At 41.6% G+C, this 140,624-nt stretch overlaps 8 protein-coding genes across 26 annotated transcripts in view; 5 read left to right on the top strand and 3 right to left on the bottom strand.

Moving 5' to 3' along the window:
* Positions 1-2,807: 2,807 nt before the first annotated feature.
* prdm13 (PR domain containing 13) lies at positions 2,808-10,180 on the bottom strand. The gene is made up of 4 exons (XM_055041801.1): positions 9,718-10,180; positions 8,156-8,287; positions 7,891-8,011; positions 2,808-5,319 (listed from the first exon to the last, which is right to left on the bottom strand). The coding sequence occupies exons 1-4, from the start codon at positions 9,883-9,885 to the stop codon at positions 3,827-3,829; spliced, it is 1,914 nt and encodes a 637-aa protein (XP_054897776.1). The 5' UTR covers positions 9,886-10,180; the 3' UTR covers positions 2,808-3,826.
* Positions 10,181-18,577: 8,397 nt separating this feature from the next.
* zgc:172323 (uncharacterized protein LOC564165 homolog) lies at positions 18,578-24,529 on the bottom strand. The gene is made up of 11 exons (XM_055042408.1): positions 24,241-24,529; positions 23,683-23,842; positions 22,433-22,582; positions 21,413-21,532; positions 21,227-21,322; positions 21,022-21,156; positions 20,825-20,935; positions 20,626-20,736; positions 20,414-20,538; positions 19,107-20,324; positions 18,578-18,922 (listed from the first exon to the last, which is right to left on the bottom strand). The coding sequence occupies exons 1-11, from the start codon at positions 24,468-24,470 to the stop codon at positions 18,829-18,831; spliced, it is 2,550 nt and encodes an 849-aa protein (XP_054898383.1). The 5' UTR covers positions 24,471-24,529; the 3' UTR covers positions 18,578-18,828.
* Positions 24,530-27,961: 3,432 nt separating this feature from the next.
* On the bottom strand, positions 27,962-31,052 carry tstd3 (thiosulfate sulfurtransferase like domain containing 3). The gene is made up of 4 exons (XM_055042087.1): positions 30,894-31,052; positions 30,632-30,799; positions 30,317-30,476; positions 27,962-29,374 (listed from the first exon to the last, which is right to left on the bottom strand). The coding sequence occupies exons 1-4, from the start codon at positions 31,018-31,020 to the stop codon at positions 29,317-29,319; spliced, it is 513 nt and encodes a 170-aa protein (XP_054898062.1). The 5' UTR covers positions 31,021-31,052; the 3' UTR covers positions 27,962-29,316.
* A 262-nt stretch (positions 31,053-31,314) lies between these two features.
* usp45 (ubiquitin specific peptidase 45) lies at positions 31,315-68,187 on the top strand. 7 transcript variants are annotated; one of them, XM_055042144.1, is made up of 18 exons: positions 31,315-31,593; positions 32,826-32,936; positions 33,932-34,101; positions 35,239-35,339; positions 35,627-35,727; positions 44,615-44,763; positions 47,353-47,448; positions 47,745-47,875; positions 56,107-56,194; positions 59,073-59,154; positions 59,468-59,559; positions 61,161-61,217; positions 61,362-61,493; positions 62,092-62,761; positions 63,706-63,803; positions 64,033-64,064; positions 64,551-64,695; positions 65,982-68,187. In XM_055042144.1, exons 2-18 carry the CDS (start codon positions 32,834-32,836, stop codon positions 66,405-66,407), a joined length of 2,673 nt encoding a protein of 890 aa, XP_054898119.1. In that variant the 5' UTR covers positions 31,315-31,593; positions 32,826-32,833; the 3' UTR covers positions 66,408-68,187. The 7 variants fall into 7 exon arrangements, 6 of the variants coding, with proteins under 6 accessions (XP_054898119.1, XP_054898118.1, XP_054898121.1 ...); XM_055042143.1 differs by having other exon boundaries at positions 44,612-44,763; XM_055042146.1 differs by having other exon boundaries at positions 63,978-64,064; positions 65,982-66,215.
* Positions 68,188-70,068: 1,881 nt separating this feature from the next.
* pnisr (PNN-interacting serine/arginine-rich protein) lies at positions 70,069-78,558 on the top strand. Of its 4 annotated transcripts, none has more exons than XM_055041927.1 (12): positions 70,069-70,154; positions 70,598-70,709; positions 70,836-71,021; positions 72,123-72,367; positions 73,599-73,782; positions 74,259-74,449; positions 74,552-74,692; positions 74,784-74,883; positions 75,420-75,473; positions 75,826-76,011; positions 76,761-77,838; positions 78,225-78,558. In XM_055041927.1, exons 2-12 carry the CDS (start codon positions 70,619-70,621, stop codon positions 78,256-78,258), a joined length of 2,490 nt encoding a protein of 829 aa, XP_054897902.1. In that variant the 5' UTR covers positions 70,069-70,154; positions 70,598-70,618; the 3' UTR covers positions 78,259-78,558. The 4 variants fall into 4 exon arrangements, with proteins under 4 accessions (XP_054897902.1, XP_054897900.1, XP_054897903.1 ...); XM_055041925.1 differs by having other exon boundaries at positions 76,758-77,838; XM_055041926.1 differs by lacking the exon at positions 70,069-70,154 and adding an exon at positions 70,175-70,534 and having other exon boundaries at positions 76,758-77,838.
* An 860-nt stretch (positions 78,559-79,418) lies between these two features.
* coq3 (coenzyme Q3 methyltransferase) lies at positions 79,419-84,497 on the top strand. The gene is made up of 7 exons (XM_055041924.1): positions 79,419-79,504; positions 79,598-79,818; positions 80,705-80,842; positions 81,660-81,759; positions 82,727-82,975; positions 83,675-83,834; positions 83,988-84,497. The coding sequence occupies exons 2-7, from the start codon at positions 79,655-79,657 to the stop codon at positions 84,158-84,160; spliced, it is 984 nt and encodes a 327-aa protein (XP_054897899.1). The 5' UTR covers positions 79,419-79,504; positions 79,598-79,654; the 3' UTR covers positions 84,161-84,497.
* Positions 84,498-84,862: 365 nt separating this feature from the next.
* faxcb (failed axon connections homolog, metaxin like GST domain containing b) lies at positions 84,863-101,255 on the top strand. 6 transcript variants are annotated; one of them, XM_055042111.1, is made up of 7 exons: positions 84,863-85,152; positions 86,363-86,484; positions 90,299-90,434; positions 90,540-90,736; positions 92,683-92,900; positions 93,091-93,207; positions 94,422-98,551. In XM_055042111.1, the coding sequence occupies exons 1-7, from the start codon at positions 85,117-85,119 to the stop codon at positions 94,739-94,741; spliced, it is 1,146 nt and encodes a 381-aa protein (XP_054898086.1). In that variant the 5' UTR covers positions 84,863-85,116; the 3' UTR covers positions 94,742-98,551. The 6 variants fall into 6 exon arrangements, 2 of the variants coding, with proteins under 2 accessions (XP_054898086.1, XP_054898084.1); XR_008606715.1 differs by lacking the exon at positions 84,863-85,152 and adding an exon at positions 101,021-101,255 and having other exon boundaries at positions 86,021-86,484; positions 94,422-95,279; XR_008606717.1 differs by lacking the exon at positions 84,863-85,152 and adding an exon at positions 99,218-99,287 and having other exon boundaries at positions 86,021-86,484; positions 94,422-95,279.
* A 21,985-nt stretch (positions 101,256-123,240) lies between these two features.
* fbxl4 (F-box and leucine-rich repeat protein 4) overlaps positions 123,241-140,624 on the top strand; it is a 17,805-nt gene continuing 421 nt past the window's right edge. Inside the window, exons 1-11 of one of the 5 annotated variants that reach the window (XM_055042369.1) lie at positions 123,241-123,298; positions 123,799-123,849; positions 127,587-128,213; positions 129,539-129,875; positions 131,321-131,565; positions 131,706-131,919; positions 134,561-134,632; positions 135,167-135,291; positions 135,387-135,574; positions 136,495-137,035; positions 138,141-140,624. The exon at positions 138,141-140,624 is cut by the window's right edge and continues 421 nt beyond it. In XM_055042369.1, the coding sequence (XP_054898344.1) occupies positions 127,717-128,213; positions 129,539-129,875; positions 131,321-131,565; positions 131,706-131,919; positions 134,561-134,632; positions 135,167-135,291; positions 135,387-135,574; positions 136,495-136,658 (1,842 nt within the window). In that variant the 5' untranslated portion in view covers positions 123,241-123,298; positions 123,799-123,849; positions 127,587-127,716 and the 3' untranslated portion in view covers positions 136,659-137,035; positions 138,141-140,624. Of the gene's footprint in view, positions 123,299-123,766; positions 123,850-125,702; positions 125,805-127,586; positions 128,214-129,538; positions 129,876-131,320; positions 131,566-131,705; positions 131,920-134,560; positions 134,633-135,166; positions 135,292-135,386; positions 135,575-136,494; positions 137,036-138,140 lie in introns of those variants that run through there. The other 4 variants (XM_055042368.1, XM_055042367.1, XM_055042371.1 and 1 more) reach the window with 4 other exon arrangements.

The following is a 140,624-nucleotide window of genomic DNA, read 5'->3' as shown; positions in this document are numbered from 1 at the left end:
ACGCTTAAAGCTTTGATCATCCTCCAAAGCAATCTTTAATTCATGATTTGAAGACATAAAGAGAGACAAGACAAGACATTGCCATGTTCTTCACCTGACAGGCCAGCAGGGGACAGAAGGCTATCAATCAGATAAGAAATCAAAAGACTGACGGTAGTTCTTGGAGAACTGCAGAGATTCACACCTCAGGTGGGAGGATCAGTCAACAGGTGAACTATTAGTCAAGCACTCCGCAAACCGGGTCTTCGTGGAACCTTTGCAAGAAGAAAACCACTGCTGGTAAAAAGCAATCAAGTTATCAAGGGCAATGGTTCCCCAAACCAGAGAATCTCAGCCCTCCGTTTTTATGTGTTAGACGTTTCTCTGCTCCAGCATATCCAGTTCAAACCCTGCACCCATTCATTCGGAAGCAGGGAAACACCTAAATCACAATATTGAGTCCTGAAGGCTACAGACACAGGAAACGTGGGAAAAACGATGTTCTTCTCAGTTTGGTCTACCTGTAAAAGGCTTTGTTTGGTGGAAAACCAACAGTGCACAACGTCATGATGCAAATGTCCCTAGAGCAAAGCATGGTGAAGGCAGCATCTCCATGGTTAGACACTACGGCTGATGTGTCTTGCTCAGGTTTGGTTTTAGCCATCCTGACTTCGGTCATGTCTCTGAGCTCCACCAGTGACGGACTATTATAGAACTGGAAGATAATGGCTTAGTCCTTCACATATCCACAACAGATATGTCTACTTTGTTCTGTCCTCTGCAGTTCATTTGCACCTTGTTTTCTCAACTTCTTGTGACTGTTGATTATCAAAAAAAAAATAAAATGTTTTGTGATCGCACCCCAACATTTTAACAAGAGTACAGCATCCCTTTGAGAGACTTTTGAGTATTCTTGACTTTTCATAGTCAGTTGAATCTCTTTTTGGACCGTTATTCCAAAAGAAACAAGACTGCCACATATGCCCACCTTGACAAAGGGACAAAGGGTGCCCACCTTGTCATGGTCCCGGTCCTCGAGGGCCGGCATCCTGCATCCAACCTGGATCCAACAATGGCTCATCAGAAGCCCTAAGAAGAACGTTGACATGCTGAAAAAGCTGTTCCTACCACCAGGGAGAGAACTGAAACGTGGAGGATGCCGGCCCTCAAGGACCGACTTGACATAGGGTGTCGACGTCCCAAGGTCATTCCACAGATATGCATCACCTGCCATTAAAACCGTATAGAATTTGAGTTTAACTAGGTTGGAGTTATAAAATATGCCTAAAAATAACGGCACGGTCAAAACACTCACTTGCCTAATAATTTTGCCCACAATGATATGAATGTTTCTTACCTACTCAAAAGTAAGCAAAGCAAGCAGTATTTTAATTCAACATATGGAGATTTTTTTTCTAAAGGGATGTGTGAGAAATTGCTGATCCAAAGCTCAAATTTGTTTTGAGCTTTGGATAAGTGTCTTTCATTATTTTTTCAATTTGTTTATTTTGGTTGTTTTATATTTGAATATTTGGAGGACCATCTTGGACATCGGCTCTTGGCTTTCTCATGTTATCCTTGACGATGATGCCTAACTGTGGTCTTAAAGTATAAATGCTTCATTCTGTTGTACTATAAGAAGAAAAAAAAAACATAAATTCAGTTCAAATATATTTTTTGTATAAGCCTTAATACAGCAGAAATGTATACATTTCTGCTTTATTTATAAAAAAATAAATAAATAAAAAAACGAAAACATCTGTTGCTGATTGCTCTTTGTGTATACATTTCTGCTTTATTAAGGTTTTCAAATAATCTTGAGCTTGATTTTTTTTTTTTTTTTTGTTAAATCTTTTTTTAGCAGTAAGAATAAAATGTGTTGTTATCATTGTTCCTTTGGAAAATCTTGCTGTATTTATCCGAGTTCAATACTTTACTTAAAAGCAGACTCAGGTGCACCAAAGTCTGCTTTTTTGAATAGAACTGGTCTCGCATACTATGAAAATAAACAATGTAAAAAGCCGGTTTACAAAACGCACATACTTTGTGTTGTACATAATATTTTCCATTCCAAGAATTGTGAAGGATTAATTCTTGCCCTAACTAAAAATAAAAGCATTCTCCATCTGCACTGTTGAACTGCGACACTTTTTTCTATTTTACAATTCTTTGCCGTGTTTTATTTTAATAATGTAATCCTATGGTTCCGGTAACAGTGTCATAAATATAGCAAACTAACAGTTTGTATTTTTTATTTATTTATTTATTTATTTATTTATTTTTATCTTGCACAGTTTTCAATAATTTCATCTTAAGTTTAAAAAAAAAATTATAAAGCAGTAGCCAAAATGTCTGCTTAACATTATTGCACATGTGGTTATCCAAAAGCACTAAATATGTCTTATTAATGATCATCCATTTTATTAATGACATGCCTAAGAAAATACTTTTCAAAGTTCCCTCTGAGCTAATTTATCTTGTAAAATATTATCTGAGCACTTATTTTGATCTCAGACAGCAGATTTTTTTTTGTAGATTATTGTATAATTATTCAATAAATCCTATTATTTCAAAGGATTATAAAAAACATATGAATATTAAAAGTGGGTAAATTTTGTATCTTTTGTAAGTAGGGTGAGCAACAATTTTCAAACTGAAGCCAAAGCTCAGAGTGACTGAGGAGGATTTATGACTGTGTCAAGATTCATTAAAAATTGGAGAAAGAAAAAAATGTGGCAAACTAAGCTAAAAAAAAATTTTTAAAAATAAAATGAAAAAAATAAATAAAACGCATTTCTTCAAAAATTCGTCTCATTTGACATAAAAGGAACACTTCATACACATTTTTTTAATTCTTCAAGTTTAATTTATTCCAACAGGAGAGGAGGGGAAGGACATCAATTTAATAATTAGGAGTATATTACTGTCCTCTCAGACAAACAGCACGTATAAACACACATACACAACTTCTGCAGTGGAATGCGAAATATCATCTTCTTCTTCATTTACAGTTTCTTTATATTTTTGCATGGCTGCAAACAATAGCTCGTTTCTTTTCTCTTTCTCTGGCAATAAATCCTTAAGTAAACCGGAAGCTGCACTTTGCTTCCGTCAGAAGGAACGGGTCGAAAACGAAACGGGTAAAAAAAAAAAAAAAAAAAAAAAAAAAACATAAAGAAAAAGTGCAAATTGATGTTCGGAAAAAGATGGGGTTGGGAAATTTATTTTTTATTTTTTTATGCAGCTTAGCAGTGGAGATGGTTTGTTTTTAAAGTGCAAAATGGAAAAAAAAATTCGAATAAGATTCACGATAGAACAGATTTTTAAAAAGTCGATTTTATGAACACGTCACTGTGGGCTTTATCCAGATGACTTTTTCCTCAGCAAGAAAAAAAAAGAGCAAATTTTTCAAATATGTCTTAGTCAACCTTGGCAGGTTTTTTTCCCTGTTTTGTTTTTGTGGCTTGAAATAAAATTAAAATAAATAAATAAAAAAAACGAAACATCTGTTGCTGATTGCCGTTTGTTTTTGCGCGCAGGTGGATTCAGCGTCTGTCTGCACGAAAACAATGTTTGTGTTTCGATTTTTATTTTTAAGAGATTAAGCAGCTGCTTTTTTATTATTATAATTTGATACCTTTTTTTGCTGTGAGAAGCCTGGATGGATTTCAGAAACAACCGAGAGTGATAAATGCATTTTTTTTAATTAAGAAAAAAAAAACTTGGATCTTTTATTCGAATATATTTTTTCCCCACACGTAACGGAAAATAACGATCAATAAGTGACATTTCTTTTGCAGATATTACTTCATGCAACACCAAAGGGTGGAGGGGGGGGAGGGTCCCCTTAAATCGTCTCTGACAAAACCAAGTCATTGTTTTTGCTGGATTCCTGGTCGCTCTGGTCGTCGGTGAAGCACACGTCCACGTCGCTGTCGTTGTCGCTTTTGCGGTCGGCGTCGTCGAACGGGCCGCCCGGTTTGTCGTCCAGCTTCTTCAGAGTCTGTCCCGGGTGCCTGGACTTCACGTGCCGCTCCAGGTCCCGCCTCCGCACGAGCACCTTCCCGCAAAAGTCGCACCTGTAGGGCGTGTTGCCCTCCGCGTGCAGCCGGATGTGCTTGTTCAGGTTGCTCGGGTCTCCAAAGGGCCTGAAGCACACCTTGCATTTGAGAGGCTTGTAGCCCGTGTGAGTCCTCATGTGGATCTTCAGGCCGTACTTCCGGGAGTACAGCTTCCCGCAGTAGAGACACAGGTGGCCCTTCTTGGGTTTGCCGGAGCCGGTGGAGCCGGTGCTCCCGGCGGGCACCGAGTCCAGCCGAGCCCGACTCTTATCCGAGCCGATCTCCGACAGCTGCTGCGTGTGCATGGCGATCTCCCGGTCAATGTTCGTGATGGAGCCCAGGTCCTGGCTCAGCGGGGGGCCGCCAAAGTAGGGCACAGAGTCCGGGTACTTGAGGAGGTTGCTGAAGTGGAATTTGAGCGGGTAATAGGGGGAGCTGTACAGGAGCTCCCCGTTGTAGACGGTGAAGGGCATCAGCGGGATGTTACAGTCTCCGCCGTACGTCTTCACGCCGTCGAAGTGAGGAAGTGAGAACCTTTCAAAGTGCAGGCCGGGGGGAATCTGGGGGTACCGGGACGGGGACAACCCGGTGTGTATGCGACTCTCGACGTGCTTGAAAGCCGACGTTTCCTCCACGTGCTGCAGCAGTGGGAACCCCCGGATGGGATTCCCGCACGGGACCATCGGAGACGTGGAGTCCACGATGGCGGGCGCGCACTTTGGAGGGTGGTTCCCGGCCCCGTTAAGGGCCTCGCCCAGGTTACGGATTGGCTTCATGTTCCCGACGAGCTTACTGAATCCGAGGCCGCTCAGTTTGCCGCCGGCCTCTTCTCTGGACGCCTCCCCGCCCGGGACTTTAGAGACGCCCGTAGGCTTGAAAGCGGAGCGCACGCCCGGATGGAAACCCATGCTGCCCAGCACTGAAGACGCTGCTCCCAGTCCGAGGAGGTGTCCCTGGTTCCTGGCTGACGCAACGCTCATGTCGAGGGCCCGGTCCTGCCCCTCGGCGCTGCTTTTCTTCGACAGTCCGCTTTTGTTGTTCGGGAAGGGCGAGGAGGACACCGCCCGCCGGTTCGAGTCAGAGGAGTTGCCGTGGCCGGAGGTGTTGGGAATGTCTCCGGACTTGGGCGACCTGCTGAAGGACTCGGTACCTCTGGCCTGCTCGCCGCTCACGAAGCCCCGCCCGTTGCTCAGAGCGCAGTGGAAGTGGACGTGGGCCTTGAGGGTGTTGGGATATTTGAATATTCTCCAGCAGTACCAGCAGATGTAACGCTCCTCACCTGCGGAGGGAAAACAACCACATTGACAACAAGGTCACCGCAGATCCAACGAGACAAAGTGGAGACCCTGAAATATGTTTGCAGCACATCCGGACATGAGCGACCAAAGATGCCCGACAGAGGCCCGTGTGAAGGGCGCATAACTTCACACAGAGAATCTGAAGACATGACATTCATCCACATATTATTCAGCATGAATTTTACATGTTTTTCCACTTTAAAATGCAATTTTTTATGAAAATGCTCCTAAGAAACTGACAAATGTTCTTCAGGGAGAACTCTTGTTATGTCAACCACTGGCAATTTTGTACGTGGAACCTATGGCTCTCTGCCTTGGGAGGAACGTTAAAAGGGGGGCGACAGAACAATTGTTGGACCCTTTCTTCCATTGTCTCACTGCTTTTCCAGTCAAAGAAAGGAAGTGTCCCAGTGTGCGCTGTACAGTGGTGATAAAATGTGACTTACGGCGCTGACACTGAAACAATTTGAAAAACCTCATGCTGTCAAATTAAGGGGAACGTTTTATTGTTTTAGAGTTTCCAGAGTCAATTTGTTCAAAATCTAAAAACTCCCCAGACTTGGACTGGGTCATTTCACGCTGACAGGAGATTTCTTAGAACGACAACAGAAACTGATTTCATTCCATGCACACTGTGACTGCAAAGACATTAAAATGACTGAACAAATGATACACCTATTTAATTCGTGAGCACAGCTCAGAAAACTCTTCACCTCATCTATTGAGTTGGCATTGACTCAGACATGGCAGTCGGATCAAAAGGGTGAATGAGAAAAACCTGAAAATTTTTCATTTAACAAAACACGTAAAGTCAATAATATGAAGAAATGATGTGAATTTATTTACTTTTTTGTCTTTTAGTTTAGGTTTGTATTGTTTTAAATGACATGAGCATCAGGGTGGGTGGGTGGCTTCTGCTTTGGGCCCCCACATTTTTTGGACTGGCTTTGCTGTTTAATTCAACTTTCAGAAAATATAAATAAAAATAATCCGAGGGTAAAATTCCTCGCTGTTTTGTTCATCAATGAAACATTACAGCTCGTCATTATCAATAAATCACTACATTATCAGAGTGACTAAAAAAAAAAAAACGATAGATAAACAAATAAATAAAGATCTCCACCCCCGCGCTGCGCACCATGGGCAACGAAATCCGCTCCTAAGATCTGGTGCCAAATGGTAATAGACTCCGGGAGCCATTCTAATGGCCCCCAGTCGGGCACTCAAAAGATAATATAGATGTAATGATTTTGTAATCCTCATACGGGCCATTGTTTATGATCACCATCAAAAGGGCAAACGCCCTGCCCAATCTGGCGCTCCGGAGCCGGGACCCATTGAACGCGAGCCCTCTCCCTCTCTGCGCGCTTTCCCGTGGAAGTGACAGCAGCTGTTGCTTGAAATCGCAAGTCTCCAGAAACAATGGCGCGGGCCCATCTGTTGACGCCTCAATAATGGAGAGGGGGGGGGGCGTATTGCGTGAGGGGGGAAGGAGAGGGGAGTGAGCGCGTATGTCCAGGAGCGCACACACGGTGCGCGCTGCGCCGGAGAATCCGGGCAATATACACTCGACATAAAAGTTCGCATTCATGAGGCCACAATACCTTAACGCAGCCACCTAATTCAGCGTGAAGCGCCTGTTTTTGAATTATTTGCTTTTGAATACATGAATATTAACGTCGGTGTGACATTCGTTAACCTCCAACGAGCGAATGAATCGCTTCTTCTTCCCTCGACGCTCACCGAGGCGCGTCGGTTTCTGCGTTTAATTGCTTTTTATTATTACTATTTAAGCACCGTAATTACATCGCCACAATTTTTGCCTTTTTTTAAAAAAATACTGACTCTGAAACCATATCAGGGTTTTGTTCTTGTTTTTTTCGGATTGTTTTGAACAAAGACGACTTAACAGCTCGAAACAATTCGTGTCATTGTCTGATGAAGGAATTTCACTGGAAGTATCTGTTGATAATCTGCTCTGTAATGGGATTATAGGCTCTGATGAGGCGCTAATCCCCCAAGCGCAAACATTAGATTATTAATACTAATAGCCGAACAAGAGGATTAACCACATTTGCTGATTCTCGAATCCCCGTTTATTATTATTATTATTATTATTTAATTTGTCGTTGTTTCGAGCATATGGAACACAGGTGGATCGTATCACGGTGCATCAAAAATATCCCCTCTGTTTGGACGAGGTTTTTCTTTTTTTTTCATTCTCTACGCGCAATTTATTTTCTCACTTTTTCCCATTTGAAGCAGTTTTTTTCCCCTTCTTTTCTTTAATCAAAACTAAACTGCTGCGGATGTCGGTCATTTATGCTCTCGTTAAAAACAATTAAATGAATGGGAAATAAAAAAACAAAAAAGACCCGACGGGACGCGGTTCATGACCTCCTCTTGGCAATAAAACGACGACGTTCGATCGCTGACAAATTGCGCAATGACGCGCAATGATAAAAGCTGTACGGTTGTTTCTTGTTGTTGCGTGAAATATATATGCGTGTGATATTAGCATAAATCCATTGCGCATTGTCGGTGTCGCTCACCTTTTTCGTCGTGCGTGGGAGTGGCCGTGGTGGGGATGTCGTACCACTGGGCGAGAGGGTTGGAGTACCACACACTCAGCTCCTCTCCCGCTGGGATTTCTCTCAGGACTCGGTAGAAAATCTAAATAATAATAATAATTTTAAAAAATAGATTATTTTTCTCTCTCACTCTCTTTTTTAATGTGACTTTATTCCCACTTAAAATCCACAGAGTAAAGTGGGACGTCGTGGCATTAAAAAACACAAACAAACAAAAACAATTCACCTGTCCGCCAGGTAAGTCCGACACTGCCTCCAGGTTTTGCTCTTGGCTGTTCCTGGCGGCGCGGATGAATCCGATCCAATCGGGCACAGGACAGCCCGACTCGTCCACGAACTCTCCGCGCAGCAAACGGATCTGAGACAGGAGAGGGAGAGAAACAGGTTGAGCAAATCCGAAAAAACGAAATAAATAAATAAATAAATAAATAATAATAATAATAATAATAATAATAATAATAATAATAATAATAATAATAATAATAATAAAAGAAACAAGATCGCACCGGAATGGACCTAAACGAAAACTTGATTTGTTTCTTTTTTTTTTCTTTTTTTTTTTTTTGCGTCTTTCCCCTTCAAGATCACATAAGCCACCTTTTTATTTCGGATGTTTGTACTAGAATTTTATCAAGCACGTCTTTTTTGGGGGGGGGGGATATCGCGACTTTCTGTGTGCAGTCGGGTGTAGAGGTGGAGGTGGAGGTGGAGGTGCTGCGGCCGCTGTTGGGAGCACAGCGCACTCAGCGCGTCTTTTATCCGCTCTGCTGATAATTTCCTAAAGAGAGCGGCGGACGGGCCTAATTGACTTGATATGGGAAACGAATTTGAAGAGTGTCAGAGCGTTTCTGAACTGTTCCAGGAGATCAGGGATCGAGGCGTGACATTTGACACAGACATTTATTTGCACCTGATGATCCCCCCCCCCCTCATCGTCGCAGCCCCTGGATGGGGGGCCGCATTTAGACGCATCAATCACAGCCGCTGACAGCTTTCTGCAATTAATAAACAACAACAACAACAACAAACACTCGTTTTAAATCGCAAAATAAAGGCGATATTTTTTTTAATTAAAAAAAAATCTTTATTTTTATTTTATTTTATTTTTTGCAGAAAATAGTTTCTTATATTTTTTTCAACTATCAAATATTTTTGTCAACATTTCAATTTAAAAAATTGTCAATATTTCTAACGCAGTACATTGGGTCGCGGCTGAATGACCCCGGAGCGGTTTGTTGTTTCTTTTTGGTGTTTTTTGGAGCATTTTTCCGCTTGACAATTTCTCGCCGCCTGCAGGCGAAGGGAGGCCCAACACCCCAACACCCCGACACCCTGACAACCCGACGTCTTTCTGTGGCCGGATCCCATTGACAGTAAGCGGCTCATCGGAATAACGGGCCCGGCAGGCCGGGAAGCGGCGAGGGCGCACACCCGGGTCCACCCATTAGGCCGGTTAGGCTGACAAGTCAGCCACTAATGGAGCTCAATTATTTCTAACCTGACAGGCCAAAGCAATTAATAAATCGCGTCTCAATGAAATTTGACAAGTCAGTAAAAAAAAAAAAAAAAAAAAAAAGGATACATTTTTTTTCATCTGCTATTTTGAACAGATGAAAATATAAACCGAAACGTGTAATATTTAATTTTTTTTAAATGGCAGCTATATAAATAGAAATAATTAATACTGTATAATATCTTTAAAAAAACAAATATAAGAAATATATATAAAATAATGACATTTTGAAACCTTAACTGTACAGATATGCACGTTGAGAGTTTCCGGCTCACTTTTTTTTTCGCTCCGACGTCCCTGCGGTCCGACAGGTACTTCCCCAGCTTGAAGACGCCCGGTACCGGTCCCATCCGGAGCCCGGCCGGGACGCCGCAGTCCGCAAACACACTGACGGTGGTGGACGCCCGGGTGGCTTGCATGGCGCGGGGTGAGATCAGAACCATGAAGACTGATGGAGACCGGAATGCGACAGAGCGCGCGCATGCAAGGGACGGGAGGAAGAGGAGGAGGAGGAGGAAGAAGAAGAAGAAGTCGAAGAGGAGGAGGAAGATGATGAGGACAGGCCGATGTCCGCCCTCAAAGTGACGCGGTGGCGTTATGCTCTCCGGCTTTTCTAGTTATGGAGCACACCCCGGACACCCCTCTCTGCACGCACGCACACACACACACACACACACACACACACACACACACACACACACACACACACACACACACACACACACACACACACACACACACACAAGATTATCTGAGGATGCAATGGGAAGAAGAACAAAGTGGGTGCTGCAGAGAGGTGATGCTGGTTTGCGTGGGGGATTGGGGAAGCGGGGGGGGAGCGCGTCCTGAGTTTGTAGCAGCGGTGAGAAGGTGTGTGTGTGTGTGTGTGTGTGTGTGTGTGTGTGGTGTGTGTGTGTGTGTGTGTGGTGTGTGTGTGTGTGTGTGTGTGTGTGTGTGTGTGTGCGTGCGTGCGTGCGTGTGTGTGTGTGTGTGTGTGTGTGGGTGAGTGTGAGAGAGTTGGGCTCTCCCAGCAGCTGTGTGCAGAGGGGAAAACGGGCCGGGCCTGCGCTCACATGGAGACTTTCCCTCACTCCGCCTCATAATGAATTGCTCCCAAAACGGTCAAGAGACACAAAGGAGCCCGGCGACCCTTCCCATCCCCGAAATCCAATTTGTCAAGGCCAGAGAAAGGAGAGCGCGGAATCAAAGGTCCGGAGCGGCCATTAATCCTCTCCACGCAGCTTTGTCCTCCGGACAGTTCCGATATTTTCACTGACAAATCCACTGTATAATTCCTCCATAAATCCTCACCCTTCTCCATTCAGGGAGTTTTTTTTTCTTCTTCTCCTTTGGCCATACTTTAAATCTACTTGGCTGCCATTCTTACGGCTTCTACTTACTTCAAAGGGCTCCTCTCCCCTCCTCTTCCTCCTCCTCCTATTTTTTTGTCCTTAGTGTGAACAAAAGGAGCAGGAAAGTTTAGAGGACTTGTTAACTTCTATTGACTCTCGGCGTGTGCCGGGTTGAGATCGGGCAGGTACCGAAAGGGGAGGACCAGCAGCAGCAGGAGAGAGAGAGAGACAGAGAGAGAGAGAGAGAGAGAGAGAGAGAGAGAGAGAGAGAGAGAGAGAGAGAGAGAGAGAGAGAGAGAGAGAAACACATCATCTTCCTAGCGCGCGCATATTGGTGTTTTCCTGTCTCCTCGTGCAATGCGTTCAGCTGTTTTATTCTGCACGTTGACAAAGACAAGGAGGGAACAATCATCGCATAATTTTAATAGCACCCATCGGAGAACCCGAGTTGCGATTTAGTTCGACTTCAGGATCGATCGTCGGCTGGTTTCCGAAATTTGAATGACTGTGGCAGAGAAGAATCGGCACCAGCGTGATGTGAACGGATCGTGTAGTAAAAAGAAAAGTGTTTAAATGCAGCAAATTTACTGTTTGGATATATTTTTTTCTGTAGTGATTTCAAACCACAAGAGGGGGAAAAAAAATCAGGAGTAGCCATTAGGAGAGTGACACAGAGGCTCGATCGACTAATTAATTGGTTGATGGATCGATTTGTTTTTGCAATTAACTTCTGAAAGCAAAAAAAAAATCCCGGGAGCTGGAAAAGCCACTTAGTTGATTTATTTATATATTTATTTGCTTGTTTATTTTTTGTTTGTTTTGTTGCTGTTGTTTGCAGCTTCTTGCGTGGTGAGGTGAGTTTTTTTTATCAAAAAATATTCGAGAAAAAAGAGAAACGATGAAATCACCATAGTTTCGACATCAACACGTGGCCTTCAAAGGAGGATTTCCACTGTAAAAAAAATCTCCATCAGAGCAAGCTTACTCTGTTTAGCTCTTGAACCTATGAGTTCTTGCACTATTTGTTTAAGCAGAGTTTTTTTTAATTAAAAACCCGCTCATTTCCGAAGAAAATGAAAATAATCACAGCGTAATTAAGACGAGAACGCATGACACGATTTAAGGGTTTGTTGCCGGGTCAGAGAGGGGCAACAACAACCTGTAGGCGGTCAGTCCAGACCGTGCCTAAAGTGACCTCTGACCTGTCCACTCTGGCCTCCCAATTAAAGTGAAACCTACTGAGAAAACCAGACCGGAGGAACAACAGACACTATACACTGTAAAAAAAAAAAAAAAAAAAAGACTTTGGAAGAATGTTACATTGTAGTCATTTAAATATGGTAACAATTCCTGCCAAAAACATTTATTTTCTCACAAATGTTGGTTCGTTCCTGTGTGCTGCATAAAATGGCTGATATGTTTTCATAAATGGCACAAGGCTTGCAGTTCAGAGCATTTCTGAGTTTGGATCATGAATTGAAGACGTGGATCTTAAGCTTAGCTGTAAAACTCAAAGTTGCTCCCATTAGGACAGTCCTTGCAAGGAACATCATATCAGTGGTTGTCAGAAACATCAGCCTTTTTCAGACTGGTTTAAATGTTTGAGTATGTCACTAATGTTTTATGCATCCGCTAATTGCTTTGTTGACCACAACTGAAATTGACATTTAAATTGATTTACTTCACCCATCTTTCAGCTGCTAGACGTCCGTCCTTTATTTTTTTAATTCAGAAAAATAGATTACAGCCTTTTAAAAAAAAGTGTGCACAGCAACAAGTTGTGTTTGATGGCTAATTCAGTTTTTGTGCATAAATGCATTCAGAAAAAACACAAAACTATCTTATTTATTTATCTTAAAGCGAGTCTTTGTCACGCTGCCCATTCTGCGCTCTTTCAAAAAAAAAAAAAACGACACGCGAACAATCTCGTCAATGGGCGCAATGTTTGCGCCAAGCTGAGCGGAGGGGTTATTTATTAACTCCCCGGCCTTTTGCGACTGGTTCCCATCCCATGCGTTCCGCACTCACTTCTCCACATTGAAATTAATGAATCTCCTGAAGAAGGAGGCGAAGGGTGAAAGAAGGGGAAAGACAGAAAGAGAGAGAGAGAGAGAGAGAGAGAGAGAGAGAGAGAGAGAGAGAGAGAGAGAGAGAGAGAGAGAGAGAGAGAGAGAGAGAGAGAGAGAGAGAGACGTTTCCTTTCTGTTTTGCGGAGAATCCGCTGTGGTGAATCCCCCGGCGCACTGTGCGCCTCGGAGCCCCGAGGAGCGGCCAAAAGACTCGGTGTGAGAGTGAAGGCATCACTGGGAGCAAATGGGATGGAAAATTAAATGAAATTAAATGGCCTCACCAGGGACTATTGTTCATCCTCTCTTTTATTTATACAAAAATAAAAAAGAAAAGACATTAATTACATGCTTGGATCTTTACTCGGGGACAATATTGCGGAGTCAATTAAACGCGCTTCTATAGGCGGGAGCTCGATCTCTTTAATGAACTTAAATAACGATCTGAGAGAAGAATCGGAGCTGGGAGAAGGAGGGCGACGTTTTTATGGGCGGCTCTGTCCACTCCGGCCAGCCTCCTCCGCACCCCCTTTTTTTTTTCTTTTAAAGGGGGGGAGGGGGACTCATCCGTCTAAACGGTGGGGCTCGCTGATTTAACTGGTTGGCCCATTAATGAGCCATGAATATAGAGGAACAACCTGCCTGCAAAGCAACGCGGTAAATACAGCCTGCAATGCCCCACCAGGGATCTCCATTCAGGCTCCGTGACTGCGAGGCCTTGCTTAACTTGTGCCAAAGGTTCACCACCACCACCAACAACAACCACCTCTCCTCTTCCGCCTTTATTGGCCTTCCCATTTGAGGCCGCAGGAGAGAAAACACATTTTTTATGTCGAGCCCATAAACTTTTCTCTATTCAGGACGTTGGAGAAGGGGTGGGAGGGGGTGCGGGGAAAAAAGGCCCAATCATTGTCCCCAGTTTACAGCGCGGCCCGTTTCCCACGTTGCAGAGATCCCTCCGCGTTTGTCCCGGATCGGTTTATTGAAGCGACCGAAACCTAAATCTTCGGTGCTTTTCGAACAACCAGAAGTTATTATCGTTCGCTTCAGCTGTGCAAGGGAAAGAGAGGAGAGATGGATGGCGGCGTTGGGTGGGATATGGGAGATGGGGATTACTCCACTTTGGTGTGGCCAGATTTTAATCTGAAATTATGTACAGCCAACAGTGAAAAGACTGGAATATATTTCACTCGGTTTTACAATCACTTCGTTTCTATTGCAGTGTTTATCCTCCTTTGTTAAACAAGATACATTGCTACACGAAACATTAAATGGTGAACTTTCTTACACCTTCACACTTCACACAATGAATGGCAACGTTTGACAGAATCAGTATTTATACAAATACTCAGGATTTATTGCCAAAAAAGTAGCTAATATTGTTCAAATTAAACCATTGTTGAGCATTGTATTCGCAAACTAAAACATTTAATTAAAACTATATATATATATACATTTAATAAAAGTGTTGATAAAATTTCTTGTTACAAAGAGGCATGCTAGCAAGCTTGACTTTAGTATTAGCATATAGTTAGTTAGCTAAAATTATCCAGATTTTAGCTAACTTAGATGCTAAATCCACTTATTTTTCCCCCCTTGAACATTAGATTCACAAACAACAACCTATAAGAAATTCAAAATTTCAGTTGCTCTACAAAATATCCTTTTATATCATAGCCTGCTAGCAAGTTTCACTACAGCTTGGTACACTGTCATTAAACATGCTAAAGATTTATGCAACATTGCCCCAACATTGACTTGTTACAGTCCTTAATTTTGACCAAGTTGATATATTCTTTGTTAATACAACTCACATAATGTCTTAGCATTTCCTTATAGCACACGCCAAACAACAACAACGTGGTGGTTGGAACCAACTCCCTCGTTAGCATGCTAATGAAAATGTTTAGGTAGGATTTGTCAGCAAGATAAATTAGCTAATGTTCTTTTTGTTTAACACCGCTGAACAATACATTTGCAAACCAATATGGCCAAAGTGTAATTAATCACATTTGGTCATTTTTGCAGGTTTGACTTTAGCTTTAGCGCTTTCACTGAACGGATCAGAGCTGGATGACGTAAACGTTCCTTGTGCTCCAACAGGGTTCTCAAGAACGAAAAAGCGTTTTAATGACAACTATACGCCCCCAGATTCCTTTTCACAAGATACAGTAAATACAAATTTTTTTAAAAAAAAAGTCTGGCTTTGGGATCAGTGCTAACGCTAAGCTAGTCAAAGCTATAACTTATACCCAAAATACGGGACAGTTGCTTTGTTTTGCTTCACAACCACAAGTTTTATGGTACTTCTTATTAGTCTGACCCACATGAAAGCATCACTCATCTCCTGACAACAATCTGTGATGGAGTTGTTTACTCTGAGTGTTTGACATTGCAAACCAACAGACTTAATTGAAATCTCAACGCCACACCATAATTCAACACCCGCATACAGTTTCTTTTTGCAGCTTTGACTTGGAAGACGTTTTGGTCCCTGGGAACCCCGGGGAAAAGACGCAGCCCGCGCCCCGCAGGAGCGGACCAGCTGCCCGGGTGCGGGTGGGACATTAGCGACGCGTTTGAATAGTAATCATGCTTGTATGGGACTCCCACCAGATGACATGATTGGGATTTTAAGGCCAGACTAATATTCAAAATCGCATTAGAGAGCGGCCGAGTGAACGGCACCTGATTCAGCGGCGCTCATGCGTGATGTCATTCAGGATGCCTCCTCCCTCTCTCTCTCTCTCTCTGTTTTTTTCCCCTCTCCTTCTTTCTCGCCCTCCCCTCCTAGAAGTGGGCTGCGCCGCTTCGGCATTCAAAGTCTGAGCAAAGTTCCTCACTTAAGGCCGACGTCCTCTCGCATGAGGAGGCGCGGATAAAGGCGCGTGGAGAAGTTGCGTGAATTGATGTGTTTCGGTGTTTCCTTATAAATTCATACCTTTTCTCACTCGAGCGCCTCGGAAAGCGAAGTGTCACTCAGGCCGATTCTCTCTGCTGTCCGGCGCATTTAGCGGCGGGCCCGTCCAAAGGGGAGCGTTCCCGAGGCACATTGTATGCAGGGATGGCCGCGGGTGAATGGAGCGGCGTGTCCGCCGACCCTAATTGGGGATTTTTGTGTGTGTGAGTATATGTGTGTTGTGTGTGTGAGTATATGTGTGTGTGTGTGTGTGTCACCCAAAGCATGTCCACAAAGTGACAGAAAATGGCTGGTTTCAAAGAGAAGTCTCAACTTTTGCCCCCCTTTGGAGAATATTCCAAGTCAATCCGCGTGTTTCTCATGGGGATGCAGGTTGTTGACCCGGCTGGGACTTTCGGGTCGCTTCTGCAGCCCAAACAACGGGAGCAAAAACAACTACAGTGGCAAAGAGCACGTTTAGAGACATGCAGCTTTGACTTCCGTGTGACCGATCGGGTGCGTGATGGAGAAAAATATACATTATTGACCAGAATTAACAATTTACGCTCGGAAATGATAAGCAGTCCTTATTGTTTCAGGGTTATATTGTATATAGAGAAACTTTTCATTACAAACGTTTAACGCTTTCTGTGAAAAGACGCACGAGAGGAGAGGTTTGCGCAAAAATAAATAAATTAAAAAAAGACAATTTGCGTCCTAGACAAAGCAACATGGAGAGATTGTGCAAGCACGCACAATCTGTTTACTTAGTCGCATCACTTGCATTAAAGCGACATCTCTCTCTTTCTCTCTGTGTAATTTTGTTACCCAGACCGGTGTTGTTGTTTTTGGACGTCCTTCAGGTTGGTTGCGCACCACGCTCATATTGCGCTGCAACAAAAATGTTATCTAATGGCCGGGCAGTCTGCAGACTCCTCGTTACGCGGGGCCTGAACGCGCGACTGACGGTTCCGGCTTCAAACTAACTGACTCATCAGAGTTCAGGTGGGGTGAGCTCGTGGAAGTGACGCGTGAAGTGAAGTATGCAGGGTAATCTTGCAAATGATTTCCATGCGCATGCAATGGATCAAACAGTGCAGTTTGAATGTGCTCCGTAGCTGTCTTGAAATGATGGCGAGCCCATGTGGCAACAAGTGATGTTAATTTAGAGCCAGGCCTATTCAAGAAGGATGAAACAACTTAAAAAAAAAACTCATTAATTAACCCTCTCAGGCTCAAATTACTTGCAAAGACTAGCTAAGCATTGAGCTGTTGCAAATCTTCAACATCTGCCTGGAGAGGGTTAAAAGTAAAAGCTTATTTTGTGTTATTTATAAAATAATGTACAGTACGTAACTAACTACAATTGATTGGAATGATGTTTATTTACATCTAAACTACAAATATTACATTTTCTTTTTAAGATTATTTCATACAAACACTTTGATATTTATTATCAAAGTCCATCCCAGTTGGACTGCTTGCTTTGGTTTCTCGTTTATTCTACTGTTTCTTGGAAAATGCATATTGAAATCTGTTTATTGTGTTGGCTGCTTTTGTTGTTTTTTTGTGTTTTTTTGAATTAAAAACTTTTTTTTCTTTTTTGTCATTGTACAGTTTTAGAATCAAACATTAAATCTGCTTTTTTTGTGATTTTGCTGATTTCAAAAAAAAATTTAAATAGCTACGTAAATAAATAAATGTGCAAATGAATGACAGCGACAGAAATCTCCCTCCGCTCTGACATCGATCGTCTCGCTCTTGGGGTTTGTCGCATCTCTCCACTCGCTGTCCCCGGAGCCGGACGCTGAGCGTCTTTGGCACACGGCGCCCAGATCTCTCCCAATCAGCAGCGGGGGAAGAAGGTGTTTGGATGTGGATGGAATGAGGACAGGAAACGGCTGTGAGCCGTCACGTCCAACCGGGACGGGATTTGACTGACTGATCCTTTGGTCCACTGGGAAAGCGTCGGGACCCCTCAGGTGCCTCTGTCTGCTCCCTCACGACTTTCTCACCCTTCATCAGCCCACGCTCCTTGACGCCGACCTCTTTACGTTACATTACGACGCCGAAACTCAATAGAGTTGATCAAGGTAGTGCAGAAGTGCAAAGGTCAAGGAAAGTGACAGTTTTCAACGGTTTTACACATAAAAAAAAATCTACAAAATTGATTAAGCTTCCTTTACTCTGACGACTCTAAATGAAATCCAGTGCATTCAATGGCCTTTAGACACAAACCTGATTAAAAAAAAAATAATTGTGACTTTTTTCCCCTCGCAATTTTGACTTTAATCTTCTGAGAAAAAAGTCAAACTTCTGCGCTTCACATCAATTCTCTTTTTTTTTTCCCAGTGGTCCTAGTCCTCCTTTGTATTTATAAGTCATTTAGATTTATCAGGGTTTTTTTACGACTGGTTAAGGAATGTTGTCATTTAGACAAATAGGAACACCGAACACAAATTGTGTTGGAGGGGGGAAAAAATATAACCATAACTTTACACATCTCACAATTTTATCCATCATCTGTGCATCACCCTGAAATCACTCTTCCCACAGTAAAACACAGTGGAGGTAGAATCATTCTGGGAGGATGTTTTGATATCTGTTGGGACTTGATGAGAGGATGGATTTGGTTGGTGGTAACATGACAAATTGTGAAAAAAAATTAAAGGATTTAAATAGTTTTGCAAAAGCAGTGTGTCTCTTTATGTTCAGGAAATGATCACCACTGTGTCACTTCATTAAATGGCATTCTCGGTCTTGAACCAAAATTCTTTCTTGAAGACATCAAATAAAAGAAAGACACGGTTATTGAATGCTGGTAACTTTATTTATGGCAGGTGGGGAACAAGGAGAGGGTGTAAGGCACATAAACATTGAGAAGCCATGGCCTGTTTTTTTATATATATATCTTCAGTGTGTGGCAAGGGGTCATTGGTGGTTCTCTTATCCAGGCCACAGGGCAAAGGTCAGCACACAAACATGGGATTTTTTTTTTTTGGTCAGTGCAAAGCTCAAAGGGAATGGAGGTTTAAGGGCAAGAGGAGGTCACCGGGGAGTTTGCGATCCTCACTCGACATCGGAGTCATCGGCTGCACCAGTGATGGTGTAGGTCTGTTCTTGGTGGTCCATCTCCAGCACATCATCCTCCTTTTTAACTGTTCTGTAGGGGAGGAGAAAAGACCAGACAGAATAATGAGAAATACTCTGATAACTGGTGGAGCTGTGGTTAAACTCATATAAATCATGAGGATCAGTGTTACCAAATTAGTTCGGTTACAGTTTCCGAGTTCGAGTCACACGTTTTAAAGAGGTTTATTCAAAAAGTTGGGCAGCGGTACTTTTACCTGATAAGCACTGTTCTTCTCTCTGTCAGCTCCACAGCCTGCTCTACATAGGACTCCGGATCGGATCCAATCTTGACACCACATATGTCGCCCTTCCCTCCACCAGTCCTACCAACTCCGCCATCGCCTGACAGAGCAACACCCGCATCGTCCACGCCCCTTTCTGCACGTCCGGCAGCACTTGAGATTCCTCTTCGTGTTTCAGAAAGCACCACTCCATGGGCTGTACCTCCATCACCACCCATTCCACCATTAACCCTAGTGCCCTTGCCCTCAGTTGCACCTCCTCTTCCAAGTCCCATTCCTGCTGCACTCACGCCACCTGAGCTGTCACCATCCAATAGTGCGCCAGCCCCACCACTGCCACCCATTTCTCTGGAAATAAGTCCCACACCACTAACAGCAGTGTCCAACCCAACACCCTTAATTTCAGCTTCAGCTGAATGTACACCACCTGCTGAGCTCAAGATGTCTCCATCTGCACGTGTTTCAACTCCACTGCTGTCACCTATTCCCCCAGAACCAAATCCTACCCCACCAACACCAGTATCCAAACCAGTACTTCTGCCTTCCATCTCACCGCCATATCCTCTTTTGAATCCAAGTCCAGTGGGACCCACACCACCTGCTAACCCTGAGATGTCACCATCTGCATATGCTCCGACTCCACTTCTGTCCTCCATTCCTCTATGGATAGATCCCTCACCACCAAAATCAGTACCCACGCCTGGAGTGCCAAAACCAGAACCCTCTGGACCAGTGCCTAAAACACTAGCACTAGAGCCAACTGTACCCACTTTACCAGTACCAAGAGCAAAGCTATCAGAGCCAAAACCACTACCACCAGAAGCACTCATTCTTCCATCACTGCCAAGACTTTCATCACCTGCTCTGACACCTACACCTCCCTGTTCAATATCTGCTCTGCCAGCGGGACCTTTCATATCACTGGTACCCCTGCCATCCAGAACTTTTCCATTGCCAGATCGTGATCCCGTGACTCCATCAACCATATCCGCACTCAATCCAGAACCACCCACCATGCCTCCACCTCCTCGTCTGCTGCCTCCTGTTGGTCCACCACCCAAACTGCCAACACCATCAATGCTTCCTCCGCTGATGCTCACCCCAGCACCAACGGCGCTCATGCTACAACTGGTAATAGAGAGAGAATTCATCATGCCAGAGAGCCGCAGGTCTTCCCCCTCAATTAATTTTCTGCAAAGAGAAAGCAAAATGATCTTTTTGTCTCAAGGTTTACTTCAGTACACAGAGTTCACTGAAAAATCTGACTGCTTGGGGTGTACCTGTATGTGGTAATTTCAATTTCCAAAGCCATCTTGATGTTTAAAAGTTCTTGGTACTCACGCAGGTGCAGGGCAATTTTTGTCTTGGTGGATTTTAGCTCAAGCTGCAGGGCCTCAATCCGAGCCTGTGGAAACAGATGTGCTGAGGTGGTTATTTGATCGCTGTGGTGTGATCAGCTGTCCACCCTGGGACCACAGGAGCCCACGTTTACCTGCAGCTCTTCCAGCTCCTTCTTATGCTTTTCCAGCGTCTCTCGAATCCGTGCTTCAAGGGCTTCGTTTTTGGTCCTCAGGGAGTCCAAATCACGTTCTTTGTTTTGGATCTAGCAGTGTTTTGCAATAAATGATGCAAAGTGTTGGCAGAATGTAGAATTTCTTTTCTACTTGCGCATATCAAATTAAGATACTCACATCCTTCTTGGCCCCAGCTATTTCTTCCCTGACACTTCGAACTTTGTCCACGTGTCTTGACGTCTTCTTTGTTAAATCTTCAAACTTGTTCTTGTACCATGAATCCATTTCCTAAGGTAGGAAGTTAAAGTAGTTTAATTTGCAGTGTGACTGAAACATACTGCAGATTTGTCTTTTTGCGCTTAGCAGCGACTCACCTGAAGGTTTTTGGCTGCGATGTCGTCGTATTGGGTTTGGATTTGCTTCAAAGCGCCAGCCAGGTCGGGCAGAGAGAAGGTGCTCTCGGCCGATACGTGGGCGGCGTAGATCTGCTTCATTAGCTCTTCGATTTCCTATAAGAAGAGGAGATGTTTTAGGAATCATTTAGGAGGGAATAATTTCTCCCGCAGACACTTCATCTACCTGATGATGGATCCGTTTCAAGAATTCGATTTCAACCTCCAGCTGCTCCAGCTTTTTCTCCAAAGCAATCCGGGAGGAAGTGGCTTTGTCTACATCCTGGACACACGTTACAAAGCCTTGACTGTAACGTGTTTATGATTGCAGGCTTTTCGTTGTAAGCAGGTACAGCAATAAAATAGCACTCACTGGACGGAAGGCTTCAATCTCTAACTCAGCCTTCTTTCTCAGCTCCAAGGCCTCCTCATATCGGATTTTGATTGCCTCTAGTTGACCAGCTGCAGCCTCCTTTGCAGCAAAAGAGATGTCCTGAAAATAACCAGAAGTAACTCTGTTGTGCATTAAAAGCCTATCATTATTCTTCCAGACACATAGTGCCACATTATAGCAGAATCAAGTACTTATGTTACTGTCAGTTGCTATAGAATTACTTTATATAGCAAACATGACTTAAAAAGAAATTGACTTTGTAATGTAACGCCTGCAAATTGGGCCTCTGTCTCTTTAAGAAGCTCCTGCTCTTTTCAACGCTCCGCCCTTGCTAAATTGCAAAATCTTCTTCTTCCTTTAGTATTTTTTGGCAGTTTGCAAAAAACCTGAGGTCTCCATTACCGCCACCAAATGGAATAGAGTGTGGACTGAAACAGCAGTCTTTGTCGACGGAGGAGCTTGATAATACCACCAGTGTTGCACAGTTGAAGAGTTGCCACTATTAAAGGATTTCTCAAACACGAATGAGTCAAGGCAACACTCCAGCCATAAGTTTTTGATGAGGGAATAATGTAAAGCTCAAAAAAGTGAATTTGACACAATACTGCCCATTTAAATTTGAAGGTGAACCCCAGGATGTGTCTGGAATGTAGCACACCTCATTCAATCCCATTTGCATTTGCTGCACTGTCCCCCCTGCGTCTGGGTGACTGTGTGCGAGCGAATGCATGAGCAAGTCATCAACTGTGCATGAAGCATAACCGATGACAGCTGTACTCTGTGACACCTAAACGCACCCAGGCACCTCTACATTTGCCTGCCAGAAATCGGCACGTTTTACCAGGTAAAGAACCCTGAAAACACCAAGTTGACGTCTTGTAGCATCGCTCGAGCAGAGCTTCCAAGTCAGCGAGGTGTAAAGCTTCATGCCAGACTGAACATTTGAAATGTAGGGGTGGGGGGAAGAAAGAAAGGAACAGGAGATATTTTTCGCCTTACCCGCTGGACTCTCATCTGATCGGCAATCTTCTTCAGCTCCCTCAGCTGCTCCTCGTAGAGCAAGCGCAGGCCCGAAGGCTTCCCGAACCTGTTCTGGTAGGCCTCGATCTCTGCTTCCAGCAACTTGTTCTTCTGCTCAAGCATTCGAACCTGCCGACACGCAAGAGCGAAGCTTTACTGAGATCAGCAATCAGGAACATGCTTATTCTTAAGAATAGCCATTTTATTCTGGCCTGTTGTAACTAATTTAGCGCACTGCCAGAATATTGTTTCTCTTCGGGCTTTTTAAAAATATTTTGTCACTTTGCAACCACAGACCTTTAATTTGGATTTTTAAATAAAGTAGCACATTTTTAGACAGTTTCCAAATTGTATTGCAAATAAAAATCTGAATGTATGGCGAAGTTTTTGAGTTATTTTTCTTTGTGTACAGCTTGGTGTCTTTTGAGGTGGGTCTCTTCCAGCTTTGTTGACTGACTTTGGTGACTGACATTTTTCCCCGTTCTTCTTTGTAAAATAGAAAATTTTTGAAAATCAATGTTGAAGTCCTGCCACTCTAATTGATTGCATTAAAATTTGGATTTTTGACTCAATTCTGAGCACCTTCCCTGACCTTGATGACAACACATTTGAATCATGTACATAAAATTGTGCATGCTGGCCAAAATGAGACACTTTTATGGCGTTCGTGTATCCACAATGGATCTGTGGAGCACCCCAATCAAAATTAGCCTTTTGACTTTATGGGGTGTGTTTAAATTTGAGTTTTTCAACATTCATTAATGGAGACTCTCCCTCTTTAGCAAATAAAACAATGACTCCTGCTTTAAATTCCAGGACAACTTTCTCCCTGCCTTGTCTGTTGTGTCACTTGGTTGCCATGTCGCTGTTTCTTCTTCTAAGGTTCTCCAAAAAATAAAATAAAATAAAAATCTGAGACCTTCGCAGAATAGTTGGCTTTATTCAGAGGATGCATTACACTAAGACGTTCTAATTTCCATTCGCTGACTTCTGCAAGGCTTGGCTTTCAATTAGGGGTATCAGAGTACAAGTGGATGAATACAAAAGCACTGTAAGCCTTTCAGTATTTTGTTTGTGAAAAAAAAAAAGTGAAAACTTTCTTTAATTTTTCCTCCATCTGCTAGTTGTGTGCTACGTTGTGCAGATTTATGAAGCACCCCAGTTTGGTAAATTTACCTTTTCCTTTTTCGTAGCATGGAAAATGATTTCAGTTCAGGGAAACATTCTACCTTGTCGATGTAAACAGCCAGTCTGTCGTTCAGGACGATCATCTCCTGTCTTTCGATGGTGCGGGTGCTGAGGAACTCCTGGTTCTCTGCCGCGGCCGCGTCCAGATCCATGGGAGCCTCTCCACTTGGCCCAACACACACCATGGCTCCTGCGCTTACTCTGACAACACACACCGGTCACTTGATCAGGGAGAATAAAACACTGCAAAAATCTTATGTAGTTTTAGCCTAGTTGCTACAGCAAATGTCCCAGCACATTTTGAAATAAGACAAAACTAACTTATAAGTAAGTGTCCTGTGTGATTTAGAAGCTCGTTTTAAGTAAATAATCCCTTAATAGGCTACTGATAAAATAATTCCACTATTTCACTTATTACAAGGCACTTCCTCCTTTTTATAAGTGAAATAATATGCCAAACTACTCCATCAATATTAGGGAGTTATTTATTTCAAACAAGCTCCTACTTGCTGAAAGGTCATTCGTGATTTCAGTTTTGTCTCATTCCAAGTACGCAGAGGAACTCGACCAAATCGTGTGGTTTTGCTGCTGCTCTTTACCCGACTCCAGCAGCGCGTGACCTCCGCGCCGCTGACACGCTCCTCCGTCCCACCGAGGCCACGCGCACGCTGCTGGACCCGGCTCGGGCGGAGTAGCCGGCGGCGGCATGGCGGACCTCCCTCCGGGCCGGGGACAGGCTGGACACCCTGACCTGGTAGGTCGAGCTGCCGCTGCCGCTGTCCTCAAAGTGACGGCGGTAAGATGAAATCCTCTCCGGGCTGCGACTCATCGCGGGAACTGAACTCAGCCGGGGTTGGACTGTGCGGAACGGTGTGGAAATCCTTCGTTCTCAGTCCTGTCGGCCAGGAGTCGGAGTTTTTTTTTATACCGCCTTCCTATGCCGGCGATGCTTCTGGGTCCAAGCAGAACCGAGCCCCACGCGCACGAGAAAAGCACCTGTGGAATCTCGAACCTCGGCACCAGATATCTGTCAGCAGCCTGTGAGGAGCGGAGCTGAGCTGGGAAAGCGGTTCGTAATGTCAAATGTTTCCTCGGAAAGCTCATAGTGATTATGCATCTGTTATGTCTTTTATTAGAAACGTCGGTAATCTGTGGGTTGCGGTGCCGCGCTGTATCAGCAGGATGACACATGGGGATCGAGAGAGAGGACGAAGTTGGACGGTACACTAGGGCAGGACGATATGGCTGAAAACGTATCACGATATTCGTTTCATACCGGCGGTCATATCAGTAATTTTGATCTGGTTTTTATTTCGGTTTGGTTAAATATCTGAAATACAAGTGTGGCATCACTTTTTGTGTTTTGTCCACAGTTTAGCTGTTAACTGTAACAGTTACGAGATGGCGAAACCTTAAACTGCTGCTGCAGTTTGTTACTAAGTAAGTGAATTAAGTTGATGCCACCAACCTTGCTTTTTGAGCATTTAAAGCAGGGGTGAACAACGTGGGGCCTAAAGGCCATTTGTGGCCCTTGGAGACTGATTTTGTGTAGTTCTCACACAAAATCAGTCTCCAAGGGCCACTGCGATTAAAAACTGCTACAGATTTGTCCCATAAATGCAGATGGAGACTTTTCATTTATAATCGGTGTAAAAATTGTTGGCAATGTAAATTTCTTACACAGGAAAATGAAAAAGCCAACTTTGTCGCATCCAAATCAGCTGTTATTCCTGCTTAAACTTGGCTAAATAGAGCAAACAGTTTTGAAACAACATGATCCAAATCCTCTTCTTACCTACTGAAAATACATTTATTCAACAGAACCCGAAAGAAATTGAAAACTGGACTTCTTTCTGTTAATGCAGCAAAGATGCAAAGTCTGCTACGGCGTGCTATGGCCAGAAAATTGAGAGTAATCTAAAAAAAGCACTTGGAAATTTGCTAGAAAAAGTTTTTCAGATTAATATCAGAAATTTTCTACAAAAAATTTTAAAAATTCTGAATTTCAAATATCAAAAAAAAAATATATAATGTTTTTAGAAGGTTTACAAGTTTTCTAGAAAGTTTCTGAGATTTTTTGCAAAATTTTCCCAAAAATTGTGACACATTTTTTGGAAAACACTCCTTTTTTCTAAAAGCCCTAATACACCTTGGTAAAAAAATAAAAATAAAATCCGCTTTTTGGCCCTGTACTAGATTTGGGTCTGCAATTTTTTTCCCACGTGACAAAAAGTTTGGATACCCCTGAACTAAAGACTTTCCTCTACATCCCCCAGAATGCTGTGCGGTTCTGGATCAGAGTTCAGTGAAATGATTGAACATCCTATCAGACGTATTATCTATTGATATTGATCACGGGTCTGTCACGATACATTATTGTTATTGATTTATTGTCCAGCCCTGCAGTAAGTAGATGCCGCTCTGACGTGATGTGCTCTGATTGGACGAGGGGCCTGGTTGAACGCAGAGCAGAAGCTGGAGGGTGACCTGAGGCGTTGGGGGAGAGATTTCCGTGAATTGCATCTTATTAGTCTGGTCTGTTTGAAACATATTTTGAAAAAGGGAGAGATTAGAATTAACAGGTACGATCCGTGTTTTGTAATCAGCCAGCGGGCGGCCATTCCTTCGTCTTGACCTCGCGTCTTATAGCAGCGTGGAACATTGGAAGAGAGATGGAATCTTTCAGCCATGTGCACAATCATCCTTCTACTCACCAAATTCTTTCCAGCTTGCAGTCACATATGTTGCACATCACTATGATATTTTCTAACATAGTTATTAAATATTTCAAGTTTCTAATTTAGCGAAGAGTCCTACGTGTGCTCTATTGGTCGACCACAGACATAAAGTAGCTTCTTGTGTCCCGGTGATGTTATTGTGTCCCCTTAACAGACTTTTTCCTTCCTCTTAACTTTCCGTGATTATGTTTGGACATAGCACTTTGTGTGCGGCTAGCTTCTTCAGCAATAATCCCTTATGAACAAAATCAGCGGTCTTCCATCGTGATTATGTAAGCTGTCAAATATAATTTTTGCATTAAAATTTTTGGTTTTAGTCAGAATCATCGAAATAACCAGAAACTAACACGCAGAATGCAACACTACCTGGGCAATCAATACAAGTTTAAATAGGAAAATTGAAAACAACTGAAAATGCTCCTTGTGGTCGAAACATTGAAATCACAATAAATTGACAAATTTATGACGCCAAAGGTCAAGATTCTTTGTTGCCAATCACACGGAAATATAACAGCTAGTTTACAAGAAAAACAGGACAAAATCAAATCAAGATAAGCCAATAAATGAAGAATGATTTTGGTAGACAGGCTACACCTTCTTCAGAGACTTTACAGACTTGTTTTAGGCTAACCCAAAGTTGTTCTTCTTAAACTTCCTTTTGCGACATTTATGCCCAAAATTACACATAATCCCAGCAGATTGAGGTTGAAAGCTCAATCCACATAATGCAATGAGAAACCTTTACATTATTGTCTTTGAAGAGATGCATTTGCAATTAGAAACAAACTTACTGGTTGAAAAAATAATAATATAAAGCAAAATTTGCTTTGGGGGATGAATGATTTTGTGAATTCTGTTGTTACTAAATCAAATCAAAGTCCAAATAAAATAACTTTCATATTCTCTACAAAGCAAAGATGACAAAAAATAAAGAGCAAATCTCCTATAAAATATCAAAAGATTTCTTTTTTCTGTGTGAGCTTGTGAACGAAAGCAGTTCAATAACCATGTTCTGTACCTGTGGCCTTCAACGTGGTCAGGAACCGTGTCGGTGCAACAGAGCCAGATTATTTACTCATATATATGGGAAGTTACGCCGAGTTCATTTTCATTTCACTGCCAATGACTCAATAGTCAACAAGCTGCCTCTAAGATTTGAAACTATGACCAGGACAAACTGGACTGAGATTACCGGTCAAGCTCTTCCAGGGATTTTAAACTCCAATATGAACAGAACGACAACCCGCGTGTTTTGTTTCAGAGACGGACTCGTCAGCCGAAGACAAACCTGTTTGTCGTGGCGGTTGATGGTGGGGGGGAACCTGTTGACGGCTCCTCAAGAGTCAGTGACAAATTCATCCCCACACACACAGCGGCTATTAGATATGAACCTTCAACACAGTAGATCATCGTGGCAACAGTGGCTGTCACCCCACAGCCTCTCCATGTCTATTTATATCTGACTCTGGACACTAAATGTCCTCTCAGGTCAGCTCCACTGGACACGTCCAGCAATGTCCCACAGCAGACAGTGGAAAAAAGAAAAAAGAAAGGACTAAACGTTTTTTGTCATTGTTAAAATATGTATTTTATTAAATCGTTGGCTTTGGTAGAAGATAGAGATTGTTTACATGTATATTTAACAGCCAAAATTTAACTAGTCTGTACTGTTTTTTTTAAAGGTTTTATATAACACCGAACATCAGAAGATAAATATTCATTCGGAGTAAGCAAGATAGCGTCTCATGGCTGCGTTAAATACACTTGCGAGAAAAATACATTTTTTTTTATTGATCTCCGGAATTTTTAAAGTCATAAAGGCGACTCCATGCTGCCTGTTCAGTCAGTTCAACTGGATCAGTTCAACCTGAGAATGAAGTTGTCTAAAGTTTAAAAAAATGAGTGTGCATTCAGTTAAGAAGTGAACAAAAGCAACGTAAAAATAAATTGATGAGTAAAATGTTACAATCAAGGCACAATGTGGCAAAACAAGCATAAAATACAGCAATTAAACATAAATACACGTGAAAACCACTGCATATTACAAAGCATTGTTAGATTTTTTTCTTTTAGCCTGTAAGAAAATTCTGAAAAAAAAACCAAAAAGAAAATCACAACCAGTTTTAGCTTCCAGAATTTTCTAGACTTGAAATATTGAATAAATTCCAAAAATAGATACTTTCATGCAGTTATTAACCAATAAGAACGTATAACAACAAATCAAACACTTTCTTTCAACAATGTAAAGCGTTGCATGGATGACTCGTCTTAGTGAAATTGTCAAGTGCAAAAAAAAAAAAAAACTTGACAATTTCATGTTTTTTGAACAAATGACTTCAAGTAGAATTACAGTGGATCTAAATGTTCAGCAGCAGACATGTTGATTGAGCCCTCTGGTTTCTACTCTTTGGATTCACAGCTGGGTAAAATTTAAGCTCTGACACACACATGCAAACACACAGACGTGCACACACACACATTTTCAAGTTAAGTGGAAATATGAATTACATTCTTAAGTATGTGACTCCAATACGAGGTGAAACCTGCATATTTAGAGGAAGAATAAAATATCACTTAGTTTATTAATGTCTTTTTTTCTTTTCACAAATAAAAATCTGAAATGTGTGGCATGCATTTCTATTCAGTCCGATTAACACTGACTCCTAAAAATAGAATTCCAGCGCAATTCTCTTATGAAGCCCTTTTATAAAGCCCTGCTATACAAATGATTGTATAGCAGTAAACAAAACGCCACCTGCTTGGTCAACTTGAAGAACTCAGACTGAAGTTTGGAGGAATTGGGTTTTAATCCCTACAGAGGAGCTCCGGAGTCTTCCAGAACCGATTCGGAGGTGACAGAAAGCGGAGGAACTCGGTTCACCAGCTTGTCATGGATGATCGCACTCGTCGTAACTTCCCGTTTCCAAACTCTGTGGATCACTTCAGCTGTTCCTGTTCCGCCCAGTCTTGCCATCCACCGGGATAATGCTGAACACTGCAATGAAAGGAGAAAAAAAAAAAACATCAAGTCTTTCTAAATGTTCGCTACTGATAAAAAATATGTTTTTCAGTAACAAAAAAAAAATAAATACAATTCTTGTTTTTGAAGGGCAATTTTATTACTTCGGTGTCCATTTTAATTAGTTTTATTTATTTAGTTCGGACATTTAAAATGTCTTCCAGTTCCAGTGTTAAATGTTTGTTAGAAATGAAGGTCTGTTGATCTTTGAGAGGGTGTATTTGCATAATGTTTACCATAGCCATTGTATTACTTGAAAATGTACTCAAAACAACAACACTCTCATTTATCGCTATAATTACTGGGACAAAATTTGTTATTGTGACAAGCCACACAACTACTTTACTTTAACGCCATTTTCTCTACTATTTCTCCTAGTGAGAAGAGCAAAATAAAAATGGTGCTTGTGTTGCTTATTATAATTCTGATATGAGAATTAGATAAAAATCCCGTGACGCTTTGATCAAGTACATTTTTTGTTCCTTTATTTTCAGTGTGAAATTATTCTATAATAAAATAAACTTAAGGTTTCTTCCTGTTACTAACTGTTGTGGCTCCATTTTTGTTGCTCTACTTTGACGTGCAACAGGCGTGTGGCGTCTTTCCACAGAACGCCACATAATAAAGCTTTGTGCAACAATAGGGGATAAACTGTGAAACTGCAATAAAACAGTCTGACATGACACTGCAAAAAAAAAAAAAGATTAATGTCAGGGAGGACTGGAGTACCACTGGATACCATTTTCAGACTTTTATTTCTAAACCAAATTTAAAATCACGTTTTCTTTAAATATGCAACTATTTTCCGCAAGTTTGTAGTTGTGACATGGGTTCAAAAAAGTTGAATGGGAATGAATTGTTTTTGTTGGTTTTTTCGCATTGCACTTTAAATTTGGAGGTTTCAAAACAATCACTTACTCTGTGAATCCCAGCGAAGCGGCTGTGTCGAGGGCAGTCTTGCTTCTGACTCCGGCCAGACACACGAACACAACGTTATCCGTCTGCCTGGGCTTTTCACCGTCATACTTTTCTTTGAACTCCTCCGGAGCGAGCTGGAGGGCAGTGTTCACCTGTCCCACTGGGCAATGAAGGCAGCGCGAAGAGGTCAAGAGGGGGTGAGGGGGAAAACGCGCACAATTGTGAAGCGAGCTCCTTTTATTCGCTTTAAGTGTTTTCAGGCTTTAAACCATGAACGTCATATAATGACGATTCAATTGGCTTTTTCTAACTCACGCGGGACGTTGACAGATCCGGGGATGAAGCCGTACTCTCGGAGCTCCCAGGGTTCCCGGACATCCACGACCACAGTTCTGCCGTCAGCCAGGAGCTGCTTGAGCTGCGCGTAACTCACATCCGTGTTCCGTCCTTGAGAGCTGAATTTGCGGAGCTGGAACTCTGTTTCTGAAAGCCAAACAAACACACAGGCGGAGGGGGGACGTAAAGGTTGTACATGGGCCTCGTCACAAAAAAAGGGGTCGTGTAATGTTAAACTCACTTTCGCTGCCTCGGTAAGTGTCGACATAGCAGGACACAGATACCCGTCCCACAGGTGAAGAACACCCGTGAGGAACGGGGAGCCTCGAGAGAACGCTGGTCAACCTCCAGCATCTTCTAAGCGCCATAATACCCGGTGTGTGGACAGAAAACCACGTTACCGCACGATGACGCCAGAATGACTCTTCTGCGCTTGCGCAGTAGTGCAGATCATTTAAAGGACAAACTTATGTGAACAATATCACCTATGACCATTTAGTAATTCATTTATTTGTTTATTTATAAGCACACGTTTAAGGTAAACCCCCATTCAGAGTTTTAGAAAGAACATTTTTAATTCTAAAGGAAACGTTTTCCACTTTATGCGAACGCAGCATTTGATCAAGCTGCGCTGCCGTCGTTACGTCACATGTTGACTTCTGCGGCTAAAGTTGGAGCTACCGATAGCTTAGCAACATCTTCTGGCGAAAGTGAAACCGACAGAGGGGGGAACACCCAGTCTGCGGCTTGTTCACTCGTCGCTAGCGTAAACATTTGGGATGTCGTAAAGTAAAAGTACTGTTTCTGTGTGAAAGTTCCGTGTTAGTTGCTGCATTTGTTGCGACATGCTAATGCAGCTAGCTGGTTAGCTATCCAGGAAGAGTTGAGACATCACTGTTGGCTTCAGCCAACACAGATAGCAAAGGAGCGAGCTGAGAGAGGTAAGTTTAAACTGCTTTCTTCGCGTCATGAAAGGAGGGGTTGTGTTTGAGGTGTAGGTTGTACATGTTAACTGTGGGAAGTATTTAATGCATAAATCCGGACTGTCCACGCTGTGTAGGCCTCTTATCTGTGTTCTTGCCCATTGTAGAGTAGGTATTAACTCTCTTTGTTCGCCCATCCCTTTTTTTACACTAATACATTAATTTCTTGTTCAGATAGGATGATTAGATTTGACGTAAATGTGTAACAACTCAAAATATTGCGAGCGATCAATGATTTAAGGAAAGATCTCTTGGATTCTTGTGGCAACATAATAATATGGTTGAATAGAAATAGTATGGTTTCATTTAGCAGAAAAAACAATGAAGGTTTTTGCTGTATTAAATCATTCATCTGAATTAACGCCACATGAAGCTGTCTCAACACATTTAGACAACCTTTCCCTTGATCCCAGGGTTTGGGAGAGCCTGGAACGTTTTGATCGGTACACAAAACATATTGTGGAAAGCACTTATACATTCAGTGTATTTCCTCCTGCATCAATAGTATCAAATTATCCATTACTTGTTTAGCTGTCTGTCATCCATCTATCCGTCTCTCCCAATCAGTTTGCCCAACATCCATATCTGTCTGTCTATCCACTCGTTCAACTATGTGTTGAATAAACAATGAGCTTTTATTAATTTTGTCCCAGTATCAGATAATAATTTTGCTTTCACGCTGCAGTTTTCTCTTTGACTTGTTTTTGGAGGCAGAGAAAGTGTGAGCTAAGACTAAATTATCTGTGTTTTACCCATGAAACAGCCTCATGCAGGAATCATAGTCAGGAGGATAACTTGTCAAAGCAACGATTCTCTGTTTTTCAAATAAGAAAATGGGTTATGTCGCACTTTCATAATTTTCTCTCCCCAATTTCTTATCGATGTGTTGTCAGGTTTATCTGTGGACTTTTGATTCTCTTGATAGTGGAGCTTGTTGATGAATAACAAATGAAAGAACACACATCCAGACAATTCTCCAAAATTCACAAATTCTTAGAGAGTTCACAAGAAATAGATAAATTCCAGAGAAGTGACAAAAACCCGGAGCTCCTTCTCTGACTTTTAAGATCCTCAATGAATGTGTTAAATATTAAAGTTTTGTTGAGAAATCTTTGCTATTTTTAGCAACAAAAAAAAACCCAACAAGCAAAAAAACCACAATGAGGTCATTTTTCTATCCTCACTTTCAGAGCTCCAGATGCGGCTAAAGGATCCCTTTTCTTTGAAAGCCGCCGACATGACAAAGCGGACTAATAAACCGCGGAAACCTCGAGATGAGGAGTCATCAGATGAAGTCAGCGGTAAGTGTAAAGCTTAAAAGCCTTGGCGTGCCATTAATGATCAGGCTTGGTTCTAAATACTCAAGGTTCACGTTAAATAGATGGAAGTACTGCCTTGTTCAACCAGGGCAAGCGTTTAGTTGCTAACAAAATATTAACGTTTTCTGAACAGACAGTTAAACGGACATAAATCTGAAATGTTAGTTTTCTTTTGCTGTTGCTCAACTTTTGCAACTGCTATTGCTTCCTATGTTTTATTTGGAGCTAAAACGATTAATTGGATCAACAGTGATTAATCGATTATTGAAATAACCACCAACTAATTTAGTAATTGATTAATTGTTAACTGGAGTGCTCAGCTTCAAAAAGAACGGCAACTCACATCAGTGATTGAGCCAAAACTGTACAAAAAGAATATACATTTTGAATTTAAAATGAAAAATGTCTTCTTTGTTTATAACTATATTTTACTAAGTGGCGAATTTTAGTTCTGTAAATTATTCAATAATGAATAGAATAATTGCTTTACTAAAACAGTTGTTAGTTGCAGCTCTAATTTTATCTAACTTTATTTTAGGTTAGGTTATTTTAGGCGAAAGATTTTTTTTCCCCAACTCTATAAAGTGAATAAACATAGCTTTAATTTGCATTTAGACTTACATTCACAGCTGGTTTTAGAGCTTTCTTTTCTTTTCTGTTGACTTATTTTGAAACCCAATTTGATTTTGGCTAAAACCTTGACTCTAGCAAATGTGTTTATAAAAGTTTTTAAAGGCCAGGATTGACATTGTCACTCCCATTTTGTTACTATTCTAAAATGTTGTTTTTCAGCTTCAGGCGGTTATTTGCTAAAACCATTCATTGAGTATTATTTCAAGCTTTTAAGAGCACTCTGATCTGTTGTCTTTGTAAATTTGATCACTATTTTAAAACCAAAGACCCTGAATGAGTGGTCCCCCTTTAAAAGACCACATGCAGAAAATCTTTCATCGATTGAATGTTTGTTTGTCGGCCAGGATTGACATGCCAACATGTTAACAAAGCAGTGGACCTGAACTCGGTGAAGAAGTCGGTCCTGTCGAGCGTGTGGTCGGTCTGCTCCGAGTGTCTGAGGGAGAGGACGATGATGGACGGCGAGCCGGCAGCGTCCCACGACATCCTGGTCTGCCTCAAGTGTGGTTTTCAGGTCAGATTTACAGAAAACATTTTAAGAACGTGATCAAATTCAGCTCAATTTTATCCTGCAGTATGTTTGAATTTGGCCATTTATTTACTGTTTTTTTTAATAAAAAAAAAAGCACATTTTTATTAAGGCTTTGGCGAACAGTTATTTCAGTCATTGATTAATCTATCGATTTTTTTGACCATTAATCAAATTAATCTGATTTTTTTTAAAAATTGATACATTTAGCAGATTTTTCATATTACCACCTAAACAATATTAGAAATACAGTATATTAAAGTATACAACTAAACAAATTATTCAAGCCCTTAAAATCAGAAAATGAAAATGTTCTTGCCTAAAATGCTATAGAGTGTATATGTGTTTTGTACAGCTTTGACTTGATCACGTCTCTTGCTGTGTTCATTCAGTAAAGCTTTTGATGTGTGTACTCCGTTAACGATTATTTCATTGTTAAATTAGTTGACCATTACTTCATTGATCGAGTAATCATGATTGTGATTAATCAGTTAATCACAATCACAGCCCTATTTTGTATAGCCTCTTGTATCAAACTAACTACACTTAATTGTGATCAAATTTGCAATCAAGGAAGCAATTTTTTATTTTTATTTTTTGTCTTCCTTTGCTTTCTGAAATAATTCAGACTGGCGTGTACAGATTGTGTTTTTCTGTTTCTAAAAACTTGAGAAAATGAACGAGAAGCATCACATTGAAAGAAAAGCTAAAAAGTTAACATGATTTCACTCAAAGAAGAAAACACATTTGCAAAAACCCAGCAAACATGTAGAAGAAGCTACTCTGGTCAGATGCCACCAACATGGCAACTTTTATTCTTGTATTCAAACTGAACATAAGCCTGAAAACGAACACTGTATAGCACCCCTATGCAGGAATGCAAATATAAGTGCATGGTCTGCTTTTCAGCTTTTTATTTGTGAAAAATAATAATAATAAAAAAAAACATATCTCTTTCTTCCATTTCCCAAATCTGTGTTGCATTTTTGTTGGCCTTTCATGTTAAATTCCTGTGATATACATAGTAGTTTGAGGCAACAAAATGCAAAAACACGTCAGATTTTTGTTCAATCAAAAGACTGATATTTTAAACATAAGCTGTCTCAACGAACTGTCTTACAGGGCTGTAACCAATCAGGAATCCAGCATGCCGTCAAGCATCACCAGACTTTTCATCCAGAGTCGCACTGTATCACCATCAGTCTGAACACATGGAAGGCCTGGTGAGAATCCCTGCAGGTTAAAAAATGTAAAGCTGCACAACCAGAGGGCTGATTTATAACAAGTGTGTTTGACTTGTATAGAAACTAAACAAATTTGGCATTTTTCTAAGTGAAAATTCACATTTTTGACTCAGACAATGTCAAAAACGTGACATTTTTTAAACAATTTTCTTCCACTCATACAAAATTAGTCTTGTTAAAATGACCAGCGCATCTGTTTTTGTTTTTGCTTAACTGTGTATTTTTTGTCATATTCTTAATGAAATATGTTTAAAAATTTTCAACAGGTGCTTTGAATGTAACGAAGAGCTTTCTACACACTGCAACAAGAAGGCTTTGGCTCAGACTCTGGACTTTTTGCAGAAACATTCCATCAAGGCGACATCAGGTAATACGGTACAATACAGTTTTCTTCACAAAGCACTTTAAAACAACACAATTGGTGCAGCACGCCAAAGCAAATAAAACAGACGCGTCTGAAAGCTGGAACATCCCTGAAGTTTACTGATGCGGGTGTTTGTCATTTGATGGTCATCATAACACTGCATACCTGCATGATTGTTTTAAAGTGTTATGTTATTAAGTTTGATCAACTTCAGTAGGAAAGAAAACTCAGTTTTAAACCAATTGTTGCAGTAGTTGGCTCGCCATACAGCGGCTCCCTCTTGTGGCAGGAGCTTTCTCCTCCTCTTATCAGTCACAAAATAAGAAAACTGAGGTAAAAACCCGTTCATATTTCATTCTTCATCCTGAAGAGTTATGATTTTCTGTATGTTAAAGGGAACAGCAGATACTGACAGACTGGTAGATGCACTAAACATTCGGGCTAAGCTGTCCTTTTCACCTCATTCAGACCACCTGAGTCCTCCTCGCTCAGTCAGCCGTATAACTCCTGATAATCTCATGTATTCACACACACAGACACACACACCTTCTGTTGCTGGCTCCTGGTGCCCCCCACTGTGTTGTGTTGGCATGCAGGAAGCTCCACTAACAGACTGAATCTGATCAGGGTGGTGGGCAGCATCAGCACTTTTTGGTCTCAGCTTAGCCCACTGCCCGGTGCCTTGTTGCCAGCGGTCAAGCAGCCAGTTGCCCAGGCCCAGTAAAGCTGGTCCCTCATGTCTGCCATTGCAGGATTTATCTGCCCTCCTCTTACTCCCCATCCTACTCGCCCACCCCCCACCTTGCAGATCGCATGACTGCACATATTAAAGGAATTAAGCGCTCGAGCGACGCTTCCCGCCTGCGTTCCCTGAAGAACGCAAGCAGCTGCGTGGGGGTCCAGCTCCCGCGCCGTCATCCTTTGTCTCCCCGTCGCTATCTGTAGCCGTCCTTCCCGCGGAGCCGCTGTGCGTCTCACCACCTCTGGGCCTGTGCGCCGCACTAGTGGGAGCCAGGGTCCTCAACAAGTCAGAGCGACTGGATTTCAACAGCTGGAGCGCTCCAACTCTCAGCGGAGACGTGCTGACGCACAGAAAGGGCTGACGGAGGATGTTGAACCTTGAAAATATCAACTACCACATGAAAATATCGACTTTACAAATGTCCTGCAAGTCCTGCTGAAAAAAATTTGTTGCTCTCTTATTGGAGATTTATTCTTTTATGCATGTCTGTATTTTGAGGTTGTTTTTTTTTTTTTGATGGAGGAAAACTAAGTCCTCTTTCATAAACCTTTATATTTACCGTTACCTCCTTGTTTTCAGCACTTTTGCGCTCTTTTTAAAATAAAATTTATCGCCACAAAATGCATGTGTATGATAGTGTATATTGTTTTATATTTTAGAACAAATAAAAATGTTTTTACATATCCAGCAAAAACCCAAAATCTTCCCAAGTAGTTTTTGTTTAGTTTCTAGTGCAAATATATGAATACACTTGAAATAAGACAAAACTAACTTGCAAGTACAAGTTCGATAACAAACTTATACTTTGTCATCAATAACTGCTTAATATTGATGACAAAGCACAAGTTTCACTGGCAAATGGTTTCACTTATAACATGGGCAAAATATCTTGTTATAAGTTAAATAATCTGACAATGGAACTAGTATTTTTTTGTAAATCGATTTTAAGGAATTATTATATGCACACTGTTTTTTTGTTTGTCTTTTTACTTTTTGTGTCATCGGGCCATAAAAAACCAGATTGTGGAGGTGGACTAGCTGAAGAGAAATATCCTTGTTGATGTTTGAGCGCAACAGAAACACTGCTGGCGAATCACACAGCGCTTCACAGGCGTGTCAGCCTGGCCAGAGGCGCCGCACCAGAGTTCCCGTCAATTCGCACCTCACCAAACAAACTGGGCTTTTCAGACAAACAAACTGCAGTTTGATTGAAGCAGTCTAACCTGGCTGGTGTGAACGCACCTTCAGTCTTTTTTAGATGCATGGTTCCTGCTGGTTTGCAAACATTTTGTTTCTTGCAGCAATGCGCAGCGTCAGCATCTACCAAAATGACACTTTTTGTAGACTGCTTGATTCGCTCCAAAGAAGTGGAGGGAAATGCGTATAATTAGCTTTTTTTTTTTTTTTTTTTGCAACATTTTAAAAGTTCACTCAAATTTCGCATGACAGTGCAAAATTTGAATTACGGTATTGTTTTCTAAAAGCATTACTGCAGCATACCGCTTCTTACTAATCCACTATGACACCTGACAGAAATATCTTAAATTCAGAAGACTTGAGGGAAATGTGTTCATAAAAATCTATTGTTGGGGGTGTTTCCTCATAAACCAGAACAAACCCGGTCTCTGGTGGAGCCATATTGTGTGGCACCAGGTTTGCTGTTGACCCCCTGAAGTGGAAAGCGACCTCTTACACCTTTTCTTCTACATCTTCCTCTTTTAACTGACCTTTCACCCTTTCCCTGCCTCCCAGTTCTCCCACACCGGTCTGGAGCTGGGTACAGAGGCGGCTCCCTCATTGTCGCAGCAAAGTAGATATTTGTTGCCTGGTAAGCAGCTTGTGCAAATGCATTTGATTGTGAAGGCCAGGTTTTTCTGAAGAAGCCACTGTTACGTTCTGCTTTTTAAAAAATGTTTTCCTATAGACCTCAAGCACAAAAGGAGCCACAGCTCCGATTTTTTTTTCCTGCTTTTTCTTCTTTTATTTCAAAATCCATAATAATTTTGTACAACAACAGCTCTGGGAAGAAAGACAGTCGATTAACTGTGCTCTCTCACCATCAAGGCCTTCAGCTCAAGTACCAGAGTCCCAGTAGAAATCGAATTGACCTCAGGGAGCCGGGCTCCGGCGTTGTAACACAGCTGGGGAGGCTTTGTTGAGTAAATTAAAATGTCGGTGCTGGAAGGACAGCGCTGCTTGTTTCGCATTGAAATCCCACAATCCCGCTTCTGTTTTCAAGCTGTTACCTTTCTTCCTCAGATTGTGCTGCATCGATATGCGCGCTATTATGCTCTTTGTTTGTTCTTATGTTTTCTGCTTTTACATCATCCTGCAAAACTGGCAACATAATCGGATTATGATTCGGTTTTGATGTTTCACCGACAACGTCTGGGTGTGGAAAAAGTCTCATAATGAGTTTTTGGAATGAAAACTTGATTGTTTCTTCTGATATTAAAGTCAAAGCTAATCAGAAGCGGGCTTATTGTGCGAGAACCTAGAACGTCTTTTTCCAGTGTACACTGGTATTTTTTTTTATCACGTTTCCTCTCTTCAGTTACATCATTTCAGAAACTAAAACTTTCACACAAATAGACATTCTGTAATTGACGGGTACAGCAAGATCCTGCTGTAATTACGCATCAGTTTTCACCTGCAGCAGAGGTGTTAAAACGGAGCCCCGTGGACCACTTGTAGCCTTCATAATGGCCCAGATCTGCGTTTCAAGAATGCTACAGATGTGGTTTACACAGACTGCCGTCACTGTTCACTCAAAATCAAACCTGGTCACACACATTCTTTAAACATTGTTGGTGAGAATAAACCAAAACCCATTTCAGAGTAAGAAAATGGAAAAGTTCCAGAAATCAAAACAAGGAATAATCTTTATGTTTCAGATCTATTACACATTGATCCCCATATTGTAAGAACAAGGTAGGGAGCTTCGCCCCCAAGATGTGCGGCCAAGTATAACATTTCTGAAACGGCAACAAAAATGGAAAAGTGGCTTTTCCGCTTTTAAAATGGTCTTAGGGGTAATAGAAACCTCTTCTACTACAAAATATGACTGGTAATGGTTAATCAATTAAAAGGATTTTCTAGCAAATGTTGCCAAGTTAATTATCATTTTCGGTGGCTCTACGTTTATGATACTTTTTAAAGCGGTCAGTCAAAACGACGGACAACACTTAAGTTAGCATCACTTTGGTTTAAATAAATTTTTTTAAACTAAACATCGACGAAACTTTGAATATAATTCAATCATCTGTAGCCATTTTAGTTCTTATTTAATTTTATTTTTTTTATTTATTCTAAATTTAATTGACTAAAAAAATGAAGTCATAACTTGCTTAGTGTTACTTAAGGAACCTGAAGCCTCCCGCGCTTTCCTGTCTTCCTGATGTCAACATTAATGCGAGAGCATCTTAAACCTCCAACCTGGACACCACACCATCAGACTTATTGGTTATTTTTAAATCTTGTGCCGCTTTTCTGCATTTTCTTTCTATCTTCACTCATTTTAATTAAATTCAGCAACAATAATGTAAATGATTTTGTTGTCAGAGTTGTTTAATTTTGCGTTTTGATACAGTTCCTGTCTTTGATTTATTTAGGGCATGAAAAAGATCTTTAATGAAAGTTGATGTGCTAAATAAAAACTGGTCCATCCCTAATTAGAAAAATTAGGGATGGACCATTGTTTTCAGTCATTGTTTCAGGCCAATTGCTAGAGAATTTTTGTTCATGTTGCTGGTATTTATTCCAAAAACCTTAATGTCAAATAAATTAGGATAATGCTGTATGGAGTGTGTTTTGGCTAAAATGTTGATTTTCATTTTGGGTAAGCCGCGGCACCATGGCAACCGCTAAAGGCAAAGCATTTGCGCACGTCTTCTTACCTGTTTTTATTTGTTTTGCAAACGGCCATCTTTAGGAACTGTCACTTCAGCTTTGCCGAGTCAGTGGCTAGATGCTCGTCCCCTGGTGGTGCTTTCATGAAAGTAATCAAGAGTGAGTCTTCATTTATTACCACCATTGCACATAAAAGTAGGGCAGATAGTTGGTAGCGCAATCTGTTTGCTTGTGTGTGTGTGTGTGTGTGTGTGTCTGTCTTTAAGTAGCATGTCAGTGGGCTCTCTTGGCCTCAGATGGCAAGAAAGCAAGCTTTTTATGCCCTGCAGTCACAACAAATTAGCGAATGAATAAGACATTTGGTGTTGCCTGGGCTTCCTCTTGACTGCCTGCTCTGCATGAAGTGAGCTGGCCTTGGCCCTCCACGCTGTTGAGCTGAAAGTGAGCATGGATGCACGGATGAAGCCAACTGGCCTTGCGATCCGGCTGCCTCTCTATTCAGCTGTGAAGAATGTGAAAAAAGAAAAAGGCTGTGAGGAGTCTGTTGGAAAATATTTTTTTGCAGAGACTTGTTTCAGATCAGTATAGTTTTTGACCTCAAGTGGCAGATGGGTGATTGTGGCGAGTTTGGTGCTAAAAGCAGTAGATGTTGGTAAATGGCACACTTGAATGTCATTTGTTGTTTTACGATAGAAAAGTTTAGCATCTATGTGTGTAAGTGTAAGAACAGCAAGTAAGTAGTATTGTTTTCTGAATAATTGCAATGATTGCTTTTGTGCAACCCAGCAACTGGACGTGCAACATGCAGGTAAACGACACAACACGAGAAAGTTTCTGGCAGCGCCATCGTGCTGGGTTTCTCCCTGGTTGGCGGAAACTTTCTCCTGTTGATGTTGTTCAACATTGTCCTAAGATACCTCTGCAGATGAATCAGCTTGACTTTGGTCAAGTGCCTCGAAAAAATATTCAATGTAATTGACCCTATGAGAATTATCTGAATCAACAGGAGGATCATCAGCATCGATTCTATGGACTCTTGCTCTATCCCCTGTGAAGGAAAGCCAAGTCACTGGTTCCTCTGTCCATCTCTGGGCTGGCAGAGGTGTTGGTGTGCATGGATGCCTGTGGTCGAACTCGGGCACCTCGGTGCTTTCCTCCTCCCCCGGGGGAAAGGCTCTACAGTGTCACTGCTGCCCACACTCGGTGGCTGAGCAAGGAGGGCCAGGTGGTGGTGCAGAGCGCGGCACACTCAAGCGTGGACGCGGCGCATGCTGACATTTGCCTTCGCCGACCGCTGCAGGGACAGGAAAGATCTGCTTTTCCATATGCTTGTGCTCGTTCCAACCCTCCCCTCTGCCCCCCGCAGTCTCAACCAGATGGCTCCCTGAACATTGTTTACCTTGGGTGACGGTCCCAGATGCAGAGCGTGTCCATCGGCATCTTCTTTCCGCCTGTTTGGCTTCCTCATTCCTCTGCACTCTCTTTTACTTCCAAGTGCCAGTCGTATCTTTTTCAACTCTTGCCGATTCCGCTATCCGTCTCACAAACTCTACAACAAAATGCTACTCGGACACTCACGCTTACCCTGGTCATTTTCTTTTTTTGTTTTTTAATCACTTGTTGACTCGTGCATGGGCAGATCATTTCACACCAACCTTTAAAATACAGTTTTTCTCTTACCTCCCCATCTCCGTTTGTTTTCTTTGGATTCGTGTGTGTTGACATCTGGGAACTCCCTTATGGCAGCCTGACGAGGATAAAAAACAGGCCTACAGATGTTGCAAGCGCAGAGGTCCAGATGCAATTAGCTCTCCTATACAGAGTGCTTTGACAACTCGGCGTCCCGACAAGCTGAACCTCACCTTTACCGTCGTTCTCCCTAAAATTCCGGGACAAGCTGAAGGATGTGTACACCGTTTCTCATCAACACCGAACGGGAGTCGGTAAAAGTCATACAAAGTCAAAGGATTTGTTGAAAACAGGACTGTAAACTTTCCAAATAAGTCGCCCTTTTCTTTACTTTTCTCTGTAAACAGAATGAGAGGTTCACATTGTGTGTTTGTTAGAGCGTTAAGTCCAAGGTTTACATTCCAAAGACTTTAGAGTTGTGGCCCCCCCATGGAGAAAAGCCTTTTGGGTAGTGGCTGTCACTGTAAGTTGAATAGATCTCCAATAAAGACGTTGTGCACAAGAAGTGAATCCATGCAAAGGCAAGGCCATTTGGGTGTTGAAGTAAAGATGCAGGTTCTTACAAAAGGCTTGCGGTTCAATTGATTTTCTTTGGTTTAGGCGTGAACAGGTCGGGCTTGTGACCTGTGTTTACGAATCCTGTGTGTCTCCCGGCATTCCTTTGAGATCTCCACAGCCTGCCTTTTTGTGACTTTTTTTTTTTATTGTCATCGTCTGTCTACAGAGTAATTTTAAGTTTTCTTTTTCAATACAAACCATTGAATGCTTCAATGAAACGCTTCTGTCATTGTGAAACCAGAAGGAAGTTTTTTTTTTTGTTAACATGAAATTCCATCTCCAATGAAAAAGTTTTTTTTTTTGACATTATGTTAGATTTATGATTTTTTTCCCTTATTTTTTCATGTCATACAACAATGCGAGGATAGAATTGTGACCTTCTGTACTGAAGTAAAGCTTGTTTGACCAAAATATTCAGAGGAAAAGTTGCATCAAACTGCTCTTCCTTTGAGTCGTGGAAATGTTTGGTCTTTGTTGTTGAAACGCGTGTTTCGTGGAGTATAGACTCCAGAGGACATTACTTATAAATAATAGGAATTTTCCCCAATTCTCTAAAATGTGGCCATGTTAGGTCACAGCATCAGACCTAATAATTAGCATCAGGATTTCTCCAGTGTATGGCAAAAGTACTTGCCTGAACTGTTTGACTTTTGGGATTTTAAATCACAAATAACTTAAAATCATTTATGACTTAAAAAGGAAGCGTAGTGGCAGCAGGGAATTTGAGTAGTGAGTTGTTTAAAAGGTTTCCGAAGAAATTGTGAAAAGTTTTTTTATGTTTATGAATATAGTTAAAGTGTTTTTGTGTGTTTTTCTTTCAACTTTATGAATTTTAATATTTGTTTTTTCTCCCAAGCTCAGTCAGATGAATAATATAGGATATGCTAATAGCAGATTTACGAATCTCATTGGGATTTGGGTCTGGATTTGCTATCAATACAAACACAGTTGGGTTTTTTTTTTTTTTAACAAAAAGGTTTTTTTTGTAAAAATTAAATTTTCTTGTCAAAAAAAGCCAAATTAAGTTGAACATGATTGATTTATAAAAGCATTAAAAAGGGCCAACCATCCAAAAGGGTGAATACTTCTATTGGCACTGTAGCTGGAACAATGGCATGTCAGCGTCTGCTAACACGTGTTAACACTCTGTCAGTCAGACGTCAACCTTCCTGTTCTGAGATCGGCTCACGCAGCTGCAGGATCCTCTCCGGTTTGTCCCTCGCTCCGCGCACCGCTCCGCACTGACCATCTGTGTCGTTGTTTCTGTCGAAGGTTAGTTTTCAGCGGTGATCAGAAGTAACAGCTGGCTCTGGAAGGGGAGTTCTCCTGCTCCAACCATCGCCCCGCTCCCCTTGCTCCTCACAAACCAGCAGAAACGTCAACAGCTGTCATCTGCCTTCCCCAAATGACCCAGCTCTCCTTCCAGCTGCCGTCGCGGCACCCTGCTCCCAGCCCAGTTCTCGTGTCAAGCCTGAACCACTTTCTTTTTTGTACATATTTTTTTCAAAATTAAAGTTGGCAAGAAACTGATCATCATTTTCTATGTTTAACTTTAATCTCCAGATTTGACTCAAGTTTTGTTCATAATTTAACCGTAATGGAAAGTACTACAACTTGAAACAGAAATGCTTACTGTGGTTTGATTAGCTTCACAGTTCTAGTTATGCTATGTGCGTAGTTGGGCAAGTATTTTGACCTCAACATCATTTTTAGGCATATTTTCTCATTTCAAGCTGGATAAACTTGAATGTTTAATGGACTTAATCATGGCAGGTGGTGTGTAATGAGGGAGGGTGTAGCCTAAAGAGGTCAACACCCAACATGAAGGTGTGTAAAATTAATAGGCACCTTTTTATTTTTCTTGAGGCAAAATGGGCCAGAAAAGACATTTAACTGACTCTGAAAAGTCAAAAACGACCAAAAGTCTCACAGACAAATCCAGCTCCCTTTTAACCACGCAACAATTACAATCTAATGTCGCCATTGTTTGTGTGCTTGACTGCTTGTGTCTAAGCTAGGCATCTGCATTTCTTTGTGTGTGCGTTCCAGCAGCATCACCCAAGATCATCAAGCTGCGAGAAGAACCGACAGATTACGCTGAAGCACAAAGAGGAAAGAATCCAGCCATCAACAGCACCTTGGTCCCTGTTAAGGGGATAATTAACCTTGGGAACACCTGCTTCTTCAATGCTGTTATGCAGGTTGGTAATAACACCGTTATTATTTTAGCTTGTGTAAAAAGGCTCAGTTAGTGACAGGATGCAGATGTTGCAGCAGAGAGCAGACATTTAGAAACCATCCCCCATCTCTTGTTTTAGTTGTATTAGCGCTGCAACTAACAATTGTTTTCATAATCGATTATTATATTGCTTGATTATTGATTTACCAAATCATTCAGTTCTTTATTTGTCAAATAAGAAAGTAAATATTTTATTGCCTAAGATGGAGTAACATAGCATTTAATTTATGGAAACATTTGTAGATTAATGATTAATCTTTGCATTAATTACTTAATAATTGGAATACAAAAGGTGCTTGACAGGAGATTTGGTTTTTTTGCTCAATTTGAGCCAGGTGAAGCTAAAGATTTGCTACTTAAGGATTTATGAGTGAAATTTAGTTATTATAAATGCAAAATATATATATTTTTAGTGCAGCTTTGGATAAATTACTGCTCTGAGGACTAAGCCGATTAATCATTTCAGCTTTTAATTATATTAAGTGACCTCTTCTTGAGCTAACGATTAATTGATTGCCAAATTAGTTGACGATAATTTCAATAATCAATTAATCACAATTAATCTAATTAACTGTCAGATCTATAGTTTATTAAGTGACATTTTTTGAGTCAATGAACAACCAATTAGTTGAAGATTATTTCAATAATCGATTAATCCCGATTAATCCAATTACCTGTTTCAGCCCTTTGTTATTTTATGACAATAGCTGATATAAATCTGAAGTAGAGCTGCGTAATAAAGTGCTGATCTCATCGCAAATAACCTGTTTACAAGTGATTACGACCCTTAGCGAATCACAAGGATTTCCATTTTGCCGCAGCGGTAAATATGTGTCTCTTTTGAACCTGTAAACACTCATCTATTTATGAGGCTGGTCCGAAGCGACGTTGAATACGGTCCCACAATAACAGTCCACCGGCCGCGTTGCGCAATGAAACACAGGTTCACAGCAGTTCACGTCGAGTTGGCTTGGAAACACCGACCTTGCGAGTGGTGCTCAGTCGGTGCAGAGCGCGTTGACAACACAGCCTCCTCCGCCGGCCCCTGGTCATGTCATGGTGACTGCAAACTGACATGCCTCTGCAACAATGAAGCTGTTTTTTCAGCCATTTTGTTAATCACCCTCAGGGTCTCGGCGGCTGATTGAAATTCGAGCGAGCGCGCTTTGCATGCTTCTCCCTCTCTCTCTGTCCTCTCTCTCTCGTTCGCTGTTTGTATTGTCCCCTTGAAAATTGCAATCTTTGTCAGTGAAAACACATAATTGTGAGAGGATGAGCAGTGTCTACATTCACAGTGCCAGCTTTATTGTGCGTTTTCCATAGCAACAGTGTTTATTGGCAGGATTTGACAAAAACAAATATCCATTGAAAGGCAGAGGAGAAAAAAAGTGCCTCTATAATGTGAAGCGGCAGCCATTGTTTCAGGCCAACTTCTCACCAAGGTTCCTTCTCTGTGTAGAAACACCACGGATCATAAATGTCTTTTTGAAAGCCTTTTTTCGAAAGCCTCTTTCAGAATAATAAGCTCACCTGAATTTCCAAATGCTGCAAAAATGGAAATAACAATTGGCATAGGTGTTACATCCAGCCTTTTAGAATTCCACAAGCAAACTTCGCTGTCATAAACCATTGATGCAACCATCAGAGGTTTTTGGCCAATTAGCAACTTTACTTTTTTTTGACCCTCTGACCATTTTTTTTTTCTCAGGAAATACAATTAACTCTGTTAACATTTATTTGGATCCTTCCTGCTGTAAGTAGAATCAGAGCCAACATCACATTTTAAATAAAATGAAGAATTCACTTATAAACAGAATTTAATGTTAAGAAACTAATGATTAGAGTTTATAATTTTTTTTTTTAGCAATTGAGTTGTTGAGCATTTTTAGCAGTAAGTATTGTCTCAAATCAGCTCCAGGTCAACTTGTTTCTTCAGAAATTAGACAAAACCTCATCAATGTGATATCAATTGATTCAAATCAATAGAAAGATTACTGGAGACAGGAAGACTATTTACGCTCTGAATTAATAAATGAAAGAGAGTTATGATTATATAAGTTAAATTTCATCATATTCTTTTTCAGACTCGAGGTCACCAAATAAGTGGTGTATTTACATGTATTTAAGTATGTAAATTTGATAGTAAGGTATTGTATTTACACTTAGAAACATGAAAGTCTTTATTATTATGTTTTGTGCTGCTGGTGAAATGTCTGTCTGAAATAAAAGATCATCAAATCAAATTGGAAAAAAAAATTGGAAACATTCCTCTGGAAAAAATTAGTTTAATTTCAAATCTAATTCTCTAAATGTCCAACTTTGAGTCGTCTCCTGTCAGTAACAACTTCCACAATGAAGGGTGTTGCTGGTAGCTCTTAGGTCTTAGATCTTTCCGGCTGGCGACCGCCTGTCACAGCTCATGAAGTTAATTATTAATAATTGGGTCTTAACACAGCTGAACATCTGTATGTGTGATGATAAAACAGATTCAGTGGAATTCAGTTTTTAGATGAATGAAATCAGAAAAATATTTTTCCTTTTGCTTTAACAGAACCTGTCGCAGACGCACATGCTCATTGACCTGATTCAGGAAGTGAAGGAGAAAGGATACAAGCTGAAGATCTGTCCGTCTGTCGAGACAAATCTGGTACAGTCTGCTGCCATATATTCTTCCTCTGATGAGATAAATGTAAACTCCAATTAGTCTTTTATAATTTTCCAATTCAAAATGTTCATGATTTGTATTTTTTCCCACAGAGATGATCGATAACATATCATAAGCAATTTAACATTCATCGGTTTTTGTATCCAATTGAAGGAAGCTTGAAAATGTGGATAAAGTCATAAAAACAAATTGTTTTGCTTCTTAGAGCTCAATTAAAGGGATGAATTTTTGATTCGATAACATGACATTTTCCTTCCAACACTTCCTTACTCTTCCAGAGTCAGCTGACTGTGGTTCTGTCCAGCCCCGACCCACTGACTGCAGCCATGATTCACTTCCTGCAGAGCATGAAGGAGTCAGGGAAAGGCCCCGTCAACCCCAAAGTCCTCTTCAATCAGCTCTGCCAGAAGTACGGTCTAACCCTTTATATCAGCATCTAATGCCTGTCACTCCTGATCTCAACTGTCTTAACTCTCTTGACAAAACTTTTATGGTTTTTTGGTCAATAATGTGAAAAAACTAAACATTCAGAGCTTTACAACACTTTTTTCGAGGCGCAACAACAAAAAGGTATGTTATTTTTTCTTCAACAAGCCTGACCTGGGGATTCCGATTTTGACCAGTACAGATTTTTACAACGCGCTTTCGGTGTTGAAAGTAATATTATGAGAAAAAAATCAACAATACTCACAAACTAGTTTTAACTGCACAATGTAGTGTTCTTAAATGTTAATAAAATATTATTACTGACCACACTGCTGCTAACTAAACTATACTACACTTGGACATTTTAAACGCAAAACTTGTACAGCAGTTTTGAGCCTCTTATCAAAACTAAAGTGAGGTCAGTTGAATTTTCTTTATCTTGCAGTGCAAAAAGAAAATACCCAAATGCAGCAGCTCTGTGGCTATTGAAATGTAAATAAGATCTGTTTCGCATGTAAATATCTGGAAATTGATCGGCGCACTGCTAGTTGTAATCATCTGGATCACACTCTTTCCCTCTCAGCCATAGCAGCCTTTACTTTCACCTGCTTTCATCCCGTTTCAGCAGCGCTGAACATTACTAACCAGGTAACACCTGCTCCCAGCAGGGCACTGTCATCACACTGTCCCTTATTAAATGATCAGCAGCTAACTCGGGCTAATCTCCATCACGCTGTGTGACCGGCAGACCCGGCGCCTTTTGCTTCTGCGAGCTGAACAGCAATGTTCTCTTTCATGAACAGGTTCAGTGACTTCCTGTTGAGAGTACAACGCACTACTGGTTGGGTCCAGCTTGCCTGTGTGTGTACTTGTATATGTGTGTACGTGGTGGGTCTCGCACTGTTTGGCAGTGCAGGTGGGTAACCAGGATATTTAATGCCGGGTGAGCGAGTCCGTCTCTGGTGCGGCTTTGGCGGTTATTCTGGTGCCTCGCCGTCATCAGACAGTTGGCGGTGTGCTTCTGTGTTGCGAGCGTGGACGGCCACCTCACCTGGCACCATCTCGGGCTGCAACACGCATGCAGGCAATTGTGCATTCAAACATCACGAAATGCCCACACCTTTATGCACTCATTCGCTTAATTTCAGGTGGGGCTCATCTATTCCACTGGCATGCATTCGTGAAGACAGAGATTTGGTTTTAAGCCTCAGCACCCATCAGCCAGTTACACATTATGTTTGCTTTAAAGGGGCAGTATAATGTAAAATCGACTGTTTTGAGCTTTGCGTCATGTTATAATGTTATTCCCTCATCCAAAATAAACTTGGAGTTTGCTTTATGCAGGTTTGAGAAATCGTTTTGGTCCATTCAGCTGTGCAAAACACCTAGCACCGTTTTCAAGGCAGAGCTCCTCCTCAGAGCTCCAGTTTCCAAGTTTATGAGCGTCAACCTAACCTCTACTCCCCCACTCAGCTCTTTCAGACTAACCAGCAGCAATTAGCAAACACCTGGAGTAACTGCACATCTGCTGAGCTCATTATACTTTCTTCTTTTAGTACAAAGGTGGAAAGAACCATTGTACTGAGAAGGGTTAGTAGAGGAGCCATGTTGTGATGACTTCCTGAAGGTGAAGTTTCAGAAAGAGCAGGAGTTTCTGTAACAGCCAGAGGCCCAATTTCTAGGCGCTAAATTACAAAAACAAATTTCCTTTAACTAATATTTCATATAAATAGCATTTTTATAACAACTGAAGGTAACATAGTTACTTAATTGTGCTATAAATTGGTACTATGTGCCTGGACAACACATAGTTCTTTCCCTTTATTTGAGACTATGAAATAATTACTGTTTTCTTCCAAGCAGAACATGTAGAAAAAAACAAACAAATCTTCTACTATTCACTGAGAAATAGTTATTTTTCTCCTTGGTGTGAAAATCGAAAAATAACAGCTTAAGAACATATTTTCACCTGTATACTAGAACTCTGTATATGTATCTAAACTGAGGCAATTTTGAAAATTCCTTAGTTTAATAAGTTTTCAGACAAAGCACCATGAAAGAACCAGAAAACCTGCAAAGTCTTTATTTGTTCTCCGCGATGCAGGTCTAGACATTTTGTGCTAGAAATTCAATTGAATTCTCCAATGTGACCTTGTTATTTTAGTGGCGATACCTCCCCGTTTCAAACAGTGGCACCTATTGAGTTGCACCAGAAAAGCAAATGTATATTAACCAAATCGCTTATTTTCTTTCACACCAACTGTGAGCGTTTTTTTTTCTTTTTTGTTTTTTTTTTATTTTTAGAAACTCCGTCTGTGTAAAATCCCATTTAAGATTACAAATATGTTGTAACTTTCTGTTTTCATTCTTTTAAACAGAAATCCTTGAAGGTGTTTGCAAATTTTTGACAGGAAAACAATTTTTTTTAAAACTTTATGCTTCAGATAACAGAATAATTCCCCCTTCTCCAAAATCCATCATAATCACTGCTGAATTTCTAATATTTGTTACGTTTAGCTTTTCTTTAAAAAAAAAAAAAAAAGTAACTACTGGCTCTCGCTTGTAGATGTAAGATTGTCTTGATGGGCAACAATCGTTTTTTAGTCATTCTACCTTAGTCTATTTATTTCAACTAACATCTTCATCCTAATATCCGATAACAGTGTTTTCATTGTGATTTTCTGATATTTTAAATAGGAACAAGCTGACTTTTTTTTTTTCATACATTGACATTTACAACACAGAAGTGTTAAGAGAAAAAATAAAACTGGATTTTACCAGTGAAATGCCCTAAAACGATTGCATTCTGCTGAGGCATGGACTGGTTGCGGACAGTAAGCTATACCACGGTTTTTAGACGTTACAAATTCAAAGCTGCACAACATATTAACATGTCACGATACAGCTTCGATTTAATTGAACTTATCTGCTATCGCTATGACGCTACACGCATTCATTTACATCTACCTCAACTTCCAAAAACAGCTAAAAACATTATGTGCCAATGTAAAAAGTGTCATTTTATTGTAAATCTTTTAAAGAGGAAACAAGACGTCTATAGAAATTAGGACTGACGTCAGTCTATAGAAATTAGGACTGACGTCAGTGTATGTGAGTGTTACAAGGAACACTTTTTGCAAGGTAAGAAGATTCACATTTATATACTTCCTAAGTAAGTAAGATGCAACTAAATATTGCAATTTGGAGAAGGTACAACATAAGTAACCATGGGGAACAAGCCCCACAATAATATAGGCCGTAAAAAATCCCCCCAATAAAACTAACACTGCTTTTAAGTCTGCTCTGGCGTAAGAGGAAATATTGTTTATAACACAATGTTATGTACACATTCATTCCTTTCTGAAGCCACTTTATTTTTTTATCACTGTCAGCCTCCTTCATAGAGCAGCTCGTCCACTTTCTTTCAGGTCTTGAGTTCTGAAATAAAAAGTGCAGGGTCAAGAATGTATATTTCCACAGCAGTGACCCCGTGTTGCAGCAGCACTCTGTGAATACACCCATCCGGAGCCGCTGCCGCTGCAGGGTCTTCCCTTTCAAGGAGGCTGGGTTTGCCCTTGACCTGCGGGGGGCTGACATCTCTTTTACCGCGTCTCTTTCAGCATCTTTTTCGGTGTGCGCCATGGCAAGCAGGTTAATAATGCTTTCTGGTTTCGAACTGAGGACTATTTGAGGACTGTGCGCCAGAGCCCTTCTTGGCTTTGTGTGTATGTGTGTTTTTTGCGCATGGGTTCACTTGGATTTGACCTCGACCAGCTGAGTTCCCTACAGCCTTCCTCCTCGTCCTTCTGCCAGAGCGCGGGGCTCCGGTCGTCGCCTGGACCGGCGCCAGGCTGTGTGTGGTCAGCACCACGCTGTATCTGGTGCCAGGGACGGTTCCAGCTTGTAACCAGCGTACTTCAAAGCTAGTCAACAGCTAGCTTGTAGCTAATGATGAGTCAGAGGAAACAAAAATAGGAGCTCACCAAGGTTTCAAATATTGGGTTCTACCCAATATTTCACAGTCCAAAGCAACATTTACACTTTTCAGTACTACTTTCAGTACATTTCTGTACCTGGATATACACTCCACACGTCACCAATATGTTAGCTGAACAGAATTATCCATACAGATATCAGTCTACACCTGCTTCTTTCAAGGGCTGATTCAATTTCAGGATAGCCACTGAACATGCTTTTGTGTTGACGTGTGCGTGATGCGAGCGTGAAAAGTACGCAGGCTCCCTCCTCTCTTTTCTATTGTGGATTAAAGTCTGCATACCCACATCATTCAAATATTTTCGAGGAATAAGCTTTGTGAGAAGCCTTTCATCCCTGATAGAAATAGCGGAGGACAACAATGAATTCCATCATGCGAGTCTCTCAAACGCCAGCGCACACATCCCAGGCCACATACTTTTAACGAAGCAGATATTCACACACACTTTTCAATTAGAGAAGTGTTAGATTGCGCATATCTTCCCAACAGAATATGGACGATTTTGAGTGTTTTTAAATACATTTGTTCGTGTTAGCCGTGAAATTAGACTTTTTTTTTTTTTTTGTCATGCTTGGTATTTTAAGCTATTCATGATGTAGCTAAAGAACCAAAAACAAATTGTAAAAAAACACTTTTTAATATTATTTGAAAATGAATAAATATATGTGGAACATTATATTGCGTTATTGCTTTGCAAATACATAATAGTGAAGCACCAATCAGAGGTTTTTTGGGTAATTAATGACCACCGATTTTATAAAGCTACGATAAGTATTTATCCTCCACTTCCTTTCTGTCTAACCACAAAATAGATTACTGTTTTCTGTGAACTAAAATTTAGCGATCAAAAGGAAGGCGTTTTTCACAGTGAAAAAATCATATTGGCATTTATCAAAATAAAAAAATGTATATGTAGTTACAGAGCTGCTTCTTTTTGCATCTCTGTAAGCAATAACATTTTTAAAAAGACTTCCTCTAGATCTGTGATAGAATTGAACTTTTCAAAAGGATAGAAACGAACAAATTTGGAATAATATGGTCAGCTTCCTGTTATTTGCTTTTATCAAGTGCTATCCTAACAGAATTCCTCAAATGCCTGTATAGAAAATTGAGTCGTCTTTCCTGAAGCACCTAAAACTTTTTGTGCTTCCCTCGATTTCCTTTATGCTCAGTTATTTTCATGGGAAAATTACTGAGTCCTCTCAGTAACAAATTGCACACCGGAGAGAGTTGTTGTGAGACTTGTTGAAGTCTAGGTGTGGTGCATTCATTGATGTTTGGAGGGGAAAAAGTCTCCTTCTTTTGCTTGTGAAAAATCAGACTAATTCCGTCACCAACCCCTTTCTGAGCATTTCCACTGCAAAACAGTTTTCAATAAGTTACATTAATTGATACATGAAATGCAAAATTTAACTAATAAAATTGTGTTTTAAGTTTCAGAGTGGCACTGAATACACTCTGTTTTTCAGCACCTTTTGAGCTTATACTTTGAATTTATCCCATTCAGATGTATTTCTGTATAATATGGCTATTTATGGGCAAAGGATTACTGTATTGTGTGAAGTGTGTGCCTCTGTTTTGCTCATACATGTATGTGTTCTGACTGGGTGGATGGATGGGGAGGGGAAGCTTGTGTGGCCTTGTGTCTGGTACTAACTCATCCGGCTATTAATTGTGTTAGCACCGCAGCTGTTTGCATTGGCCAGATTGAGAGCAGCGCTACAGGGCCCTTCTGCTTCCCTCCACTGGGATGAGCTTCCAGACCTCCTCATTCCCACTGATCCTAACAATGCTTTTCATTTCCAGTTCCATCTCCGTCTTTTCTATTTTGTGTATTCATTTTGTTACCTCCACTTTTCTATTCGTGCTCGACTGTGTGCTATATTTAGATTTTCTTTAGACCAAGCTGCTTCTTCCTATGTTTCTTTTGTTTTGTTTTCTAATTTGGAATAACTAAATTTATATCATCAGCTATAATTCATCTTCGTCTGTTAGCCAACAAACGTAATGTTCCTGCACACCCAAACGTTTTGGGACCTGTCAACATGTTAAATTTTCAAGGTTTCGCTAATCTTATCCAGGCTTATTGCCGACACTGTGTCAGTTTTCTGCAGTTTGTTATGAATTTGTAAATTTTGTGAGCTCAAAAACACAATGTTCTCAAGAGCTCCTACATTTTAAATGAAATAAATTGTTCTATTTCACCAAAACACCTAAATCAATGTGGCGCTGTTCAACCATTTCTTTTCTGATTCAGATTATCAATAGCCGATATTTCTTTTTTTGACACTTTCGTCTAATGCTTTTCTTTTTTATGTTGCAATAATTCTATTTTTAGAACATAAAAAACATAATAAAGTTGAAACCCAGTATCACTAGAGCAGTTAGGCATTCAAACATCCTTGGTATTGTTTGATGGCATCTCTAATCAAAAAATACTCCTCCTATTCAGTGAGCTGGCCCGACCAACCTGTCTTCAGTTATGTGGCTGGCTCGGTCCAACAGGTTGCCATGGCTCCAGTCTCGGCTGCCCATCTGCCCCTGGCATCTGTCCGTCACATCTGCTTCTCTGTGGACAGCCAGGGAGGAACCCAAGGAGAGCCTCCCCTCTAATTTCTTTAGCACTAATAACCCTTTTGGAGGTTGACTTTATTTTTGTTGATGAAATGTGAAAGAAATGCCTTACTGTATTATTGCCGTCTTCATGCTAAGACTTCTGTGGTTTAGTAAATTCAAGTAATTCTGTTATTATTGTAAGAGGGTTATTAAACCCCTTAACTGTCTGCCCCAAAACACTTGCATGCAAACCAATGAATCCATGAGAACAGCGGCGTCCTATTGACTGTTAAGTGGTTCGAATTAGATATTATTAAATGTATCTTAGCAAATTTGTAAAACCCCAATAATTATGTTAAATGCAGTAAAGGAAATGAACTGGTCTAATTTCGGGAGCAATTGGAAAGACGTCAACAGGATCCTTCGAGAAGCAATTGTTTCCGTCAGTCAATCTCAGAAGGGTAACGCTGCCATTTTCTAGCAACTTGCATTTCATTCCATTGTTAAATCATAAGACATTTAGCTGGAAAATCTTAATAGTAAATGCTCGAGACAATCTCAGATAAATTACAAAACAACAGAAGCACGTCTCCTTCTCCAATAGCCTTTTGTGTATTAAATGTTAAAGCTCATCTCTGTGCCAAAGTGTTGCTTGTTTGGGAGAGTTGCAAGGAGGATAAGAGCTCAGTATTTTCAAAAAAAATACGGTGGTAAATTGTCATAGAAAAGCTCAAATCTCACGTATCATTTAAAGTAATCATTGTTTTGACTCCTGACTTGTGAAATATGACAAATTATACCCTGATCTGGCAAAAACAATTCCAAATGACTTATTGCAGGTAGATATTATATATTAGATTAATAAAATAACATTTTCTTGAAGTAGACTGTGAAGAAAGAATAGAAAATTACTGGAAACCGCAAGTTGTCAAGGCAGGCATGAAATGTTCCCCTGACATTCATATAATGTCCTGCATCAGAAAGAGTTGCATTTTGCACCTGGAGAAAAATCCGGATGTAAAAAAAAAAAAAAAAAAAAAAAGACAGGCGGCAAAAAGAGCAGCACCAGTTTCCCAACTAAATATCGTCTGGAGTCTGGTTTGTGATTTTGGAAACGATAATGATAATGTTCAGATACGTAAAGCTATAGAACTATATAAGAATATAGAGCTATAGAAAGAGGAGAGACGTTTCTTTTTGCCTTGGCATTTTCAATATTTGCACCTTTATGTTCAGATCTGTGCCAGTTCGTTCTGTACTCAACAATGCAGCCGTCATCAAAGTTTATTTGCCTGATAGTCTGTCATGTCTTCCCCTAACACACATACATTGTGTGAGTAATCTGAGCTCCTTCCAGCCAGGATATCATCCAACAATGAAAAGGTGTGAAAAGGCCTTCACTAAACCCAATTGTAGATTCATCTTTTGTTCATGTTTCTTTTGTTTCTCAGCTCATTGTGTGAGGGAGTTCTTTCTGACATCATTGGGTGTTTGTTTTGTTGTCTGCCAATGTTTGTTTTGTAAAATGTTGAAGATTCACTCCCAACACTTTCTGCTCACTCTAATGTTTCTTTTTTTTTATTTCTTTTCCAGACTTTCTGTTTCTCTGTTCTTCTCACTATTATTATTTCGTCTGATCTCCTAGTTTTGTTCTGTTGCAGAGCTCCACGCTTCAAGGGCTACCAACAACAGGACAGCCAGGAACTTCTGCACTACTTACTGGACTCCATAAGAGTAGAAGAAACTAAAGTAAGTTTACAATCTGTGGAATCAGAATGGGATGGCAACTGCCCTTTATTTTTGATTATTAATTGAATAAAAATGGACTTGTTCTGCAGACTTTTCAGTTTGACTTTACAAAATGGGAAATACTTGAAAAATAGCAATAACACATAGATAGAAAAATGACCATTTTCCTGGTGCAGTGCCTAAAATGCAGCTGCACCATTCCTTCATTAGATGCTTAATCATTTGCAGCAAAGGGTGCAACTGCACCCAAAATAAATATTTCTAACATCAACGTGAAAAGCTCAGCCCTGTCTGCTTGACTTAACATCAACTGTTCATTATTTTTGTATTAACCAATTAATAATTAGTGACCTAAAGTTGCTTAATAAGAGATGCTCTTTCAGTAAATGGCCTTCTTTCAGCCTATATACGCCAGTTAACAATTGATTACTAAATTAGTGACAGTCATTTCAAGAATTTATTAATCTAATTGATTGATTCTTTCTTACTTACTCTCTTACATAAATTGATGTATCTGAAAGTAAGGCATTAATAATCCTCCTGCAATATTAGTGTGATGCTCAGAATGAGCCTGGTAAATGTCACAGTTGGACAGTGGGAAGTCATCGGTTGGTGTCCGTCAGACCGTCAGTTCCCGAAACCACACAAGAAAAGCTTGTAAAATGCATGTGGGGTCAGTGCAACTCCCCCTTGGACTGCACACAGTGTCAGAAGCTAGTGGGTTACAAAGATCTTTGAAATTTTTGACTTGTAAGATCGCAGGAGGGTTAAAATACCTTAAATTTATTAGAAAAATGCAAGTTGGCCTTAAACACGCTAATCAGAGGTCTTAAATTTTGTGGTGGCAGAATTATTTCATATTTTTCTCGTGGAACTTCCCCATCAGACAAATGTTGGAGTCGTATGCCGACATTTTCATTATGTTTTGACTCGAGGTGGTTGAGGCTTTTGCTAACCAACTGCTATCCTACCCTTGCTAGCTTGCTAGCTAGCGTTTTGCATCTACAATACAACGGGTAAGTGTAAATTTGTTGCCAGTTGGCAGGATGACGTTTGTCTTTGCCATCGACTCACGTCTTTTGCCAATCCATACGATGCAACACTCATTCTGTGCAAAAAAAGCTTGACTCTACCATTATATAAAATATACTGTTTTCTTTTGTACATGTCTGTCATGATGCAAGTCTTGCATTTCATTTAAAAACCTTGAATTTGAGTTGGTGAAACCTGCAGAAACCCCGATGGGTTTTTTTTCTTGGCAAACACGGAGGTCCCCCACCTTCGCTCAACCCCTCCACAGGGCAATTAGGAGACCCCACATCATCTCTTTGGAAGGGGCCCACCAGTGCCAATGTGAACCAAGGAGGAGAACTTAGCGGGTGTATTTAGTAGTCAGCCTCAGGCCTAGGAGGAGCCACAGGCTGGGCTCCCTCTGCTCCCATTCAAACTTGTGAACGCCAACAGTTGTGCCACTTAGGGGGCTTGCAAGTGGCACTACCGGCATCATTGTGTGATCTTGGGAAACCCACAGCTGCTGAATGAGCTCCAGGGCCGTTCCATTGTGCTCGAGGGTAATCCAGAGCCCCTTCCAGCACACACACACACACACACACACACACACACACACACACACACACACACACACACACACACACACACACACACACACACACACACACAATCACCGCCAATCCAATCAAGGAAGCAGAAAAGGAGGGTGTGGGGGGGTACCTCTATTCATCCACTCAGAAACTCATTTTTACAGCAAAGATACAGTGGCATTGTAAACCCCAAATTGTGGAATATTTTTAATTGAACGCACACATTATCCCAGTTTCCTTTCTAGCGACCGAGTGGACAATAGAAAGCAATCAAAGTGGCTTTGGTTGCTTTTGCATGCCAACAGCGAATTTTAACCACAGTTTGAAATGAATCCGTCTTAATAATCGAAGAAAAAATGAAATAGAACTGCACATCAAACAACAGAGCGACCCGTGCTTTCCTTGACCGTGGGTCAGGAAGAGACCGGTGCTTTTCCCACTAGGAGGTCACAAAGCTTCAAGTCGCCCCAAGTGTTTGTGTTGATCGCCCATTAGGCTCAGAGATCTGAATATGCTAATTTGGGCCCAAGCAATTATCGGCAATTAACCGAGATGGGGAATATTTCTCTCATCAGGCGCTTCTTCGCCTCCATCTTCGCGTTAGCTTCCATGTACCAGTCCGACGGCCCCCACTCCTCCCCTCCTATCGTCTCCGGGACAGTGCACCCTTTTATTTTTGGGAGGGAAAGGAATCGCAGGGAAGGGGGTTACTGGTAATTAATTAGTAGGCGAGTCGCAGCCTGGTTTGACTTTGGTGGGATTAGTGGGGGCTTTTTGACCTAAATAGCCAGTTAGGTGCATGGGTCCTGGGACAATGGGGGTCGGTGGGGCTGATTGGTCATGACTCAGACATAGACCTCGGCCTATTATCTATTGATTGGTGCTTTTACAGTGGCTGTGCCTCTTTACAGCTCTCTCACCAACACACTCACTGACCATGTCACCTTCAATGAGAGGGGCTGTACCTAAAACCTACACACACACACACACTCACGCGCACATACAGTTCATTATGAGATTTACACAGTAACAGTTATAGACAAGCACAATAATTATTTTACACTAATGATGCCTATAATGGGTATACCTGTCAAACTGGGCTGCAGGCTAGATTCTGATATCTCACTAATTTGTATAATAATAATAAATGCTTTAACCCCAACTACCCACATATCCTCACGGATGAAAGAGGATGTTTAGTTTTACACCATGTTTCTATTTCCGAACAGCATTTTAAGGTTTAACTGTCGCTGTTTGTGTTTCTCTTTTGCTTGCAGAGAGTGAAAGCGGCTATTTTAAAGGCATTCAACAATCCAACAGAGAAGACGGCAGACGAGGAGACCAAACGCCAAGTCAAAGGTTGAACAAACAGCACTACAAAGATGTCCAAGACAAATACTTCCACCTGGTGGTGGTAAATGAAAATGCAGTCACAAGTCAAGTCAGATGATAGTTTAAAAAAAAGATGCACAATCATTGTTTCACTCTTTTGTTTCTTGTCTTGTTTTCTGATGTTTTTGTAATCCTTCTTAATTTTGAAAATTGTCCCTTTCTGTTTTTAAGCAAGTTTCAATTATTACGTGTCTGAACACTGATCTGGGCTAAGCTAAAGCATTTCATGAGCAATTCAAACGCTGGGAAACACAACTAAAAATGTTTCTCTTCTCATCAGCATATGGAAAAGAAGGTGTGAAGATGACCTTTGTTGACCGGATCTTCGTAGGCGAGCTTACCAACACGATAATGTGCGAAGAGTGCGAGCATGTAAGTGCATGTGGCAGGGGGGGGAAAAAAAGAACAAATGGCCAATGAAGCAGCATAGTTTTATGTGTTGTGCTGAATTCAGCCACCATGTAGGACAGAAGCAGCTGTTTAATTTGTCGTGAACTTCTTTCTCTTCTTTATCGTTTAGCTGTAAGTGGTTGCTAAGGAGGGCTATTAGATTTCCAGCTGGAAAGGCATTCCTCATTAGCCTCATTTGGCAGATATTAGTTTTTTTGTACCTAAAGTCAAGACAGCTTAAAAAAAGAAGAAAAAAAAGGAATCATTTTATTTACAAGGTGGAGAAGCCATTAACCGTTTCTAAGTTAGTTATGCACGGAACAAATGTCGATGATATAATAGAATAAAAAGTCAGAGGGAAAAAAAACAGGAGGCATTGATGGGAAAAAATAAAACGAAACAAAAGGCACTTCAAGGACCAGCTCCAACACCGACTGTTTACAGCAGGACTGCAAGAGCTGCGGCTGTTTAAGAAAACGATTGCCACCGTGAAAAATGAAAGAGGACGCCTGCAGGAAGAGAGCGCCAGGTGTGCAGCCGGAGGGAAAGAGAAAAGGAAAAGAAAAAAAGGCAAAAGAAGCTGCAGCTTCTTCACTTAAATGGGAACAAACTCTGCAGCTGAAGTTTGAGCCCATGTGGAAAAATGGAAACCTGCGTGTTTTTCTAAAATACTTGAACATGCCACATTTTAAGTCACACTTTTTGTCATTATTTAGCTGCTCCTGTGACTTGTATACGTTTTGCTCTTTTTCCCCGTCTTGTCGTATTTCTTGATTAATGTGACTCTTATTCTGGAGCAACTTATAGTCTGGAAAATACGGTGCTCATATTTAAAATCTTTTTTTTGTAACACTGAAAAATGTCAAGCATTAAAATCAGACATTTGAATGAAAACCTAAAAAAATTTGGTAAAATGGGGAGAAATAAAATTAGAGAGATCTACATGTATTAGTACTCGAAATGGATCAAATCAGACATTTAAATAGAGCATATTACACTATACATAAATCATTACAGCAGCACTACTCAGCATTTGAAGGTTTTTTTTTTTTAACCTAATTGAACTATGGATGGAAAAGAGCTAAATAACCTTAAAAATAAATCAAATAAATTCTACAGTGCGGAAACTGGTATAGAAGTTGAGGATATTTCTAAATACCCAGAGATCCAAGTTTCTGATGATATAAAAGTGGCCACCATTTTTGAAGTTGTCCAGAAAGAGATCGCACAACTTTTCTGTTTGTAATAAAAACAGAAACCCAGGCTAAAGTATAGAGACGGACAAAAACCAAGCCTTCTAGATTACTCTTTGAACATTTGACTCTAAAAATAAATGACCTCTTTCCAACTGTGAAGCACGGCGGTGGAAGTGTCTTGGTTTGAGTCTCACCGTTATAAAACCCACATTGACCATGTATAAGAGGAATGTCAGATCATCTGTTAAACATGTTTCTTATTTCATGAAAAGCTTATCTTTCTTATTCTATTATTTTCTGGACCTTTTCTAAATAAAGAGCTTTATACACATATGCGGACATGCTTTCATGCCCACACGTTGAGCTTTTCTGTCATTTCCTTTCTAGATCTCAACAGTGAAGGAAGCCTTCATAGACATCTCTCTACCAATCATAGAGGAGAGGGTGAGTCATTTTGATTCATATTCAACGCCAGCTGCTTGGTGGAATTGAAAGTCGCTCTTGTACTTGCTTTTCATTTAATATTGACTGTTTTTTCTCATTTTTCTTCTTATTATCATTATTTCAACCCGTCCCCCATCTCCTCAGATATCAAAACCGTCCAACCCGGGTCGCCTGGGGAAGGGCAGCCGGGAGCAGGACATCCACGCAGCCCACAGTGAGCAGGTTCTTTCAGCAGCGCACTCTGTCAACAAGAACTCCAGGAAGCTCAGCGGACCGGTGAGGCTGCCAAGGCAAACCGCTTCCTGCTGTCCTCCTGCCAGGAAATCAAATTTAAATGTATTATTCTCAACACTAAGTCCCAATTATTGCTTTTTAGTGACTTAACTTGCATACTTTACTTACTCAACTTAACTCACTGACTCCACTTACTTGCTTTGTCCAGGTGTGAGATTGCTAGAATCTATAAAGTACGGAAAGTTCACGTTGAAAGTGTCCACAAATAATTAAAACTAAGAGCTAGGTACTTTTCACCTTTGGAAAAATATCCTACGTTTTTAGTAGTTTTTCATCCTTCTCTTCGAAAACAAATATCCTGAGAATCACATCATGTTTCAGAAACATTTCTTATTAGCATACATTTCAGATATTTTTTGTTGTTGTTGTTAAAGTCTCTATTAAAAGTGAGATGAAGCTCACAGTTCTGCGTGATTGTTGGTTCCAGTTCGTTTGTGCACAAATCTTAAACAAAAAGCTGTTCTCCTGTTTCAGAAGCTCAGCACTGTAGTTGAATGATTAACTGTCTTTGCTGCTCATTTTTATAAAATGGCCAAATTTGTAAAAGTACCTGACCCACTTTTTGCTACTTCTCTTCCAGAAACAACTCAACAGACGACCGTCCAGCTCCGTGGAGGAGAAGGGAGCGGCCTGCTGTGCCGAGCGGGGCGAAGAGGAGGCGATTGCCGGCGGCTCAGCGCGCGGCGTCTCCGTGTGCAAGATGGCGGCGGCGGGCAGCCTGTCAGACGGCAGCGAGAGAGATTCTGGCGCCCAGGACAGCAGCAACGACGCCGACAGCGAGGCGTCCGAGAGCGAGTGGGCACCGCGCGGCGCCGCCTCCGGTCACGGCCACGCCTCCACCCCGTCATCCACCTCCACCCTCACCCCTTCCCCCACGCCCGCCTCCTCCTCTTCCCCCGCGTCGTCGTCGGCTTCCGCTAAGCAGGGCGGCGCCGTGGAGCAGCTGGTCACCGCGGTTTCTAAAGTCAACCTGGGCTTCTCTTCTTCTCCGGGGGACATGTCCGCGTCGGGTCACTGTCCCCCTGAGGAGCTGGGCGATGGCCAGAGCCGAGACCAGCAACACCACTACCACCACCAGGGGGCGTTCCAGGCCCTGTCGCACAGTTACACTCCTACCTCCAAAGAGTGCTCCATCCAGTCCTGCCTGCACCAGTTCACGTCGGTGGAGCTGCTGATGGGCAACAACAAGCTGCTCTGTGAGAACTGCACCGAGCGCAGGCAGAAGCAGCTGCGCAAGAGCGGCGCTGCAGGTTAGACCCAACGCCTGACATGAGCAGCTCTATGTTCATAGCTCTGCAAAAACAGAGCTACGAACATAGCTCTGTTTTTGCTATCTCACCAAGTATTTTTGGACTAGTTTATAGTACAAATATTTTAGTTTTGTCTCATTTCAAGTATTTTAGGATATTTTTCATATATATATTTTTCATTTCATTCATTGATAAAATTTTGTGTTTTTGCAATAGGTCACTTCTCTTTTTTGACTTACCTGGCATTTGAGTGGAATAACGTCTCCTGTGGCTAAAAAATACAAACACGTGATTTTTAGTAATAAAACCAGTCGAAGTTACGTTTTATAACTATAACATACTTTAAAGGAATTCTGCCAATGTAGATTTTCTCTGTTGTTGATGTGTTTTGCAGTGTAACACTGCAAAAATACAAAATCTCACCAAGTACTTTTGGTCTAGTTTCTAGAGAGAATATCTTAACACACGTGAAATAAGACAAAACCAACTCAAAAGTAGCTTTTCAGCAAGATATAGGAGCTTGTATTCAGTCAACAATTTCTTAATATTGATGAAAACATTCTAGTTTCATTGGCAAGTTATTTTACTTATAACAAGAGATTTGTCCCATGTCTTTAAAACTCTGCCAGTGGACAGGTATTTTGAGATTAAGGAATTATTTACTTCAAATAAGCTCTCACACCTTGTTGAAAAGTGACATATGAGTTAGTTTTGTACTGAGATATTTGCACTATAAAGTTTGTAAGATTTTTGTTTTTGTTGTTGCAGTGAAGTAAGAGTAGATCTGTGATACCGTCAGTAGGATGGTTAACCCGGCGGTCTACAGCCCTGAATTGTGATTCTGTTACGGAGGTTCCACTCTGAAACAGAAACACAATCAACCTCCATGTACGTTTTACATTTAATTTCAGGATCTTCTGACGCTCAATGATTTTTTTCCACAGATAAGAAAATTGAGAAGATTTACACCAGCGCCAGGAAACAGATGCTGATATCCTTGCTGCCTCCTGTCATCACGCTGCATCTGAAACGCTTCCACCAGGTAGGATGCCTCCTGTTCAACCACGGCCATCAGTGCTGAAATATGGTACATACAGCTTAACTCTGTGTGTGTGTGTGTGTGTGTGTGTGTGTGTGTGTGTGAGTGTGTGTGTGTGTGTGTGTGTGTGTGTGTGTGTGTGTGTGTGTGTGTGTGTGTGTGTGTGTGTGTGTGAAGGCAGGAATGAACCTCAGGAAGGTGAATCGTCATGTCGACTTTCCTCTCATCCTAGATCTGGCTCCTTTCTGCTCTGCGTCCTGCAAGGTAGCATCATATTTCCACAGCTCAAAAATTCACTTCTTTCTCAATTGTGGAAGCAATTATTTTGTATTTGTTTAAATCTTTATGTAAAATAAGTCAAGCTCACTTTAGATGTGTTTAGTCACCAATAGACAAACTAGTAAATTAGTAAATGACATGGCAGGCTGTGAAAACCACTCTAAGAAAATAAAGTAATTATGAGAATGAAGCCGCAATACTAGAAGAATAAACTCATAAGAGAATAAAGTCAGAATATTATGACTTTAATTTTATAACTTTATTTTTGTAATTGTATAACTTCTTGACATATTTTTATGTTTTTATAGTAGAGTCTTAACACTTGTCTTAGTATTGTCAGAGTGAATTTGTTGGTGACGACAAAATCACCTGCTGTATGGCATCTTTATTTTTATGTAAAATGTGTTAATTTATTAAAGGAGTTGCACATTCCTTTTTTGTGTCTTTCTTTCTGTGCTGCACGGTATCCAGAACCTGGCTGCCGGCGAGCGCGTCCTCTACAGCCTGTACGGCATCGTGGAACACAGCGGCTCAATGCGGGGCGGCCACTACACCGCATACGTCAAAGTGCGAGCCCCTCAGAGGAGAACGGAGCAGCGCCACAAGAACCTGTCAGGTCAGGGGTCAGCTTCTTTACCGTCTGGCATTGTTCTGTGGAAATCTTGTGAAAGATTTCCACACATCTTTTTTATTTATTTATTTATTTCCTTTTTCGCTCAAAGAAAACCGCACGCATTGGGAAAGGTCTCGGAAACCCGAAGGAAGCAAGCGTCCTTAGAATAACGTGATGTCTTCTTGGGTCAGCGATAAGAGCTGCTAATAAAAGCTCATCTGTCGCAGTTTGTTCTTCTCTCCGCTGCTTTCCTTTGAATTTTAAAATGGTGCAGTTAGTGCGAGCGCCACATTCTGAAGTGCTGGGAAACTGGCATTTAAATTGTGCCTCTTGTGCCAGTGTCAAACTATCGAAGGCTGGAAACTCAAACAGAGCCGAGGTGGCATCCGCAAACTTTAAAACAATGCTCAAGGCCAAGGATGAATGACTGTAATATTTATATTCTCTCTTTTTTTGGTGAAACTAAAAAGGTTGCCTTCAAGTAGTTTATTTCAAAGGAGATTTAACAATCTGGATTGCTTCACTTTGTATAGAAGGATGCGTTTTACAGACCTTTGCTCCACTGTTCTTTTTAGTTCTGTCACATTACCAGACTTTTTGAGTGTGAGCAACCACTTAAAGTCATTTCACAAACTCCAGATGTCAACCAGGCCAATCCAAAACTCCTTTTTGTTTTAATTTGAGACTTTCTGAGGTGGAACTACTGAAGCGCTTTGGGTTATTATGCTGCTTAATAAGCAAAGCACACTAGAGCGTGAGGTCAGGAACTGATGACCAGATGTTCTCCTTGTGGAGCTTCTGAATCCAGGTTTAACTTTCCATATCATGTTCTTTTTCTAAAGTGCTATATTGATTTCCTGCCAGATTTTCCACACACCTTCTAAAAAGCTCAACTTTTGTCTCGTCGGTCCTCGGAATATTTTCGCAAGAGGTCTTGGGAATCATCAAAATGTTGTTTCGCCGTTGCTTTCTTCTCGATTAACCCTAAAAGCCCTTCCTTGTAACTCTTTCTGCTTTTGGACTGAAGCAAGTGAGGAATCCACTGCCTTAGATGTTGCTCTTCGGTTTTTGTTACCTTCAGCGGTTGTAGAATAGTTCCAGTAGGAGTGCACTGATTGCAGTTTTCTGGCCGGTCACCGATTGAAAAGCTCGACAGACCAATTCAGATTTTGACCAATAATAATGTTTTTGTTCCTGAAAAGTCCTGATAACTTTTTAGCAGGATATGAGCTTGATTTAAGTCAGTAATTATTGACCTTTACGATGCTGACGCTGTCCATGTTTTTTAGGTGCAAAGGAGGCCGGCGGCAGCTCCCAGGGCCAGTGGGTGTACGTCAGCGACACCACCGTTCAGACTGTACCCGAGTCCAGAGTACTCAGCTCTCAGGCATACCTGCTCTTCTACGAGGAAATGCTGTGATCCTCCGCATCGCTCTGCTTCTTTTGATCTATTTTTGGTTTTAGAAAAAAAACAAAAAACAAACCTCAACACAGCTCCTCATGCAGTTCGAATACAGGAAGAGAAGAAGAAGAAGAAAAAAAAGGGAAGCGTCTATCTTCTTAACTGGACATTTTCAAACACGAAGAATATGCAAGGAAAAAGAGAAAAAGTAAATGTCGACACCATCTGGATATTACCTAGAATTTCATCTCAGATCCTGAATTCAAATCTCCCGTCTCCTGGGAGCGCGCTTCAGAGAAAGACTTGGCGCTAGATGGTATTTCTAATTAATCTCGGCAAGTCTGAATACCTTCCTGAAGGTATAAAACGCATGACGGAGTTTGCTACCGTAACGAACTAGCAACTAGCAGAATCAATGCATGCCTACCCGCAGTCTGCACTGACTTGTTGATGTCAATACATTGTGTGTCAGAATGAATGATTGAAAGACAAATGAATGTAGCTGAAAGGTGCTACGACTATCAGTTTGGGCAGTTACAGTAAATATATCAATATATTTCGTCTATAGTGTCTGTGTTTATGCTACTCTGAATTACACGATAATATTGCCAAGTTGCTCTTCCAAGATCTGTTTGTCTGCAGCTTCTTTAACGTTGCCATCGCTTGTATCCCATCATGCACTTGCGAGAGGAGAATCACTGTCTGGTATGAGATTAGCTGCAGCGCTATTTCAATTTTAAGGTCGCTGTGGGTTATTAGGGCATTTGTTAAAGAGTAGTTGTCAGAAGAACACAGGGTCCAATTTTGCTTGTCATTCAGTAATCCTGGCAAAATGGAAGAAAATGTCACTTCTGTTACGCTAATAGTCTCCGGTTTATGCTTTGAAAAGTTCAAAACGACTTAATCAGCAATTTTACCTCATATTTATTTTAAAATACAATTTTTGTTGCTTCAAAAAGTTGATTAGAGGTATGTGTGTGGCTGCGTTCATCCCGCCTTGCGAAGCAAAACTTCACATCGAGTCATTATGTGTTCAATCAGCGGGGAAACGAATGAAACAAAATAAAAAAAGAGAAATAAAGTTAAGTCTTCTTCCCTCTGAAACAACTTCTATTCTGAAGGTTGTTCTTAATTAGAGCGACCTGGTAACACTCAGGTGTGGGCCTATTGCTCGCCACATATCGCCATCTGATTACCGATTGGTCGAGCCTAAAGTTTGACGACTCCTCATTTCTTGATATTTCTTTACGTCTTTTTTTTTCTTTCTGCTGTACAGCAAGGACAAAACAATACATTATGAGACAGAAACATATCAATGTAAGTTGTCCTTGTGTTGGTAATAATGAGAAACCTGCTAATATTACTAAAAACAAATTGTATTACCTTTTAAGAGCAGTTTCTCTTAAGTCTATTTGCTTTTTATTTCATAGGAATGCACAAATGTCAGACTTTCGTGACCGAGTTTGCCAAAGACACATTTTTGCATCGGGTGTGGAGCTTGCTGTGACTAAAAGCACTCAAGCAGAAATGATGTGTTTTACAGAGCTGCAGATGTTATCTTCCTCCATAAGAGCGAGCAAAATTAAACACTCTTCATATCTAAAGAAATCCACAAAGGCTGGTTTGGAGGGGAAATGAATGTATTGCCTTATTTTGGCGTCGGAGTACTGTTTTTGTTCTCGCTTGCTCGCCAGTCACTTGCCACCAATGTATGAAGAGCGATCAGACTATCGGGTCACGACCTTCAGTTTAAAGAAAAAAAGGATGAATTCAGTGCCTCTGCCTTCATATTAACAAACGTGCGCGCGATGAGAATAAAATACTTGCAGAGTAAATTAAACAGGGATGTGTGTGTGTGTTTTATTTATTTACAGTGTGTAGAATTTTCTGTCGGCAGAAACGGCACAAAATGTGTGTAATTTGTATAAAAGAGAGATGGTACAAAAACTCATGGTGCTTTAGGGGTGAAAGATCCCCAACCCCCCCCCATTTGAATTGAAAGTAAGAAAAACTGAAGTCCTGTAACTCTTCAATGAACCTTCTGGAATCAGTATAAAACTCATTGTATGGAAATAAACCTGATTTATGAACTGCACAGTCTGCAGGACTCCTTCATTTTCCCCACTCCATCTTTTTGTGGAGCTTGCTAAAGAGAGGTCAAGACAGATTTTATGTTTCCTACTTTGAAACTGTTGTCATATTGTGTGTGTGTTTTTTTATTTTCTCTGTCTGTCTGTCTGTCCGGCGCTGTCACTGCGCATCCCGCCCATCGCGGCCTGTTCTCGGCCGTGACGGGTGCAGAGCAGCACTGCTTCGGAACATGTCGCGAGCTGGTGAAGAGGAGGTGGGTGTGGAATCATGAAAAGGGCAACGTCGGAAAGCATCGCGGCGCGTGTCCTCTCCCGACTCCTCGCGCGCGGCGACGTGCCTGTCACACAGCTGGAACCGGGTGTCACGCGGCCACCAACGAAAACTGCAAATCCCTCCTGAAATGTGTTTTGTCTATTTTTTTTAAAGGGGTTAGTGGGGGGTGTAGCTGGAGGAGACGCTGCTGAGGCGTTTTGACGTGATTTAATCTCACTTAATGAAATGCGTGCCTTCTTCCCTTCCCCCCCTACAACAATTTGTGAGACACTGGGAGGAAAGTAATGAGGTGCTGCTGGAGTGCTGCCTCTACCAGCAGCGGAGGTTAAAATTGTCCTCTTCGCCATCCAATCTGCCGTCGCTGTCGGCCTCACCTCCCACATTTCCTCGCGCTAACGTCGACGCACTCGGACGGCGCGCGCCCGGGGCCTCGTTCCTCTCAGGGTGTGGTGTGCAGGGCAACACCTGCAGAAAGGCTTCATCAGGGCTTGGCAAGCGATTACTTTGACAACCCGAGTAAGCATTTAGTGTAGATTAAAGTTACAATAGAAAACTTTTGTTAAAAAAAAATATATATATAGCCTATGTAGGCCTACATATAGGCTATATACACTGCTCAAAAAATAAAGGGAACACTCAAATAACACATCCTAGATCTGAATGAATGAAATAAATATAAAAATAATTTCCACCTGTTGTCTATTCTATTTGCACAAAAGCAGATGATATTGATTATCAATCAGTGTTGCTTTCTAAGTGGACAGTTTGATTTCACAGAAGTTTGATTTACTTGGAGTTATATGGTGTTGTTTGAGCGTTCCCTTTATTTATTTGAGCAGTATATATGTATACCATTTTTATATTTTCTTTACTTGTTCAAGCTGTCATCATGTCCTGATATGTGAAAGGATCCATCTCCTCTACCGCCTCCAATGAGGTAGAGGAGATGGATCCCAAACTAAAAACGACCAGTCAAGAGCCAGGAGGAGGTTCTTAATGTTGTCAATCAACTGCTCAACATGCTAATGGCTGGGAAATTACTTAGAATTACAGGAAAACTGTGCTCATACTAACTGACCTCAGTATTTATGACATTCTTAGCTAGCTGCAGCGCAGCGGAGAGAAAGGGGCCAGCAGGGGGGCTCTCTTCTGCTTTGGCCCCGCTATAATTTTGATTCGCCTGTGATGGTTCACCCACCAAAGATTGTACTGGTGCTGCGTTTAGATGCCCCGCGCGCTCGTTGACTTTTTTAACATCACATCGTGAAATCCAACAGAAAAAGTATTTAATTCATCCACCACTAAAAAGCAAATAAAGTATTTTGGTCTGGCTCAATATTTAGTTGACTGATATTCTTTTTAATCATTCCTTGTTTGTTTTATTGAAGTGTTTTTTGAAACAGAAAATCCTGACATATGAAAGCTGTGTACATTTTAAGTAACAAAAAAAACCTCACCTCTAAGAAAGTCCCACCATTATTTATTTATTCATTTTGCTTCTTTCTTTTTGAACATACAATCTAATTCGTTGTGCTTACGTGCAGCGTGACACGTCTTTACCGCTCCTAAACTTGAGTCTCAACATTCCCAGTTTTCAGTGAAGGCAGCACAGCTCCGCTTCCTCCCGTACAGCTTCTTGCTAACTGCAGCCATTTTGATTTGAACCGCATCTCCGGAGAGAAGCAGACTGGAAAAGGTGGGAATTGTGTTACGCTGAGAAAAGCACGCGTGTTTAATTTGACGTCTGCTCCCCTTTCAACAGCTTGACGGACCACGGACTCGCTCCCGTGTTGCCTTAGAGATAACAACCGAGTCCCTGGCGAGCTCTAAATCTTAGCTAACATTAGCCGATGTTAGCTTCCTTAGCTCCATGTTCGAGGCTGTCTTGGAGGTTGGCATTTCATCTGCCCGTGCGCTTTATTTTGGTCTCGCACGTCAACGTGACACAAGACTCTTCGCTTCACCTCGCCTGTATCCAGCTGAAAAAACTGTCAGCGGTTTTCAGGAATCCCCGGCGTTTTTAGCTAGTGAGCCAGCGGCTACGTTGGCGCTTTTCTGGCTGTTGGCGAGAGGAAGGTGTGTTAGCCTGCGCATGTCGTCTTAGCCAAACCTGAATGTCACTTATTCGGGATATTGCAGGTGTTACTGCGGAGAGGAGAGATGTGGGACCAGGGAGGACAGCCGTGGCCGCAGTGGCCTCTGAGCAGCCAGCAGCAGTGGATGCAGTCCTTCCAGCACCAGCATGACCCAGGTCAGTGAAAGATGCGTTCACGTCCTAAACATTTTTTTTTCTCTTTCTTTTCTCCAATTAGAAAAACGCCGCGCGATTGTTTGTGATTGTGTATTGATATGTTGAGTTTATTTGGTATTTATTTAGGTCAAGTGGACTGGGCTGCTCTGGCACAGGCCTGGATAGCCCAAAAGGAGTCAACAGGAACACAACCGCACAACATTCAGCCCAATGGTCAGGATCTCCCCAGCCATGATTCTGGTCCACCTGCTCCGCCGGCGAATCATGGAGCCTTTCAGGGTGAACCAGGGTTTGGACGGATGTGGCAACCAGGTAAACGCTGGAGAGGGTTGGGAGAATGCTTTGATTTGACTGTAGGCTTTCTAGAGAGCCACTTCTCAGGTCAGTTCTGCTCCAACTAAAAGATCAGAACTCTAAAGCGTCTCTGATTCAACACATACCTAAAGGGCTCAGCTAGGTTTAGCTTTTTTTTCACTCTTTGTTTTGATATGACATTTTAAGTATTTAATTTATAACATTTGTAGTGAATTGTTTGGAAAAAGCGTTCAGGGAAGGCTGTTTTTCAGGTTTGTGAACTTAGTCCTTTGCTGTGAATGTTGTTAAATGTAATAACTCGTGTTTCAGCAGTTCTCTGTCCTGCTGCTTCTCAGAAATGCAGGTCATGTGATGGAGAAAACCAAAAGTAATTGTAAAACTTGGATCAGGGAACACCTAGATTAGTAAGACCAGTGTAACAATCGACAATGTAAACATTTTACTGTATCGTCATTTGAATTCCAGATGGTAGGGGAGGATCATCAGATACAAACTGGCATCAGAAGAAGGCAGGTGGTGAAAACAAGAAGTCTCATTCTCACATAAACTGTGTAGCTGTGATTGTGTCTTGTGCAGGTTTAATTAAGAAAATTGTTGTTCATTCAGTGAAGTTACCAGAGGTATTTTTTTTGACAAATGTAAGCAGTGTTGTTTTAAAATATTACTCAAACAGAAGTAAAAAAAAAAAAAGTTGCTGAAGTAAAACTTTTCCAAAATTACTCAAGTAAATCTGAGTAAATGTAACTTGTCACTACCTGCCTCTTCCAATAAGGCAGCTGTGTAAATCGTGCTTATGAAAACAGGCAGTGATTTCAGTTTCTATTTTTTGAAATTGTTGATGCATATTGCATCCATGTGACTCTTAGAGGGTGTGGCAGATGTACAATCACAAAAGGCAGACCAGCACTGTCCAAACTTTTTGTTGTGCTTGCCAAAATCGTTAAGTCAAAAGTAATCCTTGAAGGCAAAAAAAAAAAGACTTTTGTTAAAAACTAAAATCTCTTTTTGCTCAAGCAATAAAAAAATAATACAAAAATTTAGATTTACTGGAAATTGCGGAAAGGATATAATAAGTAAAGGTGACATGTTGCTTTGCAGAGTGGGGGATACACGGCCAGGCCCCTCCGCCTCCGCCGCCGCCCCCACCCGAGCAGCCCTGGATTCCTCCGGGGTCCGGCCCGATGGACGTGGTGGCCCCGAGCGAGGACAGCAACAGCCAGGACAGCGTGGAGTTCAACTCTGAAGCCCACCGCGGGGGTTACCCCCAGAACAGCCATGGGTATGGGGCACAGCCCGACAGCTACGCCATGGCCCCCATGGCCATGAACCAGTTTGATTATCAGGTATGCAGATGCTGCGGTAGAAACTGTTGAAGCTTGTTGGGTTTTAGTGTGAGAAGCGAGTAGCAGAGGAAGAGGCAGTCCACAACGTCTGTGCTGGACGCCAGCGTCTAGCTGCGTCAGAGACTCTGTCCACACGTAATGCTTTACACTCTGCATGTTTGGAGTGTTTCATAAAATGTTCAAGTTTCCAGGCTGCAGATGTTCTGAATCATTTTGCAAATTTCAGCTTATGAAGTGAGGCACCCGAACTTTTTGTAGAAGTTGGACGTCCATCGTGTCATTAGGAAAAACGGAGAGGATTTGCTGAGACAGCAAACACGAATAGTTTATGTTCCTCTGAGAACAGAGAAGGGCCGAGACCCTTAATCAAATTAATTGTGATGAATTTATTGTTGAAGTCAACTAATTTAGTAACCGGTTAATTAACTGAATTTTACTGACTCAGACTTGGGATTTGTTGAAAGGGAAAACACACAGAGAGCAGTGATTAAGCCAAAACTATACCAAAAATATTTACATTTTGGATTCAAGACAAACAAAGAATTCTTCTTTCTCTATGAATATGTTCACCTAAAACTCCTCAGGTAGCAGTTTTAGCTACACATGCTCAAATTCTGTTAAAAATGTTTTTTTAAAATGTCATATTATGCACATTTTTAAATGTCATTATTAATCTGTTAAATCCAAAAATAATCAGCATAAAAGATTTAAACAATGCTATGTTGAATTCAAGCCATAAAATATTTACTTTCTTACTTAAAAAGGGAAGTGAATTATTTGTATATTTGAATTAATTTCTAATATTGTATAGAAAAGTCTTGAATGAAAATTTATATAGCATGGTATTTTTTAAGTACAATTAAAAATAGAATAATTGATTGATTATTCAATCACTAAGATAATCGTTAGATTCGCAGCTCAACTACAGACGTCATTTGATTAGCTGCTCTAAAAAGAATCATCTCAACATGACAAGTATTTATTCAGCGTAGGAGTTTGCAGCAGAATATATTGCTGAGTCTGAATCAAAAGCCACTTTAATTCTCTGAATATAAAGTAACAAATGACAACCAGATGTAAAGATAAAGCCCTTCGAGGGCCACCGTTGACTTTCCAGAAGGTTCCGGTAGGAAATCTGTCCATCTAGCTAACAACTACAATCTGAAGAAATGATGAGCTCCATTTGCTTTGGTCCAGTATTTAATTTTCAGCCTGTTCCGTCTGTTCGCAGCACGGTGCCGCTCCGTCCTTCCCCCCGACTCCCACGGGGTTTCACTCCCCGTACTGGCAGGGCCCCCCTCAGAGCAGGCGGGACACCCGACCGCCTGGCTTCAGGGACCGGCCCCGATCCCCCATCCAGCTCCCCGTCAAGCCTCCGGAGGCCCCGGCTCCTCTGGCTCCTCTAGCACCTCTAGGTGAGATTTGTGTTTTGTCCTTTTTATTGTGATATTCCTAAATATCAGAAATAAAATCCAGCACAACCAGCTGATGGGGCTAAATACAGGACACTCAGGAAGAAAACCATTTAAACCATGACACACATATTAGTAGAAGAAGAAAGTGATGTATTTTCCTTTTGATTTCAGATTCATTCTGCTCAATATTTATATAGACAGTCTGTCTGGTCACTTTTCACATATGAGCTTGTACAAAAAAAAACAGTTTTAAAAAATCATCCCAATTTTCAGGTGTTTTTATTTCATCTGTAGATATTTAATTAATTTTCAGTTTATGATATTTAGAAATCATAAACTGTTGCTGTTTTGCCGTAACAAATTAATGTGAAAAGTCAACGAGCTAAAAGAAAATCTCATGTAGACATGAATGTGATTATTCGATGGCAATTCCTGACCAATTAAAAACTTGCATCGTTAATGTTGACTTTCTTCAGACGCTGTGAAGCGTCGCACGCTGCCAGCATGGATCCGAGAGGGTCTGGAGAAGATGGACAGGGAGAAGCAGAAGAAGCTGGAGCGAGAGCGGATGGAGAAGGAGCGCGCCGAGATGAAAAAGGACGACAGGAAAGAACACAAAGTCAGCATGGAAGGGGAGGGGCCCCGTTTGCCCCGCAAGAGCAAATTTGTAAGAATCGTTTTGGATCTTGATGCTGGACTTTGTCTGGGTTATTCTCTTTTTGTTACCAAGTAGTATCGACTCCCAATTTCTGCTAACTTTTGAAATCAGGACAGCGACGACGAGGGCAACGACGAGCACGAGAGCGAAGAGAAGATGACCGTGAAGCGAGAGTTTGCCACCCGCAGCCCGTCTCCGCCGGCGGAGGACAGCGAACCAGAACTAACGGACGAGTTAAAGGAGGAGCTGCTGGTCGGTCCCTCCGTCACATCATCCCAACGTCATAAACTGCCGGCCGAAGCCATGTCAAACACGAACCTGTTTGTTTACATCCCTCCTACAGATGGGCATCACTAAAACTCTCCTGACTGAGATCCTCCTCACGGTCACCAACGAGGAGATCATGCACGTTGCCAGGGATACCCACAGAAAAGCCACCCGAGGTCTGCTTGCCCCTTTCCCTCTCCATATCATCACCAGCAAGTCTGCAGATAAATGATGTGCATAATAATGTTTATAATCTAGTCACATGTAAAAATTAATTGAGCATCACATGGAGTTTATCTTATATGCATTTTTTTAACCATTCTCTGCTAATGCACCAGATGGAGAGAGAGCATGCCTCTGATAAATGATCTAAAAAGAATCTAAAGCTAAATGAAAAAAAAAGTGTCTGTAGTCACTGAATTCACCTCTAGGGGGAGCAAGTGACGTGGTCCATTGAAGTTACTGCATTAGTACAGATTGGTTTCTTTCCCTGTTTGACTTGAAGTTTGTTGTTAACCCTCTCTTTTTGTCTCTATTTTTCTTTCTTTTTTTTTGTACATATTTTCATTTTTGCTTTAATCTCTTGTTACCAACGGCAGCTCTTGTGACTAGTGCTAAATCTGTGGCCCCTTCTCTAGCAACTCTCTTCCATTAAGAGACAATGGCAGTTTGTGTTTTAACATGTTGTTCCTGTTGTTGATGTGAATCAAAGCTCCTGCAAAACAGCTGGCACAGTCAAGTGCACTGGCTTCTCTGACCGGTCTCAGTGAGTACCTCTTTTTCTGTCGCTGGGGGGTTAGAACGGGAGGGGTGGGGGGGCTTAGAAATCATGGTTTGGAGTTATATTGGGCAAAACAATAAGAATTTGAAGACATAATGGCAAAATATTAGTTTTTAAGGTTGTTCAAGACATGTTTTCTGTTTAGTTTGACAAAAGCATGCTCTATTTTATTTTTTTAGATTTATCAGTGAAGCCTGCAGATTTACATAGGATTAAGTGCCTTTGGTGGGGGTTCCTGTGTTTGAGTCGGTTTTATTATTTGGAACCTAATTGTGTGAGAATGCATCTCGCTTTCCTTCCAACGATTGAACGGTCTGGGGGGGCTCTGTTGTGGCAGGCGGGATTGGTGACTACGGCTCAGATGAAAGCGAGGACGACGACGCTCGCAGCGCTCGAGGGTCTGACTCTTCAGAGACAGACGAGGAAGAACTGCACCACCGCATCCGAGCGAAGCAGGACGCCTTCCGCCGTAAAGAGCAGGAATTGCAGGAAAAACTGGCACAAGAAGCTCTGATTGCACGTGGTGAGTCTCAAGTTATTTTTTTTTTTTTTTTTAAGCACTTAAAAGAAATAGTTTTTTTTCTGTTGTCTCACATCAACACAAGAAGAAAAAGTTTCCATTCAGACATTTTACGACTAGATGTAGTGTGAAACATTTTAGAAAAAATAAAAGTTCCAGTAAAGCCTGAAAGTGTGAAATTTCCTTTTGGATTTTTCCATGTATGAAAAGATAGTTGTAATTCCCTCTCTTTCACTAAATATGATTCTTTCTTTGTGTTCTCTCAACTTCCTCCACCATGTATGTTTCTTTCATTGTTTTCTTGGTTTATAAAGATTTTTCTTCCTTATGTCCTTTGTTCTCTTAATTTGATATTGAAGGATGCGTTTACATGAAAAGGAATTAAAGCTTTAGCAGGTAACATTTATAAAAATGTGTTTTTTACATATTTGTCAAAACTAATTATGTCATGACACTAGAATGACAGATAATCTGAAAACATTTAGCTACTCCCGTCTTCTCCTGTGCTAACTACTGAAATGCAATTTGGTTAGAAACAACCAATCAGAGCCAGGAGGAGGGTCTTAGTGCTGTCAAGCAAGTTCTTGTGCTTTTAAGAAATATGTAAAAAACATTTTTACAAAAGTCACCTACTGCATCTTTAATGAAAAAATTTTAATTATACAAAGTGAGAACGACATACTACAACTTTATTTAAAACTAAGGTTCTTCTTACATTTGTTTTCAATCTTTCTTTGTGTGTTTTCCAGAAGAGATGGCGAAGGAGAGATTGAGCAGAGAAAAGGGGGAATACAATGAGGGTCAGTTAGAAAATGTACACAAACAGGAAATAAACGAGAAGGAGCCAGAGTCTGTGGTAGACAGGCGCGGGTCCCGTAGTGATGAGGGCAAGCACTCAGGCCGAGGGAAGGAACTATCGAGGCGAGGCGGCAGCGACTCCCCGGCCAACGGACACAGCAGCAGCTCCCGCTCCACCTCCAGCCACAGCAGCTCCCGCTCCTCCTCCACGTCCTCGTCTTCCTCTGCATCCTCCCGTAGCTCCTCTCGGTCTTTGTCCCCGCAAAGGAAGAGGCGGCGTAGTCGCTCTTCGTCCCGCAAAGCCCGGCGGCGCAGCCGCAGCCACAGCTCCCACAGGCACCGCAGCGAGAAGGCCAGGGTCAGGAGGAGGAGCAGCGCAGAGCGTTCAGGTCGCCACAAGAGGGAGCGCAGCGCTTCCAGAGAGCACAGGAGCCGCAGGAGTAGGTCCCGGTCCAGGGAGCGAGACAGGGACAGAGGCAGGGGTAGGGGCAGAGACAGCCGCAGTCGCAGCAGAGACAGAGCTAGGGACAAGGACAGGAAGAGGAGCCGGGAGCGCAGGGACAGCAGTCACAGTCGGAGCAGCAAACACAAACAAAAGGCCTCCAGCAGGGACAGGGAGAGGAGGAGAGACAGAAGTCGAAGCCATGAAAAAGATAAGAAAAAGAAAGATAAAGACAGAGATAAAGATTCAGACAAAAAGAAAGAGAAGCCTAGATCCAAAGACAAGGAGAAGGAAAAAGGAACCTCTGTTACAGAGGATAACGACAAGGCAAAGAAAAGGAAAGAGAACGACTCTTTGACAGACTCCCAGAGCGACAAGCGCTCTAGGCAAGATAGCAAATCGTCTAAGAAAGGCTCCAGCAAAGTTAGCAAGAAGCGCTCAGACTCCGACTCGAGTAGATCCCCCAGCCCCGAAGTTAGCAAGGAAAAGAAATCTAAGAAATCCAAACGTAGCCGGTCAAGGTCGGTGGAAAAATCTCACAAGTCTGGTAAGAAGGCAAGCCGCAAACACAAGTCTAAGTCACGATCAAGGTAGTATTCGTTTTTTATTCCCTCTACTTACTCTGTTTGTTGTGTGTCTCACTTGAATTTGTATTTTCAGAGAAATGTTGACTGTCGTTGCCGCAAAGTGCTCAACTGTAAAATCAAGTGTTATGCAATACAGGGCTTATGACGGTTTTCTATGCCATATGTTCAATACACCTTGGGTCATTTTTGCCTTTGAGGATCTTCGTAGTAAAATGTAAAACTGTTTGTTGCTTTGCACTTTCTTCATGGTAGTTTCCTATGTAGAGACGTATAGCACTTTAGTGTCTTTGCTATGATGGCTGGGAAGCAGATATTGTCTTTGCATGTTGTAGCGTATACTTTGAGCGCTAAATATATCATTAATGTCGCGCCATCCGCCTCTCTTCCAGGTCCGCATCCCCATCCCATCGAAGCAAACGCTGAGGAGCACAGTCGACATCTGGATCTGTGCATTTACCCGCTTAAAATTCCATGAGTTGAGCAGGCTTGTCTCATTATAGAGGCAGTTGTGTAGGTGAACACCCCCCTCATACATTTCTTTTATTGTAAATATGCTGTAATTTTTAAAGTGTGACTGATGAACAATACATTTTGAATGCTAGATTTCATTATGCAGAGTTTAATCACACTAAAATCTGAAGTTGTACCGTTTTAAAACATAATATGAACATTTCCTTCCCTTCTCACGTTGTACGATGTCCAATAAAGCCGTTTTCTTCCTTGTTTTGTCTCATGTAATTTTAAATGCTGCTATTGTCATTGCTTTAATGAAGATGAAGACCGGTGTACCTTGGATTTAAAAAGTTAGAGGATTGAAGATGTGTATAAGACTAAATATGCTAGGCAATCATCTAAAATCTCAGACACCTTTCAAATGGAATTCAAGACCAGAGAAACAAAACGGTTTCAATTGGATTGATGAAAAGTCACTGAAATGGTGAAGACTCATCCAGTGACGAGTCTCCAATACGAAGCCAAGCTGTCTTTGAGAAAAGATTCAAATTTGCTCAAGAGCAAATCAACTGGCCTAGAGAAGTGAAGTATCATTTGAGGACCAAAAGTCAAGGGATTATTTATCAGTTGACCCCTAAAATTACTGTCAGAGACGTGGCAGCTATTGCTATAATACGGGAACACAGGAAAAGGGTTAAATACGATAGTTTCTTGACCAAAACAGGAACATGACTGTTCAATAACTAATTATGGGTTGCAAAAAGATGTATGAAATATCAGTGTTGAATTGTAACACCAAAAAACAAACAAACATGTGAAGTGTGTTAGAACAATATCAATTACAAGTTTCTGTCATGTTTGTACAACACTGCATCACTGTATTATGCATTTCAATTATGAAAAAAAATACATGGAAATTTGTGAACTTATCAAATGGCAGTTCACAATAGTAAATGTGTCCACACTTTGAAAGCAAAAGTACTTTACAACCCAACAATAAAACTTACTCAAAATGGAAAACGTGAAGAAAAATATGTAAAACTGGAAAATATACCAACCTGGGGTCACTGTCACATCCAGAAGGGGGCAGTAGAGGCGTGTTGACGCCCAACGCTCCAACAAAGAAAAGCCGCATTATTCACAGGAATATTAAAGAAAAAATGCCGGAAGCAATTTGAAGATACGAAAGGAAGATTGTTTAAACATTCAGAAGAAGGTGGGAAATTATATTTTCAGGTGTTCTTATTTCACTCTCCTTGCAAGTTGGTGGCGGTAGTGCACGGTGGTAAGGTTTGCCATTAAAACCTAGCAAAAGAAGAAGAAGGAAACAAACAAGAAGGGCGACGCAACTGGCGACTGTCGGGAGATGATGTACTCCAACAAGCTCGGCCGTCTCATGTTCGGGCTGAGGGGCCTTGAGGCGACCTCCGCCCGCGGTGCCTTCCAGCGAGCGGCGGCTCGGAGCGGATTCAGCTGGGCTGCGGTGCGAAAGCAGCGGACACTGTGGCAGCAGAGGATGCACCAGACCGGGTAACTGAACAGAACCGAGCGAGCCGAGGCTGGGTGGGTTGATGACCACCTGAGCCTCTCGGGTCAGAAAAACAACGTCTTCCGGATGACGTTTGGTCCTCCAGACACCTTCAGTGATCAACTGGTCATAAACTAATGCTAACACGTTTACTAATTGTTTCAAAAAGGTGTCTATTAAAAATCTGCTTAAAATGATCCTAAATAATATTTAAATAATTTATTTGTAACAGACCATGGATCTAAACCTGTAGCATCCATTTATAGAGAATGACGATGTTATTAAATTTGATTTAAAGCATTCATCTGAGGGGGGAAAAGTACAATTAGGATTTAATTAAGAAGTTTACTTTGTAAAAGTAAACTAGTTTGATTGTCGTGTTACCAAGGCTACAATATGGTGTAATATTTGTGTTTGAATTGGGTTTGTTCACAAATACATCATGGCAAACAATGAATAATCAGTTATTGATTTTAAACTCGGCCAATAAACCTGGTCTCCCTCTCACAGATTCACCTTATTTATATTTAAACATCTTAGTGATGCTGAGGTGCTGAGTAGGAAGGGTTTTGGGGGGTGGAGCAGGGATCTGTCTAAGGCCCCATATTGCCTGCATGAAGAGCATCAAAAGTAAATGGGAAGGGGCTCAGGCATCCCCCCCCCTGCAAGTCCCTGCAGTTTATTATTCAAATTAGTTTAAAGAAAGCTTCATTTATAAGGAAACCCAGCAGACTGTTCCTGTAAAAAAAAAGAAAAATCTGTTCAATATTTCTAAATGCAGATCAGTGCGGCATTGAGAAGTAACAGCATCAAGTTAAAATGAAACTCGAAAGCTACATTTAATAACTTTTTGTTTGACACGATTAATGACCAGTGAACCATGTCCAGCGGTAGGTCAGCCGTCCACACCACTGTGGACCCCGGTGAGGTCAAGAGGTTCCAGCTGCTGGCCAACAAGTGGTGGGATGAAGAGGGAGAGTTTGCTGCCCTTCATGCCATGAACGACCTCAGGGTGCCTTTCGTACGGTGAGTCTGTCAGTCTTTCGGTTCAGTTGGTTGTTTGTTTTTTGAAGACTTTAAAAAATAAAATCTGTGTATATGTAGAAGATCGACATCACTGTGGAATGAAAAGAAAAATGCACGGTGTGCATTTGTATTCATCGCCTCTCAGCCAGTAGCACATGGAACAGAATGAGATAAGTTTGGTGAACTTGCTTTGTTCCAGTTCTTGAGACGTAGTTGGGTTTTGAAACACGACTGAAAAGCGTTTTGAATCTTGGATTTTCCGCTTCTTACAGTGAGTCCGCGCATCCTTAAAAAGTCTTAAGTTGACGTATGTGACATTAAGGCATTAAGATGTCTTAAATTAATGTCAATAAAAAGGTAGTTGGTGTTAAATATGTCAGACGTCTTACATTTTGGCATGGCAGGACTATTTAATCTCACAGTTTTCTGTCAAGCAAAAGCTTGAGTTATCTTTATTGCATTCTGCGACTCGAAGCGGTTGAGGCTATCGCTAACTAGCTGCTAGCATATCCTTGCTAGCTGGATAGCGTTTTATTTTTTACGTCTATCATTGCCAAGTGCACATTTATTATGAGTTGGGTGGACGACATTTGTTTTCGCTGACTTAAGTTCTGCTTGATTGAAATGCTTCGTCATCCCACAATTTAGTTTTTTCCCATCTTGTTTTCAAACTGGCATTAAAAAAGATTTGTCAAAGTCTTAAATTTATTGACTTATTGTCACCAGGAGCTAGTTTTTATCCAGACTGGAAGAAAAACTTTTCTGTTCCACAGCAAATTTGAATGTGCGACTTTTGACGGCTCTGCCATCCTTTCAGGGATAATCTGTTGAACGTGCAGAGAGAGCGTCACCCCGGGCAACCGCTGGCAGGACTGAGAATCCTGGATGTGGGTTGTGGTGGAGGCCTGCTCTCAGAGGTGAAGATATGTGTTTTTTTTTGTTTGTATTTTTTTTCCCCTCCCCTCTCTGTTTGGGGGAGCAACGCAGTGGGCATAGAGACACATCCTGCTCTGTAGTATCTGTCTACTTGCTGTTTTTTTTTTCTGTCGCATTGAAGCTTTTCATTCACGTTTCAGTGGCAGCCGACTCCAATCCGCATGTGAAAACACGCACGCCGGTGTCGTCCCGACTCTACTCTCTTGTGGTCTAACTGGTCGCGGTGTGGTGGACTGGACAGCCAGTCGTCCACAGTTGTTTATCTGTTTGTTATTGTTGATGGGTGGACAGCTGTGTTCTGAACGGAGGACGTAACCAGCTCGGTTGTGTGATCCGGGATGACAAAATCAGGCCTCTCTCGGGCACATCCTGTCATATTTATGGAGACTTGCCCACACGCCCATATAAGGCCATGTTAGGATCAGAGATGTTTACTGTGTGTCGGGTTGCGTTGCCCATCAGAGTGGATCAGACATGGGGGGGTGTGAATGAATGAATGAAGCCTCCTAGGCAAATATTTACATCTCTCCACAAGAGGGCAGTGTAGTCAACACCTAACATAACAGGATTGTCCAAATGGAGGGTTGAATTTATGGTTCTATTGTTTTTCTCAAAAGTTCTGAAAATGTGAGATGTTTTTTTGTTCAGCAGTGGTTTTTGCTTTGGGACTCTTCTGAATGCTGTTATTTTTCTTTAGTCTCCTTCCTTATTGTTAAATCATGACCACTGACCGTAACTGAGATTCGTGAGGCTATTGTAATTAATATCACTCCAACTTTGAACTGGGAATCTCAGAGGTGTGGACTATTTATTTAATATAAGTGAGTCTGACTTATGTAAAACATACAAAGCCAGATTGAGGGGAAGCAGCTAAAAGTCTCTAAAAGTGACTTTTCTATACAGATTCAGTGGATTTTTGTGTGTTTATTCCCCCCTTCTCCTCTACAGCCACTGGGTCGCCTGGGAGCCACTGTATCGGGCGTAGATCCAGTAGAAGACAGCGTCCGCATCGCCCGGCTGCACGCGGCTCACGACCCGGACCTCCGCGACCGGGTGTCCTACCGGGCCTGCACCCTGGAGGAGCTCTCAGACGAAGAGCAGGGGGTCACCCAGTTCGACGCCGTCGTGGCGTCTGAAGTGGTGGAGCACCTGGCCGACTTGGACACTTTCGCCATCTGTTGCAGTCGCATTCTGAAGGTGCGTTGTCTCTACGCGCTGGTGTCATTTTACGTCTCTGGCCGTGTCCATCGCTGTGGTAACGCACGTTCACCTGAGCGCTTGGCGTATGGCGCCGTTGTTGAGTTCTTATCTAAAATAGAGCTGCGGCCAGCGATTATTTTAGTAATCGATTATTCCACTGATTATTTTGATGATTAATTGAACCTTAAAAGTTTGCCACAGTCTTCAAATTTTTCATTTAAGCTTATTTTCTACAATACTAGAAATGCAATAAATATACAATAATTCCATTGTTTTTTAAAAAAAACAATAAAATAAACATTTTATTGCCCACAATGCAATAAAAGAGAATTCCTCTAGTGCTTGTTTGTAGCAAAGGAAGAGTCTATACTCCAGTTAACGATTAATTGACTATGATTTCAATAAACGACTAATCATTTCAGTCCTGATCTCAGGTTTTTCAAACTCTTTGTTCATCTGATGCAAATTTGAGCTGGATTCTGTTTATGAAACATAAAATAAGATAAGAAAAAATGATGTCTGTGTATGTATTAAAGATAATTACATTAACTTTGAGATGTCAAAAAAACTGGCAGAGTCGTCTCAACGTGTGGTAAAAATACAGTAGCTTATTACACCTCTATGTTTTGATGCATTACGATCCAGAAACGTCCGAATTTTCTGAGCTAAGCCTGTGAGGTCCTCTTCTCTTTGCAGCCAGGAGGCTCACTCTTCATCACCACTCTAAATAAAACCAACTTGTCGTATGCGCTGGCCATCGTCGTCGCAGAGCAGCTGCTGCACATTGTTCCCAGAGGGACACACGACTGGGAGAAGTTCATCAGCCCCGTGGAGCTGGAGTGCCTCCTGGAGTCCAGTGAGTCTCAAACGTCCATAAGAGGGGAAAAGTACCAACTAAGATCCCACACATACAGATGTTAACTCCTTGTCTGCGTTTCACCCAAATATTTTATCCCAATTGCTTTGAATGATGAAGGTTTGTCTCTTTTGCCTTCCTCTCCCTTCTCAGATGGTTTCTTGGTGCAGTCTGTCCAAGGAATGCTGTACAACCCACTCTCTGGAGCCTGGAGTTGGACGAACAACACCGAAATCAACTATGCCCTCCATGCTGTCAAGCAGGACGATGAAGCTGAGGCTGGCAGCACTACGCCTGGGGGCCACAATGAAGCCGCACACAGCTGAACCACTTTGTTTAAAAAAAAGAAAAGAAAACAGGGATTGAGGTGTGTAGCTGGACTCTTGTCCCTTGGGTGAGCTGTGAAACACCAATTAGAGACTGAGATTATTCAAGGATTAAAGACAGACTTGGTATATAATGACCTCTGTGCACTAGTCAGTAATACATGAGATTTAGTCAAAGTGTTAATGTGGTCGATTTATGAAAAGAAGCTTGCCTTGGAGTAATTCTAAGATTTCTCTGTGTCAGAGCATATTGTTATTTTCATCATATGCCATTCTGCATCAGTGAATGTTCATCAAAATGCATCTTCCTCTATTAAAATGGACCTTTTCACTGTTATGTCTTGGGATTATTTTATTTGTGTCTGTCTGCTAATAAAAACATGGCTTCCTAGTTTCCATATTTAGCTTCTAAGCCCATCCAGAGGGAGAGGGGCTCCCTTCCTCTGGGATTATAATGGGTCTCCTATGGAGGGATTATGTAATCCAGAATGTCCCCGCAGCGGAGAATAAATCACGTTTGACTTATTCTCAACATTCACTCATGTTCTAATTAGGACATAACTGCGACTACCTGTTAATGAAAAATATATATCACTTATTCTATGTCATATTAATGAGCCCACAACGTTAAGCATGTTTTTTCGCCGAGCTGTGAAGAATAACAAAAGCTCGCGCTGTTCCCAGAAGGCGCGCGACGGCTGCACAGTCGCCATGGCAACGCTAAACGCCTTACAGATTAAAGGTCCACAATTAGTTCGCCCGTCTCGTCGTCGGAGGAGTCGGTCTCCCTGACGCGGACGCAGACGGCAGCAGCGGGACGTCTTGCAGTATGGCGTCTAGCTATTGAGCTCCAGGGTCGTCTTTTTTTCCTCCAAGTTGCCTCCGTCCTCCTGTCCTCGGCATGCCCAGCAAACTCATTCCCAACTCGGCTGCTCCTGCTGGATTGAGCCGTCGATATGAGCGTCCTGGTTCACTTTCGAGGTTGGCCCAGAGTGAGTAGAAAACTTTTGTCAGTTTCTAGAGATACTTGCTCCCATTTTATATTTTAACTTGTGTCACGGCAGCCTGTACCTCGTTCGGCGTTTGAAGTATTACAAAAGGTAACATTGTAGCGTTTAATTGACCGACGTCGTGAACGGAAGTCATTTATGCTTTGTTCGCGTTTTTATCTGTGACTTTTGTGTCATTGGGAAGTCGTTTCAATATTATCAAAGACGCACGTGACGTAAGGAGCCCGTGTTTTCCCTGGGATGCTGCTGGAGGCTCGTCAGGGCGGGGTGACCCCAGCAGACAATAGGACAACTACGTCAAGCTGACGGAGTATAGTATCCCCACGGCGGAAATGATGTCACTATGTTGTTACAAAGTAAAAGATGACTTTAAATCTGTTAATGCTTTTTACCAGCCTTTCTTTATCTCAAACTTCTTTACTATTTGATTTTTTTAAATTATCATTATTAGTCAACACTGTATATTAAAGATGAATAGCAAATGTAATATATGTGGCTCTTCTTCAGAGTATTATGTATTTCATTGATGGTGATTTTGAAACAGTAATTTTTGATACCCCTACAACTGCATGTCCTCTGCATTAGTTAAATGTCAGTCAATGTGTCAGAGACATTCTCAACCGACCGGGATTCGAACTTGTGACCCTGTGTCACCGCCGCGCCTTTATTAGAGTTTTTATTTATTATTGTTTTATTTGGCTAACCTTCATATTAAATGAAAGGAATATTAGTAGATTGGAACATCGTGAAACCCTCAACTAACCTCAGCCGTGGCCCATTATTTAGAAAAAAAAAAATACCACCGGAAGTAGCGCTGCTGTTTTTGCAGCATGAGTAACAATATTTTGTAGAAGCCGCAGAGGGAGGTGAGCGGGGCGCCGAGCATCTTCTCAGGAAGAAGGAGCCGCAATGTTTACTCCAGACAGCGTTCTGGATGAATAGCTCGCAGTCCCGCCGCCGCCATGCCGTAGGGTAACCCGCCGGGCGCTTGGATGAAGCCGAACGGGGCCCGCAGCTGGCAGGAAGCCGGGTGGTTGTAACCGAAGGTGGGAGGATGCACTGGGCTGCTGGCTTCGCCTCCTCCCGGCCGTGCGTGGTGGAACTGGGGCGGAATCACAGCCTGCCGCTCGGGCTGTGCGGCTCCGAGCAGCAGCAGTCTTTGTATGGCTACATCATCGCCTTCCCCCTGCAGGACTACGGCGGCATCATGTCGGCTCTGGGCTCGGAGTCCTGGTGGAAGAAGACCCTCTATATCACCGGGGGGGCCCTGCTGGCGGCTGCAGCCTACCTACTGCACGAGCTGCTCGCCATCAGGTAGGTGGGCACGCGACCTGGACTGTGTTTTTATTATCTTTCACCAGTCAGTGTTTATAATCCCATAATCGGGATTGATTGGGTTTTATAACGTTGTTAAATGGTATCATAAATAGGTGGATGTTACAAGAAGACTTAAGGACGGAGTCTATTTCTTCCTACTAAGGAGAAGACGTAGCCTATTTAGAGAAAATAAAAAAAAAAACATTGTGAGTGAGCCTAAACTCTGGAGCTTCACATTCAACCTGCCCTGTAATACATTCATCTGCGATGAAAAGATACCGCAGATGCTTATGAAAACAACAGAGAAGACCCTCAATAAAATTACATTTCCAGCGTCTCCAATCGCAGCGCTGATAACACTGGACTATTGTCAGAGCAGCAATGCGTGCCTGACAGGAGAGGGATTATAAATTTGGAGCGGCCCAGTGCTGGGCAGTAAGTACATCCTGTTACAGTGGCCTGATAGTTTGTGCTTTCTCCCCACCCCTTCTCCTGTAAGCTGTGTTTGAAGCCGCTGCTGAATCACGTGCAGGCTGCTGATGTCGGCTATGCAGCCTGCCGGAATCATTTGTTTGTACCAAGTGACGCGTTTGTTGGCAGTGGCATCAATAAACCAGCTTAGATTACCCTGCTCCCTGAGAGATACTTCCTGTGTAAAAAAAAAAATAAAATAAGAAAAAAGTTTGAGGTCTTCATTTCATCTCCTTTTTTCATTCAAACTTTAGGTTAAAAGTAGGTAAAATACAGCTCAACATAACAACTTGTAAAGCATGTTTAAAAACCTTGAAGTTTATTGAAATGTGTTTTTTCTATTATTAAGTAGAGGAAACAGTCTGGAGGCTTGCTCTAAAACAAACACCACCCTGAGTACAAAATGCAGAATTGCAGTTTTAAGACCTTCATTGAAAAACTGTAACATATTTCACAGGAGACATTTCCTTTATAAAAAAATTGTTTTCAATTGAATCAATAGAAAGCGATTTTTTAAAATTCCTCTAGAAAGGTACCAGACAGCCTTTTTGGCTACAGCTTGTTAGATGGCAATTGCAATTAAGCTGCAAAAAGGGGAACTTGCAGGACAAACACAAATCTTCAGAACACAGGACCAAAACAAACAAAAGAAAAAAACAAGTGCAGTTGGTTTTCAAATGTATATGACAGCACTTGTTCTGCAAATCCGATCCAGAAGAGCAATCACTAACAACTAGCCGCCATTGAAAGGTTTGTCATCATTTTGCAAAAAGAGGGACAAACAGGACAGAGTCCAGTGATAGTTTGCCGAAACAAATGCTGAACATAAAGCATTTTTGTAGTTGCGAGCAAACTAGGCAAAGAAACAGTTCAAGGACAGAGAAGAGCATCTCATGTGTGTCCTGCAGTGCTGAGCTGGAGAGATGCGAGGACAGCCCTATGCTGCACAAATCAATAACTAAAGCGAGGTCAATGTGCACACAAACCAGATTCTAGGGACTGTTCCGTGATGTTGAAGTGACACTGATATAATTCATTTAAAGTAAAAAAAAAACAAAACAAAAAAACAAAACAAAAAGTCTCTGTGACATAGAAAGTAGCATTTAATTGATTATTTATGTGATAATACAATGACAGAACAACTAATGGGCAGAAACATGACTCAATATTTGCATGAAACATGTCACACTGAAAAGCCAAGCATGGGCCTTCACTGGAATAGAATACTTTCCAATAGTGATGCCATTACATCGCATGGCAAATGGAAACAGACATGTCTATAATGGCAATACTAGAAATACAACAAAAAAATGTAGAAATTGAAAACTATACAGTTGTAGTTAAAAGTTAAATAAAAAACAAGATTGCATTGAGCTAGACACAGTCTGTCCAGCCATGAAAAGCAAAACTAGTGAAAACTAGAATTAAGATCTGTCAATCCTATTGAGAAATGACTGTTTTTAAGACCACAATATGTAATCTCATTGATACTTTGAAGATACATGTTTACTTGAAAAGTACTACGATGTTTTTTTAAAAATATTTATTCTAGAAATTTAGCTCAAGTTTGTGCATCACAACCAAAATAATAAAAGTTAATCAGCGAACAAATCACCAAATTTCCAAGTATATGTATTTCCACAGGTGCAGTTGATGTGAAATTTGTATTAGATGTGGAAAAGACTCCACTGGGAAAAAGTATTGAGCATGTGAAGAAACGGGGTTACAAGGATGCAGGGAATGCCATGACACCAGTCGAAATCTATCCGTAACTAGAAAGCAGTTACGGATTTTAACCTAGACCCAGGGGTCTGATTATCACGATGTCGCACAAGAAACTTCTCATAATTGGCAAAAATAATGAGTTCTCTCAAGACCTTTGCAACCTTAACAGTTTTTACACTGGTTACAGAGCAATTCTAAACTACTAAGTTGTCCAAGAGCCGAGGACTATTTGTGAAGAGCTTCAGAAAGACCTGGAATTAGCCACATCTGGAGAAGTCAGTCAGCGACTGATCAGATGAGATTAAAATTGATTGGATTCCACATTTAGAAGTCAAAAGTATAGGGTAAGCTGTCTTCTAGGAACTGTAATTGGTTTTTCTTCTATCTTTTTGTTCAATGCCAGTTGGCGAATAGCTTAGTAGTGCATTACCGCCACCAACTGGTAAGGAGTGTGGACCAAATGGTGGTAAAATAATAAATCATTACTGTGATTTGTCACAGGTTTTCACCATGCTGGTCACTTTATTACATCATTCATTTGATATTAATGCAGATGCTAAACTGCCAGCAGTTCACTGTGATTGACAGCTTGTGTAAACTTTTTTTACCCCAACAAATTCTCCCCTTGGTGGTTCCAGTGCAATAACGTAATGTAACCTTTGTGTTTTTACTCGAGGTCATTTTTTCTATAAAATCTAAAACAAGCCCATGCCTGCCTTTATCTTGCCTTGCATACCAAAGCTATCTCCTCTACTGCGTATTATTATTTCAGCTCTTAAGAAAAATCGTCCTGATGGAGGAACTAAATTAACAGTCGCTTGATTGAATATTGTGATGTGAGCAGGAAAATGAGGAAAAGTGTGATTGATTTCTCCTTTTCCCCCTCATGAAGTTTTCTTCTTCTTACAAATGAGCACACCACTAAGTGTTTCCGGGCTGCAGTTCTCAGATCAGATCATTATGTTTGCTCTGAGCTGGGGGAGAATGACTCATTTACTTTACACATTCAAGTCCTTCACAAGCCCTTGATACCGCTCAGCTGATACGCTGGAGCAGGACTGTGGCATATCAGCTATATTTTCAAATCAAATCAAATCTAATTTTATTTGTATAGCACATTTCAGCAGCAAGGCATTTCAAAGTGCTTTACATCATAAACACAAGAACACAAAGTCATGCAACGTATAATAGACAATACATTGTTACATATTACATTTCAAATACAATTCTAAACAGGTGTGTTTTTAGTTGCGATTTAAAGGAGGTCAGGGTTTCTGCTGTTTTAGTTTTCTGGAAGTTTGTTCCAAATTTTTGGTGCATTGATGCTGAAAGCTGCTTCTCCTCTCTTCAAGCTATCTTAAAATACCTATTGCTCCATAACCCTGCATGAATAAATTATCTCTAAAAGTGATGAACATCTCAGGTTGATAACTCAGAGTCCTCTCTTTGTAAAGCTTAAACCAGGTGACAAAATATATTCGTACGAATCAATTCATTGAAAGAAACCACCATTTCATTAACAATGAGATCAAAATAGTCGATTAAATAGAATAAAAATGAACTCTTTTAAATGCATACATTTATTTATTTGTGTTCTGCATCTCTGTGTGTGTAGGAAGGAGCAGGAGTTGGATTCTGAAGATGCCATCATCCTCCATCAGTTCTCCAGACCAAAGAACGGCATCCCCAGCCTCTCCCCCTTCTGCCTCAAAATAGAGACGTACCTGCGCATGTTGGATCTGCCTTACCAGGTAACAGAGACGTTCTGCAGTTGCTGTGTTTTATCATCCTTAGAGAAAGCGATTTCAAAATAAAGCCTGTGTACCAATGACAAAGGACTTTTTTATCACCTGCAGAACTACTTTGACGGGAAGCTGTCACCGCAGGGAAAGATGCCGTGGATCGAGTACAACCATGAGCAGGTGTCGGGGTCAGAGTTCATCGTAGACTTTCTGGAGGAGAAACTGGGGCTCAACTTGAACAAGAACCTGACCCCACAAGAAATAGCCGTGTCCAGAGCAGTCACCAAGATGGTTGAAGAGCACCTCTACTGGTAAGGAGGTGACCCACAGGAACGCTCACAGAACATTCTGCGACAAGAAATCTTTTGTTCTTCCTCGGTTATGTAAGCTTTTTGCCACTGAATACAAACATATTGACATTTTCCACTCTTTAGACAATAGAAAAACATCCACTGACATTTATTAACAGTGTGGAGACCTGGTACATCATGAAAGACTGGATGTGTAACAACTTGGTACAAACTTACATCACATTATTTTAGCTACATAATGTCCACTTTGTCTTTCCGGTAAAAAAAAAAAAAAAAAAAAAACAAAAAAAAAAAAAGGTTTGTTCCCTGACTGGCCCTCTTGCTTCACTCTTCATTTTTCTATGGGCTGATCCGACCCTGACGGCTCCTGATTTGATGGCATGTTGAGTCACACCAGATCGACTGGAAGATACGCAGGCTACTTCTGCTTCTGAGAGATTGTTTTCACCCCTCTTCCAGCACACACAGGCTGTTTTCCATTACCTAAAAGCTGCATCCATCTTCCACCTCTCATCCCCTACACACACACTGTGCTTTAACCTGCTGTTTCATTTCCATCCCTTTGATAACATCAGGACACAGTATCCAGAAAAATTTTGTTTTAACCCCACACTTAGTGGATTCCTCATAGCATTAGCTGAGGTCATTCTTGTAACCCACATCCTCCTCCACTCCTTCCTCCCCCCTGGCTGCTTTCTGTGCCACTACATCCACCTGCCACATTTAGACCCACATTTAGACCTGTGGGCTGAATTATTGATGAAGGGCACTGTGACAGCTTGTTGCTCGTTACGTGATGAGATGCATGCAAGCATCAGCGGGCTGTTTCCTGAGCCCCAGAGGCCGCAGCTTGCATGTTGCTCTTAAATACCACACAACCGCTGCTGGGGATGTTTATTATTAGTATGTGTGAAGCCTTTTTAGAAAGCAGTCGCTTTGGGCGACTTTATACTTGCTAACATCTCACACATCGAACAGTTTTTATTTTTTATTTTAACAAAGCTGCGTCAGTCTTTGGGATATCAGATACAAGGGTCAGTGTGCAGTCAGACATGATACTGCCCAGAGTCTTTGATTGAATTTGTGTCAAGGAACCGGTCCTACACATTATATTGAAGGAGTGCTCCAGGACATTTGGACCTCTTCCATTTCTTTTCAAAAGGGAGTTTGACATCAGGCTTCAGATTTTGTGATGGACTGATAGGTTGAAGCTCATCATAGTATGAAACTGTTTAAGAGACTTCAAAGATCTGACTGGAGATGTAACAGCCAGAGATTTTGAATTGATTCCTGGTTTATGTTTTTCTGTAAAGCTTTGACTTATTTTTGCTGATTGCAGATTCTTTGAAAGAGCTAAAATAATTAGCATGAAAAATATTTGTTTTTTTACCGTTTCTGGCATTAATGTAATTATTTTAGTTGGTGAGGTATGTAATTTGTATAAAACAAATACACAATTATTATGAATTTAAAATAAAGGTAACTTTAGCATCTTGCATTAGCTCTTAGCATGATTACTGTGGTAGTTACTACTAACGGTAAACATCAGTCATTTTTATGAAAAAGCCACGTCAAAATAACCAACATAGTCTCACTTTGTTATAATAGCCTGGTTAGCAGGTGCTTTTCTTTTTTTTCAGTGTGACCTGGTAGTATTTACATATGGAGTGTTTTCTGACTATAAAAATCGTACATTGTAACTTTGACCAGTCACTCACTGGTGAGTTCAGTCAAGCAAAAAAAAAATCCAAAAAACTAACTTCTCTCCACCAGCCTTTTTTTTACACCACCATTTTCTGCCTTTTTTTCAATGTTTTTAAATTACCGGTAGAATTCTTTACCTTAACATGAGATTCCTATTACTGCAGTGAGCTCAACGTTGAGGCAGAGCAGCTTTCGATTCTCATTAATATTTTCAACTGTCGTTACTCTGCGTGTTCCCTCAGGACAATAGCATACTGCCAGTGGGTGGACAACGTGGAAGAAACCCAGAAGCTGCTGGCGATGAACGGTCCTCTGAGCGACACGCTGAAATGGCTGCTGAGCCACCTGACTGGCAGCATGGTGCGCAGAGAGATGTACGGCCATGGCATCGGCCGTTTCTCCAAGGAGGAGGTCTACACGCTGATGGAGAAGGACATGAGGACCCTGGCCACTCTGCTGGGTAGGAGCAGGAAATCATCAGCTCATTTAGATCAGTGAGAGAGAAGTTGGCTGGAAAGGAACTGGCCCAATCCTTAATTAGGATAAAGATAAAATGGTGACATGTGATGAAGTGATTTTATAGCAAAGGAGCAGCTGAGCTCATGCTGTAAAATCTCTGCATTTAACGCATCTGTTGTTTTGTCCTATAGGAGACAAGAAATACTTTATGGGCTCCAAGATGTCAACGTTAGACGCCACAGTGTTCGGCCATCTGGCTCAGGCTATGTGGACTCTACCTGGGACCCGGCCAGAGCAACTCATCAAAGGTTGGAGTCCTGTCAGCACCTTTTTATATTTTGTCGTATTACAACCGCAAACTTCAGTTGTATTTTATCGCGGTTCTTCTTAACTGACACAAACAAGATAATAGCTGGTTTTTGGAGTCAGCAGAAAGGGAGATAGTCTGGGAACAATAATTTTCAGGTCTTGCCGAAGTTCTTCAAATTAGACTTGGGCTTTGATTGGGCCGCTGTTAGACATAAATATGCTTTGATCTAAACCACAGGGCTGAAACTGCAGCCCTCAGATGGTTTTTACATGTGTTTAACCTTATTTTAGTTATTTATTTATTTTTTTTTGTAAATGAAACATAAATAATGCTTTGTTCTGGATGTTTTGTTCCGAGTTTTGCCTTTAAGTCTAATCAAATCTCTGCTGTGTAAGCCAGTGTCTCAGTCCTTAATCCTTAAACCTGTATTGAAAATGTGAATTTATCCTCCAAATTGGGCTGACTAGCTCTAATAATCCATACAACTACCAGAGTGGCCAATGAAGATAGCCATTTGAAGGGTAAAGACACAATGACGCTGACTTATGCAGAAGGTTTTCTATGACTTTAGGAAATCCTAAGGAATATTTAATGATTTTTTACCTTTGACCACAAGATGGCAGTGGTCGACAGAAGAAGGTTTTAACACATTGGTGTTTTATCCTTAAACTTCATTTGATAGAAGAATAATAAATCACTTTTTCTAATTAGAATGTGACAAAAAATACTAAAATAGCTCTCCATCACAAGGGCATTCATTTTTCCTAATGATGAGAGAAACAAAACTTTTACAATCAGATCTTTAAGAAACAATAAACTTGACATGTGAATCTCTAAAATGATTTCTCTATAGATGGAGAAGTTAAAGGATCAGTATAACAATCGAAGTTCATGGAGCACCTTGATAATTGAGCATCAGTTCCCAGTTCGTTTCAGGTCTGAACTTTGATTGGGCCATCTTAACATGTAATATGTTTTGATCTAGAAAGCGAAACTCTGCCCCAGTCTTATCTCTGACATGTTTCCATCCTGAAGCAAACAGTAAAGCAGAAATAAACCACACATCCATACCTTTAAATAAAAGCAGCAGTTGCTCAGTCAGAAAAGCATCCAGAGGAACAAGGAACGACTGAATGCAGTAAGATTCCAATTCTGGAAATATTTATTAACTCTTGCTGTGAAACACCGTGTCTGTGGTTAATATCTTCTCAGGAGAGCTGATTAATCTGGCCATGTTCTGTGAGCGGATGCGAAGGAAGTTCTGGCCTGAGTGGTTTGTGGAGGTGGAGGACCTTTATTACGACGGAGACAGTGAGAGCAGCAGCAGTAGCAGCCCTGCAGGCCTGCTGGACTTTGGCCTGTTCTCCAGGACTGACACTCTGGATGACAGTGACAGCTGCAGCCAGTCCACCAGACAGACACACACACCGTCCCCCGAGTCGGACCACTCGCTTTTTGACTCGGACGTGGGGACGGGCTCCGAAAACGACATTCAGCTCAAAGAGGAGATGATGCCAGACCTGGAGGTTTGAGTTGTGACCGGTAAGAGCGGGACTTAACAGGAAAGCAAAATAGCGGACGCAGCAGGCAGCTACAGCCTGACCAGATGACGCTTTGCACATCTGGAGAAACTAGTCCAGCGTCTCCACTCGCTAATTCCAACTTCCCCCAACAGACTGGGTGTGTATATGCAGAGAATACAAAGTAAACCTCATAATAAAACATAGCATACCCATTCGTCCCCTTCCTTGCCATCCGAACTGTCGCGTTGGCAGTTCCTCTTTGCCTTACTTGTCTCGTCCTCAGATCCAGAAGTCGCCGGTGCAAAAGTTACACAAACCAAACATTGGATCTCATGAGAAGCACGGCGACAGAGGAGGAAGTGTTGCAGATGTGACAGGTGGCACTTCACTTGCTATGAGATGATGCAACTAATCACCACTCTGCCATGTGTCAAAAATGTGTAAATCCATTCCAACAGGTGCAGATTGATCATGTGGCTCAAAAGGGAACAGCTGCCGTGTCTCTGCTGTTTACCATCCGTGTGCTGAATAGTAAACACAGACAACAGTGAGTGCCACTTCTCGTCCGTCAGATCCCAGTGTCATTTCCTCTATGCTGCTGTGTATTGTTGAAATCTGATTAAACACCAGGAAAGGAGGTCTATGACTTCATCATCTCCAACCCCAGTCAAGTCGCAGGTTTATTGGATTGAGAGCAGAAGAAAGAATTTGTGCCTGTATCAGTTACCAGATTTCATTTTTATTAATTATTTACATGCACTTTATGTTTAAGCTTCAATTTTTTTCATTTATTTATTTTAATTTCACCTTATTTGATGTGTCAGAGCCATATTTGACCACTAGATGGCGGCATAAGACATCCCTTTTGTCCTTCCTTTGCTGTAACACGGAGCAGATTTCTGCAGGAGATATGAGTCATTTACGGCTACAAACAAAGTATTTGTCCTTCATTCCTGACATTGTAATTTCTATTCATTGGTGACTTGTCATGCAGCGTGTAGGTGTTGTGTGTGGGTGCATGCGTAGCTGCAAACTGAAACTGAGCACACAGCAACAAATCAGCCTTAGTGCTCGGAATATTTATAAAGTGGTGACATTAGTCTTTTTTTTTGTTCTATCATAATTTATTAACAGTGCCATTTGGGGTTTTTTGTAATCAATTTGTGTTTACAAATATATATTTTTATTATGTTTGTGTTTTCTTATTGCTGTCAGAGATGTATTATTTTTGCACTAGTGGAATTGTTTTTTTTCACTTTATGTTAAAGGAAAATCTGCTGTAAAGGCCAAAAAGAGATGCTATGATGCAGGTAACATGGGAAACCACAGAGGTCCTAGTAATGATTATTCAGTGAGGGAGAATGCATCGCTCCTGTTCGCTGTGTGGATGTGAATGTTCCCCTGAGCGAATGTCATCAGTGAGACAGTTCATGAAAATCTCTTTATGTAATGAGATAAGATTTCAAACCAAAAGGAGCTAGATGAGAAACCACAAGAATCTGGAGAGCTTTCAGGTAGAAGAGCTCAAAACGGCAACGTGATGGATGTAAAAATGATGACACAACAGGAAACTAGCAGTAGACATGTGAACACATTTGCTGCTACCGCCGCTAAAGATGCGCGAAAAGCCTTAAAATGAATTCATCTTTCCTTGCTTTACCATCATTTCACATTACCAGTCTTTTCATCCAATTGTTAATTAAAGACGAGGGGAAATCCAGCATTGGAAATAAATATTAGTCTGGTCCTGTTAAATCTAATGAAGTTGGCATAAACAGAGAGATCTTTGGTCTCTTTTAACAATACGCCCAGCTGGTCCATCCTGGATTTTATATTTTCTATTTCCCATTGCAGTCCAGCAGATTGTGATGTAAAATTTTCTGGTATCTTAATGCCTGGCACGCTAACAAGATTCCCAGGCCTTTTGGAAGACAAGCAGTCTCAGCATCACATGTCCTCTACCGTACCTAATAAAGGGCATGAGATCATTTTCTGAACTTTTTTTATCCTGCATTTATGCCAGGAAAAAACAAGTGACTTAATATTTTATGCTAAAAAGATCAGTCATTGTCTCGTCTGACAGGAAACAAGGCCTCAGAGTGTTTTAGAGTACTACTGAAGTTAAGTAAACCGTATGTTTACATTTGTGATGGTTACACAAGTTTTGTTTTCTGCCATGCTTCACAAGTTAAATGTTCCCTAACAGTTGAGCTTTGAAGATGTTTTTCTTCTCCTTACAATATCACACAATGCGTAGCAGGAAGATAAAAATGAATTAACATCTAGTCTAGTGGCTTAAAGCAACAAGTTCCTGTGTCAAATCACATGGACATCCCAGCAAAACAACTAACAATAAATCTATTCAAAAAGGCGTCATCTACATTTATGTCAAAAGGATTGTTACCCACAAGTTTGATTTCAATAAACACAATTACATTTTTAATTGGGTTATCCCGACTTTTTTTCCTGTGTGAAATTATGCCACTGCAATACAATAATTAATTTTAGGGCTGTTCACACATCTTTACCGCTGTCACCAATAAATATGTTCACGTCTGTATTTAAAATTGGTCAAATTAGAGAATACATTTCCCACACATGGTGGTTCATGGACCTCCATAAAACAAATGAGATGAGTGGAATTGTATTCGTCACCTTTTCTGACACCTTCTGCTGCTCTGAGTTGTCTGGAACAGTCGTCACCAGATGAGTGATTTCTCAGAGTAAAGCTGTTACAAAAAGTGAGAAGCTTGTATATCGGGTAAAAAAAAAGGCAAAGAAAACGAACTCTCTTTGAAATGACAAGTTTGTCATAAGCTATCTGCAAATCGCTTCTTTTTTTTTTTTTTTTCCAGTGACACAACCTCTCTGTTTTGTTTTGGTTCAGTGTCGCTGCTCTCATTAGCATCCTTCCCAGAAGCAGCAGGCCGCTCATTCAGCAGAGGGAAAACCGAAATCCCACGTACGATGGTTGCTCCAAAACAAATGACTCGCCAATTAAGCCAGTGCCTGGCTGGTAAAGTGCAGCAACTGAGCGTCTGGCAGCCAAACAGGAAGATATGCTGCTCGAGGTTTCTGTTCAAAACTGGAAATAATTAGAAGGTTAATGTTGACCCTGGTTTTTTTTTTTTGTTTTTTTTCTCCGAAGCATTTACCGAGATAAAGGTTTTAAAAAGTTTAAACGTTAGAAACCACAACCCTCGACTCATCTGTCCCGAGATCAACTTCTTGGTTTTCTGCCACATCACCGTTGAATAAAGGAAGCTAGTGTTGAAAAAACCTACCCAACATTTCTATACTCCAAAACAGACAAATGATGGTTCTAAGAACACTTTTCCTTTTTTCAAAACTGGATTATTTTTTGTTTAAAACATCTGTGTAAATGACATATTATAAAATTCCACTCATCTTCATTGATCTGGGACAGAAATGGTCAGTTTTAGTCGCTGGGCACTAAAACCAAAATGATTTTTCTGTCACCGGACCTTTCAGTAACCAGGTATCCTGATAGCTTCAGGTCAGAGCTCGATTCTTGGACTTTTAAGGTTCTGTTTCCTACATGTTTTCTTGTCCGACCTGATCGATCCGGTCACCACAAACCGTACAGTTGGACTGATTTAATCAAGCCATATTAAAACTAGATGTCTTGTTTTTGGAGAAATGTCATAGCAATTAATGGTGGTGTAATGTAAATATTGTGTGACAATGTGTATCCTGCTGTATGTGGGTCTGACTGATCCAACTACCTGTGGCTGTGCGGTCATAAAGAGCGGGGCGTACTGGAGGATTTCAATAAAGCCTAGCTGTGACAATTTTAAACATCTTGTTAAGATTTATTTTTCTTTTTTTTTCATCTCCTGAGGGAGTAAAGATGGTATGGCAGATGTTACTTTTTTTATATTCCTAATTGTCATATTTCTGGTTTTGTTTTCTGCGTCCAATTGTGTTATGAAAACAGTTCCAGATATGTCAGCTGCTGGAGGACGAGCCAATAGCAGCAGAGATTTACTGAAGGTGAAAAGAAAGGAACGAGGGGCTGCAGGGAAGACAAAGTTCAGCAGGGGCAAACGCAGGACGAACCAGGACCAAAAAGCGAAAGGAGGGTTAAGAGGAGGAGCAGGTGGTGGAGTGAAGAGAGAGCTGGGGATGGAGGGATTGTTGGGAGTCACAGGGGGAAGAGGAGAGAAGAAATGAAAGGAGTGAAATATGGAAGGAGAAAAACTGTTCAGCGAGGAGGAGAGGAGAGATGTGGAGGGGATGAGGTGGCTGAGCTTCAGGGGGCCTGAGGAGAAGATTCGAGGGCCACGGTTCAGGAACCAGGCTCCCGGGGGATGGAGCAGGTGCAGGCTGCGAGCGAGGCCTTTGGGCCTGACGGGGTTGCCAGAGCTTAAAACAATCTGCACTGCTCCTTTTTTTTTTTTTTTTTTTTTTTTTAATTTGGCTCCTCTCTCTGACTGTCTCTCCCTTTCTCTCTACGCTTAACAGATCAGCGATCCACAAAGAGGGGTAAACACACACGGAGCAAAATTCAAATCAGAACTCCCCCGGCTCGGCAAAACAAATTAGAGCAAACAAATTACGGAGAGTCAACACACAACATGGGGAAGCATCTGTGGCTCTCCGGACCGCCGGAGTCGGTGGCTGATTCCGACTCTCCACTCATCCTGTCGACAGGCCCCATCGTTCTGCAGTACTCAGAAGACACAGCAGATGGCAGCACAACGACCATTGAACAAATTACTGCTTCATATTTCAACAAACACGGATTTTTCTTATTTAACGGAACATTACAATTTGGAAATTGTGTATTTTTACAATAGTGGAGTACTGGCAACGTTTTGCGTGCATTATTTAAGGAAACACTGCTGGATTTAATATCAAACTTGACTTAAAAGAAATTTGACTTTACACTTTTAATGCCTTGAAATTGGGCCTCTGTCTCTTTAAGAAGCTCTGGCTTTTTTTGACACTTTGCCTTCAGCACTTTTGTCACAACAGTTCCTCCATCAAGCACGAGACTGTCCCTTTAAATACAGATACTGTTGTGTGCCTTCAACGTCTTCCATAGTTTCACATCATAATCTTAAAACTTTGATGCATTTTAATTTAAATTTAGCACTTGGAATAAAATAGAAAAGTGTGTCACTTAAAGTGGAAGGGAAAGTATGTGAGTTTTTGTTCTTTTTTACTGGTAAAATTGATCATATTTGCAGGGCATTTGTATTCAGCTCCACATAAGTGAATATTAAAGAGGAACTACTTTTCCACTGTACTTATAGCTGTAAGTTTTTTCTATAGACAGACATTTTTTCCCCCCCCAACACATTTCAACATTTTCAAAATACGTCAAGCTCAGCCAAACTGAACCTTTAACATCAACTTGCTGCAGATTCTTGATTGCGTTTTGGTCCGGACTTGAACTGCACCGTTCTGACAGGCTCAATCTGTGCCTTCTGTTTTCTCAAGCGTTCTCACCCACTTCCCTGTCGCTGCTGAAGAAAACCAATCCCACAGCATGACGGGGTCTGAACTGTGGATCTCCACTTGTCGGATGATGTATTAAACGTTGCTGAGATGTTGTAAAAGCTCACCGTGTCATTTCTCTGCAACTTTCTTTTCACAAATGTTCTCCAACAAACCTTTGAGGCCTTTGCAGAGTCATTATTTATACTGAGTTATGAAAATACTCCTGAGATATTAACACAGGGGGATATAGCGATTTGCTTGCACTGGATTTTATTTAGGGGTATCGGAGTAAGAGGAGAAATGTAAAGGAATACACACACTTTTCATATTTTCATGCGTAAAAAAAAAAAAAAAAAAAAAAAATAAATATAATATATATATAATATATATATATATATATATCTAGTTACCTAGATGTCACTTTTCATCTTTTTTAAAGTCAACAATTACTTGATACTGATGAAAAAAAGCACTTGTTCCTTTGGCAGGTTGTTTCGCTTCTAACATGAGAAAAATATCTTGTTATAAGTTAAATAATCCAATGGAAATACTGCTTTTTAAATCAATATCTAAGAATCATCCACTTTAAACAAGCAAACTCATACTTCTTGCTAAAAGAAGAGTCAATATCGTCTTATTTCAAGAACACTGAGACATTTGTACTAGAAACTAGACCAAAGTTAATTGGTAAAATGTTGTAATTATGTTCTTATTCATCACATTTGGTCGTATTAAGAGGCTTTGAAACTTGTGGTCGAAATGCGACAAAACACTGGAAAAGTTTATGGCAGTCACTTTGTATTTCTATTTATTTTGTTGCAGACTGATCTCACTCAGCTCCCTCCCTGAGCCCTGTGGCCCCTGTGGCCCTCTGGCAGGGTCTCTGGCCTGTCCATCTGCCTCCTGTACCGCCTGGTTCTGGTGGGACGCAGGCCATGGAAGATCCCTCTCACACACACCCACACACACACACGCACACCCACACACACTCTCTGAACACCGTGAAAAGCCCCCAGGCCAGCTGCTCCGACTCCAGAATCTACCCGGCACTGCCAGGTGGGTCCCAGGATGCACAGTAGGACCTTTTACTCACACACACACACGCGCACACACACACGTACTGAGCACGTGCACACTCCTCACAATAGCAACACATATGCTCAGTAAGCCTCTTTACAAATGGAGGCGCTGCAACACACATGGTTACATGGGTGGCCCAGATGAAACACCGCGGCGCTGGCGGGTGCCAGCTCTTTACACAGAACCTTTGCAGGCTCAGGTGCGTCCCACAGCCCGCTATAATAGCCTGGGTTCGCCGGGGTGGGACGCCAACAGGTGGCGCTGTTTTCTTTACTAATTAAGGCTTTATTTATTCATTGGCATGTGGAAGCTTCCAGATGACTTTGGCCGGCCTTGCAGTTTGCAGGATAAAAGCCAATGTGTTTGCATTTGTGTGTGTGTGTGTGTGTGTGTGTGTTTTGGGCCTTTATTCCCTTCTTTTCTATGAGGCACAAACCATGAGACTCTTTAATAAACTTTGCAGAAATTTCTGCCTGGTTATTTTGTTGGTGTAACGTCCTGTCGACAGATCTTCACAGGGTGAATATTTTTCTTGAAAGCGGCGCCTCGTTTGTAACGGACCGACGACTTAATCTGCTATTGACTCTCGTTCGGTGTCGGCTTTGAAATTGTGATTGATGTTCGAAGAAAGCAGATGTATTGGTGTTGATTTCACAAATAAGAGCCTCAGTAGAGCGAGGATGAACCACACACAACCACAAGTGCACTTTTATCATGAATTTTCTCACAAACGTGGCACCGTTTGGAGAAAAACAAAGAGCCTTTTAAATAGCTTAAGATTTGTGCTGAAGGGAAACATCGAGACAACAAAGAAATAATCAACTCATCACAACTTTAAAAACTTTTTGTTGTGAACTTCTATTTTTGTAAGAATTGAGGTCAAGGCCGTTTTCGAGTCTTAATTTACATCTTAGTCTACATTCAAAGGAAATAGAACTTTTCCTTTCCCACTTAAGAACTAGAGGCATGCGATACTGCATATTTTGGTGTCTAACTAATACCAAGTGAATATCGCAGATATCAATACCGATACTGATACCAATACCGACAGTCAGTATGCATGATTTATCATCGAACTTCTAACTGCTGCCGTTTTTGTGATTTTACCTTTGAATTATTCTGCTAAAACCTAGAACCGAATTTAGATAAATTTATAGATGTCTACAATGCACTTTTATGACATATTGAAATGATAAACAGAAACAACTGCAAAACTGCATTGTTTTCAAAATAAACAACATCCACAAAAATGATTGTTCGAGAGCAAATCTTAGCAATCGATCTTATCACCCCAGTATCTTTCTGATACCGATGCCGACTCGATATTAATACTGTCAATAGTTTGGATCCATCTGCTGTAAGAACACTGTACAAACTGTCACATATGGTTGCGGCAGCATCATGATGAGGGGCTGTTTTGTTGCCAGTGTTTTTTACTGGAGTAATGGAGTAATGAAGGAGGAAAACCACATCGAAAGCCTTCAACTTCATCTCCTATCTGGCATTAGAGACTTAAAACTTGGACGTACTTGTGTTTGTCCCAGTAGGACAGTGATCCCAAACATAAATTAAAACTGACTTCTGAGTGGATAAAGTTTGGAAAAATTCAATATCTTAAATGGTTGTTCCAAAGTTCTGATTTCTACCCTGTAGAAAATGTCTGCAGGGTAGCCACATTTCTGCCAGGACAGACATGAGGCCAAAAGAAGATTTAGAAAACTTGACTCGGTCATACCTGCCAACGGATTCATTTGAACGCCGTCGCTTCAAATGGAAGTTCTTTTCTCCCTGCACTCTCCTCAGGTGAAGTCTGTTTTTTTTTGTTTTGTTTCTTTCTCCCCAGCTTTCTTCCCGACCCTTTGGTGCAAAGCCAGGCAACCGTTTAATCTTTCACATCTAGATTTGAACCCGTCTATTTTTCCTTTTGCCAAAGGCTAAGCATGTTTACAAGATGCTGCGCACGTATTTTACAAAGCCTTTTAATTACATCTTGCTGGCAACAACAGCGACTGACTGGGTCGTGCTCACAGGGCGGTGTTTGGAGGAAGCGTTTCGTTCATTAGTCGCCGCCGGGAGGCGATGTGGTGTTGACGGTGTCCTGCCGTGCGAGAGACCGGGGTTAAAGTTCACCCTGCGGACAACGGGTTTGAGTCGTTACACTGCATCAGAAAAAACAAGCCGAGTTTATTTCAATTAGCTCCGTTTTGAAAAAGTTGACTTTTTTTTATCACTCTCATAAACTGGATTTATAATGCTGAATTATCTACAAGCGAATACTGCAATTACTAGTTAGGTAATTGTTAGGAATGTAAATACATCAATTAATGTAAAATTTATTTACAACAACAAAAACAAGCTGGTGAGCGACGTCTTGCAAAACTATTCATGCTCCCTAAGTTTTGTCACATAAAATCCACAAAGTTCAACATATTTTGGGGGGGATTTTATGTGATTGATCATAAAATCAACATAACATAGTCAATATCTGTGAGGGAGAAAAAAACTGAACTGCACACCATAAAGACTCAATCAGCTTTACACACTTTATTGGTTGTGTTTCTGCCTGCTTTAATCATTGAGAAATTAAATATTTCCAAAAATATCTCCCAAAAGACAGGTTTTATTTTTTCCTTCTATTCTAAAGTGGGTTAGACACATTTGTTCCTTGTTTTTTTTTAAGCCGTTTCTTGTCTAAGTATCTAAGTCAACATGTAGTTTCCACGTGTTTGTTGCTTTGAGTGAAGAGAAACTTTTGACTCTGACAGTTTCTGGCTTGTTGGTCGACCGTTCATGACAGTGAACGTTTTCTTCCTGACTCATCTTCCCATCCGCCTTCTGCAACGTTTCCATCCCCGCTGAAGAAAAACATCCACTCCTCTTGACGCTGCCGTCGCCGCGCCGCGTCTCCACCGGGATGGTGCGTTCAGGTTATGCAGTTGAAATATCCTACGCCGTATCGTGTTTTGTGTTTGGTTGGACGGTTCTGTCAAGAGACTTCCTCACCTGAAAGCTGCCACGGGCATTTTGACTGCTTCTCTTGCAAAGAGAAAATAAGATTAAGTCTGTAATTCCTAAAAAGCACTTGCTCCATTGGCAGATTATTATAACATGGGGAAAATATCTTGTAATAAGTGAAATAATCTGCCAATGCACAAAGATGTTCGAACTAGAAACGAATCAGCATTCAGAGCTGACAGAAATCAGCATGTGACAGTTGAGAACATTTGTTTTTTCTACTTTTTCAAAGCCAACATTTAACATTTTCAGAGAAGCTCCAGCTCCAAAAAAAAACGAAAAAAATAATAAAAAAATAAAAAATACCACTTGCCAAAAGGAGTTTAAGCTCAAGTTCAGTTTCAAAGTCTGTGGGCTTCTAAGCTACCAGAATTCACTTCACTTCTCAAATCAACGTTGTGGCATTGAAATGCATGTCAATCAAGAGTTTATAGCATCAGAATAAATCTGGACATTATTCAACAATCGAAGCCTCATCTTTTACGACATAAAAAGATTATTGTTTCTCTGTCTAACACCATGATGAAAGTCTTCTGACCAGCTTTGGGGATTGAGGCATAAAAATGCCAAAAGAAGTCTGATTTCCCTGTTTCCAGATTGTTACAGCTGTGTTGATGTAAACAGTGTCTGTATATAGAACTATAAAAACTGTTGATTTGACGCAAATTAATAAAAAGTGACAATTGCTATGCCATCTAACCTTGAAATAAAAACCCTTCATTTTGTGGTGGAATATTGTTTTTTTTAGCTGTCTGGATCAATTTCTAATTCTTGTTTGTTTGTTTCTCTGATCTTGTTTGACTTTTTGAACTTTCGCTTCACTTTTCCAGACATTTTGAGCAGGACTGATTCATTGTGTCTCATTTTATTCTGTTTTTTTTCTGTTCTTTTCTTTTCACAGCCCAGACACAAACATCCATGGTACCAGGCCTTATTATAACTTCCCTTCTGTCAACCTCTTATCCATTCCCCCCAGCGTACCTCTCCTCTGTTCTCCACCTTCCCTCCTCTGCCCTCCGCCTCGGATGTTATCTCCATCCGCTTACGCCCTAATACCCCGATTGTTTAGCTCTAAAAACAATAATTAGCAATCCCAAAACGACAGCCAGGGACGTGAATTTAACAGATTTTCTTTTTCTCTTGTGTGTTCATTTTCCCCCCCTCTCTCTCCATTTTTTTTTTTTCACAAGAGTAAAGTCAGGTTGAGGGAGGACTCAGGGAGGGTTTTGGCAAAGCCTCTTTAAACTCTCTGGTATTATGGAGGATTATTTTGTGCTGAGATCCTGGCTTATGAGGCAGTTTTCTCTCTCTTTCTCTTTCCCTCTTGTCCCTTTCTCTTTCTGGTTGTGGCAGACACGCTAGGTAAACAGTTTGTGTCACACTTGATTGCGTTAGAGAAATTAAAAAATGGCAATCACAATAGGCCAGGGCTGGAGGGCGAGGAGCGAGGGGAGGGGACGGAGGAGCGGTGGGGCTCTGACACTATAAGACCCCGGCTCTTTGGGGACCCCTGGTACGCGGTGTGACAGAGAACCCGTCACAGCCGCGACAATGCGGGACTTCGTCCTTCAGAGAACACACCTCGGCTTTCAGTGTCAGAGTCTATCTGCTCTGGGCCATCTGCTCGCCTTCTCCTTTCTGCAAAACAAAGTGTTTGAATCTGGCTCTGTTGCTCCAGGCTCAGTTACTGCAGTGTTTACTCTCTGCCTGTTTGGAGGTGTGTGTGTGTGTGTGTGTGTGTGTGTGTGTGTGTGTGTGTGTATGTGTGTGGGCGTGTGTGGGCGTGTGCGTGCGTGTGTTTTAAGACATTTTCCCTTTGTGATTTCTGTATCTATACAGCCAAAGCATATAACATTTGTGTCTCTCTCACCATGTCATCTGGACAAAAGTAAAAAAATAAAATAAAATACATAAAAAAAACAAAAAAAAAACACCGACTCGTTCACAGCTGACCCAGAAAACGTTGGGTTCAGGACGGTGTGGCTGAAATGCGCATCGCCAGATTGTAATTCTCTCCATGTTGGAATATGTATGTGGATGTAAGGTGCTGGGGAAACAGCTGGGCAGAGTGAATGAGAGAGAACTCCAGATCTGTGTGAGGCAGTAACAGTGCAGGCCGATAGAGGGCAGTGTGTTGCTATATGACAGAACCTGTGGCGCGTGACCTGATGAGAAAAAGGTGCAAACAGAAAACTTACTGCCTTTTATCTCCACGTTTTCTAATATGTCTAAGTTACACTCCCTTATGTTTAAGTTTTTGTTGTGTTCTATGACCTTTTTTATATCCTTTATTTTTGTTCTGGTCATGTTTCGTTTTGATTTAAAGTTTTCCTCTGCTTAATTTGTTGGTATTTTGTTATTGATATTTTTCTTTAGACTTCAGTGTTTTGAGTTTATAACATTATACCGTGTCCCAAACTATTATGCAAGTGATATTTTCCCAGATTTCTTATTTCTTCAATGGTCAATGCAAATGATGGCCAGTTTAATTTTCATGTCATGAACTATTACAGTGTAAATCAAATTTTACTGAACAAAGCTCCCCATGGGAACAGAGTTTTTTTGTCAAAAATAAAAAAACTCAAAATGCACTGTTCCAAATGATTCTGCACAGCAGATTTTCTAAACATTTTATGGATTATAAAGAACTGCAAATGGTCATTCTTTGAATGTGCAGCAGCATTAAGTGGTCACATGTACTAAAATCAAAAGCTATTTCAATCAAAAACATCTTAACAGTTACATGTTAACATCGGACCTTCTTTATATCACCTGCACAATTCTTGCATCCATTGAATTTGTGAGTTTGTGGAAAGTTTCTGCTTGAATTTCTTTGCAGGATGTCAAAGAAATTCCCAGAGCTGCTGTTTTGATATGAACTACATCCCACCCTCAGATCTTCTGCTTAAGGAAACTCCAAAGGTTCTCCATAGGGTCAGAGGTCAGAGGAGGATGCTGACACACCATGAGTTTCTCCCTTTTTATTCCATAAGCAGCCAATGACACAGTGGTATTCCATCTTCATGGAACCTCCACTCGTCTAGTTCAGCTCTGGAATCTACAACAAAGCTTCTTTAAAATCAGCAATGAAAAAAATATATTTTAAAATTTCTAAACATAAATAAAAAACAAAACAAAAAACGTTATCTTACATCATACAAATGACTCATGAGTTTCAAACTGTCCAGTTAAAGTCTTGTGAAGTTTTCTTGTTAATTTTGACTATTTCCAGGTGTGACCTTTAATGTGCATTAAGTGATTTGTGTAAATACTCCACAATTAAAAATACAAACACATATTAGTTAACTAGATTGCACTCGGAAGGTATTCCAATGAAAATCTATTCAGGGCCCCAAATCATCGTAGGCCAACTCTTAAATTGACAACAAAAACTTTTATGTTAGATTTAAGGTAATTTTTTAAAAATACAAACCTTATCAATAGTTTGGTTATGAAGCCATATATGCCGAAACGCTGACGCGCTTTTGGGAGCGAGCCAAAGTGTCATAGTGGAGGAAGATTATCCAACATTTGCTCATGTAACACTTTTAGCACCTTTAAATGTTTAAATGTCACAGCGACAGGAAATTATACCTGCCTCACATGCTGCCTCCAATGTGGCATTCAGGAGAACATCTGCGCTAAATGCGTTCAGCTCACAGAAAACCAGTGGGATTTGCTAATTGCTGTGGCGCTAACTGACGTTAACATTGCGAGGAGAAACGACTCACATCTTTCTAATGCTTTCAGGCGTCTAAAGGAGCATGTTCACGAGGAAACGTTACGCACTCCTGTGTGTGTGTCGCTTCTAATAAATTCCTAGTAAATAGTTTATATCTACAGGTTTTACTCCATTTCATATGCACAGCATATGAAGTTAGTCAAAGAGAGTGGCTTTCTTAAAGGAAACATTGCTGTACATCGTGGGCGGCCTAAATCAAACCCTGTGGCCTACAGTCTAATGTTCTGACGCTAACGGGCTTTTAAATATTTATAGTTAGATCTTAGGCATAGATCAACAGCTCGGCTTTCATGCAGAAGCTGCCCGGAGATGTCCACATTTCCAAATCAGAACTCCTACTACGGTTGAACGTTGTTGTATTTGCGACTGGGAACTTGGAAAATCCGACTTCTGAGTTCAAACAGAACTCAAGTCTGGGAATTATGCCGCATCCCAGGTGACTGCCTTCGAGGCTTCAAGCTGGGAACACACTAGCTAATTGCTAGTGTGTGAACTTCCAACAAGACAAGCTAATGACTATGCATTTTGTTATAGTTTGTGCATTCAAACACTAAACGGACATGTAAAAATAAAACCCATAAATTTTACAGTAATGTGTTTTTAATGAGATACAAACAGTCAAGAGGTGCTAATAAATAGTTACCTACAGATTTAGATGCGTGTTAAATGCTGTGCAGCCATTTTGGGCATTGAACTTGGCCCTGTCCGCAGAGCCAGTCTTTCCACGTCCGAACTCTGACTCCAGGGAGCATGGCTGCTGTATTTTTATCTTGAAACGCATAAAAAAAATCTAGCTTTCAAGTACAAACAGTGCTCAGCATAAGGATGCTATTTGTCTCTGACATTTAAAATTTAAAGCCAGGAGTCGAACGCCCCTATAGTTTCCCTCCATGAGTGTTTAAAACACTAAGAGTCAAGATATGCAATGCTGTTTGTCTGCAATGAGACACAGCAGTTACAAAAACTCTACACTTATATCCAGAACTTTAATGGGGTGTTTTGTGTTCAGCTGCCATGATGGACATTGGAGGATGTCGGGGTTGCATTTCCACCACTGAGCAAAGTTTTAGCCACTGCCAAAGTTAGCTAGCTTGACCTTAAGCCCAGAGCTTATTGCAGCCTCTTCAAATGACTGAACCAGAGCTGCGCGCGTCCTTCAATCATTGTTCTTTTCTGAAAACGAAAAAACAAACAAAAACAAAACGCTCAAGTCGCTGACTGCTGGGGGAGACTGGAAGACTTCTGAACAAACTTTAGTTAGCTTCGGAGAAACTCTGCTCCGTTTCATTTCCTCCAGTCTTCAGCTCGTGCTGAAGCGTTTCCTCGTGGCTGAGCAGTCACAAACAAACATTAGCTTGAAGCTAACCGCGGCCACCAGCCCATTTATCACCGTGGGCTCCCCCCTCCAGCCCCACCGCCGTGTCACAATCAATCATGTTTAATTCAATAAGCTTTTTTCTTTTTTTTGCTAAATCAAAATCTGGAGTTTTGGATAAGAGTCTGTGTGTTCACTCGCGCGGCGCGCGTGTCCGTGACTATTAGCACTTGAGCTATTTAGCCGCAGTAAAACCTGAGACAGGCTCGACTGTCACACCTCGGCCTGCCCGTCAGGGGAGCAGCCAGCGCCGGCCTGCCGGCAGCCCGCATGCGCATTCCCCTCCCCGATATACAATCTGTTGTTATAGTCGCCACAAAAGGGGAGCCCACGGAGACGCCGCCGAAATTCATTAATCTAATTAAATATGTCGCATTGCCCAAACGAGACGGCGGGCGCGGCTTCGCTGCGGGATAAGTGCAAAGTTAAGGTTGAGTCCCACAAGAGCGACATAGAGCCGACTGGCGCTAACGCTACTGCGCTTCATTACACTCTTAATTACCTATTGTTTCTAACTAGTTGGTGGCGTTTTAATGAGAATCTACAGGCAGTTAAATGTAATCTAAATTTTCTAATCTACTGGTCCATTACCAGGGAGTCAAAATGTTATTGGTTTTGTGAGTAATCAGACTTTTAAATGGTGCTGATATCACTCCCCGAGGGCAAAGAGTGGGTTTCGACTGTGTAATTGAATTCTGTTTTTTTTTCTCCCTCCTCTTCTATTCCAGAAGCTGAGAGGAAGATTTTTTTTTCTTTTTTCTGTCTTTTCCTGCGGTGGATGCCCCCGTTCGGGTCAAGGAGCGTGTCTTTTGGTTCCGGTTGGATCACAAGATTTTTTATTTATTTTTTTATGCCCTGTGTGGGGGTCACCATGGTGACCTCAGAGAATTTTTTTTGTTGTGTGTGTGTGTGTGTGTGTGTGTGTGTGTGTGTGTGTGTGTGCTCGTTCCTGCTCCCCCCTCAGTGGCATTTCTCTGCTGTGCTGTCACCTGCAGCCAGATAAGCCAAAGGATTTATCACCCACTGAATTGCCTTTGAGTGGTGGATAAAATGGCTCCAATACATTCTGGTGTGAAAACGCTGCGAGGTTAATGAGAGCCAAATTCACAGAGGGCTAAATCTATTAGGTTTTCATGGACGGAATCAATCAACATGCGCCACACCGGCTGATTTGTCATATTGAGGCATTGCCCGTTTGAATTCCAAAACACAATCCTCCTTGCAGAATGATTCACTTTGATTTTGATTGCCTCTTCATCAAGAAGATGACAGCTATGAACTAATTTTCTTTTCTATCATGTTACACACTTATTAGCTCCGGCTGTCCTTGGCAGATGACTGATTTTCTTCTTTTGTGGAGCTACAGCTGGATTTTCCTTCGGTCTGCTCAGACAAATTGCAAAGCTCCTGTGTTCGGTTTGAGCCAACCTGTTAGTCTGTTTTGTGTTTTTTTTTTCTGTTTTCACTTCACTTAGAACGGACCCTGCCAGACTGTCCCAGGAAGGCCACTTTTGAAATATGGTGATCTATTTTGGGTTAGGATTATGTACAGTACTTAACATTCATTGTAAATGTGCTAGAATTAGACAATTGGTTATTTTTCATCTGTTTTCCCTGGACAATTGGAAAATTTGCCTCACTAATGAGCTTAACTACAAATTCTGTCTATATATGCAATCAATACAAAACAATAAATAGCTACAACACCATGATCATAATCTCAATATAAAATTACTCATGGTTTAAATGTAAAGTGGTATATTAAAATATGACAGATACACTATAAAAGTAATTTTGTACACTGCTAAACATCAACCTTTCAATGTTATTCAGGCATATTACAGTAGACCCCACCCTATTAGACATGATGTTACTTGACATCCTATTGGTTGCCAGTTGAGGAGCCGCATTCATTTTTCTTTTTACTGTTTAGCTGTAATGAAATGACAACTTCCCATGTCACTTTGTACGAATAAACTTATAAAAGGTTTCTTCTTCTCTTAGGATCTTTTATGCCTTATATGCAAAATTACCGTGGCATCTGAATTTCACCAAATTATTTTGTTGTAGTTCTTTCAACTACAACAAAAAATAACACACTGATGTTTTGTCATCTTTATGTTACAGGTATAAATAAAGTAATCTTATTCTACTTATTAATCAAAAAGTGTTTTCTGACTGAAACAAATGAAGAACGCCCTGCCCAGGCAATGCATAGTCTTACATCCTCTTGTTGAAATAACTGGTGAGAAACGTCTTGTATATTGAATTAAGTGGTCTGAGGAAACATTGCCCCATCCCTCACTTTTAGCTGCGAAATGCTCAAAGGATTTCTGGCGTGTACAGCTCACTTCGTGTGAACCTACAAGTATCTCAATGGGACCAAGCGCTGGATGTTTTATTTTTATTTTTTTTATCATTATATTGTTGCTTCTGTGACGGGTGGAGACCTGTCCAGGGTGACCCCCGCCTCTCGCCCGTTGACAGCGCCCTTCTGGACCCCAACCGGAAAAAGGTCTAAGAAGACTTACAAGCCTTAGTGAGGCTATTTATCAGGTTAAAATAATCTTTTCAGAAAAAGAAAACAACCTTTAAGCCAGTCATAAGCATACAATTTATAAATTCATTGGTCTGATGTAATATCCTAATGTTAAATCTCATATTTATGCAATATTTATGCTTTTATATTTCACCCATATTGTGTTGTGTTAAATGGAAGACAAAAGCAAAATCTACCAAAAATTTGTGTCAGCTGGTTCTTGTCTGGACTTTTATTTTAAAGAATCGGAGCATGGGGATCATGGTCACACCAGAATCAAATCCAGTCTGGAAAAAGTAAAGTTTTAGCTTTCAGGTCTTAGTCATTTACCTTAGAATGATATCAAACAGGATACAAGTTGGCCATTTCCCAACCTAAATAAATGGTACATTGTGTACCAGTGTGTCACTGGTACACAATGTGTGTGTGGTAATAGATACTCCATTGACACGCTTCATTATCAATGTAGATTGTCTGGACAGAGGGCGCCTGTCGGTGTTTGTGGGTAGAGACCGTTACCTGCTGAAATCCTGTCCAATCCGAAAACGGAGAACGGCAAAGGCGCTCGCGATTTTTCTTACAAACGAAAGACCAGACATCAGAGTTGATGTAGAAACTCTTGGGCAGCGCCTGAACAGAGCCAACCTCGATCTTTGCATTCCTTTACGTAGGAGAGCCGACGCTGTCTAGACAGGAGAGGTCACCGTGCGGATCTATTTGCCTGAATACTGGGGGCAGAGCAAATACTGTCATTTATATATCTACTTCATACACGCTTTAAAATGTTCTTGTTGGCATAAACAAAACTTTGAACAAAAAAGAGAACTGTGAAGAAAAAAAATATATACATCCTACCCCTATTCTCTAAAGTCAGTTCACTGCAATACGAACATCAAGTGAATCCACCGTCCATGCAGATCCATCTTTAAACACAAAACAGACAATTTGCATAAACAAAGAAAAAATGCATCATCTTAGTAGAACTCTGCTGAATCAGTTTCCATAATTGTACCTTGGCAGAATGTTATTTTTATGAGTTTTAAAACGGATTTGAGAAAAATAAACTCCATAAATAAATATGTAGCATCCAGTGTTTCCTCAGACTCTTGTGTTCACAGGCTGTCCTCCACACGGTGCCATAAAGGCTTGTGGACTAAAGACCTGAAAATAACTGCTGTATTTATTTATTTTTTAAAAATCTTTTCTCATCACATTATTTGTATAGCAGTCCGTTGTGATGTTCAGTATTTCGCGGTGACTTGCGGAGTTCATTATCCTTCTCTATTGTGAAGCTCGACTCGTTTTCCAGCAGCGTGTCTGCGCTCGGTCCTCAGATCCTCCTTTCACCTGCATTCAGTGGCCGCTGCGACGGAGAGAGCCGTCCCTCCCGCGCTCCTCTTCCCCCCTTTTTTTATTTTTTACCCCTTTGCGCGCGTGCTCTTGGAGAGAAAGCGTCTCATCACAGCAGAGTAAATAAACCCCACAGAAAGACGCATTCGTCACGGCGAGTCTCGCGCGCAGTGATGGACGACGTTCCGGCGGCGCTGTGAGCGATGCGCGCAAAGTGAACGGCGGACAGGCGGCTACAGAACAAGGCCCCTGGCCCCCTCCAGCCTTTCCTAGCTAGCTAATGAGCAGCATTATTCAAATGGAGCCTTTGTTGTCGACGCACCGCGCTGTAACAGGCAGCCTTGCGTGATTTTTGACGCTCTGCTCTATCAGTTTGTCACCTGCGACAGCACAAAAAAAAAAAAAAAAAAAAAAAAAAAAACCTGAGGCGCCTTGAAACCGTGGGCGAGTTCCTCCTCCTCTCTCCTGAACCGTGGGATGTTCCCGACTGATTCAAAGCGAGCAGAGGTTTGATATTAACCCAAAAGCACAATGAACGACGGTCAGATGAAAGGAGCGACCAGTGTGCTGCTTCTTCTTCTTCTACTACTACTACTACTACTACTACTGCTTCTTCTTCTTCTTCTTCTTCTTCTTCTTCTTCTTCTTCTTCTTCTTCTTGTGAGAGGAGGGTGTGTGAGGAAGAGCGGAAGGAGAGTGAAAGAGAGCGTGTTTGTATATCTTTATCTTACTGTCTTTTCACTGGGTGTCTAGTTTTATTTGTTTAATTGTAATTTTGTGTTGTATCACGTTTTAAGGGGTTTTTTGTTCGTTTGTTTGGGGTGTGGCCGTCGGGCGTGCCTGGCTTGCCGGCGTCTGACGGCAACAATGGTGGGTGTCGGTGGTGGGTCTTTCTCCACGCTGACACGGAAGAACGGCATCAAGGTGGGTGCCGGCTCTCCGTGCAGCGTGGAGGAAGTTTGTTTAGCGGTTGGAGAGGTGATTGGGCACGGGTCTATTCGGTCGGCTGCACGGATGAATGGGGCGGTGGTTTTATTTGTGGAAAAAGTCGAACAAGCTCAAACAGTTGGTGGAGGCGGGCGTGTCCGTCAACGGCTTATTTCTGCAAGTGTCACCGTTAACGCTACCAGCAAAAAAGGTGACACTATCGAATGTACCGCCGTTCATTAGCGATGAATTTCTAGTAAAGGAGCTATCGAGGCATGGTAAGGTGGTTTCACCTGTTAAGAAGGTACCATCAGGGTGTAAATCACCTTTATTGAAGCATGTAGTTTCTCATAGAAGACAACTGTTCATGCTTCTAAACAAAAAAGATGAGGAACTAAACTTACGTTTTCATGTGAGACTAGATGACTTCGACTACGTGCTTTTTGCAACCACTTCAAATATGAAGTGCTTTGGTTGTGGACAAGAGGGACATTATAAAAATGTGTCCCGACAGGGCCGGGCTAGCCGCTTCGGTATCGGAGGAAAAGCAGCCCCCTGCTGGGCAAGATGGCGAGGCCGCTATTGCTGCTGCGGCGGGGGAACCCGCTGCTGCGGCGGGGGAACCCGCTGCTGCGGGGGGAACCCGCTGCTGCGGCGGGGGAACCCGCTGCTGCGGCGGGGGAACCCGCTGCTGCGGCGGGGGAACCCGCTGCTGCGGCGGGGGAACCCGCTGCTGCGGCGGGGAACCGGAGAATGTTGATGAAGGGTCAGTGGAGGACGGAGATAAAGAGTGGGAATGTCGGAAAAGGTGAGAGCATGGCGGTGTGTGGGTGATGGGGTGAATGGTGGTGTGAGTGAGAGTGTGGAGCAGGTGAATGACGGTGTGGAAAGAGATCTGGAAGATGTGAGGGGCGATGAGGAGTGTCGAGTGTATGAAGGTGAGGGAAGAGAAGCTCAGGCAGAAGGACAAAGCAAAAGGAAAGGCAGTGTAGAGTCGGTGGTAGGGGATGGAGCAGAGAGAGAAACGGGTGAAGTAGAGGAAGACATGGACTTTGAAGCCAGTGTCCCGGCAAAGAGACGCAGCAAAAGGCAGAATGTAGTGGCTGCTGCAAAAGCTAGCAAACAAGCTAGCAAGTTGACTGTAGAGAGGAGGGAGGTGTCAGACAGCAGTGATACAGAGAGCTGGTTCTCTGACGCCAGCGAAGCCTCTGTATCAAAAATGGACAAAGAACCGAGATACCCAGCAGAAGCCTTTACAACCTTTTTAAGGCAAACAAAAGGGTTAAAGGGGGTAAAATTAGAAAAATATTTCCCTAATTTAAGAACGTTTTATTTCTCTGCCAGACACCACATCAGACACAAAGAAGAATCAGATTTTACGGACACAGAAATTTACAGGTTAAAAAAGATAATGTCAAAAGTTAGAAAACAATTTTAATGATATATAGTGATTATTTATTATTTATTGTAGTGTTTTGGTGGGTTGGTTTTAGGTTTTTACACAAGATGGAGTCTTTTAAAATAGCATCTTTGAATTTAAATGGGGCCAGAGAGGTTGAAAAACGGGCTTTAATTTATCAAATGTTAAAACAAAAGAAAATTGATGTAATTTTTCTGCAAGAGACACACAGTGATCACATATTAGAAACGGAATGGCGCAGAGAGTGGAAGGGAGAGGTCATATTAAGTCATGGCACATCTATGAGTGCAGGGGTAGGCTTTCTTTTTTCTAAAGCTTTTACCCCTATTGCTATTGAAACCGAACACGTTATAAAAGGGAGGTGTCTTTTAATAAAGACAAAATTTGATTTTTTTAGCATGGTTTTTATTAATATTTATGCTCCGACTACCAATGCAGAGAAGAAACATTTTTATGAAAAAATTGGGGAAAGACTAGGTGATTGCGGGCCAGAAGATTATGTTTTCATAGGTGGGGATTTTAATTGCACTGAGAACGAGTTTTTAGACCGCAATCATGCAGAGCCGCACCCGATAGCCCAACATGTCTTGAAGCAGCTGGTCTCGTCTCATGGCCTGGTGGACGTATGGAGGAGGATGCACGCAGGCTCCAGGCAGTACACATGGTCCCACATTAAGGAAGGTAAAATCTCTTTAGCTCGTTTAGATCGTTTTTATTGTTTTAAACACCATTTTAACGTGTTTAAAACATGCCAGATTTTACCCGTGGCTTTTACGGATCATTCTTTGCTTTTAGGTAGTGTTTTTATCAGGAACATTTTACCCAGAAGTGCGTACTGGCATTTTAATTCTGCTTTGACTTACGATCAGAGTTTTAAAGAGGTTTTAACTTATTTTTGGAACGGTTTTAGACAAACGAAGGCTGATTTTATCTCCATCAGACAGTGGTGGGACTATGGAAAGGTCCAGATCAAACTGCTGAGTCAACAGCACACTGTCAATGTCACTTGTGACATTGCCGGATCTATCAGAGATCTGGAGATGAGCATAGTGGAGCTAGAACGACTTAGTGACGCCACAGGAAATCGAGAGCATATTGAAGCTCTCAAATCAAAAAGGCTAACTTTGGCCAACCTGCTGGAGAATAAAGTCCAAGGCGCGTTGGTCAGATCCCGGATGCAAGACATCGCAGAGATGGATGCTCCCTCTGGCTTTTTCTTTGGCCTGGAGAGGAAGCACGGGCAGAGGAAAATGATCCACTCGTTGCTGTCGGACACGGGGCAGCATTTGAGCGAAACCGGGGCAGATAAGGAGGAGGGCTGTCGATTTCTACCGTTCACTGTTCCAAAGCGAGAACAGGGAGAACGACGAACTGATGGAGGAGTTCTGTGAGGAACTGCCTCAGGTCTCTGAGGAGACCAACAGCGAGTTGGAGCGCCCTCTGAGCATGCAAGAACTCCACACAGCCCTCCTGGGCATGCAGGGCCAGAAGTCCCCGGGTGTTGATGGGCTCACGGTGGAGTTTTTCAAGACCTACTGGGATCTTCTGGCCAGGACATGCTTGAGGTGTGTAATGAAAGTCTGGCCACTGGTTCGCTCCCCTTGTCCTGTCGTAGGGCGGTCATCGCCCTGCTGCCCAAGAAAGGAAACCTGCAGGATATAAAGAACTGGCGCCCCGTGTCCCTTCTCTGCACCGACTATAAAATCCTCTCCAAGGCCCTAGCCACGAGGTTAGGAAGAGCCATGGAGCAGGTCATCCACCGGGATCAGACCTATTGCGTCCCCGGCAGGTCTATGGTAGATAATATCTACCTAATTCGGGATGTTTTGGAAGTCTCCGGTTCATTGGGTTTACAAACTGGCTTGATTTCACTAGATCAAGAAAAGGCATTTGACCGCGTTGAACACGGCTTCCTCTGGAAAATTATGGGGAAGTTCGGGTTCAGCGAGGGTTTTATCGCCAAGATCCAGGTATTGTACAGTGACATTGAGAGTGTGCTGAAGATCAACGGTAGCCTGTGTGCTCCTTTTAGGGTGTGTAGAGGTGTCCGACAGGGCTGCGCGCTCTCGGGAATGCTCTACGCACTCTCCCTGGAACCCCTCCTGCAAAAAATGCGCTCAGAGATCCATGGCATGGTTTTACCTGGTTTTAACAACAAATTGGTTTTATCCGCCTATGCTGACGATCTCGTGGTTTTTATTAAAGATCAAAGAGACGTCAGCGCTTTAACCAAGATCATACAGAAATTCTCCATGCTGTCTGCCGCCAAGGTGAATTGGGGAAAGAGCGAGGCCCTGGCTGTTGGCAAGTGGGCTGAAGGACTCCCGGCTCTCCCCAAGGGCATGACTTGGAGGAAAGATGGCTTGAAATATCTTGGTGTTTTTTTAGGCGGAAAGGACTTTGAAGAAAAGAACTGGGGAAACGTAGAACAAAAGATAACAAATAAACTTGCCAAATGGAAATGGCTACACGGTAAAATGTCTTATCGAGGAAGAGTGCTGGTGTTAAATAACCTGGTTGCCTCACAACTATGGCATAAACTTGTTGTGTTAGACCCGCCATCAAGGCTGTTGGCTAAAATCCAAACAGAAATGGTGAATTTCTTTTGGAATAACCATCACTGGGTACCGCAATCAGTGTTGTTTTTACCTAGAGAGGAGGGGGGCCAAGGCCTTGTCCACCTGGCTAGTAGAGTGGTTGTTTTTAGATTGCAGTTTTTACAGAAATATTTGACAGGATCTCCTATGGAGAGATGTGGCCAGCTGCATTTTGAGACGTGTGAATTTATTGGAGTTGGATGCTGCTCTGTTTTTAACAAATTTTAGTCTTTTAAAGTTAAGGGAGATTCCGCAATTTTATCAGAGCGTTTTTAAATCGTGTGCTCTTTTTAAATTGCGTAGATCGGAAACGAATGACTCTCTGCATTGGCTTTTAGAAGAACCATTGGTCTGCGGAGCAAGATTAGACGTCGAAAAAGACACGTTCCTAGGACTATCAGAGACTTTGAGCAGAGCTGGACTGGTGACTTTAAAGCGGCTGATCCAATTTTCTGGAGCGGATTTTGGAAACGCCCAGGGGGTTGCCGCTGCAGTCAAAATGAAGTCCACCAGAACAATGGAACGTGTCCTGGGGAAAGTAAAGGAGAGACTGGCTGCAGAGGAGAAGGATTTACTGCAGTCATACAAAGAGAAGGAATGCCTACCAAGAGACACGGATCCATTCCCAAAGGTACTCCTGAGTCCGGGCTTTGAAGAGGACAGTGGTCCCCTTTTAAAGAACACGGACTCGGAAATGGACCTGTGCAAGGTAATGCCAAAGACACTGTACAAAAACTGTGTAAAAATCCTAAACAGGAAAACACTCCAGGGGAGAGCTGTCAGCGTGTGGGCTGATAAGCTAAAAGGACAGCCGATACAATGGAGGACGCTATATAAACTGCCAATTAAAAAAAGGACTGGTGACCTCCAGTGGAGGGTGCTCCACGGCGCCATTGCCACAAATGCTTTTTTATCGGTCATCAATCATAATATTGTAAATGAGTGTCCTTTTTGCACCTTATCAGAGAGTGTTTTTCATGTTTTTATAGATTGTACACGTTTAACTGGTTTTTTTAGTTTTCTATCGACTGTTTTTAGTCTTTTTAAAATGCTTTTTACCAATGCAGTATTTATTAACGGTGTACCTCATAGTAAAGCAACTAGTTTAAGATCTCGGCTTTTAAACTATTTATTGGCTGAAGCTAAACTAGCTATTTATATCACTCGAAGAGATAGGATGCAGGATGGACCTCAGTTGGATGCTGTGACCCTGTGGAAAGTGAACATAAAGGCGAGATTGAGATTGGAGTTTGCTTTCCACAGGGCCACCGGGAATTTGGAAAAGTTTTTGGATTTGTGGGGATGCGATAACGCACTATGCATCATCTCAGAGAGAAACGAACTAATTTATAAAAAAATACTATTATAATGATTTTATTGATGTAAAGAGAAACATTGTGAATTGTGTATATATATTTGTTTAATAAATGTATTGGTAAAATCTTCTTCTTCTTCTTCTTCTTCTTCTTCTTCTTCTTCTTCTTCTTCTTCTTCTTCTTTTTTTGCCAAGCACAGATCACCTCAAAGCTAGGAGTCAAAACAGTGGGTGAGCAAAAGGCCCAAATGAGGCGGAAAAAAAAAAGTCAACAAATAGTTTATATGTCACGCTAAGAAATCACACACTACAAAAAAAAAAAAAAAAAAAATAGAAGGGGAGCTGCTTTATGGGCTGCACCGGCTGACAGGTGGAGCGGCGGTGAATAAAGGAAAATGAAAAAAAAAAAGATGGCAGTAGAAAGAGAAAAACGTGCCCTTCTACAAAGAGGGGAGGAGGGAGGGTGGTAAAAGAAGGCAGAGCGTTTTTTTAGAGGAAGCTCCTCCGACAGAGCCCATCTCCAGCTGTCACAAATCATTTCTGCTCGGGAAGTGAGGGGAGGCGAAATGTCAAAATATTTGAATAAATTGCGCAGAAGCCTGTTGAGAGCGGGGCGCTGCGGTGAGAGGGGGTATTGTTGGTGCCGATGGGGTGAAGAGGGTTGTTTGGGAGGGGGAGAGAGAGCACCAGGCCAGAGGGGTTGGGGTTGCATTGTGAAACAACCCTCTCCGGCCTCCGACACACAGAGAAAAAAATCTAATGTTTCGCCCACTGCAGTGATTTTGGAGCAGTTTCTTCCCATCATTGCAGTTATACTGACAGCTGTTATAAGCTATCTTTGTATTTACTCTACCTACGGACTGTAGTAGGGTTAGAGCCCAATTTTGGGGGGCTTTTAAATCTGTGTTTTTTTGGGGGGGGGGGTTTACGTCTTCCATGAAGTATACTACACAACCTTAAGATGTGTTGTATACTTATTTCATATCGTTTAAATGTGAAATAAATAAAGAATTTGGACTTATGAGTCAACTCACCTTCCAGCCTCAATTTAACTTTCTTCACAAGAAAAAAACTAAGTAGAGGTAAATCTGAACTAGTTCGCTATACCCCAGTGTTCTTGAATAAGAGGTGTCTGAAGGGGATGGCGTTGTGTATTTTCCAGCCACAGTGTCAATTTATAGCACAATCAAGCAGCAATTGATGTAAAAATGCTATTTCAAATCAGACATCAGGTGATTTTTTAAAAAACTAAGAACAGTATTTTAAAGTTCAGTCTGGGAGCCAACTTTAGAACTGGGGCGATGTGCGCTGTCGTCCTGATTTGAGGAAGCATCCTGTTTGAATTTCTCTCGGCGTTGCTGGGACATTGCTCCTTTAATCAGAAGAAGACCGACTTTGTCGCTGTCTTTACGTAGCTCTGAAGGTTCAGATCTGAGTCCGTCTCTAGATTCCAGATTTCAGGCCTGACTTCTAGCTTCCATCTGTAATGATTGAAGCTGTGCGTCGACTCCAGAAATTATAACTCGAGTTTCGTTTTGGCACACCCACACATCGACCTGTTCTAAGCATTTCTTCGGTGCTGGGATGAGTTCACAGTCACCTGGTCACATTGTGGGATTCAAGTGATGGCCTGACCAACATTTAAATGGAACAAAAAAGCAAATGCAGAAGAGAAATTTGACCAGGTGACTGATTTTTTTATATAGGTGCGGTACTATAAGTGCAGATGGCCTCCCAAACCCACGTCGAGACATTTGTTGCTGATTTCTTTTTTCTTGCTCGCTTTGCTTTTACTCCTACAGGTCTGAACTGTAGCCAACGCTATTGTGCTGTAAGTTTTGTTCAATTTCCTGCTGGCCTTTTGATGAATATTTATCATGCAAACCGTGGTGGTGGTGGGGGGGGTGGGCAAATTCAGGACAGGTTACCACGATAAGGGGTCTGATGGTGCTTTATTGTTTAATGTCTCTGAATGCATGTTCTCTATCAGGCCGATTGCATCTCCTCTCTTTGTTCAGATCGTCCCCCGGGGTGCATCAGGAGTCGCGGGGTCAGTGTCTCCTCTGTTTGCCGCCAAGCTCACCAACACCGTATTTAATTAGGCCTCTAATCAGCCACTAAACACACAATAAAAGGAGACAATCTGTTTACTTTCCTCTCAGCACTCCGACATTTACGGTCTTCATATTTGCATGTATAGCTGATTCAAAAAGAGAAGAGGGGAAAAAAAAAAATCATTTATCAGAGAGAAAGATCAAGGTCATGGCTCCTCTTCACACTCGATTCCCTGAAACCAATTAAACTGTCGGTCGGTGAAGTTCAGTTGGAGGACACAGGCGAGAAACAATGGCAGATGACAGCTCCTCGCCGCTATCTCGGCTGGGTTTTTCTCGCAGCGGTAATTATATTTGCAAATTCTGTCGCCGAGACTTAAAAAGTCGGAGAACTTTCGCAGTCAGCCGGAAACGGCCCAAACATGCCGGTGACTGAAACGATCAGTGTTCATGAGAGCTAAAAGCCACGGAGGTGAGAGAACGACCTGAATTGAATCATCCCCACTGAAAATCAGACCTGGGGTTAATATCCTTAGTTCACTCAAGTATCGGTGTGCACCTTTCGTGGCGGCTGTGTGTTGTGGGTTTTGTCACGACACACAACACACACACTTTGGTGCTTACACAAATAGGCATCGACAAAAAAAAAAAAAAAAAAAAAAAAGAAGGGGAGAAAATCAGCTAATGAAAAACAACATAGTAAAAGGAACAAAGGGGGAAAAAAAGAGCTTTTTTATGTCAATACTCTGTAAACCTCCCCCCAAAACACATAAAATACACTATCGCTTTCTATTTCCTCATAAATTAACCCAGAAGCTGGTGCTTTATGACAGGATGGCTGGCACTGACTCGAGCGAGTTAGGTATCCTCCACTTCTTACGACTCAATGTTTCAAGTGAATTCATTTGTGTCAAACTGCGTGGAAAGTATTGTGAAGAGAAAACTTCTGTAGAAAGGAATAGGCTTGAAAGTCTGCTGAATATTTGGCTCCTGACTCGGCGGTAAGAACAAACATGTTTCCGTTCATGCAAATAACACTCAAAACCACCAAACCGTCAAACGCAGCAGAGATGCAGCTACAAGAGTAAAAATGTGACGAATCAAAATGTGAAGTTATTGAGAGAGGGAGGATTGTTCAGGTGAGGAACTATTTCATACTCAAAAGGTCACTCTCTAATGTATTTGGAATGAATTTGTACTAGTTTGCATCTGGTAGATAAATGGATTTGAAAAATGCCCTATCACATTCCTCTTCTACAGCAGCTTCAAAAAGTATTTTACCCTTCAGTCATTTTCACATTTTGCCACATTTTAACCACAAACCTCCATGTGGTTAAAATGTGGTTTTATGTGATAAAACCAACACAAAGTTGTGCATAAACCAATAGTAAGATTTGGCGTTCGGTCTCCTGCCGCATGTGACATTTTGCAGGTCGACCTAAAAGTCAACCTTTGGTCCCATCTGGCCAGAACACCTCGTTCCAGATGTTCCCTGTGTCCCTCATCTGGCTTGTGGCAAACTTCAAAAGGAACTTCTTATAGTTTTCACTCAGTGACGACAGTCGTCCACCATCTCTTCCATAACGGACAGACTTTCTGACTGATTGATATTTGTGCTATCAGTCCTTCCATCTGAGCTCTGGCTTTCTGCGGCTGATCCAGAATTACGCTGGCCGTTAGCTGCAGGTCTGACGTGACTTTTGTAAAGTTACAAGAGCAAAAGTAGGGTTTAATTGATCACAAAACCATTCATTGAATTATAATTGTCTCACTTTCTAGGTTACTAGATATGTAGCTACCTAGCTAAATATTTAATTAGCTAAATTTTTGAAGTTCAATATTTATTTAGTCACGAAGATATTTAGTTAACCAACCAAGTAACTAAATACTTGGTTTGCTCGCGAACTAAACCAAATATGCAGTTAGAGCGCTAGATATTTAGTGTAAATAACCATATGTGTTTTGCATTACAGCACATTTGAATGTGTTTTATGTTGCCAGTAATTGTGATGTTTGTGTGGTGAAGCCCTTGACTTCTGGTTTGAGCTCTACACTTTTGTTTTTGAACACTTTTTGTCTGGTGCAGTTAGTTTGTTTTCTCCCAAATAGAGCAGTTGGTAACTTCCACCAGTTGCACCAGTTAGCAAAGCGGTTACAGCAGTTTAATAGGACACTGTTTTTCACAGAGCAACAAGAAGCGTTGTTTCATACTGGCTGCCCCTCCGAAGAGTCAAAAGGTGTGTTGATTGTAAAAAGTGTTTACGTTTTCAGGTTGTTTTTTATTTTTTTGTTGAAAACTATACAGTCTTTTTCTTCCACTTCACAGTTTTATCTCGTTACGTGTGAGTCTGTTATATGAGATATATTTTGGCAGACATCACCATTTTTTTTGGGGTCATATTTTCCAGTGCTTAACACTGGATTCTTGCTTTTGCTCACTTTCCACACAATAAGCCAACTTTTGGAGAAATTGCTTTTACAAACACACCCTTCCTGAGGTCTGTGTAGGACAGTCTCACGGAAAAGCAAAGCCGGAGAAAGACGTGTAATACTTTCAGGTGTTAAAAAAAAAAAAAAACATCACAAATTGCTCTTTCATTTGCGAGTATCGAAGTAAAACAGAACACCGGCAACAAAGCAGGGCTGCTGCTTTCTCCATCTAAATGAGAATAACCAAGCACGGTGCTTCACATGTGCAACAACCAGCTTTCATGTGTCCAAGCAAAAGAAAAAAAAAGTAAAAAGAAGGAGAGGGTGGTGTGGGTGGGGGGTGGAAGGGGGAGGTATAGACTTATTATTTTCCTGCCTTTTACCAGCTGGGGCATAAAGAGAACGTTCAGAGGGTGTGTTGGTGCATGGGGGTGCATTTATGTGTGCGTACATGTATCTCTTCAGGCACTCATGTGTGCGTCCATCTCCCATTTGCATTTGAGTGAGCCTGGCCGTGTGCATATGTATGGGTGGCACAGCGGACCAGAACAGAGCTCTGACAGAAGCAGAGCTGCTGCTCGCTGATGCCTGCCTGGAGGAGCTGACAGCAGCCTGGCCTGTCAATCAGGGTGCAGGCCCAGAAGCTCACTGCTCACATTATTCTATCTTGTTAACTCTAAATCTGTCTGCATGCTGTTTATGTGCCTTTTTGTGTCCGTGTATGTGTGTGTATGTGTGTGATGGAAAGAGAGTGTGTGTGCATGGGCATACGTGGTGGCTTTGCTTTTTTTTTTCCCCCCACCACTTATGTGCTTCAGTGTTTTGGTCCTAGCTGCATGGACAGGTTCAGACGAGTATTAAACGAGGCAGATGTGAAATCTGGACTAGGTTGTGGTATGAAAGCCAGGCCACTATTGGTGACTTTATAGAAATGCGAAAAACCAGCAGGAGAAGCAGTAAACTGATGTTAAAGTCAAGCCATCAAGGAGGACTTGGTAAAAATGTGACAGCTAAATTATTGTTGTTGAATTGTTTTGTATGAACAAAACAGATTTACTTATTTTCTCATCAATAGCTATTTCTGGCTGACTTCCACTTTCTAGTTTCATCGTATTACATTTTTAATTCTTAACTATAAACACATATAATTTGATAAACGTACAACCATACATGGGAATTTTCTCCTTTAAAGTCTGTGGTATTTTTTTCCTTCACCATACGGACTACTATCCCCATAATCCTTTGCGATAAAAGCTCGCCGTCCGGATGTTGACAACTTGTGTCGCCTTCACTGCGGGTACGGAACTCCTAATTTTATTTACATGCGCCTAATTAGTTCTTCTTTGAAACAAGTCAGATATGTAGCGTTTGATGATAACGGTTCAAATCATAATCTCTAGCCTTTTTCTTTATGGCTTATGTTTTCTTTAAGCAAAAGTAATTAATTGTAGCGGTGGAGATGTTACAATGAGGACAACGAAGCATTTCTACTGAAATTATCCCGGGTAACTAATATTTGATTACATAAACTTAAACAAAATGTAATACGTGATTTGTTTATTGTTACATTTAAAAAAAAAGTCCGACATTTTCTAGTTGGATTAAATACACTCTTCGTGACTTCATGCGTTGTCCTGCTGGTCCCTGAAGGCAACACGAGATAAGCGACAGGAATGTATTTAGCGAACTGAAATATCCAGCTCCAGCTGATGGAAAGAAGAAGATACATCCCCATGAATGGATATATAGATCTTCGTTTGCCGTAAATTGACCTCACGTTCATTTGTTCTTGCGTGTTTTGCTGTTAAAGCTGCCAAGCGGAAGCGAGCGGCTCACGTTTGACAGCTCAGCTTGTCTGGTTGTTAGCTAACCCCGGCTATTTAACATTAGCCGCCACTGACAGACAAACCGCTGCTTGTTTTATGTCACCAAACAAATTCACGTTTTAGTGCCACTGCACTGAAGTCTTACAGAAAACTGGCAGCTGGAAATATACTACTTATAGAGTGGGGTTTTCCATTAAACCCCCAAAACAAACAGACGAGTTCTTGGGCAAGTTCCTTGTTTTTTTTCATGTTTATATATATTCATACCTTTTAACAACTTTAATTACATCACTGCTATCTAACACAAGGCCTTCCCCCAAAGCGTTTTGTTTTTGTTTATTTCATCTTGGATTCTAAAAAATATCTGAGTTTGTGTAAGGTCAAAAGTTGAACTTTTAACTAAAGCTCAGGCATAATAGTGGTGCTGCTGATTGACCTACATAGAAGTGAGACACCTTGGCTGCTTCCTGTACCTGTCAACAAACCTCCAACATGGTGGACACTGATGGCACTTTATGTCATTTTGACTTTGGCCATCATTGTGAATTCTGAATAGTTGTGAATAGTGAATAGTTCACAATCGTGTGAACTATTTTGTGCCACCTTGTCTGTATGTGTGGTGTTTTTGTCATGTAGGCAGCTCTTTGAGCAAGGACAACTTTTGAACTTGTGACTGATTTCAAATAAAGTCTATATATCGCAGTTGAGTGTCCGGCAAAAGTATTTACACCACCTAAAGTTTTCCTCATTTGGTTCCAAAGTTTTATGTATTTTAACTTTAAATGGAATTCATTCTTCAGATTCTCCTGAGCTGTGCAGCTCCTCCAAAGGGCCTTTGGGCTATTCTCCTTGCATAGCCCATTAGTTTAAGTAGATAAATGTTTTTATCATTATTACCTTTTTTTTAGGTTTGAACTTGTGCTATACTTGTTCTAGTTTTGAATGCTGTATTCTCCCCCACACCGCCCTTCCCCTCCGCTCAGTTCCTCAGCCAGTAGCAATTAGCAAACACCTGGTGGATCTGAGCATCTACAAACTAACTCTCAGTGAAAAAGTTGTTGAAGTGTTAATATATGAGTGATGTTTTGGTGACTTCTTGAAGGTGGAGTTTCTGAAAAAGCAAGTGTTGTATAGAGACAGTGGCCCAATTTCAAATTATGATATCAAATTTCTTTTATGTCATATGTGACATGTGTAGCATTTTTATAACAACTGAAAGTAACACAGTTACTTGATTTTGGTATAAAATAGCACTTTGTGCCTTAATAACACTTGAATATTCTGCAAATGGTCCATAATTAGCCAATAGGCTATCTTTCATCTGCTGTCCTTGGATGACCAGTAATATGTCTCACTAAAAACAAGGTTCTTAGTGAGACATAAGAAAAATGTTGGCAAATATGATGTGTTTTGAACTAATTCTTTTATTTGCTTTTTAAATGGATTAATCAGATCACTGGATTTTATTTTGGTGTATCAAAAAGGGGGTTGAATACAAATAAGCCCCCACAGATTTTCCAGTTGTTTCAAGCTTTCACGACTTTCCCTGTAAAAGACATTGAAGCATGTACCTGTAACCTGATACATGAGGAAAAAGTTGTGTGAATACTTTTGCAAGGCACTCTGTGTATTCAGTGTGATTGTACTCTGTGCTGTGTCAGACTTAATGTTTTGCTCGTCCCACTCATGGATGTGTTTGTCTCTGCCTAACCCCACAGGTCATGCATGCAGCTTGCGTTTTGTCCGTCCCCAGCCCTCGAGACAATGCGCTACCCGTAGCCGGAGGCTCTTCCTCCGTCTAGCCTCCGTCTTTCCCCCCCTCTGCTCCCACCGCTCCCAGAGTTCCCTATGTTAACCCTCTTGAGCATGTTTTACTATATATGTCTGCGGCGGCGCTCCAGGAGCGGCACTCGAGGCGAGGCCCTGACTAGCCGGCGTGCCGTGGAGTCGGGCCAGCGGGCGGTGCTGCCGGTCAGCGTGGAGGTGGAGCAGTATGCCAAGGAGGTTCTGGACTTCAGCTCCCACTACGGCAGTGAGAACAGCATGTCCTACACCATGTGGAACCTGGCCGGGATTCCCAACGTTTACCCCAGCTCGGGGGACTTCACGCAGACGGCCGTGTTCAGAGCTTACGGGAAGTGGTGGGAACAGTGCGCCAGCGCTCCCTTAACGTTCCGCCGGACCCCCGACGGCTTCCACAGTCAGGATTACATAGAGCTGGGCTTTGAGGAGCCCGTCTACCCTACGGCGGTGGAGGTGTTTGAGACTTATTATCCCGGAGCCATCGTCCAAATCCTGGCCTGCTCCCACAACCCGTTTTCCCAAAACCCGCCTACTGATGTCAGGTAACAGCCCCCCACTGTGATGACATCAACTTCATGTTTCATATTTGTAACTAGAACAGGGTTCCTGCACCACCTCAGAGTACTTTGGCCATTGTGGATAGAGGGGAAGAAAGGAGGAACTTCAAAATAAAAAAAATAAAAAAAAGGGATTTCTCAGTTTGAAAAGTGAGAAATTTTCTTTAAAAAGCTAAAATTTTGAGATTAATTTGAGAAAAAAAAAACATGGAAATTTCAGAGTTCTTCCAACATTTTCAACTTCTAAAAAGTTGCAAAAGTTGAACATTTTTGACATTTGAAACAAAATAAAAAACATTCCTTGTTCTTACAGAACATTTCTCAGACTATAGTCAAACTTTCTGAGTCAGAAATGTTCTAGAAAAAGCAAGAAAATGTCAAAGTTTGAAAAGCGACACATTTCCTAGGCAAAAGAAAATTTAGATTAATTCCAGAAATCTTCTAGAAAAAATATATACATTTCTGAGGTTCAAAAGTAAAAAAACTTGAAAACTCAGAATTACGATGTTTTTTCTAGAACGTTTCTGAAATTAATCTCAAACTTTTGAGTTTTTCTAGCAAATTTTCAACTTTTCAAATGTTGAAAATTTCTTGTTTTTTTTTCTAGAAAATAAATTATTTTTTCCTTTTTATTTCTGTCTGTCGTTGCCCTAATATGCTGTCATACGACAAGGTCATGAAAAGTATTGGAGAGGTTTTTATTATTTTTTTGTAAGAATGTAAAAATTATGCAAATCTAAGAAAAAAATATGCTGCTCAACTTTATTTCTTATTTTATTAACCAGTAAATCTGGTTAATAACAACTTTTGCTGGACAATAAATTGTCCCTGTAAACATTGCGATAAATGATACTGTTGTGGTTTTGAGACCATTTTCAAGTAATATATTGACAATTACATAATAATTTTCTAGTTTTCTCTCTCAAAGAAAGATAAACTTAAATTTGTAAAGAACTATTAACACTTGAACTCAAAAAAACTTCATATGCAAAATAAAACATGACAACAAAAATTAATAAACAAAATGGGGGAAAAAAAACACAAACAAAACCTTAATTGTAATGGATTATAATTTCACTGTAAACAAAATTGGCCTTCAATAAAGGATTAATGATCAGAATGGAAATGATTGAGCTCATTTTAATTTATCTTTCAATTAATTGATTAGTTTGTGTTTAATAATATATTCAGTAAGCAGAAGCAGCAAAACAATTTCTCATGCTAACATCCTTTAGCACACAGTCATTTTGTAAAAGCTTGTTTTACAGAAACCTTGTTTTAGCGATGCTAAGCGTTGCTGTCTTGTCCAGGTGGGAGGTGTTGTGGTCAGGAGAGCCCACCAAAGCGCTGACCCCCCAGGCTCGACAGTTCTCCCCGAAAATCAAGCACATCAACTTCCCCACCAATCTGCTCCGGCTGGAGGTCAACAGCTCCCTGCTGGACTATTACACCGAGCTGGACGCTGTTATCCTCCGCGGCGTGAAGGAGAGGCCCATGCTCGCGCTTTATAAGATGCCTCTTATAGACATAAGCGACTTGAGTGACAGTGAGGACGAGATGTCTGACGTCAGCGGTCCTTTCAAACCAGGAGGAGACGGCAAACAGCAGAGGACGGCCAACGGCTTCTTTGACAAACTGCCATATGAGGTGACAGCAGAACGAACACGCTGCAGGGCGCAGAGCAAAACCTGAACCTCAAAGGAACCATAATGTTAAAGGGCAGGATTATGTAAAATCGACTTTTTTGAGCTTTGCATCATGTTACAATGTTGTTCAAAAACAAACCAAGGCGGATGAAGCTCCTCCTCTGAGCTGCAGTTTCCAAGCCGAGCTTCAGCATTCCAGCTCCTTCAGACTAGCCAGCAACAAATAGCAAGCACCTGATGTTACTGCACATTTGTTGAGCTCATTATTGGAGCCACTTTTCAGGCAACGCTGATATGTTTTCCTAAAAGGTTAATAGAGGAGCCATGTTGTGATGACTTCCTGAAGATGGAGTTTCAGAAAGAGCAGGAGTTTTTAAAGAGACAGAGGCACGATTTCAATGTTAAATCACAAAGACAAATTTCTTTCAAGTTATGTTTAATATTTGTAGCATTGTTATAACAACTGAAGGTAACATTGTTACTTGATTGTGCTATAAATTTTAACCATGTGCCTGGAAATAATGCTGTCCCTTTAATGTTCTTTGATAAACATTAAAGAACATTAACAAAGTCACTTAGAAACTTCAACTAAGGATTTTCACAGCAACAGATGCAGAGAAATGCAACTTTTCCTATTAAATCATATTGAAATAATGAAGTTAATTGCATTTTTGTTGCTGGAGTTGCTATTTTAGAGTCTCTGTTTGCAATAACACAAGCACTGATCAGTTGATTTGTTTATTTGTTACAAATCGTACCTTAATAACATCATTTACCAACATGTTTTTGTAACTTCCTGCAGCTTTAGTGGAAATAAATCACCAGGAAAACACGTTGCCTGTTACGAAACACTATGGTAGCAGATTTTTGGTGTGGGGATTCACGTATCACACTCCACTCTGTGTTGTTCAATAAGACACACTGAGGTCTGCGACCAAAAGCATTAAAAAGTTTGAAGTGGTACGAACACTCTCCCGTGTTCCTGCATTCCTCTCAAACACATGATCGCGTCGGGGCTCCATCCTGGTCCAACGGGCCGACCTCGCGTCACCTTGTCCGTGGCACGCTTCAAGAAAACCCCTGTGGCGCTCGTCTCATCTGCGCTCCAAACCGCTGCCATTAACGGCGGTCCTCACAAACCGCCGCGTACCCGCCACCGAAAGACAATACAGCTATTATCCGTCAGCCGACACCGGGCCAGAACGTGGCGCGTTGTAGGTCCGCCGCCACACACTCGCGCGGGGCAAATTCTAGAGAGGCAACGCAAACACAGAGCGGAACATCAGAGCAGTTTTGATCTCTCCTACATAGAGAGGAAACATTAATCTACGCCACGCATTTCTACTTATTATCCTTCAGCTTTTTACCATCACTTTAAAAGAGTTTCCACTTTTCCTCGCCTCTCCTGACCCTTCTCTCTCCCCCCTCCCGGTCTTCCGTCCTCAGCTCATCCAGCTGATTCTGAGCCACCTGACCCTGCCTGACCTCTGCCGTCTGGCCCAGACCTGCAAGCTGCTGCACCAGCACTGCTGCGACCCGCTGCAGTACACCCAGCTGAGCCTGCAGCCGTACTGGGCCCGGCTGAGTGACGCCTCCCTGGGACACCTGCAGAGCCGCTGCACCCTCCTCCAGAGGCTCAACCTGTCCTGGACGGGCAGCCGCGGCGCTCTCACCCTGACGGGCTTCAGCAGGTCAGAGCGAAACGACCTCGGGGGGGGAAAAAAAAAAAAAAAAAAACATGCAAGGACGAACAGTTTTAAAGTTGGTAGAACGGCAGAGAAATATTCTAAGTTCAGATTAAGAAGGTCGTTCTATTTTTTTTCCCCTTTAGTTTCATAAAGGCCCGCGGTAACAGCCTGGTGTGCCTGGAGTTGTCGTGTTGTCACTTCCTGAATGAGCCGTGTCTGGAGGTCATCGCGCAGGCCTGCCCCAAACTGCAGGAGCTCAACCTGTCGTCGTGCGACCGCCTCCACCCGCAGGCCTTCACGCACATCTCCAAACTCTCACTCCTCCGCCGGCTGGTGCTGTACCGCACCAAGATAGAGGTAGGTGTGGTCACCTGTGGACTGCAGAAACCTGTAGAAGGCCCACTGCTATCGAGCGTTTTTCAGAAAAACCGAGACTTAATTTGGCAAACCCTTCACTTAAGAAAGCATTCAAGCGTTTGCTTTTGTTTTGAGTCTTTGAGGTTTCCTTTATGTTCTCTTCAGGCCCGGTAAAGATGTGTAAAAAGCCTTAGAATAAATGGAAGTTTTATTCAGTGATTCTGAGAAAAACTGTGAAATCACATTTAATTCACTTGTGGCTTCAATGTTGGCAAAGTTAATACTTTGTGCAGCCACAGTGTTAAACCTCTCTTGCCATAGGAAAGCTCTTCATATCCTCATGTAATATTTTACAAGGTTGGGGTTTTTACACAGATTCACTCCCAGCAAAAAAACCAACGCTTATTTAATATAACTTGAGATTTCAGAGAGTTTATTTTTAGGTTCTGAAGAATCTTAGTATAGAAACTGATCCACAGCACCACGGATCCTCCTCCGTACTTCAAGCTGATCCTTAGGAAGAGTTTTAACAGACTGCTGCGCAAAAGCTGAATTTGTGATCTCAGTAAACCAAGGCTCCTGTTAAAGCTGGAGTGTGAAACTTTTATAAAAATATGTTTCCTCACAAATGTTCTTTGAAACTATCACCATGTCATCAAATATGAAACAGATAATCTGTGAAAAGATGGATCTGCTCCAGACCAGGAGTCTGTTTGAGTCTCCCGGTCAGAAACAGCCAATCAGAGCCAGGAGGAGTGTCTTAGCTCCTGTTGGTCACTCTGGTGTATGCGCTGCTAAATGTGTCAGTGGTGGATAAACAACTTAGTATTTCAGTAAAACTTGATCTGCTATCGTCGGTGGTTATGCTAACTAGCCGTAGCGTTATGAGAGTGTGTTGACTTTTAAAACAGTTTGACATTCTAGCTACTGGCTACAGTGTTGAACCTGTTAAAACTGTACTGTAATTAGTCAAATAATAAGAACGATATGAATGTTCATTACAGTGTAAGAACTGTTTGGGGTCCAATCAATTATTTGTTAATGTGGTTCAGTTGTTCACTGTTGCTGCAGTTAAACGTACATTTATCTAAAGGCTTTCAGCAAAGCTTTTAGATGAAAGTAGTTCCTGTTTTTATTCCCACCTCTGCTTTCTTGTAAGTGTCTCTCACTTACAGGTTCATCTTTAAACCTCTTGAGGTATCGCTGCCTCCTGTACGCCCCGTCAATAACAAAACAGTACGGCTTTGATCAAACTTTCAGACTATTTATGGTAAAACGATCCGGCTTCTTATCTGATGGCTCGTGTTGCTCGCCGCGTACGCTCCGTGTCAGCCCCGGGTCCGCAGGGCGTGCGTTCAGGTGCGGGCACGTCCGGGAGCGTTGTTTTCGTGTCGCGCCTCGCCGTTTTCGCCGCGCCGCAGACAGAGCGTCGTTATGGACGACGGGCGGCGTCGGGTTTCTGCGTTGGAGTCGGGCCGTGCGCCGCAGGTTGTTTACGCCGCGGACAGACAGTGAGAGCTGTGTGTCTGCCTGAGGGAGAGGGGGCCGTGGGGGTGCGTTCTGACATCTCAGCTGTCATTACCCTGTCAGTGCTCTAATTAAATGAGTAGCTCACCGCAGAGAGAGAGAGAGAGAGGCGTTTATGAAGATGCCAGACTGAGTTCGGCGCACGCACGCACTCACAAGAGGCTTTCACTTTCATCTCTTGACACTTTCTCCTGCCACAGATGTACACGTGTTGGCAATTGGCATGTTGAATTTCCATATCTGGGTGCGCGCCGCAGCGCCACAGGAGAAGACTCCGTCCTCGGCTCACGTCGCAGTGCGTAGAACTGATCTCCTGGGCTTTATGAAATTCCTTCAGATGTCGATTGGGAAGACAGACGGTGTGTTTGAAGGAAGGTCAGATGACATGACTGACTCAGCAGAATGCAACACTGTGATTTAGATGTGATGTTCTGTCATTATTTTCACATTTAAAGGGGCAGTATCAAATAAATGCATCCTTTTTTCTTTTTTTTTTAGCTTTACATCATGTTATGTCATTCCCTCATAAAAAACATCCCTGAAGTGTTGCCTTGATTCTTTTATGCATGTTTGAGAAATCCTTCAATCTCCATGGCAACCACTCATCTGAGCAGAAACGCTGCCTTCTAAGACGAAGCTCCTCCTCTGAGCTGCAAAACGTCCGCGTCACACAGGGTTTGACCCCCACTCGGCTCCTTCAGACTAGCCAGCAGCAATTAGCAAACACCTGGTGGAACTGAACATCTGCTGAGCTCATTATAGGAGCTACTTCTCAATGCGAACGTTGCCAAAGGGTTAATAGAGGAGCCATGTTGTGATGACTTTCTGAAGGCAGATATCTAGAAATAACAGGAGATTTTAAAGAGACAGAGACCCAATTTCAAGACGTTAAATCACAAAGTGACATTTCTTTAAGTCATGTTTGACCCATGTAGCATTTTAATAACTATTGAAAGTAACACAGTTGCTCGATTGTGTTCTAAAATGACACCACGTGGCTGGAAAACACATAATACCACCTCTTAAAATTGCCTATTACCATTTTCTGCGTGTCCTTTTTTTGTTTTATTTGTATTTTTTCTTTTTTCTTTCTTTCTTTATGTTCTCTCTGTAGCAAACAGCCATCCTCAGCATCTTGACCTTCTGCCCTGAGATCAGACATCTCAACCTGGGGAGTTGTGTGAGGGTAAGTAAAAAAAAAACAACTCAAATAAATAAAAAACTGTAATTATGCTTCTGTTTTAGACCCAAAGTATTAAAGTAAAACAGAGATTCCAAGATAAGAAACCATCCTGATTTAGGTCATGTGACCTAAAACCAATTTGTAATCTGTGGTAAGACCTGAAAAGCAGTATTCAGTCAGTTTCTATCCAGCTTTAGCATCTGCCTGTGGCAGGCGTTGTTATGTTAAACCAGCTGTAGCATAGCAGAGAGAAATTAGGAGGCTGTGAGCAGCACATGCACACGATTGATTGACAGCATTAATGCACTCCTCCTGGTTTTGATTGGTTATGACTCACCCAGTGGTGTTTTTCTGCAGTAAGTGCTGGGAGGAGTCAGAGGAGCTAAAAAAAGTTTTCACATATTTTTTACAGTATTATTACAATGTAATAAGAGCAGATTTTTAAAAGTAAAAGTTACAAACTACACCTTTAAATTTTACACTCCTACTGCACACGCCTGAGGAGATGATCGCAGCGACGTTCATCTGTCTCTGCAGATAGAGGACTATGATGTGGTTGCCAGCATGCTGGCCACTCGTTGCCGCTCCCTGTGCTCTCTGGACCTGTGGCGCTGCAGGAACCTGACGGACCGAGGCCTGGCCGAGCTCGTGACCGGCTGCAGGTAAGCATCGCCGCACAACACCACACCACGCCCAGAGCGCCGCGCACACCGCGGAGCCACGGCTCCTTACGGTCTGACGTTCTGTGGTGGCTCAGGGCGTTGGAGGAGTTGGACCTGGGCTGGTGTCCCACCCTGCAGAGCAGCACCGGCTGCTTCCAGCAGCTCGCCCGCAGCCTGCCCCGACTGAGGAAGCTCTTCCTCACCGCCAACCGCACCATCTGCGACTCGGACATAGAGGAGCTGGCCGCCTGCTGCCCGGCGCTGCAGCACCTCGACATACTGGGTACGCTCTGCGTTTGGTCAGCTACGAGCTTTGCACATCACCCTGTTTTGATTTTTATTTTTTTCTAAAGTTAATTGCTTTGGGCTTGTTTAAAATGTAATGGACACAGAGATGGGAGAAGAAAGGGAGAAAGGGTGTAAAGGAAAAGAGGAGTAGAAGAGAGGAAGAAGCACAGATAGAGTTTGACAATCTGCATCTGGACCTGCAGAAAGAGAGAAAATAAAACGGAGAAACCACAACAACAAACATGCATGTATGATAATAACAGTGTAACATCATTGGAAAGCAAACGGTGCAAAACGTATTTAGTGGCAGCCGCAGCCCAACTGAGAGTGTATCTGCACGCACTTACACTAGTGGAAAGAAACCCAAAAACACTTGACCCAACTCACACAGATCAAAGGCAACTCTACCAAATTCTGAGCAAAGGTATGTAAACTTCTGATTTGAAGACAATAAAAATATCTCTCTCATTGCTTACTTAGCAATTAGAGCTGATTTAGGTCATTCTAACTGACCTAAAACAAGAAGTGTGGTGCGGTTTCACTTCAGACAGTGAGGTTTATTTGGTTTTATGTAAACTAGTGGTTTAAAAAAAAGCTTAAAATCCCACTGAACCAGATTTTTTTTTCAATTTTGAAAATAATTCAGTCGATTGTTTTAAAGTCGGTCTCAAAACAACAACGTTTATCGCAAAAACTTCTGGGACAATTTATCATCCAGCTAAATCTATTATTGCTAAGAAGGTCTGAGGCGTATGAATACTCCTGCATTAAAAATGCAAGATGGAAAATGTTGATGATGATAAATCCAGTTGCACATTAACCTGTGAACTAAGTAACTTCAGTCTCATTTAAAATTAGCTCATAGTTTTGGATTTCAAAGTCTTTTCTTTTGCTTTATTTTTTTCTCATCGTCAGGAACACGGTTGGTGAGCGCCGCGTCTCTCAAGAAGCTCCTCCAGGCGTGTCCTCAGCTCGTCCTGCTGGACGTCTCCTTCTGCTCCCAGGTGGACACCCGGGCGGTCCAGGAACTCTCGAGCCTCTTCCCCGGCGTGGCCATCAAGAAAAGCTTTACTCAGTGACCCCACGCCGGCCGAGAGGCGGCGCGACCGGCGAGAGGTTCACCAGCAGGTTCTGGCTCCGCGACGGGTCCGAGTCCCGCCGAACGCCAGGAGGAGCTCACGTCCTCGTAGCGGTCGGACGTTGTCAGAGAGATTCTTGGGACTTTGACTGGACGGACAAGCGGCCGGCCTTCAGACTGTACAACATGAAAACCTTCCTTGTTATTTCGCGCCCCGTTCTGAATCAGGGTTGCCGAGCTCTTCTCTTAATCTGACACTCAACATCTAGTTTTCATTTTTATTTTTTTCGTATCGCCAAAAACCAAAAGGACGAGAAACTCGGAGTGACGAGCGACATGCAAAGAAAGCGACGTCAGTGCATCGTGCTGCTTACTTAGGTGAACAAAACTGTTAAAAAAAAAATAAAAAAACTTTTTTTTTTTTTTACTTCGATCACACTAATACAACCCAGGTGTTTCTTTTTAGTGCCTTATCAGAACGATGGGGTGTAAATGTTCTCAGTTTCACAGCGTACCACTCCTGGCTGCTGCGACGGTTTTCAGATTAACCAGGAATTGTGTTTTAAGCAGTTTTTCTTTTTTGTTAATAGAAAACAACAACAAAAAATTCCTGCATAATTTATGTCCATTTGTGAAATAAAGACAACAATTTTGAGTTCCTCAAAAAACAAACAAACACCCTATTACTTGTATTTAGAAGCAGATTTAGGCAACAGTTTGTTTATTTATTGCTTATGCCCCTTTTTTTAAATTCATAAATTCATGTAATTTACTGAAAATCAACTTAGAATTTTATTACTTGCACTTACCTCTTCCTCATATAGACGACAGCAGGATGTTATCAGCCTTTTAATTAAACTCTAGGAAGAGGCCAAATAATAATAATAGTAATAGTAATAATAATAATAAAACAGGAGTGGTGTGTTTTAAGCTGAGAACATGCATGTGAGCGTCTTTCTGATGACGTCCATCAGTCGGTGATAGGTGTTTTCTCAACCTATATAAAAAGAACCACAGACAACGTTGCTTAGTTTTCAACCAAATTCTCGCAAGAACTGAGAAGGCAGAGAGGATCGGCTCCTACAAGCCGATCTCCCTGCCTTCTGCTGCAGAACTTGTCTTTTTATTAGCAGGGAAAGGGAGCGAATGGCGTGTGGGAGAGTGATCTTAACAAAAGAGGGGCTATCCTGATAACAAGGGACACAGAAACTAAATGCTACACACAGACAGTTTTACAGCCGAGGAGTATCTCAGGAAGATCTCCTAAAGAAGATTTAGATATCACCCGCAAAAACATGCTAGAGGTTAAGGGAAGGTTAGTGATGTCTTGCACAGTGTAACAAGTTCCTCCTCTCTGCGGCGAGAACACTAGACCTTTAAATGAGAAACAACTGGTAATATAAAACTACTGATGTAAGAAAGATAACAAATCATAATAATTCTAACAGTCGGGTTCACTCTTCTTGCTTCCACGTTGCCTCAGGCTGAAAGGTTGAACTCAGAGGGAGAGAGATCGCTGCAGATTGTTGCTCATCGGATGAAATGCTATGGAAAGGTATTTAACCCCTTATAGATTTCTCGTCTTTACTTGATTTTTTTTCAGACGATTAGACAAATATTAATATCAAATAACTGGAGTAAATAGAAAGCCGATCTATTTGAGTGAACCTTTTCGCTGATTATACCAGTGATCCTTTTTTGTTTGTTTGTTTTTGAAAACATTCAGAGGTGGACTAAGGATTCGGTCATATTTTCTGGCAGAAAGAAGAGTTTGTCACGTTACAGCAAAGGTCATCCCAGTCCTGGAGCAGCAAACAGACCCACAGCATCATACCGCTGCTACCATGTCTGACTGTCTGACTGATGGTTCGAAGTCAGAATATTTCCTAAATTCACTGGGATTTGATGTTTCATGAGACCATGTTGTTTTGAATAGATTCACTTAATGAATGAAATTCTTATTTGTAACGCTGACATTGATTTGATTATGAGGGAAAGTGACAGAAAAACAACAAAAAAAGTGAAGTCTGCGGGGGGGAAATACTGATAGGAAAGAACATGATCAAACTTGTTTTATTTCAATTTTTTTGTAAAAATGTAAAAACCAAGCAGAGTTGAAAAATCCACCGGCATCAATTTGGAAGTTTAACTGGTTGGAAGTAAAAGTGGTAGAGCAAGAACACAAACACAAAGCCGTAGATTTAAACAGACTCTTCTTAGTTCACCAAACAATCAGATTATTATTATTTTTTGCTGTTTTCCTCTAAGGTTATAGCATTACAATAAGGACTCAGAGGTTATAGCATTACAATAAGGACTCAGAGGTTATAGCATTACAATAAGGACTCAGAGCTTCGGGTGGGCCTTGTTTAGTGCTCCTTGTCCTACAGCTTCCTTTTCCTTCCATTAAACTTACGTAGACCCCAGACTGAAGACATTAACTTCGGGATTTCTCTTTTTAATATCTATGATAAACTGCATGTTGTCCCAAGTTTTCTACAGCGCCATCAGTTCTTCCACTGTTAATAAGCAGAAGATATCTGCTTATTAACAGTCGAAAAAAATCCTATGTGGATTTAAAACTCTGAATATTTAGCTTCTTTAGCAGGGGCGATTTTCAACTTTTTTCTTTGTTCCTTCCCCATGGAGAATTCATCAGTGATGCGTTTCCTCGTGACGTTCTCAATAAATGAAGGTCACGGTTGTGAAGGAGCCCTGCCAAACCAAGGACGTGTATCAAACTCAGGACTTACCTATTCTGTACATACATATCAGCATCATATTGTTGTTTTTTGTTTTTTTGATAATGTAAGTTACTTTTCAATCAAAAGACAGATGTGCTGTGACTTACATCAGACTGAGTCGGCTTTAACAACAGCAGCCACTAATGTAACAGGAAGTAGAAATGTACGTTGACGCTGCTGCTGCTGCTGTTTCGAAAAAAATCTGCTGATTATTTATTTCAGTGACTGAAACTTTGGGAGAGTCAGCTTGAGAAGCGGTTTTATTCCCCCCACTCTTTCTTTTCAGCAAGAAAACTTGAGCTTTTCTTCAAAGGACCTGCTAGTGGTAAATATTTGTGCCTTATTGTCCCGTTTGAAGGTTGTGTGGTTGAGTTTCGATTGTCGCTCTGAACCAAAGGAATTGACAGTGTCCCGCTGAATCGGGGCCCTGGGATCTGAGCGCAGCGCATCAGCCACGCAAATTAATATGCAAAAATGACATTTGTTTATACCTTCCTGTGTTCAGTCTTGTTGCCAACGCTGTTAAAGATGTGCAGAAAGCCTTCAAATAAGTTCTGCGTTGATTTGGTTGAATATTTTTTTCCCCCTGTATCTGGTTAAAAGCCCGTTTTCAATTCATTGATAGACGATTGTATCCACAACACTTTGCACTCTTAACAAGATCATTGCGGCTTTTGGAGGAGAAACGTCAGAGATCAAGTTTGGGAATGATGTTACAGATGTTTGTTTTATGGATTGTCTGCTGCTGAGCTGCTGAAACATCCAGAAAGTCCTTTTTTTCCTTGCCTTTCTCCCAGACAACTGGTTTGCATATAGACGTCAGTATACCTGAAAATTGTACTAAAGAGCAGCACTACTACATATTTTTACTCCAGTGAAAGGAAAGAAAGCAGCAGTCGTCCAAGAAATGACTTGAAAAAGACTGGAAAAAAATTCAAGTGATCAAAATATTTAATATTTAAAAATGATGAAGTTAAGGAGTCAGCAGTTCTCTCTGGGTACTCCGGCTTCCTCCAAGAGTCTCTAAGGGCGAGTTGGTTGTTTATCCTGTGTGCCTCAGTGTTGCCTAGGCAACCTGCCAGCGAGCAAACGACCACCAGAGCAAACGACCCCCACTTGCAGATCGATCCCAATTTTTTTTCAAATCATTCCCCCCCCACTATTGAATAAATGTACTAAAATTAAATACTGAATCTGAAAAAAAAAGTGGATTTATTTGAAGG

This window comes from Poeciliopsis prolifica, unplaced genomic scaffold (assembly GCF_027474105.1).
Source record: "Poeciliopsis prolifica strain line A6 unplaced genomic scaffold, Auburn_PproV2 SCAFFOLD017, whole genome shotgun sequence".
In the NCBI taxonomy this organism is placed as follows: Eukaryota; Metazoa; Chordata; class Actinopteri; order Cyprinodontiformes; family Poeciliidae; genus Poeciliopsis; species Poeciliopsis prolifica.
The sequence above is the reverse complement of the archived record's forward strand: the minus strand, read 5'-3'. Positions and strand labels throughout refer to the sequence as shown.

What these genes read in the sequence shown, in the direction of transcription:
- prdm13 (XM_055041801.1), bottom strand. Translation starts at nt 9,885, where the DNA reads ATGGTTCTGATCTCACCCCGCGCCATGCAAGCCACCCGGGCGTCCACC. An exon ending in CGGACTTACCTGGCGGACAG is followed by an intron (nt 8,012 to 8,155) that starts GTGAATTGTTTT and finishes ATTATTATTTAG; the next exon opens with ATTTTCTACCGAGTCCTGAG. An exon ending in TCCCACGCACGACGAAAAAG is followed by an intron (nt 5,320 to 7,890) that starts GTGAGCGACACC and finishes TTCCCTCCGCAG; the next exon opens with GTGAGGAGCGTTACATCTGC.
- zgc:172323 (XM_055042408.1), bottom strand. Translation starts at nt 24,470, where the DNA reads ATGAGTCGCAGCCCGGAGAGGATTTCATCTTACCGCCGTCACTTTGAG. An exon ending in TGGCTGTTTACATCGACAAG is followed by an intron (nt 22,583 to 23,682) that starts GTAGAATGTTTC and finishes GCGTGTCGGCAG; the next exon opens with GTTCGAATGCTTGAGCAGAA. An exon ending in AGATTGAAGCCTTCCGTCCA is followed by an intron (nt 21,323 to 21,412) that starts GTGAGTGCTATT and finishes ACGTGTGTCCAG; the next exon opens with GATGTAGACAAAGCCACTTC.
- tstd3 (XM_055042087.1), bottom strand. Translation starts at nt 31,020, where the DNA reads ATGGCGCTTAGAAGATGCTGGAGGTTGACCAGCGTTCTCTCGAGGCTC. An exon ending in CACTTACCGAGGCAGCGAAA is followed by an intron (nt 30,800 to 30,893) that starts GTGAGTTTAACA and finishes TTTGGCTTTCAG; the next exon opens with AAACAGAGTTCCAGCTCCGC. An exon ending in GCTTCGCTGGGATTCACAGA is followed by an intron (nt 29,375 to 30,316) that starts GTAAGTGATTGT and finishes CTTTCATTGCAG; the next exon opens with TGTTCAGCATTATCCCGGTG.
- usp45 (XM_055042143.1), top strand. Translation starts at nt 32,834, where the DNA reads ATGCGGCTAAAGGATCCCTTTTCTTTGAAAGCCGCCGACATGACAAAG. An exon ending in GCCTCAAGTGTGGTTTTCAG is followed by an intron (nt 34,102 to 35,238) that starts GTCAGATTTACA and finishes ACTGTCTTACAG; the next exon opens with GGCTGTAACCAATCAGGAAT. An exon ending in TCTGCTCTGCGTCCTGCAAG is followed by an intron (nt 64,065 to 64,550) that starts GTAGCATCATAT and finishes CACGGTATCCAG; the next exon opens with AACCTGGCTGCCGGCGAGCG.
- pnisr (XM_055041925.1), top strand. Translation starts at nt 70,619, where the DNA reads ATGTGGGACCAGGGAGGACAGCCGTGGCCGCAGTGGCCTCTGAGCAGC. An exon ending in GGCTCCTCTAGCACCTCTAG is followed by an intron (nt 73,783 to 74,258) that starts GTGAGATTTGTG and finishes GACTTTCTTCAG; the next exon opens with ACGCTGTGAAGCGTCGCACG. An exon ending in AGTTAAAGGAGGAGCTGCTG is followed by an intron (nt 74,693 to 74,783) that starts GTCGGTCCCTCC and finishes TCCCTCCTACAG; the next exon opens with ATGGGCATCACTAAAACTCT.
- coq3 (XM_055041924.1), top strand. Translation starts at nt 79,655, where the DNA reads ATGATGTACTCCAACAAGCTCGGCCGTCTCATGTTCGGGCTGAGGGGC. An exon ending in GTGGAGGCCTGCTCTCAGAG is followed by an intron (nt 81,760 to 82,726) that starts GTGAAGATATGT and finishes TCTCCTCTACAG; the next exon opens with CCACTGGGTCGCCTGGGAGC. An exon ending in GGAGTGCCTCCTGGAGTCCA is followed by an intron (nt 83,835 to 83,987) that starts GTGAGTCTCAAA and finishes CTCCCTTCTCAG; the next exon opens with ATGGTTTCTTGGTGCAGTCT.
- faxcb (XM_055042109.1), top strand. Translation starts at nt 86,225, where the DNA reads ATGCACTGGGCTGCTGGCTTCGCCTCCTCCCGGCCGTGCGTGGTGGAA. An exon ending in TGTTGGATCTGCCTTACCAG is followed by an intron (nt 90,435 to 90,539) that starts GTAACAGAGACG and finishes TATCACCTGCAG; the next exon opens with AACTACTTTGACGGGAAGCT. An exon ending in GTTGAAGAGCACCTCTACTG is followed by an intron (nt 90,737 to 92,682) that starts GTAAGGAGGTGA and finishes GTGTTCCCTCAG; the next exon opens with GACAATAGCATACTGCCAGT.